The sequence below is a fragment of the Ornithorhynchus anatinus genome, chromosome 7 (assembly GCF_004115215.2).
Source record: "Ornithorhynchus anatinus isolate Pmale09 chromosome 7, mOrnAna1.pri.v4, whole genome shotgun sequence".
In the NCBI taxonomy this organism is placed as follows: Eukaryota; Metazoa; Chordata; class Mammalia; order Monotremata; family Ornithorhynchidae; genus Ornithorhynchus; species Ornithorhynchus anatinus.
Window position 1 is genome coordinate 72,904,976 of NC_041734.1, and position 143,598 is coordinate 73,048,573.

Genomic DNA, 143,598 nt, shown 5'->3' on the forward strand with positions numbered 1-143,598 from the left:
AATATTTGTTAAATGCTTACTTTGGGCCAAGCGTTGTACATTTCTGGGGAAGATACAGAGCAATCAGATCAATCCTAATCCCCGTCCCACACGGGGCTCACAGTCTAAGGGGGAGGGAGACTGGGTGTTGAAACCCCAGTTTAACAGATAATAATGTTGGTATTTGTTAAGCGCTTACTAGGTGCCGAGCACTGTTCTAAGCGCTGGGGTAGACACAGGGGAATCAGCTTGTCCCACGTGCGGCTCACAGTCTTCATCCCCATTTTAGAGATGAGGGAACCGAGGCACAGAGAAGTGAAGTGACTTGCCCACAGTCACACAGCTGACAAGGGGCAGAGTCGGGATAAGGAAACTGAGGCACAGAGGAATCTAGCGGCTTGTCCAAGGTCGCCCGGCAGACGAGTGACACAAGTATCCGAGGCGAGATTCATTCATTCATTCATTCAATAGTATTTATCGAGCGCTTACTATGGGTAGAGCACTGTACTAAGCGCTTGGGATGTGCAAATCGCCAACGGAGACAGTCCCTGCCCTTTGACGGATTTACAGTCTAATCGGGGGAGACGGACAGACGAGGACAATGGCAATAAATAGAGTCCAGGGGAAGAACATCTCGTAAAAACAATGGCGACTAAATAGAATCAGGGTGATGTACATCTCATTAAACAAAATAAATAGGATGATAAAGATCAGAATCCTGGTCTCCTGACTCCTCAGTCCTGTGCTCTTTCCATTAGACCAGGTCCTGGGCCTCTGTCTAATCTGACTAGAGAAGCGGCGTGGCTCAGGGGAAAGAGCACGGGAGTCAGAGGTCGTGGGTTCTAATTCCGCCTCAGCCCCTTCTCAGCGGTGTAACTTTGGGCAAGTCCCTTAACCTCTCTGTGTCTCCATCACCTCATCTGTAAAATGGGGATTAAGACTGTGAACCCCACCTAGGACAAGCTGATTGCCTTGTATCTCCCCTAGTACTTAGAACGGTACTTGGCACATAGTAAGCGCCTAAAAAATACCATCATCATCATTATTATTATTATTAACTTGTATCTGCACCAATGCTTAGAACGAGTGCTTGACACAAAGTAAACACCTCAGAGATCATGGGTTCGACTCCCAGCTCTGCCACTCGTCAGCTGTGTGACCGTGGGCAAGTCACTTCACTTCTCTGTGCCTCAGTTCCCTCATCCGTAAAGTGGGGATGAAGACCGTGAGCCTCACGTGGGACAACCTGATTACCCTGCATCTACCCCAGCGCTTAGAACAGTGCTTTGCACGTAGTAAGCGCTTAACAGATACCAACATTATTAATAGTGATGATTTGATCAAACACCGCCCCTGTTTCATAAGGGCACTGAATTGAGACTGTGAGCCCCATGTGGGACAGTGCCTGTGTCCAACCTGATTTGCTTGTATCCACTCCAGTGCGTAGCACAAATAAGTGATTAACATAAGCTTAATAATAACTTATTATTATTAATTATTATTGAGCCCATTGGGACCCAGTTTCCTTGCCAGTGTCGAAAGAAACAGCTATGTACAGTCACACTGCATCGGACCAGGTGAGGCCAACAGCCCAAGTTTTTTTTTAATGTGGGATAATAATAAGAAGAAGAAGAAGAATATTCACTAAGTGCTTACTACGTGAGTAGACCCATAAGGAAAGATAAAACAAACATTAAACGCACAGCCAGGTACAAAACCAAAACTAAAAAAAAAAAAAGCATAAGGTTCTGTCTCTAATAGCCACTCATTTGGAAAGTCACTAGGATTGGAGTATATATTTTGTAAATTAAAAAAAAAAGTGATGGCATTTTTTTTTAAGCACTTACTACGCATCAAGGACTGTTCTAAGCACTGGGATAGATACAAGGTAATCGGGCTGGACACAGTCCCCGTCCCACACGGGGCTCACAGTTGTAATCCTCATTTTACAGATGAGGTAACTGAGGCCCAGAGAAGTGAGATGGCTTGCCCGAGGTCACACAGCAGACAAGTGACGGAGCAGGGATTAGAACTCATTCATTCAATAGTATTTATTGAGCGCTTACTACGTGCAGAGCACTGTACTAAGCGCTTGGAAGGTACAAATCGGCAACAGATATAGTCCCTGCCCTTTGACGGGCTTACAGTCGAATCGGATGTCCTCCATCTCCCAAATCCATGCTCTTGCCACCAAGCCACGCTGCTTCCCCGCAAACAAGCGCAACCCACGGGCTGCACATCGATCAACTCTGGAATGATAATGATTATTTTGGTATTTAAGTGCTTTTATATGCCAATCGCCATACTAAGCCCTGGGGTAGAAACCACACAGGGTGGGAGTCCCTGTCTCACGTGGGACTCACAGTCCAAGCGAAAGGGAGAACAGATACAGATAAGAAAACGGAGGCAAAATCGATCTATCGGTCGTAACTACTGAGCACTTACGCTGCGCAGAGCACCACACTGAGCACTCGAAAGAGTTCGCTGAAACGGGAGTCGAAGGACCTGGGCTCTACTTCCAGCTCTGCCACCTGTTTGCTGTGTGACCTTGGGCAAGTCACTTAACTTGTCTGTGCCTCAGTTCCCTCAACTGTAAAACAGGGACTAAAGGCCCATTCTCCCTCCTACTTAGACTGTGAGCCCCATGTGGGACAGGGACTACGTCTGACCTGATTAACTTGTACCGATCCCAGAGCTCAGAACAGTGTTTGACTTTCAGTAAGCGCTTAATAAATATCATCATACAAATATAAATATATACGTATGTATATATAAATATATATATAAATATACACCTTTATCATACAAAGGTGCTATTCTTTGGAATGAATGGAAAGAGTAGAGAGGAGGGAGGCAGGAAGACCTCCTCTGAGACCTTTGCAGAAGAAACTGGGAAATGGACCTTTGGGTGACTTAGGAACTGGTTCAGAAGTCAGCAAGGGGAGTAACGGTGAAGCTTCTAGACTATAAGCTCCTTGGGGGCATGGAACGTGTCTACCAACTCTGCTATAACCGTATACCTCCAAGCGCTTAGTACAGTGCTCTGTAGACAGTGAGTACTCGATAAATGCCATTGACTGGAGCCACAGCCCGAGCTGAGGTCCTGAAGTCCTCTTTTCCTCTACTCCCTCTCCTTTCTGTGTCGCCTATCCACTTGGATCTGTACCCTTTAATCAATCAATCCATCAGACGTATTTATTGAGCACTTACTGTGTGCAGAACACTGTACTAAGCGTTTCAGAGAGTACAATATAACAGAGCTGGTAGCATGTGATTTTCACCCTACCCTCAGTCCCATAGCATTTATGTAGTTATCTGTAATTTATTCATTCATATTAATGTCTATCTCCCCCTCTAGACTGCAAACTCCTCTTGGGCACGGAACGTGTCTACCGATTCTATTCTATTGTATTCTCCCAAGCTCTCCGTACAGCGTTCTGCTCATTAATACCACTGATTGGTTAATTGACTGTTGGGTTGGAGGGGGAAGAAACTGCAGCTCAACTGGGGAACACGACATGGATGTAAATAACGAGAGTAAATAAAACAAAGAAACATCAAGACAGTTTTATTAGCTCGGGGAGAAGACATTAAGCGAGAACGCATTTATGCCTCCAGATGGAACAGCTGGGGAGTTCTTCCAAACTGTAACCATCTCAGACCCGCAGAGCAAAGAGCTAATCTGCAGAGTCATCATGCCCCGTTTTATCTCATACCCAAACCACCCTCTCCTGAAGTGAAAATTGCCACACTCAACACTGCCCTCCCCTCTGAACTCAACTCAGTCGCTCCCCTGTCTCTCCGCCAATCTCGTATCCCGAATCCGCAGATCGGTATCACCTCCGCAAGGTGCTTCCTTTGCTCCTATATCTGAGCCACAGAGCGCTGCTGGTGGAAATCAGACCCAGGCCAACCTCATCCATCTCAAATTCATCCTCGCCTGCTTTAGAGAAGCCAGGGGGCGTAGTGGATAGAGCCCAGGCCTGGCAGTCAGAAGGTTAATCCCTGCTCTGCCACTTGTCTGCTGTGTGATCTTGGTCAAGTCACTTCACTTCTCTGGGCCTCAGTTACCTCATCTGTAAAATGGGGATTGAGACTGTCAGCCCCACGTGGGACAAGGGATTGGGTCCAACTGATTTTTTTGTATCCTCTCCAGTGCTTAGTTCGGTGTTGGAGCCGGGTTAGAACCCATGACCTGACTCCCAGGCCGATGCTCTATGCCATGCTGCTTCTACGAACTTGGGAAAGTACAGTATGACAGCGTTAGCGGCCGAGTTCCTTGCCCACAAGGAGTTCGGACTGTGGGGGAAGGGAAGCAGACGTTAATAAATAAATTAAGGAGATGTACATAAGTTCTGGGGCATCGAGGGTGGGGTGAATAAAGGGTACAAATCTAATTGCTAAAGCAATGCAGGGGAGAGGGAGTAGGGAGGACATATTCAGGGAAGGCCTCTTGGAGGACATGTGCCTTCAGTAAGGCTTTGAAGATGGAGAGTGTGATCATCTTTGGGATGTGAAGCGGGAGGGGATTCCAGGGCAGAAGCAGGACATGGGCAAGGGGTCAGCGGCGAGATAGGCGAAATGGAGGTACGGTGAATAGGTTGGCATTAGAGGAGCCGAGTGAACCTGCTGGGTTATAATAGGAAATCGGCGAGCTAAGATAGGAGGGGACAAGGTGATGGAGTGCTTTAAAGCCGATGATAAGGAGCTTCTGCTTGATGCAGAGATGGATGGGCAACCACCGGAAGAGTGGGGAAATGTGGACTGAATTTATTTTAGGAAAATGATCCGGGCAGAAATCGATGGGAAGCAGTGTGGCCTGGTGGAAACATCTTGGGCCTGGGAGTGCCTGGGTTCTAATCCTGCCACTGCCACAGTTGCTTGCTGTGTGTTGGGTGATCCCCATCTGGGACGGGGACTGTGTCTAACCTGATTAACTGGTATCTACCCAGCATTTAAAACAGTGCTTCACACATAGTAATCACTTAAAAATACAATCATCACCATCATCATCACCATCATCGTCTACATCTCCAGTCCTGACCTCTCTCCTCTTCAGTCTCACTTTTCCTCTTGCTTTCAGAACATCTCTACTTGGATGTCCTGTTGATGCCACAAACTTAACGTGTCAAAATACAAAACGCCTCATCTTCCCATCCAAACCCTGCCCTCCTTCTGATTTTTTCCATCGCCGTAGACACCACCATCATCCTCCCTGACTCACGAGCCCATAACCTTGGCATTATCCTGCAACTCTGCTCTCTCATTCAATGCACATATTTAATCTGTCACCAAATCCTGTCAGATCTGCTTTCATAACATTGCTAAAATCTCTCCTTTCCTCTCCTTACAAACTGCTACTACGCATATTAACAGTTATTTATTTATATTAACGTCTGTCTTCCCCTCTGGACGTAAGCTCAACGGGGGCGGGGAACGGATCTGTCAACTCCACTGTATTGTACTCTTCCAAGTACTTAGTACAGCGCTCTGCACATAGTAAGTGCTCAATAGATACCACTGATTGATTATTCAAGCATTTATATTCCACCCTAGTTGGCTGCTTCAGCCTCCTTGCTGTCCTCTCTACCTCCTGTCACCGTCCACTCTAGTTCAACCAGCTGCCCGGATCATTTTTCTAAAAATGCATTCAGGCCATATTTCCCCACTTCTCAAGAACCTCCAGTGGTTGCCCTTCCACTTCCACATCGCAGACACCGCTTTTCATCGACTTTAAAATAGTCGAACAGCTTGCCCCCTTCCTAGCTTACCTTGCTGATTTCCTACTACAACTCAGGCTGCTCACTTCACTCCTTTCATGCCAACTTATTCACTGAGCTTCAGTCTCATCTATTTCTCTGCTGACCCCTTGTACACGTCCTCCCTCTGGCCTGGAACTCTCTCTCCTTTCATATACGACAGAATACTACTCTCCCCATTTTCAAAGCCTTACTGATTATTAAAATCACATCTCCAAGAGGCCTTCCACGACTAAGCCATTTCCCCTGCTCTCTTTCCTTTCTGTATCGCTTATGTACTTGAATCTGTACCCTTTAAGCCTTTGATATTCACCCCACCCTCAGCCCCAGAGCACTTGGGTACATAACTTATTTTAATGTTCGTCTCCCCCTCTAAACTATAAGGTCCTTGTGGGCAGGGAACGTGTCCACCAGTTCCGTTGCATTGTACTCTCCCAAGCACTTAGTTCAGTGTTCTCTACACAGTAGGTGCTCAATAAATACCACCGGTTGATCGATAGAGAGTTCCAGGGTCTGAAAGTTGCTGAGGGAGCCAATGCCGGTGATTTGGCAAGCCCGGATAGATGGTTCAGACTCTCGGTTCTGCTCCCGGGATTGGACTGGGGACAAATGGATCCAGGGAGAATAATAATAATACAAATAATAACTGTGGTATTTGTTAAGTACTTACTATGTGCCAGGAGCTGATCTGAGCGCCGGAGTAGAGACAAGCAAATCCAACTGGATGCAGTCTCGGTCCCACATGGGGCTCACAGTCTTAACCCCTTGCGGGGACTGAGGCATAGAAAAGTGAAGTGACTTGCCCAAGGTCACAGAGCAGACAAGTGGCAGGGCTGGGATTAGATCTCAGGCCCTTCGCACTTCCAGGCCCGTGCTCACTCCACTAGACCATGTTAGTCTGGTTAAGTTTGGCTCCTTAACCCAAGCCCTCGAACTGCGTCTGGGGTCTCTTCATTCTAGGGGTCTCAGCTCAGATTTTTCCCGGATCAGTGCCCCTGCACAGATCCCTGCCTCCGCAGCCATTAAACAGGCTCTGGATTGCTAAAACTTCTTTTCTCAGCCCTTATCCCTTGATAATAGGATGTATTATACGCTTACTCTGGGCTGAGCACCATGCTTAGTGCAGGGGACAGTATAAGATACTCAGATCTTGATTCTATATATTGCTATCTCGATTCTATTTATTGCACTGTTCTTGTCTGTCCGTCTCCCCCGATTAGACCGTACGCCCGTCAAAGGGTAGGGACTGTCTCTATCTGTTATCGATTTGTCCATTCCAAGCGCTTAGTACAGTGCTCTGCACATAGTAAGCGCTCAATAAATACTATTGAATGAATGAATGAATGAATGAAAGATCAGGCCCCGTCTGTAATCCACCCAAGGAGGCAACCTGGTCTCTTAGAAAAAGCATTCATTCATTCAGTCGCATTTATTGCGCGCTTACTGTGCGCAGAGCACTGTACTAAGCACTTGGAAAGTACAATCTGTGAGACTAGGAGCCCAGGTGAGCTGAGTTCCAGCTCTGTGGCTGGCCTACTCTGCAACCTTGGGCAAGCCACTTACCCTTTCTGAGACGGAGTTTCCTCACTGCCAAACAATCTATCAGTCCGTCACATTGATCGACCTCTTGCGTGCAGAAAACTCTAGTCGGTCAGTCAATTGAATTTATTGAACTGGGAGAATACAATCGAACAATAAACAGACAAATTTCTTGCCCGCAGTGGGCTTCCAGTCTAGAGGGGGAGAGAGATATTGATAGAAATAAATGAATTACAGATATGGGCTTAAATACCGTGAGGCTGAGAGGGGAGATCAATCAAGGGAGCAAGTCAGGGTGACACCAAAGGGATTCGGAGAAGAGGAAAGGAGGGTTTAGTCAGGGAAGACCTCTTGGAAGAGATGAGCCTTCAGTAAGGCTTTGAACTCGGGGAGAGTAATTGTCTGTTGGATATGAGGAGGGAGGGTGTTCCGCTTGGGAGAGTACAATACAACAGAGTGTTGTAGACACAGTTCTTGCCAATGGGGATATGGCAGACTGTGAGCTCCGTGTCAGACAGCGACTCGAAAGGGACAGGCTTTCAAAACCTGGTATCTATTCCACTGTTTCGACTTTAGAAAGTGTTTTAATAAACGCCTTAATTAATCTGAGAGTGTAGTTATCTCACTCCCATTTTAGAGATAATGAAACTGAAGCCGCTAGATTTAGGTTAGGCTACCAACCAATCAGTCCAACAGTGGTGCTTATTGACTGCTTACCGTATGCAGAGTAATAATAATAATAATAATGTTGGTATCTGTTAAGCGCTTACTATGTGCCGAGCACTGTTCTAAGCGCTGGGGTAGACATAGGGGAATCAGGTGGTCCCACGTGGGGCTCACAGTCTTAATCCCCATTTTACAGTTGAGGGAACTGAGGCACAGAGAAGTGAAGTGACTTGCCCACAGTCACACAGCCGACAAGTGGCAGAGCTGGGATTCGAACTCATGAGCCCTGACTCCAAAGCCCGTGCTCTTTCCGCTGAGCCACGCTGCTCATTCTCGCTACTTTGGAGAGTACGGTACGATAGCATTGGAAGATAGAATTCTGGCTTACAAGAATCTTACAGCATAGAGACGGATACAGATGGTATAGTAAATTACAGATAGCACAAATCACAGAGTGTAAGAAAACGGGCATAAGTAAGGATATGGACATAGGAGCTATTGGTGGGGTGAGTATCAAAGTGTTTAGGGGGTACAGATCTGAATAACAGTAATAATAATTATGGTACTTGTTAAGCACTTAACTATGTGCCATGCAGTGTTCTAAGCACTGGGGTAGAAAGAAGTTACTCAGGTTGAACCAGGTCCCTGTAATCCCATTACGCATGACGTAAAAGAGGTCCAGAGGAGTTAAGTGACTTACCCAAGGTAACACAGCACATGGTTCTCCTAACTCCCAGGTCCGTGCTCTGTCCGTTAGGCCACCCTGCTTAGATCAGCAAGTTAGGGCAGGAAGGATCGAAAGGGTCAGAATTAGACCTGATGCCTGGCCCACCATGGGCTCACAATCTACGTAAAAAGGCAGATAGGGGACTGCAGGTAGATCCATAATGAAAGATAAAACAAACATTAAATGCACAGCCAGGTATAAAACCAAAAATCAAAGAAAAAAGTAATAAGGTTCTGTCTCTAACAGCCACTCAATTGGAAAGTCACCAGGATTGGAGTATATATTTTGTAAAAAAAAAAAAAAATGCTGGCATTTTTTAAGCACTTACTAATGCATCAAGCCCTGTTCTAAGCGCTGGGGTAGATACAATCTAATCAGGTTGGACACAGTCCCTGTCCCATATGGGGCTCCCAATCTTAATCCCCATTTTACAGATGAGGCAACTGAGTCACAGAAGAAGTGAAGTGACTTGCCCAAGCTCACACAGCGGACAAGTGGCAGAGCCGGGATTAGAACCCAGGTCTTTCTCACTTCCAGGCCTGTGTTCTATCCACAAAGCCATACCGCATTCCCGGGCCTTGCTGCTTTTGTATACACTCCAACCAGCCCTTCTTCTATCTTGAATTCATTTTCTCCTTCAAGGAGTCACATGAAAGTCCTTGGAGACCCACGTTTCTGCTCAGGAAACGCTTCAAAATCAACCGGCCACGAACATCTCCTAAAGTCCTTAAGTCAGTCATACAAGGGCTGTAATTTGTTCTGTGCCGTAGAAACGCTCACCCAAGATGACATGTCGATGATATAAAGCACTCTTCCCATTAAGTACGGAACTGTGGGCCATTAGCCAGAAGAGGTTAAATACCAGGCCGTATCCGACAAGCTCTCCACCCAACTCGGGGGTTTTCATCAGCAACCTGGAGTTCACCGCTGCCCTCGGATCTGCTTCCTAGTCTGCACTTTGTTCTGCGAAATGACGAAATACAGAGGGGTTGGCCACCAAACTAAGATGGCTAGCGTGTTATTGAAAAGACCGTCGGATGGAAAGTGAGATACAGGTGGAAACAAGTTTAAAAGCAATTGCATGTATATTGTTTTTTAAGCCTCAAGCCCTGGATTTACCCCTGTGTGCCATATCTGACTGCTGGAGTCGTTCTTTCCACGCCCATCTGAGTTCCAGAGTTAACATCCAAGAGCAGGACAGGGTGGCAAAGAATGAGGCCCTCCCAAACAGTCAAGTCTTCCAGCACAGAGCAGAGTTTGTTGCGTCTCACCTTTGTGGGGTGGGATGTGGAAGAATGGATACCAGCAACATTCCAAAACAACTACTGCTTCAGGGTAGACTGATGGGGTGCTGGGGGGTGGGTATGGATCGAAAGCGCGGAGAACGAAAGAAAGTTTCAGGGACGCTTTGAGGCGAAACCTCAAATGATGTGTCGGTGCAGGGGCCAGGTAGAAGGAATCGGCAGCAAAGAAAGCCGGAGTGACTTTGAGAACGGGCGATTTGAAGAGAGCTCAAGCCCAAGAGGCAGAATCAGAATTAGTCTGGGAGTCCTTCAACGTGGGTCCCCTTCTGTTCTCTGACTACGCCTATTCCCTCAGAGAACTCATTTGCTCTCACGGCTTCAACTACCATCTCTATGTGGACGATTCCCAATCTACCTCTCCAACCCCGACCTCTCCCCTTCTCTACAGTCTCGCATTTCCTTCTGCCTTCGGGACGTCTCTTCTTGTATGTCCTGCTGACCCCTCAAACTTAATGTGTCCAAAATAGAAATCATCATCTTCCCACCTAGACCCAGTTTTCCCCCGATCTTTCCCATCACTGTTGGCAACGCCGTTATCCTCCCTGTCTCACGTGCATGTAACCTTGGCATTTTCCTCGATTTATCTCCCTAATTGGGCCCACAGATTCAATCCGTCTCAAAATCCTATTGGTTCTACCATCATAGCATCGCTAAAATCTGGCCTTTCCTCTCCATCCAAACTGCTAGCCTGCTGATCCGAGCACTTACGTTCCAGCTTGACTACTGCGCCATCCTCCTCGCTGATCTTCCGGCTTCCTGTCTCTCCCCTCTCCAGTCCATACGTCACTCTGCTGCTCAGACCAGTAAACATCTCCCCACTTCTCTAGAGTCTTCAGGGGTTGTTCGCCCACCTCTTTATCAAACAGAAACTCCTCACCATCAGCTTTAAAGCAGTGAATCAGCCCTCCCCTTCCTACCTCATCTCACAGATTTCCTACAACAACCCAGTCCCTCCTCTAAGGCCGAGGTACTCACTCCACCTCCATCTCATCTATCTTGCCACCGACCTCTTACCCACATCTTCCCTCTGGCCTGGAACTCCCTCCTCATTCATATCCAGCACACCACCACTCTCCCATCTTCCGAGTCGTATTCATTCAATTCATTCAATAGTATTTATTGAGCGCTTACTATGTGCAGAGCGCTGTACTAAGCGCTTGGAATGAACAAGTCGGCAACAGATAGAGACGGTCCCTGCCGTCTGACGGGCTTACGGTCTGATCGGGGGAGACGGACGGACGAGAACGATGGCGATAAATAGAGTCTAGGGGAAGAACGTCTCGTAAAAACAATGGCAACTTATTAAAATCCCATCTCCTTCAAGAAGCCTTCCTTAAGCCCTCAGTTCCCCTACTAACTCTCCCTTCTGCATAATCTACAAACTCAGATTTGTACCCTTTAAGCACTCGATAGCTCCGTGGCACTTATGAACCTGTCCATAATTTATTTCACTTAACTCCCCGCCTAGACTTTAAACTCCTTGAGGGCAATACTGTATGTAATAATAACTGTGGAGTTTGTGCCAGGCACTGTACTAAGTGCTTCGCTTGCTGTCGAGTCGTGTCCAACCCGTGGCGACACATCTCTTCCAGAACGCCCCACCTCCGTCTGCAACTGTTCTGGTAGTGTATCCATAGAGCTTTCTTGGTAAAAATACAAAAGCTATTTACCATTGCCTCCTTCTATGCGGTAAATTTGAGTCTCCGGCCTCGACTCTCTCCTCTGCCGCTGTTGCCCAGCACAGGTGAGCTCGTAGCAGATTGCCTTCCATTCGCTAGCCACTGCCCAAGCTAGGAATGGATATGTCTCTGCTTGATTCTCCCTCCCATAGTGCGACTGAGAGAGTACTGGAAACTCTCCAGGTGCAACCCTGAGAGGTGAAGTGCTTCGCTGGATACGAGCAAAGCGGGTTGGAATCCCTGTCCCATATGGGGCTCACAGTCTCAATCCCCATTTTACAGATAACTGAGACACGGAGGAAGTGAAATGACTTCCCCAAGGTCACACAGCAGACAGGCGGCAGAGTCAACTTTAGAACCCATGGTCTTCTGACTCTCAGGCCTCTGCTCTATCCACTACGCCATGCTTGTAAGCCCGGTGTGGGCAGGGATTGTCTCTATTGCTGAATTTGTACTTTCCAAGTGCTTAATACAGTGCTCGGCACCCCGTAAGCACTTAATAGATACGATCGATTGAATGAATGAATGAATGAATGCCACTTCTCTAATTATGGTATTTGTTAAGGGCTTACTATGTGCCAGGCACAGTTCTGTTGGTATGTACCAACTCTGTTATATTGTACACTCCCAAACGGTTAGTACGGTGCCTCTACACACGGTAGACGCCCAATAAACGCAATTAATTGATTGATCGGTAGTGCTAGCCACCATACCCAAAATGGGATGGAAGAAAACAATTGGCCTATAAAACTGGGCAACTCGTTTGCAACAGTGATATAAGCCATTTTGTCCAAGCTAAAGATGTGCTGTTAAATTCAATTTAACCCAGATGGTGTCAAAGCACTCAATAAATATGATTGAATACAAAAATACGTTTTTTTTTATCTCACCGTCATTACTTTATGATTTTTATAGTCGGCGTCTAGGTGTCCGTGGCAGTCGGCATCTCTGAGCGCAGCCTAGAAGAAGCCTTCGGGTAAGAAACTGGTGCCACCTGAACCGTTAAAACGCGAACATAAAGGCCAGCTTCCAACCCAACAAAGAGTTTACGCTTGAGGAGCTCACGGCTCACGATTCCACACTTGTGCGGGACAATAGTACCGTCACCATGGCAACTAAACAGCGCTAACTTTATGAATTGTAAATTCCTGCCGGTAAGGTTGCTGTCTTTTTTTTAATCCCTAACCCTCTCCCCATGCAGTATTCCAGCAACCGATTAAACAAGATTTCTTCGGAACTGGGCGTCAGTAAAAGACATGCCATAGCCTGGACAGACATGCTCTATCGTGGACTTTTAAAGAGAGAACGTGTCTACCAACTCTGTTGCATCATACCCTCCCGAGCGCTTAGTACAGTGTTCTGCACACAGTAAGGACTCTATTTTCCTAATGAAGTGTATATACATCTATGATTCTATTTATCTATTTCGATGTTATTGATGCCTGACTACTTGTTTTGTTTGGCTGTCTGTCTCCCCCTTTTAGACTGTGAGCCTGTTGTTGGGAAGGGATTGAACTGTATATTCTAAGCGCTTAGTACAGTGCTCTGCACACAGTAAGTGCTCAATAAATAGGATTGAATGAATGAATGTCACTAAGCCATCAAGCCCGTCACCTCATCACCACCAGGGAGTGGAAACTATGGTTTGTCTATTGTTCTGTTGTACTCTCTCAAGTGCTTAGTACGGTGATCTGCACATAGGAAGCGCTCAGTAAATACAACCGAATGAGTGACTGGTTGGAGCTCACAGGAAATGACCAAGAAGCACCAGTGAAAACGGCGCCGGCTGCCTGGCTGGAAAACAAGCCCGGCAAAGGGATCTGAGCTTCAGCGAACTGAAACAGTGGGCATGAGTAGTGCCATCTTGGGGAAGGCAAAAGCGTAAAGAAGAATGGTGGAATTTTTAAGCGCTTACTATGTGCCAGGCTCTGTACTAAGCACTGGGGTAATCAATTCCGACATAATCCACGTCCCATATGGGGTTCGTAGTTTAAGTTGGAGGGGGGACAGATATTTCATCCCTATGCTTCAGATGAGGAACTGAGGCCGGGAGGAGTTACGTGACTTGCCCAAGGTCACACTGCCAAAAAAGGCTGTGAATCTCAAAAAGGAGAAATCATCTCTTTCTTAATCTATTATTATTTTTGCCCAGGGATGATACACATTTCTCTATGACGTCTCATTTCTAAATGAGAAAACATGCCAGACTTTGAGGATTGAAATCTTTGAATTCTTTCATTGAAAAGAAATGTTTTCTCTTTTGTTCATTCCAAACTCTGGCTCCAATTTTGTTTTTTGCTGAACTGAAACCAGAGAACAATTACTAGCTGCGGCCGTGCCATTTAAATGGTATTTCTTTAGCGCTGTGGGCAGAACACTGTCCTAAGCCCTGGGGAGAGGAAAGAGAGGAGTCCACACTGGAGGGGAAGATCTCCCCCCTCTGCTCTGTCCACTGAGGAGTCAGCGCGGCATGTGCCCCCACTGTTGGCGATATAATCGTCGTCCATCGTATTTATCGAGCGCTTACTGTGTGCAGGGCGCTGTATTAAGCGCTTGGGAGAGTACAGTAGAACAACAGACACATTTCTTGCCCCAAATGAGCTTACAGTACAAATGAGTACTAAGCGTCTTAGCGTCTGATGTGTGGGGCTTCTCTTTTGGCTTTTTCTACTTTGAACCTTTACATTTACTCAAGCAGCAAATTGCCTCGAAACGATGGGAAATGATTCTCCCTCCAACCCATTCCCTCCAAAGGTTGTTCTTGGAGAACAACTTGCCCTCAGAGGTGATATAATGTAACCTCTTTATGGATCTCAGGGGCGGGAGGTATTCGAAGGGAGATTTAGACTTTCACAGAGGAAAACATTATTCCTCTCCCTGAACCTGAAGGGATTTATAGTATTTTCCCCCAACCTTAAAACCACTCACGGATGCATCCGCCTCAGTATGTACGACTCTTTGGTTTAAAAAGGACAGATGTGTTGAAATCGACATCCGTAGCATCTATTGAGCACCAACTGTGCACAGAGCACCGTACTACGTAATACTGAATAACGCTAACTGTGGTGTCTGTTAGTCGCTCTGTGCCGGGTATTGCACTAAGCACTGGGGCAGATACGATATAATCAGATGAGGCAGAAGCCCCGGCCCAAGTGGAGCTCACAGTCAAAGAGGGGAAGGAGGACAGATTGTTTAATTCCCATTTTACATTGGAGGAAACTGGCCCAGAAGTGAAGTGATTTGGCCCAGCTCACACAACTGGTAAGCGGTGGAGCTAGAATGAGACACCAGATCTCCTGACTCTCAGAGCTGGGCTTTTCCCACGAGGTCGCTCCGAGAGAGTACGGTAGAGTTAGCAGACATACTCCCTGCCCTAAAAATCCCCTTTAGACTGTAAGCTCTCTGTGGGCAGGGAACGTGTCTCTTTATTGTATTTGACTCTCCCAAGCGCTTCCCACTTAGTACTCTGCACACAGGAAGCGCTCGATAAAAATGCAATTGAGAGGCTGAATGAGTAAGAAAAGCTTACAATCTAGGGAAGACCAGTAGAGGGTCAGAGAAATAGCCCGTCTTTGGTACTGTTGTTTCGTTCAGTAGTATTTACTAGCGCTTACTATGTGCACAGCACTGTACTAAGCGCTTGGAACGGGCAAGTCGCCAACAGATAGAGACGATCCCTGCCCAGTGACGGGCTCACAGTCTCCCTGGTGGTGATGGGATGACGGGCTTGACGGCTTAGTGGCGTTCATTCACTTAATCGTATTTATTGAGCGCTTACTGTGACACCTGTACTAAGCCCCGGTCGTATCTGGGGCCGAAAGGCTCAATCCCCATTTTACAGATAAGTGAGGCACTTCTCCTATGTAGCGACGCCTCATCACGGCAGGAGAGTTCGCGTACGCCCGCGGGCCTTAGAGCTATGCCCTATGTGGCTACCCCTAATGGAAAGGTCTAAGCCGAAGCATCCAAGTCGTCGCAACCGTGCTGGGCAACGGCGGCACGGGAAAGGATCAAAGGCTCCGTAAAGTCAAGCGATCGAAACGCTGTTCAGAGACAACGGCGGAGACTCAAGTTTTTACTACGCAGAAGAAGACAACGGTAAACCACCTCCGTATCTTTACCAAGAAAACTCTTCGGGGAGACAAACGGGAATGACTTTATGACAGAAGACGAGACATTCCGAAGAAGGCGTGTCCTTGGAGTCGCCGTGGGTCGGAGACGACTGGACGGCATTCGGAGGAGGATGTGTACGGTAGTGCCGCGGGGCTCGGAGAGGGGTGAATAGAGGGTCCGGGTCCAAGCGCAGGGGTGACAGAGAAGGGAGTGAGAGAAAGGGAATTGAGGGCTTAGTTGAAGAAAGGCTCTTAGAAGGACGAGGATCTGAAAGTTGGGAAAGGGATCGTGTGTTAGGTACGAAATGGGAGGGAGTTCCAGGCCAGAGGCAGGACACGGGCTAGGCGGAGTGGGTGCTCAGCGGATACCACAGTTATTATTAACCATACTGAATACCCTCCAGGCTTTTTTTTTTTTTAACCTGCGTTAGCCCGACCACATCACAGAATCATTAAGCCCTGGAAAGCGGACTATTCATACGGAATGAATTAGGGTGACACCACACACGCCTTTCCTCTTTGCTGCCTGCCACGGTAGCAACCGCAAGACCGTCAACGGCACGTGGGATTGAGCGCTTCACGGCCGGGCTCATTGACGGGCACCGAGCCGCCCCAAGCCCCTCTGAACACATTTCTCCTGCCCCGCCTCGAGGAGGTTGTTCTGGACAGAAAGCTTGGGCCCCCACCTTCTGCCCCGAGGAATAGCAGAACCTCCCCTTGAGAATGGCGCGATTCAGATGTTTATGATATCTCCTGACTCCCGCCAGATTTGCAAACCAAAACAGATCCGGCCGGGTCCGCCACGTGAATCCAATCACCCCGTTTCTTCCGGCAGCCGGCCGGTATTGTGGCGGAGCGGAAATCGGGAAAGCTGGAGCACGGAGGGCGGAGGAAGCGTCTTTAGGCCGCAGTAAAAGAGAACCTTAGACATCGGGCTGCTGCGAACTGGGGGAGGGTGGCTGAGGACGGGCCTGCCTGGACGCTCACCGCTGGCAACAGGGGAGTGGCTCTCGGGGAGAAAAAGTCCAGATGGAAAAACAAGCAAGGAGGCAAAAGAGAAAACAACGCCAGGCACTACAGAGAGTATCCACCTCGGCGCTTAGCACAGTGCCTGGCGCGTCGTAAGCGCAGTATGGCATAGTGCACCGAGCACAGGCCTGGGAGTCGGAAGAGAAGCGGCGTGGCTCAGTGGAAAGAGCCCGGGCTTGGGGGTCAGAGGTCATGGGTTCGACTCCCGGCTCCGCCACCTGTCGGCTGGGTGACCGTGGGCAAGTCACTTCGCTTCTCTGGGCCTCAGTTACCTCATCTGTAAAATGGGGATTCACTGCGAGCCTCACGTGGGACGACCCGATGACCCTGTATCTCCCCCCAGCGCTTAGAACAGTGCTCTGCACAGTGTGAGCGCTTAACAAATACCAACATTAAGGTCACGGCTTCTAATACCAGCTCTGCCGCTTGTCTGCTGTGACCTCGGGTAAGTCACTTCACTCCTCTAGGCCTCAGTTATCTCATCTGTAAAATGAGGACTGAGACTGTGAGTCTCACGCGGGACAGGGTCTGGGTCCAACACAATTTGTCTGTACCCACCCCACGACTTAGTGCAGCGCCTGGTACTTGGTGAGCGCTTAACCACTATAATTATGATGATTATTATTAACAGATACCATTATTATTATTATTATTGAGTACAATAGTACAACTAAAGGACAACCGTTTTGTGGGCACAGCGTGGCTGAGACTAGGGGTCTCACATACACATATATACACACATGGACTTCACCGTCAATGGTGTCTTTGAGTATGAAGGACAAATACATGTACATAATAATAATGATGATGATTATGGCAATTTTTAAGTACTTACTATGTGCTGAGCACTGTTCTAAGCCCTGAGGTAGATACGAGATAATCAGGTTATCCATATATGCACACACACACCTACAAATAGGTAACACTGCCGTACGTGGGCCGTCTTCCAAGCACTGCTCGGTTATCAGTTGCACGTGACTCCGAGACGGTCCCACAGTCCAGGAATAAATGATAACGACACCATTAAATGCTGTCCTTTTAAGCGCTCTGTGCCAAGCACTGTGCCATACACTAGGATAGATAGAGCAGGCACAAGGGCATTTAACGGGTGTCTACTGTGTGGACGGCATTGCCCTAAACACTAGGGAAGGAACAAAAAGCAGATGAGCCCCCCCCAACGGCCCTACAAATTTGTGTTCTTATTGTGTTCATCATTGGGCTTATGTACTTTTGTGGTATTGTCTTGGAGAAGCAGCGTGGCTCCGTGGAAAGAGCCCGGGCTTGGGAGTCAGAGGTCGTGGGTTCTAATCCCAGCTCTGCCGCTTGTCGGCTGTGTGACTGTGGGCGAGTCGCTTCACTTCTCGGTGCCTCAGTTACCTCATCTGTAAAATGGGGATGAAGACTGTGAGCCCCACGTGGGACAACCTGATTATCCTGTGTCCACCCCAGCGCTTAGAACAGTGCTCTGCACATAGTAAGCGCTTAACAAATACCAACATTATTATTACTATTACATTTCAAACTTTCCTTATGTGCCCAACTACCAGCCCCTCTTTCTAGACTGTGAGCCCTCTGAGGGCCACAGATTATGTTTTATTGATCTTTTATTGTCTTTTCCCTAACACTTAAGTACAGTTACCTGTTGCATGACTTTGGGCAAGCCATTTAACCTCTCTGTTTCCTCAGATGTAAAAATTAAATATCTGTCCCCCTTGCCTCAAACGGTGAATCCCAGGTGATATGGGAACTATGTTCAACCTAGCTATTTGGTAGCTCTCTCAGCGCTTAGTACAGTGCTTGACGTAGAGTAAACCCCTAATAAATGATGATAATGGTATGTGTTAAGCGCTTACTATGTGCCAAGCACTGTTCTAAGCTCTGGGAAAGACACGGGGTGATCAGGCTGTCCCCCTGGGGCTCACACTTTAATCCCCATTTTACAGATGAGGTAAGAGGCACAGAGAAGTTAAGTGACTTGCCTCAGGTCACATATCAGACAAGTGGCAGAACCGGGATTAGAACCCATGTCCTTTGACTCCCAAACTCGTGCTCTAGCAAATACCGCATTTGTTATCGGGAACAAATGGTACTAAGCATCTCAGAGAGAAACAATACAATGAATGAATAAAAAAAAAAAGAATGTATTCTCACTTAAACACTTCGGGCCAACACAATAATTTCTTTTTTACACCAACATTATTCTCTCTGAAAATTTTCCCCCATTTTCAGTGGTGCCGTACTGCTACTGCTAGCAGTCCATGAGAATTCTTACATTATTCATTTCCTTGACAACTGGATATGCGATAGATTACCCGCCATCTTAGCGATTTCCTCACAGTAACGTTCATAAAATGGATGATCGATTTTCTTCATACACTCAAGCGCCTCCTTTTATTTGACCATTTTTTCTACCCCTGCACATCAGCGGCGGGGAAAGTTTCTGCCGAGTATATTTTGGTCTTCAAAAGGGTGACTGCGTCTTCAATTTTCAGGTTTTCAACCTCCCAGTTATTGACCTAGCCAACGGAAAGAAGGACGGAAAGCGTCAGTTCCTCTGCCAGAAACAACAAAAAGACTCGACTCGCATCTGGTTTAGAGCATCTCCGGGAGAGTAAGATAAAATAGAGTCGGCTGCTTTCCCAAAACCGAGATCTGAATCAGTATCGTCAAATAGTACTTTTAAGAGTCTGCAAGCACATGGTGCTGAGGTCAGGGATGACAAATTCTAAACTTCAAAAGCCTGCTAGAGGTTTCACGCAGAATGAGAAATCCATCTTCCATCAGACAACTTAAAACACGAAAGAAATGGAAACGTGCTCTGCCGGGGCCTTCAAATCCACTAAAATAACCTGATTTCTTTCACGCTGGGTGTCTCCCAACTGGCAAGGGCTACCTCATTTTGGGGGGCACTTCGGCACTGTCCATTTGGAAACGAAAGAAGAGTGGGCCACTCCAAACTCCCGCCTGCTAGCCTTCCCTAAGACTGGGCTCGGGGCTTCCAAAGGCCTTGTGAGTCGCCGACCAGCTGAGTGTCCAGCTGAGGCTCGGTATTGACTTGGACTCGAAGGACCAGAGGCTCCTTAGCGCCTTGGGGGCTCTAGGGGCACTTCCAGGGACGATCGTGAAATTCGGAATTAGGACAGCGGCCTGGGAGGGAAAACAAGGCTCTCCAGGAGAAGCGGAACTCCTGCGGTTGCCCCGATTCTCGGATCCCAATCTTCCTCCGGGTCGACGAGCCCTTCCTAATGACGGAATGAGATGACTGCCGGTGGGTTTGTGTGTGGTGGGGAGGGGGCGCTGGCGGCGAGAGGGCTGACTGCGTCTGTGCAGTCCTCCTCTGGGGTAGCAGGGTCAAGCCGTCACCGAGTCATTCCTTTCTCCCAATCCCGACCGGGCACAAGGAGTCACCTCCAATGTCTCGCCTCTACTTGGCGGGGAAACCGACCAAGGCCGAAACAACACGCAGGCGACCCGTTAATATTCCTGGGGCAAGCGCAGGATACCCGTCCCGCCGGCAACTACCCTGGCCCTGGGGGGTGAGGAAAGTGTCATTTATTTTAACGCCTGTCTCCTCACGTGCTATAAAGCCCTTGTGGGCAGGGATCACATCTCCCAACTCTATTATATCGTACCTTCCCAAGTGCTTAGTACAGTGCTCCGCACACGGAAACTACTCAATATACACCACCGACTCTTCTGGGCTACCTGGACCGGGGCTCCCTGGCTCCCGGTTCAGATCTGTTCGGGGCTGGGGAGCTAGCTCCCGCTCCTCCCGCAAGAGTTGCGGAGAGGATAAGCCACGGGCAGCCTCCGTGGAATGCCTGGCAAGGAACGCGTGCTTTTGTTATCCGTTGGGGAATCGGAAACTATTGGGAAGAGAGTCCCGAAAGCCAAAAAAATCACAGGGAAACTCAGAGAGATTGGAAGACGATGCAGATCACAGAGATGTGGAGCTGATACGTTCCGGGTCCCCGTTATTACGGCAAGCCGAACGTTATTAGCAGTCATCAATCTACCTGTAAACGGAAGGTCCCATCTCCTCCAGGAGGCCTTCCTCGATTAAGCCCTCTCTCCCCCGGCCCCCTCACCCTTCCGCGTCGTCTACGCGCTCGGATCTGTGACCTTCGGACATTTGATATCGGCCCACCCCCAACTGCACGGCACTTACGTTCATATCCTTAAATCATATAATATAAATTATTCATATTAATGTCTGTCTCACCCTCTAGGCTCTCAGCTCGTTATGGGCAGACAACGTATCTGCTAACTCCGCAGGAGTCACGAGGAACTGGGTTCCAATCCTGGCCCCGCAGCTTGCCTGCTGTGTGACCCTGGGCACGTCATTTGGGGATTAAGACTATTGAGCCCCATGCGAGACAGGAACGGTGTCCAACTAGGGAATGCGTCTTTTACATTGTAATCGTATTCTCCTGAGCGCTTAGTACGGTGTTCTGCCCCCAAAAGGCGCTCGATAAATACGAAAAACCGATCGATCCACACCAGCACTTTAGTATAGCGCCTGGCACAAATTGGGCGCTTAACAAACCACGATTATTACCATTACTCTCCTCTCCCAAGTGCTCAGTACAGTACTCTGCACGTAGGAAGCGCTTAATAAATACCGCCGGTCGACTGATTGAAAGCAAGGAGCTCCGCTGGCCCAGTGTCTACTTACCACAATCACGTGATAGCCCAGCGATTTGATATGCCTCATCTTCAGGGCCAGGATGCCTCGGGGGTGTGTCGTGCCCAGACAGAAAGAAGATCTCGGAACACAGAGCAGCGCAACCCTGGAGCCAAAGAGATGAGCGCGGGACCGTCGGAACTGGAAAGCTCAGTGACCGCTTCGAGGACGTGCGCCGCGCGGTTCTAATCGTCCTTTGGGACCTCTCCGTAAGTGAGCATTCCAAACTCGGCTACTATTGAAGCGGCGTGGCTTGGTGGCAAGAGCCCGGGCTCGGGAGTCAGAGGTGGTGGGTTCTAATCCCGACTCCGCCACGTGACAGCTGTGTGCCTTTGGGCAAGTCACTTCACTTCTCCGTGCCTGCCACACTTGAAAGTAGCTGTGGGTGCGGGGGGGGGGGGGAGGGCGGGGGAGGGGAGGGTTCGGATGGGAAGGAGGTGGCGGGGCCCTGGACGGGGAGAGGGGGATGACGGGTGGCGGTGGGACAGGAGGACTGGGATGGGGCGTGGGTGGGGAAGAGAGAAGGGGGGAGGGGGGGAGGAGGGGGTTTGGTGGGGGGGAGAGTAGGGGGAGGGGGAAGAGGGGTAGCGCTGGTAAAGTGGGGTTCTAGGGCGGGGGAGGGGAGGGGGGGAGGAGACAGAGGAGAGAGCGGGAAAGAGCTGAGCGAGAGAGGGGAAGGGGAAGGGGAGGATAGGAAGGGGCGGGAGGGGGAGGGGGGAGGAGGGACATGGCGAGGCCAGAGAGGTGGGTGGCGGCACTGACAACTTCTTCAACCACCTTGACCCCTTTCTCACCTTCCTCCTCTCCTTCTCTCTGCCCACTCTGATCCTCGGAGACTTCAACGTCCTTATGGATGTGCCCGACGACTCCTCTGCCGCCCGCCCGCTGTCCCTCCTCGACTCTGCCGACCTCCTCCTCCACCGTACCGCGCCCACTCACCCACTCGGTCACACCCTCGATCTCGTCATCTCCCACCGCTGCACCATCTCCTCCCTCGCCGACTCTGAAATCCCTCTCTCTGACCATAACCTTCTCACCTGCCTCATCTCCCACACTCCCTCCCCCTGCAGATCTTCGCTACTGCCCCACAGAGACCTCCGCTCTCTCGATCCCATCCGTCTCTCCAACAGCATCTCTCCTCACCTCGCCGCCCTGTCCTCACTTCCCACTCGCGACGATCGGGTCTCCGCTCTCGACTCCACCCTCTCTACTCATCTCGACTCTCTCGCCCCCCCCTCCCTCCGCCGCTCTCGCTCCACTAACCCACGGCCCCGGATCGCCTCCTCCGTCCGCCTCCTCCGCTCCTATGCTCGAGCTGCCGAGCGCCGCTGGCGGAAGTCCGAGCGCCGAGCCGACCTCACACACTTCAAATTTATCCTTTCCTGCCTTAACTCTGCCCTCTCCTCCTCCAGGCAAAGCTTCTTCTCCTCCCTCATCGACACCCACGCCCGTCACCCCCGCCGATTGTTCCGGACCTTTAACTCTCTCCTTAGGCCCCCTGTTCCTCCCCCTCCCCCATCTCTCACCCCCCGATGATCTGGCCGCCTATTTCCTCACGAAAATCAACACGATCAGGTCTGAGCTCCCCAGAGTCACCCCTCCGCCTCTCCCCTCACCCCCACCGACCCCCTCCCCTACTTTCCCATCCTTCCCTGCAGTATCCTCAGAGATCTCCTCCCTCCTCGCGAGTGCCACCCCCTCCACCTGCGCCTCGGACCCCATTCCCTCTCACCTTATTAAAACCGTCGCCCCTGCCCTCCTCCCTTCCTTAACTTCTGTTTTTAACCACTCGATCTCCAAGGGCTCCTTCCCCTCTGCCTTCAAACATGCCCACGTCTCCCCCAGCCTAAAAAAACCAGCTCTCGACCCCACTTCCCCCTCCAGTTATCGCCCTCTCTACTACCCTTCCTTTCCAAAATCCTAGAACGAGTCGTCTACGATCGATGCTTAGAATTCCTTAACTCCCATTCTCTCCTAGACCCCCTCCGATCTGGCTTCCGTCCCCTCCGCTCTACCGAGACCGCTCTCTCTAAGGTAACCCGTGACCTCCTTCTTGCCGAACCCGATGGCTCCTACTCCATTCTGATCCTCCTTGACCTCTCTGCTGCCTTCGACACTGTCGACCATCCCCTCCTCCTCCATACCTTATCTCACCTCGGCTTCACGGACTCCGTCCTCTCCCGGTTCTCCTCTCACCTCTCTGGCCGGTCATTCTCGGTCTCCTTCGCTGGCCCCCCTCCCCCTCCCATCCTTTAACTGTCGGAGTTCCTCAAGGGTCAGTTCTCGGCCCTCTTCCGTTCTCCATTTGCACTCACTCCCTCGGTGAACTCATCCGCTCTCACGGCTTCGACTGCCATCTCTACGCAGATGACACGCAGGTCTCCATCTCCGCCCCTGTCCTCTCCCCCTCCCTTCGGGCTCGCGTCTCCTCCCGCCTCCGGGACGTCTCCACCTGGATGTCGGCCCGCCACCTAAAACTCGACACGAGCGAGACCGAGCTCCTCGTCTTCCCTCCCGAACCCGGTCCTCTCCCAGACTTCCCTATCACCGTGGATGGCACGACCGTCCTTCCCGTCTCTCGGGCCCGCGATCTCGGTGTCATCCTCGACTCGTCTCTCTCGTTCACCCCACGCGTCCTATCCGTCACCGAGACCTGCCGGTTTCACCTCTACGATATCGCCAAGATCCGCCCTTTCCTCTCCACCCAGACGGCTACCTTACCGCTACGGGCTCTCGTTATATCCCGGCTAGACTACCGTGTCGGCCTTCTCTCTGACCTCCCTTCCTCCTCTGTCGCCCCGCTCCGGTCTGTTCTTCACTCCGCCGCCCGGCTCATCTTCCCGCAGAAACGCTCTGGGCCTGTCACTCCCCTTCTTAAACACCTCCAGTGGTTGCCTATCGACCTCCGCTCCAAACAAAAACTCCTCACTCTAGGCTTCGAGGCTCTCCGTCCCCTCGCCCCTTCCCACCTCTCCTCCCTTCTCTCTTTCCACCGCCCACCCCGCACGCTCCGCTCCTCCGCCGCCCGTCTCCTCGCCGTCCCTCGGTCTCGCCCGTCCCGCCGTCGACCCCCGGGCCGCGTCCTCCCGCGGTCCCGGAACGCCCTCCCTCCTCACCTCCGCCAAACCGATTCTCTTCCCCTCTTCAAAACCCTCTTAAAACTCACCTCCTCCGAGAGGCCTTCCCAGACTGAGCTCCACTTCTCCCTCTACCACCCCCCCTTCACCTCTCTGCAGCTTAACCCTCTTTTCCCCCCATTTCCCTCTGCTCCTCCTCCTCTCCCTTGCCATCCCCTCAGCACCGTACTCGTCCGCTCGACTGTATATATTTATTACCCTATTTATTTTGTTAATGAAATGTACATCGCCTCGATTCTATTTAGTCGCCACTGTTTTTACGAGACGTTCTTCCCCCCGACTCTATTTATCGCCATCGTTCTCGTCCGTCCGTCTCCCCCGATCAGACCGTGAGCCCGTCAAACGGCGGGGACTGTCTCCATCTGTTGCCGACTTGTTCATCCCAAGCGCTTAGTACAGTGCTCTGCACACAGTAAGCGCTCAATAAATACTATTGAATGAATGATGGGGATCGATAATAATAATCATAACGTTGGTATCTGTTGAGCGCTATGTGCCGAGCATTGTCGTAAGCGCTGGGGTAGATACAGGGGAATCACGTTGATCCCCGTGAGGCTCACGGTGTTGATCCCCATTTTACAGACGAGGTAAGTGAGGCACCGAGAAGTTAAGTGACTTGCCCAAAGTCACACAGCTGATTGTGAGCCCCATGTGGGACAACCTGATGACCTTCTATGTATCCCAGTGCTTAGAACAGTGCTTGGCACACAGTAACAATAATAATAATAATAATGTTGGTATTTGTTAAGCGCTTACTACGTGCCGAGCACTGTTCTAAGCGCTGGGGTAGACACAGGGGAATCAGGTTGTCCCACGTGGGGCTCACAGTCTTAATCCTCATTTTACAGATGAGGGAACTGAGGCACAGAGAAGTTAAGTGACTTGCCCACAGTCACACAGCTGACAAGTAGGCGCTTAACCAATACCATTATTACTATTACTATTGCAATAATTCTCCCAGGCGCTTAGTACGGTGGTCTGCACACAGTAAGCTCTGGATAAATAGGACCGATCTGACTGATCGATTGAGGTCGGCCTGCTAGCTCTGAAGCGACGTTCTCCTGAGCCCGGCTTTGCTGGGTGGGACTTGAAAGGAGAATGGAGGGTAGAAGGAAACCCCGCCGGGGCTGGTCTGTGAGCTGAAATAGAGCCAACAGAAACAAGGGGGGGGAGGAGGAAACGCTTAAAGGGGACAACGAGGTGCGGCCTCGGGCGACGCTTCACCGTCCTCACGCGGGCCCGGACGACCCTTCGTCGGCGCCGACTGTCGGCCCGCGTGATCCAGAATGGACTGGCTTTTGGGGAATGAAACCTTCGGGGATCGAGTGAGACTCGGGGCAGTAACGTCGGGAGCTCCCGGCTCCTCGGACGGCAATCGAATGAGCCCGCCGGGGGGACGGTCGGACGTACGTGTGCGCGCGTGCGTGCACATCTACGTGGGCGCACGACAGCGTGCAGGATTGGAGTCCTGGAGCAGCCTTTTCAGGCCCGCGCTCACTCAGAGGCTGACCCCCCTCTCAGTGGTATCTTCAAATACGCAAGACAACCGTATACGTTATAGTGTACTCTGCCAAGCATTCGGTACACTGCCCTACACGCGCACACACACACACACGGTATGTGCTCAATACAGACGAGTGACGGACTGAGAGTATCTCTGTTAAACGCTTACTAAGTGCCAGGCGCTGTACGAGGCGCTGGGCTGGATACAGGATAACCGGGACCCACACGCGGCTCACAGTCGAAGCAGGAGGGAGAACATAGACTATGAGCTCGTTCTGGGCGGGGAATGTCGCTATGTATTGTTGTATCGTACTTTCCCAAGCGCTCAGTACGGTGCTCTGCCCACTGTAAGTGCCTAATAAATACGACTGAATGAGTACATACGTATATCTGTTCTCCCCCCTACTTCTATGCATATATATTATACATGGACATAAAGCCACTACTAAAATGGCTTCTTGTTGGCAATTAACATCTCTCTCATTTAGGCAACCACAGTACCCAGCCCAACAAAACAATATTTTACCTCAGCAGCTTTAAGTCGTTACCCCTCCGAAAGCACCCAAATCACAAGAAAGGAGCAAACAAGTAGCCTGGCAGGACCTGAAGAATTAGAAATACCAAGGACCGAGGAAATGCTGGGAAGAGGGAACTGCTAAGTGATCTAGAGGAGGAATTTATCCCCGAGAGAGCCTGGCAAAGAAATCCCCAAAGCAGACAAAAAGGAACCTCTGAACATCTGAATCATCTGTCAGCACATCTGCCTCGGTCACCGGAAACACATGCCTTCGGTCTGCATCCATTCTGATAGCGAAGTCTGAAAGGAAAGCATTCGGAACGCTAAATGTAAATTAAAAATGCATTTTAAGGTTCAGAAGAATAATTGCGGCGTGGCACGTGTGCTAAGTGTCGCGTAGGTTATGAGATTGAAGCCCAGTCCCTGGGCCACACGGGGCTCAAAATCCATTTTCTCCCCATTTTATAGATGAGAAAGTTGAGGCCCAGAGAGGCTAAGCGACTTGCCCAAGGTCACACAGCAGACCAGTGATCTGTCCCAGACTTGTGCTCTAGCCCCAAGGCCACCCTGCCTCCAGAGCACTTTCCCAATTTGACCGGTCCTTGGCCATGCTTCCAGAAAGAGTCTCGCGAACAACAGCTAGTGTAGGAAGAAAACGGGGAAGATGGAGTGGCAAAAAGAACCACCACCCAAGGGAAACGGGGGAGATTCTTAGTAAAAGGACTTTTCACACTTGGTGGAGTGCCCATTGGCACATTCTTGCTAAATTCCAAACTTTCAAAAGAATCCTAAAGCACCATGGCTAAGTATTTAAGTAAACCAAAAATAAATCAGGTCCTTACAGGGAAAAAATGTGAGCCGGCGGATTAAAAGCACAACAGAGTGTTACGCTCCAACTGGATTTCTCATGGAACTCTGCCACGGGCCGGCACGGTAGTAGACAGTTGGCCAGCCTACAGGGTAAAGGCTCGATGAGGATTGGCGTTTTTTAATACTATTTAAGTGCTTACTACGTGTCAGGCACTGTGCCGAGCGGTGGGGTAGATACAAGATGATCGGGTTGGACGCAGCCCCTGTTCCACACGGGACTCGGAGTTTACGTCGGGGGAGGAGGACTTCAAGATCCCCATTTGAGAGACGAGGTGACCGAGGAACGGGGAAGTGACTTGTTCACGGCGGCAGAGCAGATGGCGGCTGTCGGGACAGCGCTCTTTCCCCTCAGGCCGCACGGCTTCCGTGTTTCTCACGGGTTCCGGAAGGGGAGATAAACAGAGCCAACCGGGCAGGAGTGGGACTCTAGACAAGAATGCTTTATGTGAGCAGCAGTTCTTTTGCCCCCAAGTCGCTATTACATTCCCCGGGTCTCTCCCCAAATAACACGTCAAAGCTCCCACACAAGACTGTACTCTAGACTGAAAGCTCCTCGTGGGCAGGGAGCACGTCTACCAACTCGGTTGTACCGCGCTCCTTCAGCACTCAGTACAGTGGTCTGCACACACGAAGTGCTCAATACGTACGACCGATGGATCGACCGACTGATCGACAACAGCCCTCTGCTTCCCCTTAAACTTTCGGGTGATCTCTTCGTGTTCTCGTGCCCCCTGGACCGTCGAAAATCTCAGGCAGTCAAGGAACTGCCCCAGAGGTCCCCCTGGTCTCCGGCTTCCCCGGCTTCTACCCGATGCCATTTGTTGAGTGCTTAAAATACGCCGAGCACCGTTCTAAGTGCCAGGATAGATGCGAGGCTATCAGACTGTCCCACATGGGACCCACCGTCTTAATTCCCACTTCATAAACGAGGGAACTGAAGCACGGGGAAGTGACTTGTCCAAATTCACATAGCTGGCAAGTGGCGGAGCCGGGATCGGAACCCACGACCTTCGACTCCCAAGCCCGTGCTCTTCCCACTAAGCCGCGCCGCTCCTCTGATCTCCCATCCACTGGTGACTTCCAACCACCCAGGGGTATCTCAGTTGAGGCCGTGACTTGAATTCGGCTGCAAGGAGTCTGAAAAGAAGCTGGCCTAACTGAAGCGATTCATTTAACGGAGTAAATTCTCTTCGTGCACCAGTAGTTACCGTAAACCAAGAAATCGTCTTTCGGCAGACATTTTCCCATATCCAAGGGAAAAGTACCGCTCCTTGGGCCGAAGGAAAAATTTAAAAAAGTATCGCCCTCAACTCCCACAGTCCCTCTCCGATATTAACATAGGCATTTTGGCGGAGTGGGAACGCTGGCTCTTTCCAAACTACCGGGAAGTGCTGCAGTTTTCACTGAGGTGACACATCCGCGTACACATTTGGTCGTTAAGTTACTGCCTTGGGCGAGTCACGAAAACACCTCTGTGCCTCAGTCTCCTCCTTAGTAAAAGCTCGTTACGGGCAGGGTATGTGTCGACCAACTCTGTTAGGGCGTACCCTCCCGAGCGCTCAGTAGGGTGCTCCGCACCCAGCGAGCGCTCAATAAATACCACTGATTGATAAAAATCCGGATTTAATTCCTGTTCTCCCTCCTAGACGGTGGGCCCCACATGAGAAATGGGGCTGTGTCCAACCTGACGATCTTGTATCGACCCCAGCGCTAAATCCAGCGCCTGGCACATCATAATAACAATTGTGATATCTGTTAAGCACTTACTATGTGCCAGGCACTGTACTAAGCACCGGAGTACACTGGAGTACAGTACGCCGTACTCCAAAGAGCACGGGCTTTGGAGTCAGGGCTCATGAGTTCGAATCCCAGCTCTGCCACTTGTGGGCTGTGTGACTGTGGGCGAGTCACTTCACTTCTCTGTGCCTCGGTTCCCTCATCTGTAAAATGGGGATTAAGACTGTGAGCCCCACGGGGGGCAACCTGATTCCCCTATGTCTACCCCAGCGCTTAGAACAGTGCTCGGCACATAGTAAGCGCTTAACAAATACCAACATTATTATCAGTACACTCCCAAGCGCTTAGTATAGTGCTCCGCACGCAGTAAGTGCTCAATAAATACGACTAAATGAAGGAATGAATGAAAGGCAATAGGGTTGGATACAGTCCATGACCCAAATGGGGCTCACGGTCTCAACCTCTACGCTACCGATGACGTAACTGAGGTCCAGAGGTGAAATGACTTCCCCAAGGTCACAGGGCAGACAAGTGACAGAGTCGGCATTAGAACCCAGGTCCTCCGACCCCCGGGCCCGTGCTCTATCCACTAGGCCATGCTGCTTCTCATGTAAGCACACAGAAGTTCTGCCCAAATGCCACATCATCCTCATCCTGAGCGCTCGAAGGCTCTGAGCCACAGTTTTCCTGTCACCTGTTGTGGCTCAGCCTGCTCTCCGCTCAACAAAGGATGGCCCGGCTGAACCGGGAACAGTCGGTTCTCCTGGGACGTGGGGGTGACCGTTCCCCAAGACCCTCGCCCCAAGGAGAGACCGTGTGACGGCGCCCGAGGCTGGACCGACGCCTCGTGCCTTCACGTGAACCGTTTCTTCCGTCCCCGTGTCACGTTCCAGCCAGGACGTGCAGTGAGGGAGGGAGGTTCCCCGTTCCCCCGCCGGTGCTTTGGTCCGAATCGTGTCAGGTACTCCACGGCAGCGGTCTCACAAGGCCAGAGTCGACGTTCTGCCACCTGATGGCTGCCCGACCTTGGGCGAGTCACTTAACTTCTCTCCGCCTAAGGCCTTCATCTGTAAAATGGGGATTATGCCTGGGAGTCCCACGTGGGACCTGGATTATGTCCAACTTGATTATCTTGGTCCCACCCTAGCGCTTATTATAGTGTCTGCCACATAGTAAACGCTTGATACCATATTTTAAACCCAAAAGACATCTGAAAGGGGAAGGTCCCTTAGTGGGGTCTGAGAGAGTTGATACACACCGCTAAATTGTTCAATTTAGTACCGGAGTCAGCTTGGGCGCTGGGAGAAATGAGCTGCAACCCTGGGAGAAAACTGCAAGAGTCCCATACCTATGTTGTAATCATGTGGAGGCAGCAGCACATTTTTAAGAAACAAGCCCTCGTCGACCAAAATCTTCTGCAGGGCCTCTTCCACTCTGGCGTTATCCAATACCGGGGACGGGGGTTTCTTTCCAGAGATGGCCGGGGGCTTGCCGATGGAAACATTTTCCAGTTCTAGGCAGGTGTTTACAACATGAAGCCTATGCTCATTCTTCATGTTCTCATCACCTAAAAAGGGCAGCGGACAAGAAAAATTAATATTCCTTTCCCCCTGATGATAGATCGAAACTTGATCCAATTTCAACAGTCACCGGACAAAATGAATTATTCTAATGAGCGGAATTCCCCAGAATTCCACATTCTTTGACCAGTTAAGACAAGGCAGGGTTTTCCTTTTAGTTGGATATTCCATCTGATTCCCCTTCTCAGCTCGCATTCCTTGCGGTGCTCCTTTCCTCTCTCTCCCCCACCGATCGAGCAATCACGTTTATTGAGCACTTAGGGGGTGCAGAGCACTGTAGCGTTTGGAAGAGTACAAATGAAACAGAGTTGGTAGACACGTTCCCTGCCCACAGTGAGCTTACGGTCTACGGGTTCGCCCTTGTCTCCCCGACCCCTTTGCTTGCCTGTTTTCTTTTTGTTTTTCAGTTTCTTCCTGTTTTTCTCCTCCTACCTTTGTTGAATTAATCGATCAAGGTATTTACTGAGCGTTTATTGAAGGCAAGAGCACTGTATTAAGGGCCCCCCCAGGGGCCGGGGACTGTGGGGACTGGATATTCTCTCCAAGCGCTTAGGACGGTGCTCGGCACACGGTAAGGGCTTAAAAAATACTATTCCCATTATAATACAATAGAGTTGGTAGACAGGATCTCTCCCCACAAGGAACTAAAAGTCTACGGCGGGGGAAACAGACGTTAAAAAAAGAAATTCTAGACAGGGGGAAATAGCAGAATATAAGGACGTGTTCGTAACTGCTGTAAGGCTGGGGTGTCAAAGGGTACACGGCCAAATGCATAGTTGACGCAGAGGAAAGGGCGGATTGGGGAAATAAAAGGTTTAGTCCTCATTATTCCTCTCCAAACTCCGTCACCGAGTTGTCTATACCCGCTGTCTGCGGTTCTCCCGCATTTCTCTTCTCGACCTCCTCCCGATCCGGCTTCCGTCCCCTTCGTTCTACGGAATCCGCCCTCTCAGTGGTCACAGGTGATCTTCTTCTTGCCAAATCCGATGACTTCTACTCCATCCTAACCCTCCTCGACCTCTCGGCTGCTTCTGACACTATCGTCCACCCCCTTTCTCCTGGAAATATTATTCAACCTCGGCTTCACCGACAGAGTCCTCTCCAGGTTCTCCTCCTATCTCGAGCTGCTTATTCTCAGTCTCTTTCGTAGGCTCCTCTGCCTCCCACCCCATTAACTGTGGGGGGGGGGGGGTCCCTCGAGGTTCAGCACTGGGTCCCCTTCTGTTCTCCATCTAGACGCGCCCCCTCGGAGAACTCACTCGCGCCCACGGCTCCAACCGCCACCTCTACGCGGATGATTCCCAAATCTACATTTCCGGCCCCGGTTTCTCTCCCTCTCCGAGGCCTTGCATTTCCGCTGCCTTCAAGACATCTCTAACCGGATGTCCCCGCGGCACCTCAAATTTAACACGTCAAAAACAGAACTCCTTATCTTCCCACCCAAACTCCGCCCTTTCCCTGATTTTCCCCTCACTGTAGACGCCATCACCACACCCCCCGTCTTCACAAACCCATAACCTTGACTCTTCTCTCCCATTCAACCCACATATTCGATCCGTCACTAAATCCTGTCGGTTTCACCCTATCCAACTTTGCTAAAATCCATCCTTTCCTCCCCATCCGAACTCCCACCGCGTTAATCCGAGCACCTGTCCCACCCCGCCTCGATTACCATACCGCCCTTCTTGCTGACCTCCCCGCTTCTCCTCTCCACTCCGGTGTGCATAATTCGCTCTCCTGGCCGGATCATTATTCTACAAACTAATGAATTGCAAAAAATAGTTTGGATGGAGAAGAACGGGTAGATTTTGGCAATGTTGTGAAGGTAGACCTGACAGGATTTGGCGACAGAATAAACAGAGAAGCAGCATGGCCTGGTGGAAAGAGAATGGGCCTGATGACCTCCCCTGATCTGGCTGGGCTTCCCTTCTCTCCAGCCGTCCTAACCCAGGAAATCCCTTCCCAGCCTATCAGTGTAAACTCCTTTTCGATCCACCGGTCAAAAAGCAGTTCCTGAGCACCCATCCCGCGAGGAGCGCTGTACTCTGTGCTTGGGAAGATACGGTAGAATTCGGATTCCGGATCCCTGCTCCGGATGATCGTACGATCCAGCAGGGGAGACAAATGAACTGCATCCCTCGAGGGCACGGAGCGCGTACCTCGCTTCGGCCGTACTCTCCCGAACGCTCCGTAAATGCTCTGAACACAGTAGATGCCTGGTGGATACCGCCGACGGATGTTACCTATACCGTACGGATCGATCTTGATTCTGATAAAGAGGAACTGACTCGGACAGACCACTCGCACCCGTAAAGGCAATGAGGGCGTGACCCTGCCGAACAGGCAGTTTCTCTCGCTGGTAACTGGAAATGTGCCTGTTTATTATTGCACTGTACTCTCCCAAGCATTCGGTACGGTGCTGTGCCGAAGAACAGGCGGCTCCCCTCGCTGGTAATTGGAAATGTGCCTGTTTATTATTGCACTGTACTCTCCCAAGCACTTAGGTCAGTGTTCTGCACACAGTAAGCACTCAAAAAATAAGACTGACCGAATGGAATACCAACAGTATTTACTGCCGAGACAAATCCCCGTACTCCATTAAGGAAAGAAAAGACAGTTAACACTGACCACGATGGAAACGTTTGGTCGGGGTGACACCGGCTGACTAATTTAAACTGGGATCTGGCCGGACTTGAAGGCCGGCGACAGAGGTCTTCGGGTCACCCGCGAAAAGAACGGGCTCCGTTTATCTCAACGGAGAGACGACGTCTAGCCCACGCTCACCAACCGCTGGGGCCAGGGAACGTGCCTGGTTTTTGTTACACCGTACCCTCCCAATTGTTCAGGACGGCGCTCTGCACACAGTAAGCGCACAATAAATACGATGGACCGACGGACCGACTCGCCGCCCAGGCCCCCCCCTCCCCCCACCCCGTGTGAGCAGTAAACCTGCGAGAGGGCAGGGCCGCCTCCTCCGGCGGCTCGCCCGATTTCCAGGTGAGGGCGCCCGCGACGCGTGGGGTGGTGGGGCGGAGCCCTGGGGCCCCATCTGACCTGAAGAGCTCAGCTCCGTGAGGACGTCCTCTTGGAGAAGTCGATTTAACGGGGCCGGGGGAAAATGCCTCAACAGGCAGAACGAGTACACTGCCTTCAGCAGGTCGCTGCAAGAAATCTCGGAGAGGTGAGGGTCCAGGGCGGTGCTGAGGGCCTCCAGGAACCTTTGCAAAGCAGAGGAAAATGGCTGCTCGCCGGACGTAATAACCACCACGGTATCTGCTGAGTGCTGACTACGTGCCAAGCACCGTTCCAAGCTCCGGGGGAGATACGAGGTTATCGGGTTGAGTCTTTGCACGGCACAACGGACAGAGCAGGGGCGTGCAAGTCGGAGGCTCGGGGGTTCTAATCCCGGCTCCGCCACCCGTCTGCTGTGTGACCTTGGGCCAGTCACTTCACTTCGCTGGGCCAGGCGCCTCATTTTAAAACGGGGATTGAGACGGTGAGTCCCAAGTGAGACAGAGACGGTGTCCGACCCGATCTGGCGTATCTGCCCCAGGGCTTGGTCTTAACGACGGCACTGTCGTTATTAGTAGTATATTTTACCCAGTCCCTGAACAGTATCTAACGCACAGTAATCGCTTAACAAAAACACAATTATTATTATTACCGTCAATAAATACCACCGATGGACTGATCGAATCGGGAGAAACAAAGAACAGGGATAAAAGAAAAAGATTCTGGCTAAATCCACGACACCCCAGCAACACCTTCAAAACTTACTCTTGGTTGGGGCGTTCGTCGAAGTGGTTGGAAGAAGAATACACGCGAAGGAGAAAAAGAATAGTTTTCAGGCTCAGGGGTTCAGACCTGGCCGTCACTTTCTCAGCGATCAAGTCCATCAGACTGATAGGTCGGAAGCCAAAGGACTCGAAGACCGAGAGAAACGGGAGAAACTGAAAAGCAAAAAGAGAAAGCCCTGAAATGCGACCTGGAGTAAATGTGCTGATGTCTGCATTTCTTGGGTGGGGTGCTAGGAATCTTGCACCTCGAATCTGATCTTCTTCTATCGCGGCACTTAGGGCGCTGCTCTGAACACAGCGGGCACTTAACGAGCATTACAATTATCCCTCATCGTTAGTAACAGGATCCCAGATCCGCCTCTTGCCAGCTGCGTGACTTTGGGCCAGTCACTTCACTTCTCTGGGCCTCAGTTACCTCATCTGTAAAATGGGGATTAAAACTGGGAGCCCCACGTGGGACAACCTGATCACCTTGTATCCCCCCCAGCGCTTAGAACAGTGCTCTGCACGTAGTAAGCGCTTAACAAATACCAACATTATTATTAGATCAGCTAATAATAACGAAATAGGGCCCTCAAACTATTCACCCTGTTTGCACTGTCCATTTGCCACGGAGGCTCGATTATCACCTACATTACCTTGGCCCTGAGTAAACTCAGAGAGAGAAAATGAAAGTCTCTTCAGGACAGCATATTCTCGAGACGGGGCAGGATTATGCTCATCTGGCTACTTCACCTTTAACCGGTATCAAGCCCCAAAGGCACTGGGAGTCCGGGACAGGAACTCATTCATTCGACTGCATCTATCGAGCGCTTACTGCGTGCAAAGCACTGTGCTAACACCTTGGGAGAGTACAATACGACAACAATGATCCAGCTGACTGGAGCCCCGATAGAAAATCACCACCTGCATCTGCTGCCGTTTTTAAATATAAAAATAATATATTAAATTATACTATATATGCACATCTATATACATTTTTTTAAATCCCTCAGTCGGTCAACGGAATGAGGATCCGATCCCCGACCTCCCTCTCATTTCCGCCGTAAGGGACTGCGTTCGATCCGGTCGTGTACCCGCCCCAGCGCCTCCATCGCTGCCTGATGCGCGATAAGCCCCGACCAGGCGCCACTGGCAACTCACCTGGGTGATTTTCCAGGTTTCGTAAGTAGCGGCCACACGCTCTGCGATCCCCGTGAACAGGTCCAAATTGTAGTAGCGGAGCTCTCTGCAGGCCTGCAGGATCGCTGCCATCATCCGGAAAGAACAGCTCTCGATATCACCTTGAAGGGAATGGCGTGGAAAGGGTCGGGGGGGGGGGGGGGGGGGGGCCCTCAGGGCCGCCTCCCAGTTTCTCCGTAACACTACGTCCCGGGCAAAAACACCCACCCACCCACACACAACCATCACACATTGCTGTATTTACAAGTAACGGCTTGTAAGGTAACTTCCCTTGCCGCGGGTCCTAGGTTCGATGCTGGTTCCTACCTGCCCCTGTATTTTTATTTTTTTTTTTTTAAGGCCAGGTGGGGCGAATTCTCATTAGAATTGCCAGCGAGCAGATAGCAGAGAGGTGGCTGGCAGAATGATCGACCGACTGATCCGGACGTAAGTGCCGTGGGGCTGAGGCAAATATCAAAATGCTTCAGGGGGACAGACCCAAGTGCACAGGTGACATAGAAGAAATCTGTCAATCAGTGGTATTCACAGAGTGCTCAGTACGTGCCGAGCACGATACGCGGGAGAGTACAGTATAACAGAGTTGGTAGTCACGGTCCCTGCCCGTAACGAGGGATGGTGAATATGCTGGAAAAATGAGGGCTTAGCTGGGGGAGATATCTAGTAGATAGCGATCGATCGCATTTATTGAGCATTTTACCGTGTGCAGAACGCTGTCCTAAGCACGTGAGAGAGCGCAACACGACGATGTAACGGACACGTTCCCCGCCAACGACGAGCTTACGGTCTAGAGGATGACCTTTCCGAAGGGAAGCGAAGGTGAGGAGGGTGGTGGACTGTCAGATACGACACAGGGGGGAGTTTCAGACTAGATGGAGGAGGGATGTGGGCAAGGGTTGGCAACAACTTCGAGATTCGGCGAACGGGTCGGCGTTAGGAGCGCAACGTGCAAGTGGAGCCGTAGTTGGAAATCGGCAAAGGAAATCACTCCAGTCTGTAAGCTCACTGTGGTCAGGGAATGTGCACGCTTATTTTTCTATTGTTCTCTCCCAACTGCTCAGTACAGTGCCCTGCACAAAGTAAGGGCCCGATAAATACGCCTGAATGAATGAATGCGTCCGCTTACTGTTCCGCCGTACGCTCCCGAGCGCTTAGTACAGCGCTCCGCACACGGGAAGCGCTCAATGAATACGACCGCATGAACGAATAGGAAGGGAGGAGCTGACCGAGCCTCCAGTGGCTGCCCCCCCCCCCCCACCTTCTTATCAAACAGAAACTCCAGCCCATCGGAGGGGGCCTGCAGAGTGTGAGGAGAAACTTGGGGAAGCAGCCAGCTGGGGGGTTTCCTAATTTTCCCCACCGATCAGTCTGCGAGGTCGCCGGGGCTTAGGAAGGGGGGCAGCGGAGGCACTCGAACGCTTGATCACACGCCACGGAAACCAGCTTTCCCTTACCGGTGACCCTTTCGCTGCACTTATTCAAGAGGGTGGGAGAACGGTGATCCATTGCCGCTAGAGCCCCGAACATGCGTTGGCTATTATGGATGGTGAACTTGTCTAATTCCATCAGCATTTTCATCTAAAGGGAAGGTAATGGCTTTAACTCCTACTGCGATCGAAAAGAAAGACAGGCGATTCTACGGGATGCAGTGCAGGGGAATCAAACGCGGGACCGCCGGAGGAAGCCACTACAACCCGGACCAGAATGGACTGTTCCCCTCTTGGGGTGAGGCAAAGCGCCACTCTCCCTCCACTTCAGAGTCTTATGCAAATCAGATCTCCACGAGGCTTTCCTCCCCAACTAAGCCCTCTCTGCCCCTCACTCCCTCTCCCTTCTGCCGTCCCCTCCGCGCTTGGATCCGTACCTTTTAAGCACCTGATACCCACCCCATCTCCAGTCCCTACCTACCTGCAATCTATTTCAATATCTGCCTCCCCCTCTAGTCTGTAAGCTCCTTGTGGGCAGGGACTATGCCCAGCAACTGTTTCAGCACAGTGCCGGGCCCACAGCAGGTGCCCGCTAAAGCCGTGGCTCAGTGGAAAGAGCCCGGGCTTCGGAGTCAGAGGTCACGGGTCCGACTCCCGGCTCTGCCGCTTGCCAGCTGTGCGACCGTGGGCGAGTCGCTTCGCTTCTCTGGGCCTCGGTTGCCTCATCTGTAAAACGGGGATTAACCGTGAGCCTCACGTGGGACCGCCCGATGACCCTGTACCTCCCCCAGCGCTTAGAACGGTGCTCTGCACGTAGGAAGCGCTTGGCAGATACCAACATTATTTAATAAAGACCACCGAGGGATTGATTTTGCTTTCTTATTTTATTTTTCTCCTTAGGGGTCCATCACCAGGCTCTTTACCCCCCTTCATCCTTGAGGGCCAAGGACCCCGTCTCATTCCTACCCAGGGATTCCTTCCCGGCACGTGGGACGGTACTTCAGACACGCTAAACGCTCAATTAGCGCTATCACTATTATTTCACCTCTCTGTTACGGCACCGAAAACATGGGTTGATGCAAGGAAGACTTCGTTCCTTCCAGAAGAATAAAAAAGAGGGTTAAGTCCTATTCGGTTACACTCGCCGACACGCTCGTCCGAATCTCCTGTTCAACAACGAGCAGGAGTATTTCTCCGAACCCTTTAACGGGGAGAAGGGTGGAAAGGGTCACAGGGATGCAGGGTCCTATCTACCAGTCGATCCATCGATCAACGGTGTTCACCGAGCGGTTTACTGAGTGCGGAGCACCGTTCTAAGTGCTTGGGAGAGCACAGTTCAGACGGTAGGCACGATCCTAGCCCCCGACGAGTTTAAAACCCGGTGAACCAGTTTCGGCGGCCCACACGGAAAACAGGACCGCCGGGGGTGACTTCGAACAAACAGTCCATCTTTATAAAAGTAGGCAACTTCAGAAAAGAGCAGGCATTCTTACCCAGGAAGAAGTCTTTCCCAGTAAAACGCTGACCTTACCTCCATTTTTTTTTTAAGAGACAAAGGAGCGTTTTTTCCAATACACCTCATCATGGTTTGCAGGGATAAGACGCGTTCTATGGACCAGATCTGTTGATCCACCAGAATCCTGTCAGGAGAGCAAACAAAATCTGATGAAGGCGTGGCCGGAGAGCTTGAGTCAGAACTTCTCTTCTCTGCGCCTCAGTTACCTCATCTGTAAAATGGGGACTGAGACTGTGAGCTCCATGAGGGACACGGACCGTGATCTACCCCGGTGCTTAGAACAGCGCTCGGCACACGGTAAGCGCTTGACGAATACCATTATTATTATTATTATTATTATTATTAAAGGATGGCGGCCGTCCCGCAGACGTATACGGGGGCCCAGGGGGAAATGACCAGCACACAGATTTCATAAAACTCTTCCCGAGTCAATTACGGCCCAACAGGAAAAAAATCCTTTGAAGGTACTCTGAGATTATTTAATAATAACAGTGAATGATTACCAACATTATTATTATTATTATTATTAAGAGCTTACTACGTGTCGAGCGATCAGTCAATGACATCTAGAGCTCTTACCTTATACCCGCACTAAGCGCTTGGGAGCGTACTACACAACCGCGTCGGTAGCTACGTTCTCCGCCCACAGTGAGGTCAGTCTAGAGGAGAAGACAGCTAAACGCTAAGGTGCATCAAGTGGACGACAACAACAATAATGTGGGTATTTGTTAAGCGCTTACTACGTGCCGAGCACCGTTCCAAGCGCTGGGGGAGACGGAGGGGAATCGGGTCGCGCCACGGTCACGGCTCACGGCCTCAATCCCCGTTTTACAGACGAGGTCACTGAGGCACCGAGAAGTGAAGTGACTCGCCCAACGTCACACAGCCGACGGGTGGCCGGGCCGGCATTCGAACCCCTGACCCCCGACTCCAAAGCCCGGGCTCTCTCCACCGAGCGGCTGCTTCAACGTTCGTTTGAAGACGGGCGGATTCTCACGTAGGCTTTTCATTTTCTCCACGGGAACATTCACGTGCCGTCTCCCGCCTCCTGGAGGACCTCCAGAGGCTGCCCATCCGCCTCCGCCTCGCACACAGGCTGCTCGCCGACGGTTTCAGGGCATTCAGTCGCACCGCCCCACCTCATCTCACTTCACCGACGTCCTACTACATCCCAATCCACACATTTCCCTCACCGCGCACCAGTTTGCTCAGCGAAGCCCCATCTCGACTACTTCGCCACTGATCCCTTTCCCATTCCCTCGCCTGGAACTCCCTCCCCTCCACGTACGCCCGACCTCCGCTCGTGCCGCCTTCCAAACGTCACTGAGGTCACATCTCCTTCAAGAGGCTTTTCCCGACCGAGCCCTCCTGTCCTCAGCTCTCTCTCCATTCCGTGCCCTCTGCGCACCTCACTACGAACGAAACCCCTGGACGTTCGCTATCCGTCCCACCCCCGCCTATCCTCGAAGTATATATCTACCGGTTAGTTATTTATTCGTTATTAATTTAACTGCACTTATTGACTGCTTACTGTGAGCTCACTGTGGGAGGGGAACGTGTCTGCTTCTTGCGGTACTCTCCCAAGCGCCGAGAGAGGCGGCGCGGCTCGGTGCGAAGAGCCCGGGCTTGGGGGTCGGAGGTCACGGGTTCGAATCGCGGCTCTGCCACTTGGCAGCTGGGCGACTGTGGGCGGGTCACTTGACTTCTCTGCGCCTCAGTTACCTCATCGGTAAAATGGGGATTAAGACTGTGAGCCTCACGTGGGACGACCCGAGGACCCTGTATCTACCCCAGCGCTTAGAACGGCGCTCCGCACACAGTAAGCACTTAACCGAATACCAACCTTATTATTATTATTATTATTATTACTACAGTGCTTTGCACGCCGTAAGCACGCGATAAATACGACCGAACGAATCCAGGGCACCGCCCTAAGCGCTTGGGAGAGTACAATATAACAACAGATGCGGTCCCTGCCCACCACGAGCGTATTAATGTCTGTCTCCCCCGAAGACTGCACGCTCATTACGGGCAGGGAAGACGTCTGCTAATCCTGTTGGGCCGTACTCTCCGAACTACAGTACGGTGCTCCGCGCATAGTAAGGGCTCAAAGAGCACGATTAATCGACTGATGGAGCAAAGAGACTGAATCTTTCTCCTTCTGCGGTTTACACATCTTTAACACATCTGAGTTTTAAATGTATTTGAATAGTCCCAAACTCAACCTCGGTTACAAAGGAGCATCACCCTTCCTTGATCGGGGCCGAAAGAATTTCAGACCCCTAATTAAATCTGAAAACCCGATTTACGCCATAATCACGCTACGGATAATTTGGGGGAGATTCGCCTTTACCGTTTCGGCTTCGGGATCACTCTTCTTTTAACGATTCCATCGCTGGATTCCCACCTTTGTTTCTCGACAGCGACTCCTATCCAGTTTGGCTTCCGAGGGGCGTCTCCCACACCTCACTTCTCTTCTACAGTCCAGCCCGCATACTTCGCTCCTCTAGAGCTATCCTCCTCACCGTGCCCTCACCTCGCCGGTCTTAATAATGTTGGTATTTGTTAAGCGCTTACTACGTGCAGAGCACTGTTCCAAGCGCCGGGGGGGGGGGGGGGGGGGGGGTAACAAGGTAATCGGGTTGTCCCACGTGAGGCTCCCAGTCTTCATCCCCATTTTACAGATGAGGGAACTGCATCCCAGAGAGGTGAGGTGACCTGCCCACAGTCACGCAGCTGACAAGTGGCAGAGCTGGGATTCGAACCCATGACCTCTGACTGCCAAGCCCGGGCTCTTTCCACTGAGCCACGCTGCAGGTGTCTTGTCACCGACCGCTAGCCCACGGCCCGTCTCTGGCCCGGAACTCCCTCCCGCGGCGTGGCTCAGTGGAAAGAGCCCGGGCTTGGGAGCCAGAGGTCATGGGTTCCAATCCCGGCTCTGCCACCTGTCAGCTGCGTGACTGTGGGCGAGTCACTTTATTTCTCCGTGCCTCACTTACCTCATCTGAAAAATGGGGATGAAGACTGTGAGCCCCACGTGGGACGACCTGATTCCCCTGTGTCTACCCCAGCGCTTAGAACGGCGCTCTGCACAGAGTAAGCGCTTAACAAATACCAACATTATCTCCACCACAAAATAATAATTAAAGATAATAACTGTGGCATTTGTTAATTACTTACTAGGTGCCAAGCCCCGGGCTAAGCACTGGGGGTAAGTACAAGGTAATCCGTTTGGAAACACTCCCTGCCCCACATCAATCTATCGATCGTACGCATCGAGCACTTACTATTTCCAGGGCACTAAATGGTGGTATTTGTTAAGCGCTTACTCTGTGCAAAGCACTGTTCTAAGCGCTGGGGGATACAAGGAGATCGGGCTGTCCCACGTGGGGGCTCACAGTCTTAATCCCCATTTTACAGATGAGGTAACTGAGGCACAGAGAAGTTAAGTGACTTGCCCAAAGTCACACGGCTGGCAAGCGGCAGATCCGGGATTCGAACCCATGAACCCTGACTCCCAAGCCCGGGCTCTTTCCGCTGTGCCACGCTGTTCTAAGCGCTTGGGAGAGTACGGTGCAACAGAATTAGACGGGGGAGAGGAAAAATAACAATAAAAACAATAACGATAATAACCGTGGTAATCGTTCAGCCCTCACTATGTGCCAAGCACTGTATTAGGCACTGGGATAGAGGTAAGGTAGTCAAGTTGGATCCGGTCCCCGTCCCGCATGGGGGTCACAATCTAAGAAGGAAGGAGAACTGGTATCCCCGCCCCCCCCCCCCCGGCCCCCCCGATTTTACAGGTGAGGAAACCGAGGCCCAGAGAAGTGCAGGGCCCTGCCCCAGGTCACACAGCAGGCACGTGGCGAAGCCGGAAGTAGAACCCAGGCCCGCGTGGCTGCCACGGGGGAACTGTCAAGGAAATCATGCAGGACGTTTTCTCACCGCAATCCTGAACGCAGGGCATCCACGTTCTTGCTCGGTTCCATGACCTCCAGAGTAGCCGCTAAGACCGAAAGAGACCGCTCGTCACACTCGTTGATGCGTTCCTATTCGAGACACCAAACGACGGCTCACATTCGGTGTTCTGTCCCCGAACGACAGCGTAAGCGGTTCTGTCGATACGGCGTCACGTGAGGCCTGAGCCGGCCTGCGTTACTAACGATGATGATCACGACGACAATAATCACGATCGGTACATCGGTTTAAGCCCCTACTGGGCTAAGCGCTGCGGCCGATACAACTGAATCAGATGGGAGAGAGTCCCCCGGGGCGTAGAGAGCTCACGGCCCGAGGCACGGGGAGAATGGGCATCTCATCCCCGCTTCACAGACGAAGAGACTGAGGCGCAGAGAAGTGAAGGGATTCATTCAAGCGGAAACCGTGAGCCCGTCGTGGGCAGGGATTGTCTCTCTTCCTAAATTGGACTTTCCAAGCGCTTAGTACAGTGCCCTGCACACAGTAAGTGCTCAGTAAATGCTACTGAAGGAATGAAAGATCACATGGCAGGCAGGCGGAGGAGGAGCTGGGAAGCAGCACATTGGAGTGGATAGAGTACAGGCCTGGGAGGCGGGGGGTCCTGGGTTCTAATCCCGGCCCTGCCACTTGTCTGCTGTGTGACCTCGGGCGAATCACTTCACTTCTCTCAGTCTCACTTACCTCATCTGTAAAATGGGGATCGAGACCGCGAGCCCTGTGAGGGACGGGGACTGTGTCCAACCCCATCTGCTTGGATCCACCCCAGCGCTCAGTACACTGCCTGGCACAGAGTAAGCGCTTAACAAAAACCACAACTGCTACTGATATTAGAATGCTCCCTAGTCGTCTTCTAGCCGAAACCCACACCGAAGGCACACGGGACAGAGATGTATGATGAAAAATACTAGTAGTAATAAAATAATCCACGTAAAATACCGGTTAGAGAAAATTTGGGTTGGGTGAAAATAATAGTGATAACGTTGGTATCTGTTACGCGCTCACTCTGTGCCGAGCACTGTTCTGAGCGCTGGGGGAGACACGGGGGAATCAGGTCGTCCCACGTGGGGCTCACAGTCTCAATCCCCATTTTACAGACGAGGGAACCGAGGCAGCGAGAAGCGAAGTGACTTGCCCAGAGTCGCACAGCTGACAAGCGGCCGATCCGGGATGCGAACCCGTGACCTCCGACTCCAAAGCCCGTGCTCTTTCCGCCGAGCCACGCGGCAGGTTTGCCAAGGCTCAGCGTCCAATTTCACTCCCGCGGAGACTTTCCCAGCTGCCCCGCCGTGCTGGCTACCCACCTCCATCTTCCCCGGACCCTCGGTCAGGTGAATGGACGTGAACAACGGCAACGGAGGAGAGCGCGAGGGGCCGCGCGAGGGAAGGGTCGGCGCGACACACGCAGCCGGCCAAGCACCGAACTACACTTGGAGACGCAACCGCGCCCCAGGATGACGTCCATTACGGAACACGAACGGCAGGACTGATATCGGTCGGTGAGAAACGTCTGATTCGGGAGCCGGGATTTCGGATAGCCGGCCAGTGTCCTTTCGCGTCCCTTACAGGGGTGGCCTCAAACATTTGCAGAGTCGAAATGAGACTCTCTGTCTTTGAGGAATTCACAAAGCCACTAGGTCGTAAGAATCCCAGATATTAGCACCCTCGTCGTCGTCGTCGTTATCGTAAACACGTAGTATCCGTTACGCGATCACTACGTGCCGGGCGCCGTGTTAAGCCCTGGGGTAGATACACGTGATGCGGGTGGGACACGGTCCACGTCCCACACGGGGTTCAGTCTTAATCCCCGTTTGACAGATGAGGTAACTGAAGCATAGAGAAATGAAGTTACTCGCCCAAGGTCACACACAGTAGACAAGTGGTGGAGCCGGGATTAGAACCCAGGTCCTAACTCCCAGGCCCGTGCTCTACCCACTAGACCGTGACCGCACTTTCGGGCCTGCTAAAATACAATATTCCAACTGCACCAAAATCCAAAAGAAGGGTAGAACCCAAAGCAGTTAGCCTGACTATTATTTCTATTTAAGCACTTTCCCTCTCAGGGTCGCCCTTGGAGGGTTTCCGGTCCTCTACCAGTTTCGGCTGTGGGAGGGAGAGTCGATCGGAGGCAGATCCATTCCATTCCTGGGTTGGCCAGTGGCCAGCGAGTGGAAGGCAATCCGCTACAAGTCCAAACTCAACCGTGCTGGGCAGCGGCGCCGCGGGAGACAGTCGAGGGCGGAGACTCGGGTTTCCTGCGCGGAAACCACTTCCGTCTTTTTCCCAAGAAAACCCTACGGATCCGCGACCAGAACGACCGCGGATGGAGAGCGGGGCGCTCTGGCAGAGATGCGTCCGCGGTGTCGCTATGGGTCGGACACGACTCGATGGCCCAGGTCAACTTAAGCACTCACTCTGTGCCGGACGCCACTCCAAACACGAGGATGGATTCAGGGTTACCAGGTTGGACACAGTACTTTGTCATTTATAGGGCTCACAGTCTAGACAGGAGGGAGTAGGATTTAATCCCCACTTTATAAAAGAATAGTCTAGGTAGGAGGGAGTAGGACTTAATCCCCACTTTATAAAAGAATAAATTATAATCGTGGTACTCCTTAAGGACCAACAGTGTGCCTGACACCAGTAAATCGCCGGGCTAGATAGAAGATCATCGGTCGGGCCTCGAGCCCCGTCCCACGTGGGGCCCCCAGACTAGGCAGAAGGGAGAGCAGGGATTTTATCCCCATTTTACAGGTGGGGGAACTGAGGCCCGAAAAGCCAAGTGTCTTTGCCCAAGGTCACCCCTCAGGCCAGTGGACGAGCTGGGATCAAAACCCGCGCCTTCTAACTCCCAGGCCCTTCGCTTTTTCCACTAAGCCACGTGGCTATGAAGGAAATGGGCGTGGAGAAAGAAGGCTTCGGAAAGAACGTGAGCCCGTCAGAAGGCAGGGACCGTCTCTATCTGTTACCGATCTGTACATTCCGAACGCTCAGTACAGTGCTCTGCACACAGTAAGCGCTCAGTAAATACTATCGAATGAATGAACGAAAGAATCTGGCGTAAGGGTTCCGATCCCCGTCTTTTGTCTCACCTGAGCGGCTCTCAGCAAGGTCTGAATCAGGTGAGCGTTCTGGGGGATCTGGAGCTTCACCAGCGCATGGAGACTGTACATCACGTTATCGCAGGGCAAATTCCGGGCTTCTCTCATCACGTGCCGACACAGCTGGCTAAAAGCGGGATGCCGGTACATCTGCTGCCTCTCTGAGGTGCTCTGCTCCTTCGGCATTGCCTTGGCAAGCCTCCACATCGCTCGGAGATACTTGGTACTGGGATACGTGGGGCACGCCGCGAAGTTATCCAACACGGCACCCAGGGAACCGCATTCCCTTAAAGAGACGCCCGGCTCGGAGGGGGAGAATCTCCTCTCCTTCCCGGGAGAAACCTCGACCGGAGAGGGCGGGCCTCGGGGATCCGTCGCCTCCCGCGGTTCGTCGTCGTCATCTGATCCGAGAGAGCACGTGGAGCTCGGACTCACCGGTCGGTCCTCCGATCGGGGCGATCCCATCCTCAGGCCCCGTTTCTGCAGCGCCTCGGCCCCTCTCAGCCGAACGGACGGTGCCCGGCCCGGATACCCGAGAAACCAAGCCGGTGCCCTAAGGGGCTCGTCCCGCGGGAGTCCCCCGGGGATCCAGTTCCGGCAGGCGGGTCCACGGGCGGAGAGGGCCAAAGGGCAGGCTTTCCCCCTAGCCGTTCTCCAGCTGGGGGGGCCAAACGAAGACAGCCCCGCGTGCACTCTTCTGATTGCCCCCAAGAGAGATCCTGTCGACTGATGCATTTTGCTGTCGCGACTGAGAAGCTTTCAAGTGGCGACGGACAACGCCTCTGCCAGAGAGGCTGGGAGGATTCGAGGATTCGCCTGGGAAAGGTAGAAGAAAAAGAGAAGTGAAGCCAACAAAACTTTCCCTCGCCAAGACTAAACTGCCATTCACACCCTGGGTTATTTTCAGCCTTTCACTGGACCCTAACAGAACTGTCCCACCTGCTTGGCGTTAGGGAGTGGGGAGGAGTGATGGCGCACATTTTCATTTTCTTTCTCCCTCTCCAACTTGGGGCGGGGGGGGGGGGGGGCCCAAGAGGCAGGGCTCAGAAAACAAGTGACACAACGCACGAGGAGGAGGGAAAAGACATTACTTGCCGGGGTGGGGAGGGAAGAGAGGTACTGGAAAGTAAAAATATAGACACGAGACCCCCCCCAACCTCCCCCCCCCCCCCACACACAAACCATACATGCGCTTGCCCGCAGAAGGGACAAGTAAAGCACACCTAAGACCAGGGAGACACGCATCGCTCTTGCTTGATCGGGGCCGAAATAATTTCAGACCTCTAAACTGTGAGCTTGTGGTGGGCAGGGATGTGATCGGTCGGCGTTATACTGTCCTCTCCCAAGTGCTTAGTACAGTGCTTCGAATGAACTTAATTTCTGCCATAGCTAGATTATGGCATAATCTGGGGGAAGATTTGCATTTACTAGAATTATTTTTTTAAATGACTATTACTGAATCGCCAGGCCCGTGGATCATGAGGGAGGCGGAGCTGCTTCCCTAACCAGGAGAATAAACATCAAAGAAACTGAAACATCCCCTCAGTGAATCAATTAGGGGTATTTCCTCAGAACCTGGTGAATTCAGAGCACTCTACAGAGTGTTCGGGAGAGTACCAGAGAAGCAAAACTCAAGTTCCCTACCCATAAGGAGTTACCACAGGGCTTAGTTCAGCGCTTTGGTCACAGAAAGTGCTCAACAGATATGACTGAATGAATAAGGAGTTCACGATTTAATGGGGGAGAGACAAAAGTGATTTATAAATCCTGGGGGCAGGAGGAGGAACACGGATAAATCGTAAGCGTGACTTTTTCGATCGGAAACGTGAGCAGAAATAGTTGAATATACTAAGGGTAGCTGTTGCGTTGATGGGACTTGGGCGTCGGGAACGAATCGGGAAACGGCTTCCTAGAGGAGGTAGGATTTTCCAAGGGCTCCGAGTCACCGGAGAAGCCCAAGTCCTGGCAGATTTGGAGTGAGGAGCGGGAAGACGACGTTGCGGAGAGGAATTTTATCTTCTGCCTCGATTAACGAGACGTACATCACCTCGATTCTATTTATCTGCTATTGTTTTAATGAGATGTTCATCCCCTTGACTCTATTTATTCGCCACTGTTCTTGTCTGTCCGTCCCCCGCGATTAGACCGTGAGCCCGTCAGAGGGCAGGGACCGTCTCTACCTGTAACCGATCTGCCCATTCCAAGCGCTTAGTCCGGTGCTCTGCACATAGTAAGCGCTCAATAAATACTACTGAACGAATGAATGAATGGGCAGAGGCTCGATATATACCCAATTGATCGACGGAGCTCAAAACCAGTGGAGGTTTGATCGAGAGGGTTGAAGCCGGGAGAGCTGAGAGTGAGGTACAGCTGGAAGAGAAGTCTCGGGGGAGCAAAAAGGGTTAGGTCGAAGAGCAGTGGATGAAGCAAGCTAGCATATAAAATGGGGAAAGGTAGAGGACAGCAGCAGGTCGAAAAAGGGGCAGGTAACCCAAAAGGAAGAGCCAGACGGACCGCCGAAAGGGTAGCGACAGGGGTGAAAAGCAGCAGCGTGGCACAGCGGACAGAGCACGAGACTGGGAGTCTGCCGTGTGACCTCGGGTGAGTCACTTCACTTCCTCTGTCCCTCAGCTGCCTCATCTGTAACTCGGGTCTAAGCCCGGGAGCCCCACGTGGGCCGACCCGATCGCCTTGGATCTACCCAAGCATTTAAAACAGTGTTCGGCACATAGTGAGTGCTTAACACATACCATGGTTATTATTATAGGTGGCGAAGTTGGAATTAGAATCTAGTTTCTTCTGCCTCCCTGGTCCCGGCTCTACCCAGTAATAATAATTTAAGCGCCTACTGTGTGCCAAGCACTGTTCTAAGCACTGGGGGAGACAGACGGTCATCAGGTTGACCCACGTGGGGCTCACGAGCCCCGTTGCTTCTTAGTACGGTGCCTGGCACACAGTAAGCGCTTAATAAATACCATAATAGTAATTACCATTATCATTATTCTCAGAGTGGCCGGCTGGGGACGTGTACTAGCCCCCCAGAAATAATCCTCCTCCTCCTCCTCTTCCTCCATGGGAAGCTTGAGAATAATAACAACGATGGTATCCGTTCAGCACTTATTATGTGCCAAGCACTGCTCTAAGCACTAGGGTAGATACAAGGTGATCGAGTTGTCCCACGTGGGGCTCACGGTCTTCATCCCCATTTTACAGAGGAGCTCGCTAAGGCACAGAGAAGTTAAGTGGCATGCCCAAGGTCACACAGCAAACAGGCGGAGAAGCAGCATGGCATAGTGGATAGAGCCCGAGCCTGAGAGTCAGGTCACGGGTTCTAATCCCGCCTCTGCCACTTGTCTGCCTTGTCCTTGGGCAAGTCACTTTACTTCTCTGTGCCTCAGTTACCTCATCTGTAAAATGGGGATTAAAAGCGTGAGCCCCACGTGGGACCACCTGATTACCTTGCAATAATGATAATGTCGACGGTATCCGTTAGGCGCTTACTAAGTGCCAAGCTCTGTACTAAGCGCTGGGGTAGATCCAAGGTAAGCAGGTTGTCCCACGTGAGCCTCACGGTCTTCATCCTTTTACAGATGATGTTACTGAGGCACGAAGAAGTTAAGTGACTTCCCCAAGGTCACACAGCTGTTTTGTTTCGCTGTCTGTCCCCCCCCCCCATTTAGACCGTGAGCCCGTAATTGGGCAGGGATTGTCTCCGTTGACGAATTGTACATTCCAAGCGCTCAGTACAGTGCTCTGCGCCCAGTAAGCGCTCAATAAATACAACTGAACGAATGAACGAGGTGGCCGAGCCGGAATTAGAACCCAAGACCTCTGACTCCCAGACCCGGGCTCTTTGCATTAAGCCATGTGCTTCTGGATCTACTCTGGCGCTTAGGACAGTGCTTGGCCCATAGTTAGCCCTTAACAAACGCCATCATCATCATCATCATCATCATCAATCCCAGCTCCACCACCTGTCCGCTGTGTGACCTTGGTCAAGTCACTTGACTTCTCTGGGCCTCAGTTCCCTCATCTGGAAAATGGAGATGAAGACTGTGAGCCCCACGTGGGACAACCTCATCACCCTGTATCCCCCCCCCCCCAGCGCTGAGAACCAGTGCTGAGCATGTAGTAAGCGCTTAAATACCAACATTCTTATTCTTATGATCATTACCGAGCCCCACGTGGGATGGGGGCTGTGACCGACTCCATTAACTTAACAAATGCCATTATTATTATTACTGTGAGCCCCACGTGGGCCCACCCGATGACCCCGTCTCTCCCCCAGCGCTTAGCACAGCGCCCGGCACCTAGTCAGCGCTTAACAAATACCGACATTACTATTCCAACTGAACCCCACGTGGGCCCACCCGCTGACCCTGGATTCCCCGCCCCCCCCCCAGCGCTTAGAGCAGCGGTCGGCCCCTGGTAAGCGCTTCCCAAATACCATCCTCGTCATCGTGATTATAACCACGATATAATATAATAGAGAAGCAGCGTGGCTCAGTGGAAAGAGCCCGGGCTTGGGAGTCGGAGGTCATGAGTTCAAATCCCGGCTCTGCCACTTGCCAGCTGTGGGACTGTGGGCAAGTCGCTTCACTTCTCCGGGCCTCAGTTCCCTCATCTGTAAAATGGGGATGAAGTCTGTGAGCCCCACGTGGGCCGACCTGATTCGCCTGTATCTCCCCCAGCGCTTAGCACAGTGCTCTGCACAGAGTAAGCGCTTCACAACTACCATCCTCGCCATCGTGATTATAATCAGGAGACGACGGGGCGTCCCGCGTGGGGCGGGGCCGGGTCCCACTCCGTTAACTTCGCAAACGGCCTCATCGTCGGTAGCGGCATCTTGCTTGTCTCCGCCCCGGCGCTCAGTACAGTACCCGGCACGTAGGAAGGGTTTAAGAAAGAGGAGGGTGGGGGAGGTGTGGATGGTCCGCCCGGGCCCGCGCCTCCCTCCTCCGTCGGCCCCTCACCTCCGGCGCCCGGCGCGCCTCCACGGGGGCCGCCATGACACCCCCGACACGTGACCCCGCCCCCGACACGTGACCCCGCCCCCCGTCACGTGACCCGTCCCCCGCCGCGGATTCCCGCCCCCGTCACGTGACCCGTCCCCGCCGCGGATTCCCGCCCCCGCCACGTGACCCCTCCCCTGCTCTTTTTTCCCCCCCCCACCCCCGCCACGTGACCCCCGCCCTACGGGGCCCGGCGCGGTCCAAAAGACGCCCGAACAACCCCACCGCAGGGGGGCGGGGCCGCTTCGCCCACCGGGCCTCGGTGGCGCCGGCCCAGCCTCTCCGTCCCCTTTTAACGTTGCTATTTGTTAAGCGCTTACTCTGTGCACAGCGCTGTTCTAAGCGCTGGGGGAGAGACGGGGTCATCGGTGGTCCCACGTGGGGCTCACAGCAACGATAATCATCATCATCGTCATAATAATGATGGTGTTTGTTAAGCCCTTACTCTGTGCACAGCGCTGGTCTAAGCGCTGGGGGAGATAAGGGGTCATCGGGTGGGCCCACGTGGGGCTCACAATAATAATAATAATGATGATCGTTATTATTGTATTTGTTAAGCGCTGGGGGAGATACAGGGTTATGAGGTTGGCCCACGTGAGGCTCACAATCTTCATCCCACTTTCCGTTATCCCTGACGTTAGTGGGCAGGGATGGTCTCTGTCTGTTACCGAATTGCCCATTCCAAGCGCTTAGCGCAGTGCTCTGCACATAATAATAATGTTGGTAGTTGTTAAGCGCTTACTCTGTGCAGAGCACTGTTCTAAGCGCTGGGGGAGACACAGGGGAATCGGGTTGTCCCACGTGGGGCTCCCAGTCTTCATCCCCATTTTACAGACGAGGGAACTGAGGCACGGAGAAGTGAAGTGACTTGCCCACAGTCCCACAGCTGACAAGTGGCAGAGCTGGGATTCGAACTCATGACCTCCGACTCCCAAGCCCGGGCTCTTTCCCCTGAGCCACGCTGCTTCTCATAGTAAGCGCTCAATAAATACTATCGAATAATAATAATAGTGGTGGTATTTGTTAAGCGCTTACTAGGGGCAAAGCCCTGTTCTAAGCGCTGGAGGGGATAGAAGGTGATCGGGTCGCTCCACGTGGGGCTCCCGGTCTTCATCCCCATTTTCCAGAGGAGGTCACCGAGGCCCAGAGAAGTGAAGTGACTTGCCCACGGTCACCCAGCGGACAAGGGGCAGAGGCGGGATTCGAACCCATGACCTCTGACTCCCAAGCCCGGCCTCTTTCTACCGAGCCACGCTGTAGCCTCTGCAGAGAGTGAGCGCTCAAGGTGAGCGCGTCATCGAGTCAGAGGTCATGGGTTCGAATCCCGGCTCTGCCCCTTGTCAGCTCTGTGACTGTGGGCAAGGCACTTCACTTCCCCGGGCCTCAGTTCCCTCATCTGTAAAATGGGGGGGGGGGGGAGGACTGTGAGCCTCACGTGGGACGACCTCATCCCCCTGTATCTCCCCCAGCGCTTAGAACAGTGCTCTGCACGTAGTGAGCGCTTAAAAAATACCAACATTATTATTGAGCAGGGATTGTCTCTGTCCGCCGTCGGATTGTACCCTCCAAGCGCTCAGCGCAGTGCTCTGCACGGAGGGAGCTCGAGGCGAGCCCTTCACGGGGCAGGGCTTGCCTCCGTCCCTGGCAGGATCGTCCCCTCCGAGCGCTCAGCGCAGTGCTCTGCAGGGAGGGAGCTCAAAGCGAGCCCATCACGGGGCGGGGATCGTCCCCTCCAAACGTTCAGCGCAGTGCTCTGCACGGAGGGAGCTCGAGGCGAGCCCTTCACGGGGCAGGGCTTGTCTCCGTCCCTGGCAGGATGGTGCCCCGCACAGAGGGAGCGCAAAGTCCTACCGAGCGAGTGGTGCGGGCTGGCGGAGGGAGGGGGGGGGGGGAGGGTTGCGCGTCCCGGTTGCTAAGCGACCGCGAGGCCCAAGGGGCAGCCCGGCCTTGGCCATGGCCAAACTGGTGCTGGCAGGTCAGTGCCTCCCTCGCCCTGCCCTCCACCTCCCCGCCCCCCCCCCCCCCGGACCCTGTGCCTCCCCCCCACTCGGCTGCACTGGCCCCTCGGCCAGGTCCCCTCGCTCCCCTCTTCATCATCATCACCATCATCACCATGTTGGTGTATGCTGGGGGAGACATAGGGGAATCAGGTGGTCCCACGTGGGGCTCGCAGTCTCCATCCCCGTTTTGCAGATGAGGGAACCGAGGCCCAGAGAAGTGAGGTGACTTGCCCGCGGTCACACGGCCGACGAGTGGCAGAGCCGGGATTCGAACTCGGGAGCCCTGACTCCCAAGCCCGGGCTCTTTCCACTGGGCCCCGCGCATCGTCGTCCTCGGGTTGGTATTTGTTCATCCATTCATTCGTCCATTCAACAGTATCTAATAATAATAATAATATTGGTATTTGTGAAGCGCTTACTAGGTGCCGAGCACTGTTCTGAGCGCTGGGGTAGACACAGGGGAATCAGGTGGCCCCACGTGGGGCTCCCAGTCTTCATCCCCATTTTCCAGATGAGGGAACCGAGGCCCGGAGAAGTGAAGTGACCTGCCCACAGTCCCACAGCCGACGAGTGGCAGAGCTGGGATTCGAACTCAGGAGTCCTGACTCCAAAGCCCGTGCCCTTTCCACTGAGCCACGCTGCTTCTCCATTGAGCGCTTACTATGTGCAGAGCACCGGACTGAGCGCTTGGGATGAACAAGTCGGCCACAGATAGGGACGGTCCCTGCCCTTTGACGGGCTCACGGGCCGATCGGGGGAGACGCACGGACGACAACGATGGCGATAAATAGGGTCGAGGGGAAGAACGTCTCGTAAAAACCGGTGGCGACTAAATAGAATCGAGGCGATGGACAATTCATTAACAAAATAAATAGGGGAATGAAAAATATACAGTTAGAGAAGCAGCGTGGCTCCGTGGAAAGAGCCCGGGCTTGGGAGTCGGAGGTCATGAGTTCGAATGCCGGCTCTGCCACTTGTCAGCCGGGTGACCGTGGGCAAACCGCTTGACTTCTCGGTGCCTCAGTTCCCTCCTCTGTAAAATGGGGATGAAGACGGTGAGCCCCACGTGGGACAACCTGATCACCCTGGATCCACCCCAGCGCTTAGGACAGTGCTCGGCACATAGTAAGCGCTTAACAAATACCGACATGATTATTATACAGTTGAGCGGACGAGTACAGTGCTGAGGGGAGGGGAAGGGAGAGGGGGAGGAGCGGAGGGAAAAGGGGAAAAAGAGGGTTTAGCTGCGGAGAGGTGAAGGGGGGGCGGCAGAGGGAGCAGAGGGAGAAGGGGAGCTCGGCCTGGGAAGGGCTTAGGAATAACAATTTTGATATTTGTTATGGACTTTCTATAGGCCAACTAGTATACTAGTGGTGGGGTAGATAGGAAATGATCAGCATAGAGAAGCAGCGTGGCTCAGTGGAAAGAGCCCGGGCTTGGGAGTCAGAGGTCATGAGTTCGAATTCCCGCTCTGCCACTTGTCAGCCGCGGGACTGTGGGCAAGTCACTTCACTTCTCTGGGCCTCCGTTCCCTCATCTGGAAAATGGGGATTAACCGTGAGCCTCGCGTGGGACGACCTGATTAGCGGATCACCCTGTATCTACCCCAGCGCTTAGAACGGTGGTCCGCACATAGTAAGCGCTTAACAAATGCCAACGTTATTATTATTATTAATCCGATCATTTTCAGGGAGAGCAGATTGCCCCTTCTTTGCTAAGGCAGAAATTCTGGCGGACTACTTGCAGAAAAATCTGCCTAACTTCAGGATCCACAAAATTAAACAGCACCCTGATCTCTGGGAGGTAAGAAGGTTTGGTTTGCTGAAAATTGTCGCGCTCAAATTTCTTTACAAATGCTCGCAGCCGTGCTTTTAATAGCGATGCTATACAATCATTTAAAACTAAGATAAATACTCGGAGTCCGCCCGGGGAATGTAGTTTTTTTGGGGGGGGGGGGGGGGGGGTTAAATGCATTTGTTAAATGCTTACTGTTTGTAAAGCACTGTTCTAGGTGCTGGGGTGCATTCATTCATTCAGTAGTATTTATTGAGCGCTTACTATGTGCAGAGCACTGGACTGAGCGCTTGGAGTGGACAAATCGGCAGCAGAGAGAGACGGTCCCTGCCCTTTGACGGGCTTTCGGTCTAATCGGGGGAGACGGACGGACGAGAACGATGGCAATAAATAGAATCAAGAGCAATAAATAGAATCAAGTACATACATCAGGCTGGACGTAGCCTCTTTCCCCCATGGGACTCGCAGTCTCAGTTGGAGGGAGGAGGATTTAATCCTGTGGCTGACCTGATTATCTTACACCTAGCCAACCGTTAGCACAGTGTTTGGTATGTAGTAAAAGCTTAACAAATACCATTATTTATTATCATTATTATTATTCTCACACATAAGGGACTAGCCTTTCCATTTAAAAATCAGCACCGATAATAATAATAATAGTAATATTGGTATTTGTTAATAATAATAATGTTGGTATTTGTTAAGCGCTTACTATGTGCAGAGCACTGTTCTAAACGCTGGGGGGATACGAGGTGATCGGGTTGTCCTGATGCCTAGATTGTATGGAAGCTCAACCTAATAAGGATAAAGGCTCAATAAATACCAATGACCGATTGAAAAGCAGCGAGGCCTAGTGGGAATAATAACTGTGGTATTTGTTAAGCGCTTACTAGATGCCAGGCACTGTGCTAAGTGCTGGGGTGGAGATAAGCGAATGGGGTTGGACACAGTCCCTGGCCCATGTGGGGCTCACAGTCTCAATCCCCATTTTGCAGATGAGGTGACTGAGGCCCAGAGAAGTGAAGTGGCTCGCCCGAGATCACACAACAGACAAGTGGCGGAGCCGGGATTAGAACCCATGACCTCCTGACTCCCAGGCCTGTGCTCTAGCCACTACAACATGCGGTTTCCCCAGGACTAGGAATCAGAAGACCTCGGTCCCGATCCCGACTCTCCCACTTGCTTGTCATGTCACCTTGGGCAGATCACTTACCTTCTCTGTGCTTCACAGATTCCTCACGTGGAAATGAATTATTTGTTCGCCCCCTTAGACCTAGCGCCATGTGGGACAAGAACTGTGCCTGATCTGACTGCACTGTATATGACACTTAATAAGCATTTAACAGATACCGTTATGATTATAATCGTCGTTATTATTGTTTCTACTACCGGAGCATGCCGTATCTGTAATCGATTTATTTTTATTTATATTAATGTCTGTCTCTCCCCCTCCGGTAGACCGTAAGCTGGTGGTGGGGAGGGAATGTGTCGGTTTATTATAGTATCGTTCTCTCCCAAGCGCTTAGTACAGTGCTCTGCACACGGTACAGTAGATACGATCGAACGGATGAATGAAAATAATAATAATATGAAGATCTGGGTACTTTGTTAAATGCTGTTATATTCCAAGCACTGAACTACAAACTAGGGTAAGTAGAAGAATGACCAGATCCCCCGTGGGGCTCAGTGTCTGAGGAGGAGCGAGGACAGGTATTGAGTTCCCATTTTGCAGATGAGGGAACTGAGGCACAGAGAAATTAAAGACCTGCCCAAGTTAGGCAGTAGGCATGTGGTGGAGCCGAGATGAGAGTCCAGGTCCTCCCATTTCCACGTCCGTACTCTTTCCGCTAGGTCAGATGCTGCTTCCCTAAAATCGGAACTTTCTTTGATCTCTCTGTTTCTAGCGGTGGCTGAAAGACTTATGTACAAAGAATCGGTGGAGCCACAAACTCTCACCAATAATTTGGAGAGAACTTTTGGACCGAGGAGGGAAGGGTCAGCTTTTGGGAGGATTGAACGAGTTCCTAGAATATTCCCAGGTAATGAATGCGTTTGTCCTTGATATACCAAGCAATCCTACGGTTCAATTCTCCCTCTTCGAAAATCTCTTTTCCTTATTTTCTTCATCCCGATTTCTCCTCTTTCAGGATAAATGTAAAATTCCCCACGTCGGGCCTTGGGCCGCATTTTTTAAAATTCTCCTTTGACTCTTCTCGATATGTAGCTTTACTACGGCATCTCCTCAGACATGACCAGTGAGGAGATGCAGCTGATCGCTGAGGAGAATCTTCAGTCTCACATTGAAGTGGAGCTGGAGAGAGAAGAGCGCGAAAGTCTCATTAACCCTTTACAGGTCTGGATTTGCAGGTAGGAGATTATTTACTACAGTGCTGATGAGGCAGTATTAATTCCACAGTGACACTATAACAATTCCAGATGTCTGCTTTACACTCTTACAAAAATAACGCGATTTGCTGGGTAGTTGGAAGAGACTTTTCCTTCCCTGCCTTTTTATTCCGTGGTGTTCGTTAGGTGCTTACTATGTGCCAGGTACTGTACTAAGTGCTGGGGTAGATACAAGATAATTGGGTTGGGCACAGTAAGTGCTCGGTAGATTTACACTAATCGTGCTAATCACGGTCTTAATCCCCATTTTACAGATGATGTAATTGAGGCATAGAGAAGTGAAGTGACTTCCCCAAGGTCACACAGCAGACAAGTGGCAGAATGAGGATTAGAACCCAGATCCTTCTGCCCCCCCAGGCCCCTGCTCTTTCCACTCGGCCACACTGCTCGTCTTCCTGCCTTTCCTTCTCTGTTTCTCTTCTTAAATAATAATAATCATCATTAGGGTATTTGTTAAGCGCTAATATGTGCACAGCACAGTACTAAGCGCCGGGTTGGATCGGACACCGTCTCTCTCTCATGTGGGGCTCACCGTCTCAATCCCCATTTTCCAGATGAGGTAACTGAGGCACAGAGAAGTGAAGTGACTTGCCTAAGGTCATCACCACAGACTCCCAGTCCCGTGCTCTATCCACTACGCCATGCGGCTTCTTTTCACCCCTGTCTTTTCTCTTTCTGTGCCTTCCTTTTGGGTTATATCTGCTCCTTTTGTGACTTCTTACTGCTCTTTTCCAATTCAATTCAGTGTTCCTCTAGTAACAGGAATAATAGTGTTAGTAGGACTGTCAACTCACTATTATATGATATTCTCCCAAATGCTTAGTTCAGTGCTCTGCACACAGTAAGTGCTCAATAAATCCTCCAACAGGCGTTCCGAGCTCCTCTTTTCCCTCTACTCCCTCTGCCATCCCACCTTTACCTCTCCGCAGCTAAACCCTCATTTTCCCCTTTTCCCTCCGCTCCTCCACCTCTCCCTTCCCATCCCCACAGCACCGTACTCGTCCGCTCGACTGTACATATTTTCGTTACCCTATTTATTTTGTTAATGAATTGTACATCGCCTCGATTCTATTTAGTCGCCATCGGTTTTTACGAGACGTTCTTCCCCTCGACTCTGTTTATCGCCATCGTTCTCGTCCGTCCGTCTCCCCCGATCAGACCGTGAGCCCGTCAAACGGCGGGGACTGTCTCTATCTGTTGCCGACTTGTTCATTCCAAGCGCTTAGTACAGTGCTCTGCACATAGTAAGCGCTCAATAAATACTATTGAATGAATGAAATACCATTGACTGATTGATGAGTAAGAGTATTTTCTGAGATCCCCCTCAGAGAAATGCGTTGAATTAAGCATTTTCCCTTCCCTTGAGAATCCCGATTTCTTCCCCTCTTCATTCTTCTAAACTCCCCACCGTCCATCCCCTGTTCTCATTTCCACCATTTTCTTCTTTCCTCCAACAATCAGTCAATCGATCAACCGTATTTATTGACTGCTTATTGGGAGTCAGAAGGATCTGGGTTCTAATCCCGGTTCCGCCACTTGTGCGCTGTGTGACCTTGGGCGAGTCACTTCACTTCTCTGTGCCTCAGTTACCTCATCTGAAAAATGGGAATTAAAATTGTAAGCCCCGTGTGGGTCTTGGACTGCGTCCAACCCGATTGGCTTGTATCTATCCCAGCACTTAGTACAGTGCCTGGGGCATAGTAAGCCCTTAACAAATACCATAAAAAAATAAAATCAAAACTGTCTGCCTACCTTCATCCCCCTAAACCCAAGCAAGGTCAGGAAGTTCTACTCCTTTGGGTATGGATTTTTAATCTCTGAAGAGATTTTACTTAAGACCATATAAATTAATAGTTGTTGAAATTAAAACATTAAACAGTAGCCTCCCTTATGACACAGAGCACTGCTCCTTGCGTACTGACTGTCAGTTCACTGAATTCATTTTCACTGAAATGGTGTCCTTAAATCCGCCTGTTTTTTGTTTAGGAAAAAGGGAAGCATTTTTTTTCTCAGTTTTATGACTATTTGTACTAGGCCAACTAAGAAATCCAGATTCTTGCTGAATTTCTATTTGTCCTCCATATAAGCCAGGAAGCAAAGAGTCCATCAACTAGACTGTTTCAGTGACTTTATATTCCCAGTCCCTCGTGGCATACCGTGGCAAAAAGATGTGAAAATTGAGCTCATTTTTTTCCCCAGACTATTTCATCATTTTGTTTCTGAGAGTGTCCAGTATAAATCTGTCCCTTTAGTCATTTAATCCAGTATTAACTTTTATAGAATTGGCCTGAGAGCCTTTGACAGCATTTATGATCGTTTGAGTCATTTCATTTCAGAGAGCGAGGACTCTTTCTGTCATTTATAGACAAGTGGTTAAATGTATTATTTTGAAATTGCTAGTATGAGAACTAGGAGTCAAAATTGCTGTTTTCGTTTTTGTTTTTTTACCTACAACAAGCACACAATATCTGATTTCTCTGTGGCTGTGTTTCCCTAGCTGTAAAACGAGTGAAACAGTCCCATAACTTCAAAATGGTGGAGAGAATAAATGTTTTAGAACCATGTCACCTCCTCTTCGGTGTAAAAGGACAAGTAAATTGCTTGTGGTTAGGGAACTGGTCTACCCACGCTGTTTTACTGTACCCTTCCCAAGCGCTCAGTACAGCGCTCCGTACCCAGTAAGCGCTCAATAAATACAATCGAGTGATTTTCATCCTCTCTAATATAAATCAGGGCATCTGCTCTCGCATGCTACATTTTGATTCCCATCCTGGCGAGCGGAGAAGTGTTTGGGATGGAGACGGAGATAAGCATCCACCTCCTAGACAGCCACCGGTACCGCAGAATTCTCGAGGGACTCGTCATCGCCGCTCAGGACTTGGCGGCCCCCCTTCTCCGAAACATCTCCAAGCACACCGACTTCGAGAGGGCCTTCTTCGAAGCCGACGTGATCGTCCTCCTCGACGACACCTTGGAAAAGGAGGTCCTGTCACTGGAACATTGCCTCAGAGGGGAGATGATGAAGTGTAGGAGATACGGGTCCCTGATCGAGAAGAACGCCAACCGTGAAGTGAAAGTCATCGTGGCGGGAAGGACCTTTGTGAACCTAAAGACGTTATCGATCGTGAAGTACGCCCCTTCCATCAGGCAGGAGAATGTGATCGCTGTGGCCATGTTACTGGAAAACAAAGCCAAAGCGCTCCTGGCCAGAAAGCTGCGAATAGCATCCTCAGGTGAGTCTGTCGGGATTTGCCCGAGTGCGAAAAGGATTCCAAGCAGCTTGGAGGGAGCAGAAGTTGACCGGGGCATATTTTTAGTAGGTGTTTAGAGCAAGCGAAAAGATCCGCTTCTTAGGATGTGACCTGAGGTACACCGAACTTTGAAAACATCCAACTATTTTGTGCATATTCATTCAGTCGTATTTACTGAGCGCTTATTGTCGGCAGAGCACTGTTCTTAGCGCTTGGAAAGTACAACATGGCAACAAATAGAGACAATCCCTACCCAATAACGGGCTCACAGTCTAGAAATATGTGCCTGTTTATGTACGTGTGTGCAAGCATGTGTGATGAGATTGAGGTTATTCATTCAGTCATATTTATTGAGCGCTTACTGTGTGCAAAGCACTGTACTAAGTGCTTGGGAGAATACAGTAAAACGACAGACACATTCCTGCTCACAACAAGCTCACGGTCAGGTATTGATGAGGACAGACAAGTCCGTTGTTACCGATCTGTACATTCCAAGCGCTTAGTACGGTGCTCTGCACATAGTAAGCGCTCAATAAATACTATTGAATGAGTGAATGAATAAAAGCAGGCTCAACCTCATCCCTGAAAGGTGGGAGAGGTAGATATTTATAATCTGTGGTAGGCCTGGTCTTCTTTCACACCAACAACAGATTCCAGTTAAGTATGGCTCCAGTTTTCATAACTGAAGACAGGGTGAGACTGAAATTGATGACAGGGGAAGGGCGCTGTTGAAGCATGATTTAGAAAAACAAGATAGATGAATAATAATAATAACGGTATTTGTTAAAACGCTTACTATGTGCCAAGCACTGTTCTAAACGCTGGAGGAGATACAAAGTAATCAATTTGTCCCCTCTGGGGCTCACAGTCTTAATCCTCATTTTCCAGATGAGGGAACTGAGGCACAGAGAAGTTAAGTGACTTTCCCAAGGTCACACAACAGACAAGTGGCAGAGCCGGGATTAGAACCCACGACCTCTGACTCCCAAGCCCATGCTCTTGCCACTAAGCCACACTGCTTCTGATGAATGCAAAATGGAGACTGAAAACAAGATGGAGCAAGGCTGGTTAAGAGTTGGCTTCCACATTAGTAAATGTCATCGTTATGATGCAAAACTAGTAGTTCAGTATGGTAACCTCCTATACATATTTGATATGACAATTTTTATTTTATTTTAAGTAGCTCTTATGATTTGCATATTAACTCCGGTCTGCTATACTGTCCTGGAACAATGCTATTTTAATATTTTGTTTTACACTTCCATTTTCATGGAAAGATTGTGAAGTAGGAGACAGCAAAGGGAACAATACTTACAGTCAAAAAAGGTAAATGCTTCCCAGGTTACTGACATTTTTATAGGTTAGTCATAGAAACAAGTTGTGCAGTAAATACAGTTGACTGTTTAAAAATTAGGAAAGACGATCATATATTCTTCTTAAAAAACAACGGGAGACACATTTTTATCTTATTTTTCTTTGCTATTCGGGCAGCTTTGGCATCCATTAATCAGCGGTATTTATCGAGCACTTACTGGGTACAGAACACTAAGCACTTGGGAGGGTGTAGATAGTACAATAGAGTAGGTAGGCCCAATCCCTGCCCACAAGGAAGTTACAGACCCTAGAAGATCAACTAAAGAAAAATAAGTCAAAAAGATAAATATGATGAATCTCCTCCACCCTTAAATGTCCTTTTCTGAATTTACAAACAGGAGTAATCATAATAATAATAATATAGTACTTGTTAAGCGCTTACTATGTGCCAAGCACTGTTCTAAGGGCTGGGGGGGGTGGGGAATACAAGGTAATCAGGTTGTCCCAGGTGGGGCTCATAGTCTTAATCCCCATTTTACAGATGAGGTAACTGAGGCCCAGAGAAGTGAAGTGACTTGCCCAAAGTCACACAGCTGACAAATGGCAGAGCCGGGATTAGAACCCATGACCTCTGACTCCCAAGCCTGTGCTCTTTCCACTGAGCCATGCTGCTTCTCAAAATATGAGATGATAAGGCTTCATCCAGCTCTGGTTCACGTGGCCGTAGGGACGTCCGACGGGTGCAGAGCACTGTACTAAGTGCTTGGGAGAATACAGTGTGACAAGAGACGGACACATTCCTGCCCAAAACAAGCTCCCAGGCAGGTACTGATGAGGACAGACAAGTCCGTTGCCTTCAAAGCGGTCTCAACCTCATCCCTGAAAGGTGGGAGAGGTAGGTATTTATAATCTGTGGTAGGCCTGGTCTTCTTTCACACCGACGACAGAATCCAATTAAGTGTGGCTTAATTTGACAGGGTGGTCTAATGGATAGAGCAGAGAACTGAGAATCTGGAGACCAGGTTCGAGTCTCAGCTTCACCACTGGCCTATTGTGTGACCGTGAGCAAATCACTTGGACTTTCTGGACCTCAGTTTCCTCACCTTTAAAATGGGGATCACGTAATCGCGATCCCTGTGTAGGACAGAGGCTGTGCCTGAGCTCATAACCTCAGGTCTGCCCCAGGGTTTAGCACATAGCAAGCGCTGAGGTAATGCCCATGTTAACGACAGTAATAGTAATGTTATTCTAAGCCATCCTAACTGGCACACAGCAGCCTTTGACCACAGCTTATCTTCTGCCGCCAAAGCAGCCATATTTTGCACCACCGTTTCTTATCCCTGTCATTTCCCCCGTATTCCTCTTCCTCTTGATAAATGATTTAGGCACCAGGAGGGTTGCAGTAAAGTGACACAGTCACAAACAACATGGCCGAGTGGCTAGAGCAGGGGCCTAGGGGTCAGAAGGATCTGGGTTCTAATCCCAGCTCAGCCCCCTGTATGACCTTGGACAAGGCACTTAATAGTATTTGATTGAGTGCTTACTATGTGCAGAGCACTGTTCTAAGCACCTGGGAGAGTACAGTACAACAGAATTAGCAGACATGTTTCTTGCCCTTAATGAGATTACTTAATAATAGTACTTATTTAAGCACATGGCTCAGTGGAAAGAGCCCGGGCTTGGAAGTCAGAGGTCAAGGGGTCGATTCCCGACTCTGCCACTTGTCAGCTGTGTGCCTGTGGGCAAGTCACTTCACTTCTCTGTGCCTCAGTTCCCTCGTCTGTAAAATGGGGATTAAGACTGTGAGCCTCACGTGGGATGACCTGATTATCCGGTATCTCCCCCAGCGCTTAGAACAGTGCTCGGCACATAGTAAGCGCTTAACGAATACCAACGTTATTATGTGCCGAGCACTGTTCTAGGCAGTAGTTACTAGTTAATCAGGTTGGACGCAGCCTCTGTCCCTTATGCGGCTCACACTCTTAATCCCCATTTTACAGATGAGGTAACTGAGGCCAAGAGAAGAGAATTTTCAAGTTAGGTAGACTTACTGGTGTGTAAAGCTGTATTACTTGTCAAATTAGCAAGTGTCCATTTTCGCACAAAGGTCGTTGAATTCTGGGTGCTTGTGCTCTACGGTAATATTCAATCGTATTTATTGAGTGCTCACTGTGTGCAGAGCACTGTCCCAAGTGCTGGTTTTTATTCATTCAATAGTATTTATTGAGCGCTTACTATGTGCAGAGAGCTGTACTAAGCGCTTGGAATGGACAGATCGGTAACAGATACAGTCCCTGCCCTTTGACGGGCTTATAGTCTAATTTTTACCGTCTTGGATGGGTGATCTGAGATCTCTGGGGGAGAATTGTAAATGACTGATTGAAATTTGTTTTGGGTCTCTAGGTAGCAGTTTTCAGCACAACTGTAAACCAGTTTTCAGGTAGTTTTCAGTGTATTCTCTATTTCGGTGTAAAGCATTATGCTTGTTAATGGTTTTCTTCTGCTCCTTGGCAGGGATCAAAGACGTTATAGTTTGGGGAAATATCACCGGCAGCAACTATATTGACTTGAGGAAAGCAAAGCTCTACAGATATGACAGTGCTATTTGGGGCCCTCCTAACTATTCTCGGCCTCTCTTGGGCATGATCTATGACAGGTAAAACATATTTTGTTTTATATTTTGTATAGGAATTACACTAACCCTATGGAGTAAATCGAGGTCAAAATCAGCCGTAGTACAGAAAGCTTGCCGTTTGCGAAAACGGAATGGGACTCTCGTTGCTAACCCACAGATCCATTAAAATAGAGCCAGAGGATGCTATCATTTGTTTGTGATTCCAGTCGATCCATTGCGAAGGGCTAGAATTCAGGATGGTATGTTATCTCCTGCCAGTTTTACTCTCCCTGCTTCAAAATACTACTACTACACGGTGTCCTAAATCTTCTTTTTGTTCTTGCAGTGAATGGATAAATAAGGAATTTATAGCTGAGCTAAATGTGCTGAATTCCAGTCAAAATCGCTCTCAAGCCATTTCACCTGCTCACAGTATAGCCACTACTTTGAAGTATTGGTATCAAGATTCACCTCCAGGGGAGATCGTGTCTTTAGGGGTAATGAGTGACGGTAAAACTTGCTTTTTTTAAACCTCAGAACTTTGTAGATGCCTCGTTTACATGTTTTCACCACAGAGTGTCTCGAGATTTAATTAGTATCTGTCCAGGGAAATACATTAAAAAAAAAAAACCCTCAAATTTTTCTTTGGGTTCTGTAATTGAGTGAGATTTTTTGAAAAATGACAGGTACAAAGCCAATCCTCCCTGCTCATTAGATGATGATAACACTAGTCATTATGACATTTATAAAGCAGTCACTATTTGCCGAGCACTGTGCTAAACACTTGCATAGATGAGAGATAGCCAGACTGAACACAGTCCCTATCCTACCTGGGGCTCACAATCCAAGAGGGGGGCCTAGATTGTGTCTTCTGACTCATTAAATTTCTCAGTTCTTTAGGGAATTTTAATATCATTTTGAACTATATCCACCAGTATGTCATCGCAGAATAAAGCAATTTCAAAGTAACCATGAAAACGTTGCATTAAACAAGCCCGTCACTTCTAATAATTCCTGGGAAATTTGTTATACACTTGGAGACTCATTAATTTTTTCCCTGCCATTAAAATTTCATTTAGTAGTATCCTGAAGCTCACTTTTCAAATTCTGAATCTAACTCCTAGAGTGTAACTAATTTACTGGCTGACTCTGAAGGATCGTAACATTATTTATTATTATTAAACCAGACACGCAAAGCTATCGAAATCTGCACGGTCCCTGGCCTGCGTACCCTCAGTTAAAGTACCACAGATAAAGTCGGGGCCATTTTCAACATTTAGCTGTGCCAAGCGCGGCAAATAAACCTGAGCCCTACAAGGGTCAGAGTCTGGGTCTATCCCTCCTCTATATTCTTTCCCAGGATTTAGTACAGTGCTCTGCACACAGTAAGCCCTTAATAAATACTATTTCTCTACTCCAACTGCCATCCCTCCCATTCTGAAAGACACCATTACATTAAGAGGCAGAAGTTGCAATGTAATAATAATAATAATAATTGTGGTGTTTGTTAAGCGCTCACTATGTGCCAGGCACCGTCCTAAGCGCTGCCGTAGTTACGGGCAAATGGGATTGGACACAGTCCCTGTCCCCTGTGGGGCTCACAGCCTCCATCCCCATTTTCCAGATGAGGGAACGGGAGCACAGAGAAGCGAAGTGACTTGCCCAAGGTTACACAGCAGACAAGTGGCAGAGCCGGGATTAGAACCCATGACCTTCCGACTCCCAGGCCCGGGCTCTATCCAGTACACCAGGCTGCCTCTCTGATGTGATTATGTCATGCAGATGTCTCTCGAACCTCTGATTTGAGAAGCAGCGGGGCTCAGTGGAAAGAGCCCGGGCTTGGGAGTCAGAGTAGTTTGAATCCTACCTCAGCCACTTGTCAGCTGTGTGACTGTGGACAAGTCACTTCACTTCTCTGTGCCTCAGTTACCTCATCTGTAAAATGGGGATTAACTGTGAGCCTCACGTGGAACAACCTGATTACCCTGCATCTACCCCAGCGCTTAGAACAGTGCTTTGCACGTAGGAAGCGCTTAACAAAAACCAACGTTATTATTATTATTATTGTTTGTCCCCTTCCCCGCCTTGTCTCAGCCATTTTGCTCCCCTCCTCGGTCCCTCTTCACAGGGGCGCTGCTTCCTCAATTGCCTCCCTTGCTTACCGCCCGAAGCCGGTCGGGGATAAAGTGTCTTGGCTTTGAAATAAGCAGCGCAGTACTAAGTGGGAATATTTTAGAGCTGTAATAAGTAAAAGGGAAAGTGTCACTGCAATGATAATTATGGCCTTTTTATACTCAAGCTCTCTATGAAACATGGGTTTTTAGTACATCTGAATGGTAGAGAATGGAGGCAAAGAGGCAGAAGTGCTTTGCACGGAAGCATAATTCTGGGCCCTCCAAATCCCGTCGGTATACAGAATAATGAAGTCTGGGTTCCCCGAGGTAACTTTCTTAGGGATGGCATATTTACCAAGTGTGAGACCAAATATTTTAAACTCGGTAGTTTAATTTACGATAGATTGCATTATGCTCTACAAGTGCATTTTTATAGCTGTCAAATACGCCATTACCTCGGCTTTAACGATGATGAAGTAGGGAGACTTCGTTCCGCTACCAACAATTCCTCTACGACTCTGGAGGTGTCATCAGGGGTTTTCATTATTTTGATAGTGTTTCAACGTTGAATTGAAATCTTGGGAGGAGAGTGACTTCCTAGCATGGCCCAGTGGAAAGAGCACGAGTCTGGAAGTCAGAGGACCTGGGTTCTAATCCCAGATCTGCTACATGCCTGCTTTGCGACCTTGCGCAAGCCACTCGCTTCCTTGTGCCTTAGTTACCTCATTTGTAAATGGGGATTCAACACCTGTTCCTTCTTAAATTGTGAGTCCTTTGTGGGAAAAGGATCATGTCTAACCTAATTGTCTATCTTCCCCATATATATATATATATATATATATATATATATATCTATCTTATATCTTGGGAAGCAGCGTGGCTCAGTGGAAAGAGCCTGGGCTTTGGAGTCAGAGGTCATGGGTTCGACACCCGGCTCTGCCACTTGTCAGCTGTGTGACTGTGGGCAAGTCACTTCACTTCTCTGGGCCTCAGTTACCTCATCTGGAAAATGGGGATTAACTGTGAGCCTCACGTGGGATGACCCGATTACCCTGTATCTCCCCCAGTGCTTAGAACAGTGCTCAGCACATAGTAAGTGCTTAACAAATACCAACATTATTATCATTATTACAATATGTCCCTTTCTGTTTTCCTTTGGCAAATCCATACAAAAAGAGAAAGGTGAATAATCGGGAATTACTATGTGTGTAATTACTCTTTGTTTTGGGGGTGGGTGGGTTGGGGGGATTTTTCCTACATTCAGGGCAGTTTGGTGTTCCTGAGGGGATCGTCTTTTCTATGCCTGTGAAATTCCAGAATGGGAAATGGGTTGTCCTCACAGACTTAGAAGATGTTGAAATAAATGAAGAAACAATGAAGGTTCTCGTCAGTGACCTAATTCAGGTAGGTGCAGGTTCTTAGGTATTCTTTGATGAGTTCGTTGCCAACTTAAGCCATTAGATAGAAGAAAAACAGAAATAGAGAAAGTGCATGACCCTAATCTCAGTCATATAGGAATCCCAATATGACTTTTCCAGTATCCTCACATGATTTCCTCACTGTCAATATCCAAACGTGATTTCCTCAAAGACCTCATGTGATGGTCTCATTTTTATTAAAAGGTAATATTCTCTGTACTCTATATGGGGTATTCAAAGAGACCTAAAAGTGAAAATTTCTAAAAAATGGAAATAATGCATAAAAGGATAAGTACTAAACCAAATGTAAAAAAAAAAAAAAATTGGTCAAAAGAAAGTCTTTTGCAGACCCAACAAAAGCAGAGATCTGTAGGGATTCAGCGGGTGGGAGATCAACTTTAGGCAATAGGAGTTATCAGGGAGTGAAGCATGCAGCTTGGGTTGCAGGAGGAAATCAGTGAGGTAAAATAGGAGGGGGTGAGATTATTGAGTACTGTCGTTCAGGACCGGACTTCGCACTGAGTAAATGGAATCATCATGACTTAGTGGATAGGGCGTGGGCGTGGAAATCAGATGGGCCTGGGTTCTAATGCCGGATCTGCCACATGTCTGCTGTGTGACCTTGGACAAGTCACTCACTTCTCTGGGTCTCAATTACCTCCTCTGTAAAATGAGGGATTGAGAGTGTCAGCCCTATGTGGGACAGGGACTGTGTCCGACCTGATTAATTTGTATCTACCCCAGAGTTTAGAACAGTGCTTGGCACATAGTAGGTGCTTAACAAGTGCCATAATCATTATTATTAGAATGGGGAAATTCTTATGGATTCCTGCTGTTAAAGAAGGTAAACACTGTCCCAAGTATTTTCCGAAATCAGGATGAGGTCATAGTAATGGAGCTAGCTAGTCAATGAGATATTCAGGTACATCACTCTCCCCATCCACCAAGCCCTACAAAAAATCACGTCTCCTCCAGGAAGCCTTCCCTGACTAATCTCTCCAGCCTACTTGTCTCCCTACTATATCACCTATGTATTTGAGTCCTCACTTCCCAATCACCTTGTTACACACCCAACCCCCAGTTCTTATGTACATAGTTTAAACTTGGTTGCATCCCCGCCACTTGGCCTAATGGAAAGAGCACGAGCCTTGAGAGTCAGAGGACCTGGGTTCTTATCCTGGCTCTGCCACTTACTTGTTGCGTGACCTTGGGCAAGACAGTTAACTTCTCTGGGCCTTGGTTTCCTCAACTGTAAAATAGGGACTCGATGCCTGTTCTCTCTCCCACTTAGACTGAGAGCCCCATAAGGGGCAGGGACTCTTACCAACATAATATTAATAATAATAATAGTATTTGTTCAACTCTTACTACGCATCAGTGCACTAGTAAGCACTGGGGTGGATACAAGTAAATTAGGTTGGACACAGTTCCTGTCCCACATGGGGCTTATAGTCTTAATCCCTGTTTCACAGATGAGGTAACGGAGGCAGAGAGAAGTTAAGTAATTTGCCCAAGGTCACACAGCAGTCAAGTGGCAGAGCCAGGATTAGAACCCAGGTCCTTCTGTCTCGCAGGCCCATGCTCTGTCCTTTAGGCCATGCTGCTTCCCTAAGTAGGATTATCATGTATCTACCTCGGCTTTTGGAACAGTGCTTGACATCTAGTGAACTCTTAATAAATATCATTATTATTATTATTATTATTAATATCAGTGCCCATCCCCCTCCCAAGCATTTAGTACAGTGCTCTGCATAGACTAAGTGCTTCATAAATGAGATTAATTGGATTGCCTACATATTGCTTGTATCATCCAGGTAAGATACTCTCAAGGATGTTGGATACATATGGGCAAGGACAAGTGTATTCTCCAATTATCCTTAGTAGAGTTTAATTCTGAGCTCGTACATTTATTGGGTTTCAGAGTTGGTCCTGATGACCGAGACCCAGGTAGGTCTTTGAATGTCTTCCAAGCAAGACATGCCCTCTCAGCGGCTTGGAACTCTAAACCCCAGGACATGTAAATGATGTGGCGACGCACTTGTCTAAAGTTCAGTATCCAGAGAGGTATTCCTCTCTGTTCGATATAGCATGGTCAGCCAAGGGGGAAAAACTTGTGGCTGGCTTGGTGATTAGGTGAGCTGTGTCCATTTTGATTTTCCGACTGAGGCAGAGTATGAATTCACTTGAATCGATCAATAAATCGTCTTTATGGAGTACTTACTGTGTGCCGAGCACTGCACGAAGCGCTTGGGACAGAACACAATATAATGAATTTGGTAAACGTATCCCCTGCCCACAGTGAGCTTACAGTTTAAGACAATAAGCCCCATTTTGTAAGCTTCCTTCTTTGAGATCAACAGTTGGAATTTGTGCCTCATTCACTGTAAACCCGTCGATTAGACCGTAAGCCCGTCAAAGGGCAGGGACTGTCTCCATCTGTTGCCGACTTGTTCATCCCAAGTGCTTAGTACAGTGCTCTGCACATAGTAAGCGCTCAATAAATACTATTGAATGAATGAACTTATAGAAGCTTTAAATTTACACAATTTATCACCACCCTTTCTTTCTCCGACCTTCCTAGCCGCAGTTAGGTAATATCTACTTTGAGGGCCGGTGAATGTAGGAAATTCAGAATTAAGCTTTCCTGAGTTGACTCAAGCACAGACTTTATCTTTGACCATTCAACTTCAACAATTCTGAGCGCAAAATGCCCTGCCATCTGGGATTTCCCACTGTGATGGAATTTTTTAAGCGCTCACTCCCTGCCAAGCACCGTGTTAAACACTGGGATTAAAAGACGATAATCAGACAAGACCAAATTCCTGTCCCACACTGGCTCACAATCTAAGAATGGGGGAGCCGGTATCTTATCCCCATTTTAGAAATGAGGAAACTGAAGCTCAAGGGCGTTAAGTGGCCTCACCCAAGGGTTACCCATCAAGCCAGTGACAATGCTGAGATTAAAACCTGGGCCCGCTAACTCTCAGTTTTCAGCTGTCATTAGTTGATTCAGGAAGTTTGACCACATCCTGACCATGGAAAGTGCAAAACTAGGGAAGGGCTTGCTTTACTTCATGACAAATACTGTTAACTGGATCTCAAGTGTCAACCACTCCTAATATTTTGCATTCCCCAAATCATATGTGTATTCCTCTATACAAAACTGGAAATGGATATGAGACAATACTCTCTCCTAACACCCATCATGTAGTCACTATCCTGATCTATGATAAAAAAAAAAGTCAGGAAAAAACTTGTTCCATTTAGAATATATTCTGATGTAATTTTGTTGGTAATTGTATTAGTAAAGCATCACCTGAGGTACAATTAACCCCCTTTCCTCCTCCTGTCCCCCTTTTTTTTTCAGGAGAAACTAGTAGCATTTGGAGAAGCATCAAAATATCAACCATATATTCCAGGTAAGATCTTCATTGAAATATTGTGATGTTGATGATGATGACGATGGCATTTGTTAAGTGCTTACTATGTGCCAAGCACTGTTCTAAGCACTGGATGTTAGAGTAACTATGGAGCATTTGTAATTGTAATATTTGTTAAGCAGTTACTATGTGTCAAGCACTGTAGTAAGTGTTGGGGTAGATACAAGTTAATCAGGTCCAACATGATCCAACACATGGGGGGAGAACAAGTATTGAAACCCCATTTGGCAGATGAGGGAATTGAGGCACAGAGAAGTGAAATGATTTGCCCAAGGTCACACAGCAGGTACCTAGCAAAACCAAGATTAGAACCCAGGTCCTCTGAGTCCCAGCCCATGCTCTTTCCACTGGGCTACGCTGCTTCCACTTGGGCTGTGAATATTTAAAATACTAGGTTCTTCTTCCTTCAAGGTTACAACATTTGAAATTTAATTGCTCCTAGATTATGAACCATTAAACTTCTTAAATTCAATAGCTGCTTGTCAAAAGCTTACTCAGGGAAAAAAAAGCATCTCAATGTCTCAGAACAAATCCATCCATACAGTCAGTCGTATTTATTGAGTGCTTACTGTGTGCAGAGCACTGTACTAAGCATTTGGGAGAGCACGACCCAGCAACAAACAGACACAGTCCCCGCCCACAACGAGCTTACAGTCTTAAGAGAGCCAGCCCTGCTGAGGGACAGTCCCGGTGGAAAGAACTCGGCTCCTCATGGCAGAGAGGATCAAAATTCACCTGGGAAGATTGTTTCTTTGGGTGGCTCCACTGAGTACGTGCAGACCCCCCGGCCTCCCCTCCTAAACATCTTTCCTGGTGGCCTTGGGTCCTTTTCTTTATAATAATAATAATAATAATAATGTTGGTTCCTGCCCCTCCCGCTTGAGTTAGCTCTCTTCCCTCACCATGCTTTGAGAGACTCGGGAGTTGTTGCCCCTTCTATTCTGACTCTGATAATAATGATAATATTCGTTAAGCGCTTACTTTATGCCAAGCACTATACGTGCTGGGGTGGATACAAGCAAATCGAGTTGGACACAGTCCCTGTACCATGAGGGGTTCACGGTCTCAACCCCCATGTTACGGATGAGGAAAATGAGGCCCAGAGAAGTGAAGTGACTTGCCCAAGGTCACCCAGCAGAGAGATGGCGGAACTTGGATGAGAATCCATGATCTTCTGACTCCCAAGCCCGTGGTCTATCCACTACTCCATGCTGCAGCGGTGGTATTTCTTAGCCCTCAAGTGAACTGAAAGAGCCCCAAAGTGGGCTTAGAGAGGGCTAAGGCAGCTGATCATGACGAGGATTTAACATTTGTTAAGTGCTTAACTATGTGCCAAGCACCATACCAAGCGCTGGGGTAGGCACAAAAGAATCAAGTTTGGACACAGTCCCTGTCCCACCTGGGGCTTCACAGTTCAAGGGGGAGGGAGAACAGGTAATAATAATAATAATCATATTTGTTAAGCACTTACTGTGTGCCAAGCACTGTTCTAAGCGCTACATCCAGTTGTGAGCACCAGGTTTCCAGTGTCCTCCCCAACTCCCACATCAGCTGGGTCACAGACCCAGTTCAGGGTGACCTAAAGCCACTGGCCAAGTGGAGCAGCGTAGAAATCTTCAGAGACCAGGGGAACGGAGCGTGAGGGGTGGGAGAGGAGAGGGCAAGTGACAGTAGCAAGATGGGAAAAAGCAGCGAGGGGGGTCGAGGGGGAGAAGGAAGACTCGGTTGCCCTCAGCCTGTCAAAACCCATCACTTATTTAGGTGGGTTGATTGGATCTTTTGACTATATTGCACTCCCAACAAATTAAATTTAGCCGTTCCTTTTTCCACAATGTGCCATCTTGTTGGCATAGCAGGCATTAATGGGGGAATAGAAACGGGTGAAGGTTTAAACTTAGAAGTGTGCGCTGTAACTTGTGAAGAAACAGATGATTAGTTCAGATGTCTGCTTAAGCCTTTCGGTTCATTTATATTTTTACTTTAGTTGTACCTCCTCCAGCTTCACCCCAAACTCAAGAATCCCAGGAAGAAAAGGTCCCTCCTGATGGTATGTTTGCTGAAAAAAAAATCACTCTTCTCATTCAAAGTAGTAAATTTATTTTTGTTAAAAGGAATATACAGGTCTGATTCCCACTTGAAAATGGGAGTTCACACTTCCATTTTTCCTAATCCTTGCAATTCCCGGAATGAGAAAATATACATAATGGGCTTTGAGTTGCTCAGAAATACACTGGGCAAATTATTAACATTATTATTACTGCCTTCGTTATGCGACATTTGTCAACCAATATGTAGATTATTTTGCAGTAACTAATAAATAAGCTATCATCCTAAAGTATCTTTGTTTTTTAATTATATTTTAGAAACCGACAATAAGGACCAGTTCTTTCCTAGCGAATATCAATCGGAGATCCTCGAAGGAGAAAGAAGTTCACTGTACTCAGAGAGTAGGACAACACATTCCTAACAAAATATACCTCATGTGTAGATCTCATAGTTAGGGATTTTTGTCGAAAGAACGCCTAGAAACAGTGCATCAAAATCCTTTTTAATGTGGGGAATGTGTGTCTACGGTATATGCTCACTGATCAGGCCCACAGAAAAAGGAGCGATGCAGAAGAGCAATCAAACAAGGGTATTTAATGAGCGCTCACTCTGTGCAGACACTGTAGTAGCATTTAGGAGAATACAGTATAAGTAGAGACAATCTCTGCCCTCAAAGAGTTTACAATCTAGTGGACAATCTAGAGCAATCATGTAGGTCTGAAAAACATCAATCGATCTAACCCCAACCATCACCAACTAATTGTCCAAGATTCCTTCCCTCCCGTGGCTTCGTGGAAAGAGCGCGGGCTTGGGAGTCAGAGGAGATGGGTTCTAATCCCGGCTCTGACAAGTGTCTGCTGAGTGACCTTGGGCAAGCCACTTAACTTCTCTGTGCCTCAGTTACCTCATCTGGAAAATGGGGATGAAGACTGTGAGCCCTATGTGGGACAGTCTGATTACCATGTATCTACCCCAGCGCTTAGAACAGTGCTTGACACGTAGTAAGTGCCTATCGAATACCATTTTATATATATTCTCTTGCCTCCCCCCACACTCCAATCTCCAGGACCAACATTTCTGAAGCACCTTTCTTCTCCTCTTCTGGTTTGCTGAGCACACTCATGGCCAAAAACCTGTACGGTCTGGGAACATTTTTTTGGTAGAAAACAAATGCTGCTCACGTATTGTAATGTAAATTGGTATGCACATTTGGAAATGTGGTTCCCAGACTTCCTATGAAAGAGATTTGGAAAAACCCTAACCCACCAGCTACCTTTATGTTTGCCTGCCTGTCGCGTCCTGATTTGGTGGGGCAGAAATTCAGGGCTTCCTTCAATTCTCCCTTGGAGAACTCATTGGCTCCTATGGCTTCAATTACCATCTCTACATGGATGATTCTCCAATCTATATCTTCGGCCTCAATGTCTCTCCTTCTCTGCTATCTTGCCTCTCCTCCTTCCTTTAGGACATCTCTATTTGGACGCCCCACCAACACCTTAAACTTGACAGGTCCAAAACAGACCTCTTTATCTTTCTATCCAAGCTCTTTCCTCCTCCTGAATTTCCCATCACTGTAGACAACAACAGTATCGTCCCTTTCTTACAAGCCTGTAATCTTAGCACTCCTCCCTCTCACACGACACACATATTCACTCACCAAATCCTGTCAATTCTACCTTCAGAGCCTACCTCTTCCTCTCCATCCAAACTGTTACCACACTGCTCCAAACACGTAACATATCCCACCTCAAGTACTGCATCGGCCCTCTCGCTGACCGTCCATCTCAACCCTCTCGTGCCGTTCTGCTTCTTGGATAAATTTTCTAAAAAAACCCAAAAACATTCTACGTATAGGTTGCCAAACCTCAAAAACCTCCAGTGGTTGCCCATTCATCTTTGCATGAAACAGAAACTCCTTCTCATCACCTCAGCTACAACTCAGCTTACACACTTTGCTCCTCTAACACCCACCCACTCACGGCACCTCGATTTCTTCTCTATCACCACTGGCCCCACGCTCACGTCCTCCCTCTGGCCGGGAACTTCCAACCCCTTCATATCTGACAGACTACCTCTCTCCCCTTCGTCAAAGCCCTATCGAAATCACATCTCTACCAAGAAGCTTTGAGAAGTAGCTTAGCCTAGGGGAGAAAGCACGGGCCTGGGTTCCAGAGGCACCTGGGTTCTAATTCTGGCTCTGCCGCTTGCTTGCTGTGTTACCTTTGGCAAGTCACTCAACTTCTCTAGGCCTGTCACCCGTCACCCGGGGATGAGTTGGGGAATTGGCACTGTGAGAGTGAGAGACCGGGATCAGAAAAGCTGAGTTTGTATAAAATTTATTCCACGTGGTGAATTGAACTTCCCCTTTGGGAAGAAGGTATTTATTATTCCAGTGACCCTTCACCCATCACTTGCCTCTGTTCTGAAATTCCCTCTCTCTTCATATCCCACAGAGCATCACTCTCCCCACCGTCAAAGCCTTATTAATAATAATGATGGTATTTGTCAAGTGCTTATTATGTGCCAAGCACGGTTCTAAGCACTGGGGTAGATACAAGGTAATCAGGTTGTCTCACGTGGGGCTCACAGTCTTAATCCCCATTTTACAGATGAGAGAGTAACTGAGAGATAGAGAAGTTAAGTGGCTTGCCCAAGGTCACACAGCAGACAAGTGGCAGGGCCAGGATTAGAACCCATGTCCTCTGACTCCCAAGCCCAGGCTCTTTCCAGTGAGCCACGCTGCTTCTCACTGCTTATTAAAAGCACGCCTCCTCCAAGAGGCTTACCCCAAGTGTGCCCTCATTTCCTCTCCTCCCTTCGTGTTGCCTCGGTCTTGTATCTTCATCCTTTATCCGCCCCTCCCTCAGCCCCTCAGCCTTTAAAGTGTAAGTTCACTGTGGACAGGGAATGTGTCTGCTAATTCTCTCGTACTCTCCCAAGTGTTTAGTACGGTGCTCTGCACAGAGTAAGCACTCAATAAATATGATTGGTTGATTAGGCAGGGAAGCTTGGCCTAGGGAGGTTGGGGATGATCCTATTGTTTTATTATTATTATTATCATTGTTATATTGTACTCTCCCAATTGCTTAGTACGGTGCTCGGCATATAGTAAGCACTCTCTAAATACGACTGAATGAACCAAGAGGGGAACAAGGGGGAGGGCTGGGAGCAGAGAAGGAGTCAGTCTCTACGAGGTACCTGACCAAATCTGGAATGGGGGTGGGTGTAGGGGGAGGTTCACAGTGGGGCTAGAAAGGGGTTACTGAGCGCCACGTCTGCTGAACTATGTCATGTACATTCAGTGGACCAGCATGGGCCCAGATGCCTTTGTAGGAGAAAGCCATTGGAGCTCAGTGAAGAGAAGGAAGAACAAAGCAAGAGCCCAGAGAGAAACCTAAATGTGACACATTCATCTCTAAATCTTCCCATTCGTTCTTTCACAGATACTGAATCTGACCCCTTGGATCTGTTGACTGAATGAAAGACCGATTCTTGGAACGACTTTTGCTAGCCTGATGAAGTTTTTAATTAACTGGGTTTTGAAGACTGTAAGTAACAGGGTTAACCGATGTTGGCAGTAAGGATTTGTCGACGGCAATGTGTTTTTTTTTTTTCCTGGCGAGTCCACCTGATAATGATTCTCAAGGTTTGTTTCAGAGTAGTTCCATGAAATTCGTGTTTTTGGACAAAACGTGCCTATCTTAAAACAACAATAAAATTCATTTTATGGTATAACCGTATATTGAAATAAAACATTTGAATTTTCAGTTTCAGAAGATGACCAGGATCCCCAAAATATAAGGAAGTTGATGCTAGGCCTACTTTAGAATTCCAATTAACCATGCATCACTCAATCAATCGATCATTTTTATTGAGCGCTCACTGTGTGCTGAGCACTCTCTGTATTAATGTCAGTATTTGTTAAGCGCTTACTGTGTGTCAAGCAGTGTTCTAAGCACTAGAGTAGATTCAAGCTAACCAAGTTAGACGTAGTCCCTGTCCCACACTCTTTTTTTTTTTTTTGGCATTTGTTAAGCACTTGCTTTGTGCCAAGCACATACTTAGCACTGGGGTAGGTACCAGCTAATCAGGTTGGACAAAATCCATGTCCCATATGGGACTCAGAGTCTTAATCCCCATTTTTCAGGCCAATTTCCCCACTTAATAATAATAATGGTATTTGTTAAGCGCTTACTATGAACAGAGCACTGTTCTAAGCGCTGGGGTAGAAACAGGATAATCAGGTTTCACGAGATGTTCTTCCCCTTGACGCTGTTCATTGCCATTGTTCTCGTCTGTCCGTCTCCCCCGATTAGACCGTAAGCCCGTCAAACGGCAGGGACTGTCTCTATCTGTTGCCGACTTGTTCATCCCAAGCGCTTAGTACAGTGCTCTGCACATAGTAAGCGCTCAATAAATACTACTGAATGAATTGAATGAAAGGTTGGCCCACGTGGGACTCACAGTCTTAATCCCCATTTTACAGATGAGCTGAGGCACAGAGAAGTGAAGTCACTCGCCCTAGGTCACCCAGCAGACAAGTGGTGGAGTCAGCATTAGAACCCATGACCTCTGACTCCCAAGCCCGTGCTCTTTCCACTAAACCACGCTGCTTCACTTATCCCACTTGCCTGACACTTACCTTCCAGAAACAAAGATGAATCACATCTTTGTAAGAGTAAGGCACTGAGTGAATAAAGAGAATGATGGTCGTTGGAACATTTCTCGTGTATTTTTAAATTGTACATGTCGCATGATATCTCAAGCTGTCTTCTCAATTCATTTTAGGAAAAAAAAGTGTATTTCCCTTTTCAAAGTGAAGATTAGCTGATTTCAAAACACTGTATCTTAAGATGAGGGGGCTAACTGTGAGAGGATTTAGTCTGTCAGACCTTTTATAAGAATATGATGAGCCGGCATTATGCTCAAGAAAGCAAATCAGATCTCCAGGATAAAACATAAACAATCCAAAGAAGGTCTAGAGCAACTGATAGACGCAAGAAAAAGCAGAAGGTTTTGCATTTTCCTTCAATCATCGGAAGAGATTCCCCTCGAGACCACTATGAATCATTATCCTGTTTCCTAAAATGGGTGCCGCTCAGTTATTATTAATGGCATTTGTTAAGCGCTTACTATGTGCAAAGCACTGTTCTAAGCGCTGGGGAGGCTACAAGGTGATAAAGTTGTCCCACGTGGGGCTCACAGTCTTAATCTCCATTTTACAGATGGGGTAACTGAGGCGCAGAGAAATGAAATGACTTGCCCAAAGTCACACAGCTGACAAGTGGCTGAGCTGGGATATGAACGCATGACCTCTGACTCTCAAGCCCAGGCTCTTTCCACTGAGCCACGCTGCTTCTGCTGCTCAGTTAGCAGGAACACTGTCACTGAGGGTGTGCATGCATTCTCAATAAATGAAGATTGGGTGTTAAAGCAACCATGTCAACATGATGGCGCAATGGATAGAGCCCCGGCCTGGGAGTTAAAAGTTCATGGGTTCTAATCCTGGCTCTGCCACCTGCCTGCTGTTTGACCTTGGGAAAGTCACTTTACTTCTCTGAGCCTCATTTACCTCATCTGTGAAATGGGGATTAAGACTGGGAGCCCCAGGTGGGACATGGAATGTGTCCACCTTGGTGATCTTGGATCTATCCCAGCGCTTTGTCCAGTGCCCGGCGCATAGTGAGCACTTAACTAATACCATTATTATTATTATTATTATTGTTAATTGACATTCAGTTATTGGGAAATCAAATACTGTAGACAACTCCCCCTTTTTGGTTGGCTAGAGCCGCCTCAGTCATCTGCCTCTTTCCATCGTAATCAATAACATTTGTTGGATGGATGTTGTTGGATCTGATGGCTCAAAGGAGCAGGGGGAAGGGCTCAAAATATGGCAACCCCCATGTACCACCCTAAAGGCTACTAGGATCAATTAATAATAATTACGTCGATGGTATTTGTTGAGCCCTCACTATGTGCCAAGCAGTGTTCTAAGCGCAGGGGTAGAGACAGGGTAATCAGGTTGACCCACGTGGGGCTCACAGTCTTAATCCCCATTTTCCAGATGAGGTCACTGAGGCAAGAGAAGTTGAGTCACTTGCCCAAAGTCACGTAGCTGACACGTGGCAGAGTTGGGATAAGAACCCATGACCTCTGACTCCCAAGCCTGTGTTTTTTCTACTAAGCCATGCTGCTTCTCTAAAGTGCTTGGCCATCTCAGAACACATAATAATGGTAATGTTGGTATCTGAAAAGCGCTTACCATGTGCAGAGCACCGTGCTAAGCGCTGGGGGAGATACAGGGTAATCAGGTTGTCCCACATGAGGCTCACAGTTAATCCCCATTTTACAGATGAGGTAAGTGAGGCCCAGAGAAGTGAAGTGACTTGCCCACAGTCACACAGCGGACAAGTGGCAGAGCCGGGATTCGAACCCATGACCTCCGACTCCCAAGCCCGGGCTCTTTCCACTGAGCCACGCTGCTTCTCATAAGTGACCCAGGGATTACTCTTAGCCCAACCTGACACAGTTCATCAAGCCAGATTATTCCATTAGGATGGAAGGAAACTTCCTACCAGGACAGCGATCCTACCAAAAGGGTTGAACAGGTATGCGACCTTGCCCGTGGGAATCCTGCTACGGGACCGGAAGAGAAGCGATGGAGGTGGGAGAAAAGGCAAGGGAATGAACTCTAGACTTTAAGCTCCCTGCGGGCGGGGCTCGTGACTACTAACTCTATTGCCTTGTCCTCTCCCGAGCCCTTAGTACAGCGCTCTGCACACAGTAAGTGTTCAATACGTACCTCTGGTTGACTGAACGGAACCTCAGAGGGCTAACTAAGATCATCATTAAGGTCAGACGTGGATGGATATTGAAAGAGAAAGGACGCGTTACCTGTTAACATACAATCAGCACCGCTGCCTAAAGTTCTGTTGTTTGGACTCCCTGATGCACCCCTTGAAAGAATCTAACAGAAGAAGTCATCTTGCACCGTTAATTTTATCCCAACTTTGAACCTGGCATTAAAAATGGCAGTAACGATAGTGTTCTTCCCCCAGTAACCACTCAGATACCATCCGTCGGGCATTGAGCTAAGCTCCGGGGTAGATACGGTAATGGTAATAACAACAGTAATAATGGGGATTGAGACTGTGAGCCCCATGTGGGATTATGTTGGGATTTGTTAAGCGCTTACTATGTGCAGAGCACTGTTCTAAGCTCTGGGGCAGACACAGGGGAATCAGGTTGTCCCATGTGGGGCTCGCAGTCTTCATCCCCATTTTACGGATGAGGGAACCGAGGCCCAGAGAAGTGAAGTGACTTGCCCACAGTCACCCAGCTGACAAGTGGCAGAGCTGGGATTCGAACTCATGATCTCTGACTCCAAAGCCCGGGCTCTTTCCACTGAGCCACGCTGCTTCTCCTGGACTATGTCCAACCTGATTACCTTGTGTCTACCCCAGGGTCTAGCAAAGTGCCTGGCACACAGTAAAGACTTAACAAATACCAAAAAAAAAAAAGGAAGTCTACCTAAATCGCCCTGTCGGCTCTCACCCCCTTACTTAGAGAAACAATGTAGCCTAGTGGGAAAACCCCAGGCCCGAGTGTTAGAGGGCCTGAATTCTAATGCCGGCTCCACCACCTCTCTGCAGCGTAATCTCGGTGCGGTTGCTTCACTTCTTCGTGCATCGGTTCCCTCATCTCCCAGATGGAAATTCAAGATCTGTTCTCCCTCCTACTCAGACTGTGAACCCCATGTGGGACCTGATTATCTTGTACTACTCCAGCGCTTAGTACAATGCTTGGCACTTAAGTACTTGACAAATACCAAGTTATTATTATTATTTCTTGTCCTTTCTCCCTCCCACTGCAGCACCCCATGCCCTTTTCACTTCTCCGCAGCCAACCGCATCACTGTGTCTAACTGCCCACCTCTTGCTCACACCCCTCCCCCCGGCTGGAACTCCCCTTAAATCAATTAATGGCTTTATTGTACCCTTTCTATGTGCAGAGTACTGAACTAAACTCTTGGGAAAACACAATACAATAGAATTGGTCACTGACCCCCCTCCCACCCTCCCCTTTGAAGTCATATACGAAGCAGGTGGAGGTTCCAGGCCGGAAGGAAGACATGAGCAAGGAGTCGGCAGCGGGAGGAATGAGACTGCAGTACAATAAGTAGATTGGTATTAGGAGAGCGAAGTGTGTGAGATGGGTCGGAGTAGAGAACGGTAAGGTAAGGCAGAAAGTCATAAGCTCTAGTCAGAAGGTCATGAGTTCTGATCCTGAATCTGCCCCTTGTCTGCTGTATGGCCTTGGGCAAATCAGTTTACCTCTCTGTGCCTCAGTTACCTCATCCTCAAATGGGGATTAAGAATGCGAGCCCCTTGCGGGACAGGGACTTGGTCCAACCCCATTTACTTGAATCCACCTCAGTGCTTAGTGTAGTGTCTGACACATAGTAAGCTCTTAACAGATAGCACAATTAGTATTATTGTCAGGAGGAGAGCTGATTGAGTGCCTTAAAGACTTAGAGAAGCAGCGTGGCTCAGTGGAAAGAGCACGGGCTTGGGAGTCAGAGGTCATGGGTTCAACTCCCGAGTCCGCGACTTGTCCTCTGTGTGACCGCGGGCGAGTCACTTAACTTCTTTGTGCCTCAGTTGCTTCATCTTTAAAATGGAGATTAAAACTGTGAACCCCACGTGGGACAACCTGATCACCCTGTATCTACCCCAGCGCTGAGAACAGTGCTCTGCACATAGTAAGCGCTTAACAAATGCCAACGTTATCATTAAAGCCGTAGGTAAGGAGTTTCCGTTAGATACAGAGGCGAATGGGCACGGCCTGGAGTTTTGCGAGGAGTGGGGAGATGTACGCTGAACGATTTATTTCCAGAAGTCACTGCCCAAGTTTGAGAACCTGCATGTCTTCCGTGTGCTACCCCGCGGACTACTTGGTTCAAAGCTGTGGACCAAGTTGAGACTAAAGAAAGCTTTCTTTCTGAATAACCTTTTAAGAGCAAGACAAATAAGGGTTTGCGTGGGGAACTCAGGCTGGTGACTATTCTCCCGGGAGGCCCTGACGCTTCCGTACCTTGTCACGTTATATCACAGCTTGCCACGTTCTGCTGCATAACTCCATCGAATGACACCCCAGAACACCATTTGACGAGAGCGAACGGGACAGATGGGCAAGCAGATAAAGGTTCCCTCCTATAGCACAAGCAGCACGTGGGAAGCAGCAGAGAGTTTGCTGACTCTCCACATTAGTTCGGTGCATCTGTGAGGAACCGGAGCATATAAAATATGGCCTCGATCCCCAGTAAAAATCTGAGGAATGGTGTTTTTGGTGGACTGATGGCTGTAATTCCATTTGTATTTATCTTCTCCTCGGTCACACACACACACACACTTCAGCTTGAGTGTGCAGTTTTTTCTGATCTGTACTCTAGGGAGGAGGCACTCCTTAGGAAAGAGGGATCCAATAAGCAGCTCACTCACGTGTACACAAAAGGGCATGACAATCATTCATTCAATCATATTTATTGAGCTCTTAATGTGTGCAAAGCACTGTACTAAATTCTTGGGAGAGTACAATAGGACAACAGATTAATTGCTGCCCACAACACGCTCCCAGTCTAGAGGGGGAGAAAGACATTAATATAGACACTCTAGGTGTCCACCCTAACCTCTGATTTTTTGTTGATGTTGGTATTTGTTAAGCGCTTACTACGTGCAAAGCGCTGTTTTAAGTGCTGGGGAGGAGACAAGATGATCGGGTTGTCCCGCGTGGGGTTCACGGTCTTAATCCCCGTTTTACAGATGAGGTAACTGAGGCCCAGAGAAGTCAAGCAAGCCCAGGGAAAGATTCTTCTCTTGCGTTCACCTGACACTTAGCAAAAATTAAGGAATCTAGTCTGCATTTTTCTTCTCTCTTTACTAATGAGCCAGAAAACACGGGAAAATTCCAACTGAGAAGCAGCATCGCTTAGTGCATAAAGCAAGGGCCTGGGAGTCAGAAAGACCTGGATTCTCATCCCAGCTCCTGCCACTTGTCCGCCGTGTGAGCTTAAGCAAGTCACTTCTCTGTGCCTCAATTACCTCACTGTAAAATGGGGATGAAGACTGTGACTCCCATGTGAGCCGGGGCCAATGCCCAACTTAATTAGCTTGTATCTACCCACCCCCAGCGCTTAGTACAGTGCCTGGCACAGAATAAGCCCTTAACAAATGCCATTAAAAAAAACTGGCTTTAAGCACTTGGGTGAACTTCTTTCTATTTCTCCTAGTGAAGTCACCGTAAGTTCTTTCGTGGCCTAGTAGTAATGAACAGTGGAGGCTTCCAAAGCTTACGAGAGGGTGTCAGCAAGAAAAGCCGCTTAGTTTTCCTAGAAGAATTTTAAGGAGAGAATCCTTCATGATTCCTTAAAAAAATACATCGAGTTCAGTCCTGCCTTACCCAATAAATCATAACTGTTTATTGAGAGCCTACTGTGTGCAGACCGCTGAACTAAGTGTCAGGGATGGTGTAATAGAGCTAGAAGACATAATCCCTAACTTCAAGGAGTTTACCATCTCATCAGGGAGGTAGGCACAAAATGCATTTCGGATAGGAGGGAAAGAAAGAAGAGATGGCTACGTGGATGAGTAAATGCTAACATGAGAGAGTCGGCACGCCAAACTGCCCTCTTTAGCTCTCGGTGGCTTTAAAGGCATAGGTTTGGAGGCAGAGGAATAGCATCCAGGAAGCCCCTACATTTCTCCCAGCCTTGACAGTCTGTATATCCAGGATAATAATAATATTGGTATTTGTTAAGCGCTTACTATGTGGAGAGCACTGTTCTAAGCGCTGGGGTAGATACAGGGTAATCAGGTTGTCCCACGTGAGACTCGCAGTTAATCCCCATTTTCCAGATGAGGGAACTGAGGCCCAGAGAAGTGAAGTGACTTGCCCACAGTCACACAGCTGACAAGTGGCAAAGTCGGGATTCGAACCCGTGAACTCTGACTCCCAAGCCCGGGCTCTTTGCACTGAGCCACGCTGCTTCTCTAGCCACGCTGCTTCTCTAAGCAGGACTGAACTTGATGTATTTTTTAAGGAATCATGAAGGATTCTCTCTTTAAAATTCTTCTAGGAAAACTAAGCAGCTTTTCTTGCTGACACCCTCTCATTAGCTTTGTAAGCCTCCACTGTTCAATTCTACTGGGCCATAAAAGAACTTACGGTGACTTCACTAGATGAAATAGACAGAAGGATCAAATTATATCCTTAACTGGCTGTTCCTCCTTGGGTGGAGAAGTGTGCCCCTCTGATGAGTCTTTCTAAAACTTTGGTCTGGTTCACCTAGACCAACCTACTATCTTGGAAAGAGCTGAATTAGGCCCAAGAAAGATATCTGTTCCCTTTTTCTATAAAATTTCGAGAGAGGGGACGTCACTCCTATCTGGTTACTGTGGTACAGCGTCTTGCCAGAAAAAAAATCCCCAGCTCAACGTTTGGAGGTCAAAGGAGCACCTCGTCTCGATCACGAAGCCGCAGATGAATATGATTTGCCTCGGTGATGTATTCTTTTCATCTGACCTGGGTGGTAAGGTTTAATTTTCTTTCCGGTGCTGAAGAACAAAGATAGCTAGATTGTAAGCTTCTTTGTGGGCCGGAATCCTGTCCGTGAACTGTATCGTGATATATGTGTGTTTGTATAAGGTAAAGCACTTATTATGTACCAAGAACTGGTGTGGATACAGCATAATCAGGTCAGACACAGTCACTGTCGCATGTGGGGCTCACATGGGACTCACAGTCCAAGAGGAAGGGGGAACAGGTCCCTAGTTTACAGATGTGGAAATGGAGACGCGGAGAATAATAATAATAGTAATAATGGTATTTGTTGAGCGCTTCCTATGTGCCTAGTACTGTTCTAAGCACTGGGGTAGATACAAGGTAATGAGGTTGCCCACGTGGGGCTCACAGTCTTAATCCCCATTTTCCAGATAAGGTAACTGAGGCACAGAGAAGTTCAGTGACTTGCCCAAAGTCACCCAGCTGGTAAGCGGCAGAGCTGGGATTAGAACCCACAATCTCTGAATCCCAAACCTGTGCTCTTTCCACTAAGCCACGCCGCTTTTGAAAAGTCACAGAGCAAGCAAGTAGCAGAACTGGGATTAGAACCCAGATCCGCTGACTCCCAGTCCTGGGCTCTTTCCACTAGGCCACACAACTTCTCACAAACTCTGTCCAAAGTAAGTACTCCATAAATACCACTGACTGATTGGCTGATCACCCCCTGGGTAATTTTTATTAAGTTACAAGCTGCTTCCTAACCTGGCCCAAGCAAAGAGCAGAGAACGGAACTGTCAACTGAAATGGATAAATCCAGTGGTTCATCATCCTGTGCCTGGTTTTTCCCCAGGTTCATTCATTCATAATCCCTCTAAACTGAAAGCCTGTTGTGGGCAGGGAGCTTGTCTACCCAGCTGTATTGTGTAATAATAATAATAATAACGTTGGTATTTGTTAAGTGCTTACTATGTGCAGAGCACTGTTCTAAGCGCTGGGGTAGATACAGGGCAATCAGGTTGTCCCACGTGAGGATCACAGTCTTATTCCCCATTTTCCAGATGAGGGAACTGAGGCCCAGAGAAGTGAAGTGACTTGCCCACAGTCACACAGCTGACAAGTGGCAGAGCTGGGATTCGAACCCATGACCTCTGACTCCCAAGCCCGTGCTCTTTCCACTGAGCCAGGCTGCATAGAGTAAGCGCTCGGTAAATACCGATGATGGATTGATCAACGATTGAGAAGTCTGTCCAAAAGCGACTACAATCCCTTTCCATCGGTGGATGTGAGATCTGACCTTGAAATCTGGACTTCTAAGTAAATACCATCAATTGGCTGATAAAGCCTTGAGTTGACTGATCGTATCTGCCGAGTCTCTTGTACTGTATTCTCTCCCAAACACTTAGTACAGTGCTCTGCGCACGGCGAACTCTCGATAAACCCCACGGATTGACGGATCGACGCATTTTACACCATGAGCATTCGGTTGCATCTATAGGCAAAGTGTCAGACCCGATGAGCCCTCTAAGAGCTTTCCTTTAACGCGGGGTCCCTCCGAAGGACTTGGGAAGAGGGAAGAATTAAGGTTTTGAGTTTGATCTTCATTTTGAGGACAAATGCAAAACGGGAAATATTTCGGTCGCCAACAGTGAGAGCATCGATCAATCATCCGTATATATTGAGCGCTTTGTGTGCAGAGCACTACACTAAGCCCTTGGGACAGTACAATATAACAGAGTTGGGTAGGCATGTTCCCGGACCACGGTGAGCTTACGGTCTACGGAGGGAGACAGACTTTAATATAAATTATGGTTATGTATATAAGTGCTGTTAGGCTGAAAGGGGGCTAAATAAAGGGTGTATATTTAGTGAGAGGGTCACTCAGTGGGAGAAGAGGAAATGAGGACTTAGGGAAGGCCTCTTGGAGGAGATGTGCTTTCAATAAGGTTCATTCATTCATTCAATAGTATTTATTGAGCGCTTACTATGTGCAGAGCACTGGACTAAGCGCTTGGAATGGACAAATCGGTAACAGACAGAGACAGTCCCTGCCCCCTGACGGGCTCGCGGTCTAATCGGGGGAGACGGACAGACGAGAACGATAGCAGTAAATAGAATCGAGGGGATGAACATCTCACTAAAACAATAGCAAATAAATAGAATTAAGGCGATGTACAGTTCATTAACAAAATAAATAAGGTTCTGAAGGTGGGGAGAACGATCGTCTGTCAGAGATGAAGAGGGAGAGCATTCCAGACCAGAGGTGGGACGTGGGCGAGAGGTCCTCAGTGAGATAGATGAGCCCTCTCTTCCATTGCCCAAACGCTCTCTCCTTCCAAACAAGGATGTGGGGCCAAATCCCGAGCTTTTATCCATGAGGTTGATTTATTTGGTGAGGAGAACCAGCTGGCTCATCACTTCACAGCCTGGCGTTTTTAAGTATCAGCAGCCTTTGAAGTTGTTGACCTCCAGGGTCCACTGAACCTTCACCGACTCAGCTTCTCTCTCAGAGAGTTCCCAGAAATGGTAAAGGAATATCTGTTCATCTAGCCTGAAGGCCGGGGCTTTTCAGAAACCACAGAGTTCTATTTCATTAATCTTTCCATTCCACTCGTCTGTAAAGCTTCCAGGGGAAATACGTAGGCAATATGGGCAAATGAACCATGAAATGAACGACCTGTAGCTCTGAATTTTCTTTTCACCTGGCTGGGTGATTGTACAAAGTGTCAGAATGAGCCAGTGGCGTGGATGGGAGTGAGACTGCTGCTGTTGGTGCTAAGGATTTGGGGAATCAGCATGGCTTTAATGGAAAGAGACCTGGGACGGGGAATCAGGAGACCCAGGTTCTAATCCCCGATCGCCCCTTTATCCGCTCTGTGACCTCAGTCAAGTCGTTTAACCTCGCAGTCTCAGTTTCCTCATCTAGAAGATGCGCTCCTTGTTTCTTGGACTGGGAGCCCACGTGGGGTAGCGACTGCGTCTGATCATCTTGCGTCTATCTATCAATGGTATTTATTGAGCATTTACTGCGTGCGGAGCACAGAACAATAAAACAGAGTCGGTAGATGTGATCCCTGCTACACAAGAATCTAATCCCGTCTCTGCCGCTCGTCTGCTGTGTAACCTTGGGCAAGTCACTTCACTTCCCTGGGCCTCAGTTACCTCATCTTTAAGACGGGGATTAATACTGAGAATCCCAGGTGAGACATGGACTGTGTCCAACCCGATGAACTGGCACTCATTCATTCAATCCTATTTGTTGAGTGCTTACTGTGTGCAGAGCCCGTCTTGTCTTACGCTGTTCTGTCACCTCTGACCCATAGCCGCTCCTTGGACACGTCTCGCCCAGAACGTCCCACCTCCATCTGCAGTCGTTCTGGTAGTGTATCCACCGGGTTTTCTTGGTAAAAGTCCGGAAGCGGTTTACCCCTGCCTTCTTCTGTGCGGTAAATTTGAGTCTCCGCCCTCGACCCTCTCCCGTGCCGCAGATTGCCCTCCACTCGCCAGCCACTGCCCAAGCTAGGAATGGAACGGGTAGGCCTCTGCTTGGCTCTCCCTCCCATAGTAGAGACTGGTAGAATACTGGAAATTCTCCAGGTACAATCCTGAGAGGGGATTGTAACTACCGCAGCAATTTAAACAATACCTGGCACATAATAAGCACTTAACAAATACCATAGAAAGCTTACAGTTAGCACAGCAAGCACTTAATAAATACAAAGCAGAAAACTGATACTTTTAAGAAGGAAGATCCGAAGGAACTAGTAGAACTGAGATATTTGTTTAACACTTCCCCTATGCCAAGGACTGGGATAGATACAATATAATCAGATCAGACATAGTCCCCGTCCCACCTTGGGCACGCAGTCTATGAGAGAGGGAGGGTGGCAATCTTCTCTCCATTTGACAGATAAGGAAACTGGAGCACACGCATGTTAAATGACTTGCCCAAGGTCACACAGCAAGTACAAGGCGGGACCCAGAGTCTCCTGTCTCCCAGTATGAACCCTTTCAAATGGGCCATTTACTCGGGGCCAAAATGGACTCCAAACCGTTACGAGGCCCCAGGCAGGCAGTCAATATGAAGTTTCAATGTGGCCCTGGACCGAACTTTAAATTTGGTTTCTTTCCTGACCCGTAATTGATTGATTGATTCATTCAATCGAATTTATTCATTCATTCAATAGTATTTATTGAGCGCCTACTATGTGAAGAGCACTGTACTAAGCGCTTGGAATGAACAAGTTGGCAATTTATTGAGAGCTTATTGCGTGCAGAGCTCTGTACTAAGTGCTTGATTTAGTGGCTGTCTCCCCCTGCTAGATTATAAGCTTCTTGAGGGCAGGGATCCTGTTTTCCGACTCCAGTGGCCTAGTGGAGAGAGAGCATAGGCCTGGAAGTCAGAAGTCTCTGGGTTCTAATCCCGACTCTTCCACTTGTCAGTTGTGTGACCTTGGGCAAGCCATTTCACTTGTCTGTGCCTCCGTTTCTTCAACTGTAAAATGGGGATTTGATACCTGTCCTCCCTCCCACTTAGCTCCACCTGGAACAGAGACGGTGTTGGACCTGATTAACTTGTACTTACCCCAGTGCTTAGAACGGTGTTTGACACATAGTAACAGCTTCACCAATATCATGAAACGAACCAACCATCAAGTTCTTCTTACAGTGTTCCGTCTACATTAAGCAATGAGTAAATGCCTCTGATAGAGTGATTGGCTGTGGACCTGGGAAGGGGGAAAAGCAAAGGAAGCAAGGCAGGGCAACACAGAAGGGAGTGGGAGAAGAGGAAAAGGGGGGCTTAGTCCGGGAAGCCCTCTTGGAGGAGACGTGCCTTCAATAAGGCTTTGAAGATGGGGGAGTAACTGTTTGTCAGATATGAGGAGGAAGGAGGGTCCTGGCCAGAGGCTGGATGTGGGCTAGGGGTCGGTGGCGAGACAGATAAGATCGAGGCCCAGTGGGAAGGCTAGCGACACTAGAGGAGCAAAATGTGCGGGCTGGGTTGTAGAAGGAGAGAAGTGAGGTGAGGTAGGAAGGCCCAAATAGGGCTTGCAGTCTTCAACCCAGTTTACAGATGAGGGAACTGAGGCACAGAGAAGTGAAATAACGCCCTAGGTCACACGGCAGAGAAGTAGCAGAGTCAGGATTAGAACCCAGATCCTCCTGACTCCCAGGCCTGAACTCTGTCAACTAAGCCACGCCACTTGTCCACAGGGACGTGAACTGACTTGCCCAAGGTCACAGAGCAGTCAAGAGACAGAGTGGGATTACACGTTCTGACTCTGCTCTGATGAAGGCCAATCAATCCATCAGTGGTATTTATTTGCACTGATGTCTGTCTCCCCCCATCTAGACTGTAAATCATTGTGGACAGGGAATGTGTCAGTTTATTATTATATTGTAGTCTCCCAAGTGCTTAGTACAATGCTCTGCACAAAGTAAGTGCCCAATAAATATGATTGAATGAAGGATTACCTTCTCTCTATCCCAGCACTGAGTACAATGACTGGCAAATAATAAGGGCATAATGACACAATCAACATTATTATTGTTGTTATTATTTTCTGTTCTTCATTTACCTCACATGTAAAATGGGGATTAAGACTGAGTGTCCCATGTAGGATATGGACTGTGTACAACCTGATTATCTTGTATCTACGCCTGTGCGTAGAATAGGGCCTGGCACATGTTAAGTGCTTAAATACCACTAAAAAACAAACAAAAAAACAGCACCAGTCTTTCAGAGCCAGTAGCAGCCACATTCTAGAGGCCAGAATAATAATGATGGTATTTGTTAAACCCTTACTACGTGCCAAACACTGTACTAAGAGCTGGGGTGGATACAAGCACTTAGGGTTGTCCCACGGGGGGCTCACAATCTTAATCCCCGTTTTTCAGATGAATTAACTGAGGCACAGTTACCTCTCCACGTTACCTCCATGAGAAGAGGCTCAATGTTATCCCGCTTCGGAGCCAACGAGACCACGGAGCCCAAGGGCTGGACTCCGACTCCTCAGGCTGTGCTGGCCCTGAGGCAGTCGCCCTGTCCCGCTCCCACTTCTCTTCCTCAGCCTGTCTTCCGAACAGAACTCCCCGTGCCCTTTCCACCTACTGCTCCCTTGGAAGTTTATGGATCTCCCTTGTGTTAATGCGGGAATAGTTGTCTAGTCCACAAAGCAAAACAAATAAATGCTGTCTACTTAAAAGGAAATATGGAGATATTTTTTCCTTCTTATCACCAACTGAAAGTAAGAGGTATTTTATGTGGTAACTATTTTCCATCACATCCCATCCTACCATGTCATCGTCCCTCCCCACTTCTTCCATTCCAAAAAAACCGTGGGTTGGGAAATGATCTGAAATATTGGACCCGAGGTGAAGGGGGAAGCAGTTCAGTGTTCCAAGGTGAATGGCCAGCTAGTTCCATTTGTCCAAATATGGTTCTTGTTCCCTGGTTCCTTCAAAACAATGATGTTTTTCAAAGGTTTGCCCTTAATTGGAGGTTTTCTGATAGTTATTTTAATTTTTTAAAGCCTTTCTCCCATCAAAGTTGGAACTGAATGCCTTTATTTGTATCTAGCTGGTGCAGCTGATTGTCACCTCAGTGCTTCAGCGGGAGAGAGAGAGAGAGAGATCCTCTCGGAGATACTAAAGGAGCCATCTCTGAGAGCTGGGGAAAGGCAGGGTTGGGAGGTGGGGGGTGGAAACCAGCTAGTCAGGTGGAGCATAGCACTCCGGTGAGACAGGTGAGAGCAGACTTACTCAAAATGTAAATCCCCTGGACCACTGTGGAATGATTAATCTGCCCCATTCTGATGTCCTTTCCCTGAGGAAGCAACCTCGATTGAACGATATATCATGGTTAAGATATCGAATAGGGGAGGACATACATTGGCAGACATTTGAGGCAATTATGAGCCCCTTACAGGAGAGGAACTCCATCTGAACTTGTCATTTGTATTTTCCAATCAGTAGCAGTGGTATTTGGTATTTGTTGAGTGCATACTTCTTGTAATCCACTTTACTAGACGCTGGACAAGGTGATAGATTCCCCGCCTTGAGGAGTTTACACTCTAACAGGGGAGACAGACAATAAAATACCTACAAGTAGTCAGATAACTGAATATATAGTCGAAAGTGCTGGGGATAGGGGTAAACGAGTTAAAGAGCACTAGGGCTGGCTGATGGGTTTTCACGATGGCTGGGAATTAATCATGGAAGGCTTGCTGGAGGAGATGGGGCTTCAGGAGGGGCAAAGCTAGATGTGGAATTTTAGGTTCGGTGTACAAGACACTAAAAAAGTCTCTAGTGAATAATGCTATGTTAAGTGCCTTCATTGAGTACGTGATAGTATGAACAATATATTATAACTACAGACTCTGGGAGAATGAAGGCCTCTGGGATAGTAATGGGTAGTGGATAATGATAACGAGTAATGCGGGATTTATTTCCCTCTCTCACCTCAGCACTTTTACGTCATGTAAAGACTTATGTGCTCACCCCCACCTTCTCTCCCATAGCTCCTATATGCATATCTTTATACTCTATTGATTCCTCCTACCAGTAATTTATTTTAAAGTCTATCTGCCCCACTAGACTGTAAGTTCTTTAAGGGCAGGAATCATGTCTATGTGTTCTATTGTATTCTTCCTAGTGCTTAGTATAAGTGCCCTGCACACAGTAGATGCTCAATAAAAATGACTGCTTAATTGACTGAGTGAAACCTGGACTCTCGTGCAAGACGGCGATTTATTCTTCTCACCATCTCCCTCTGCTTGTCACCTTCAGAGAATTTCCCGGTAATTCAGGTATTCTCTTTCTGAGGGATCCTCTGTTAAGGGAAACTGTTGTATTTCTCAGGTCTAGTTGGGCACCGCTCATAGGCACGTGGTGGTTTCTTCCAACAATGTCTCCCATCTCTTAAGACTGTGAATCAGCCCTGGGTGGGACAGGGCCTGCTTCTGATCTGATTGCATTGTATGTACCCCAGTGCTTAATGCAGTGCTTGGCACGTTGCAAGTGCTTAACAAATCCCATCATTATTTTCTATTATTATCCAATTGGAGGAGGAGAGTTCCTGAATTCCCAACAATTTTCTATCCAAAGCTTGCAATGAAAAGACACCGGAGCTGCAAAAGGGGTGTGATTGGCATATAAGACGCTTTTAGTTGGATCGGTGGTATTCATTCATTCAGTCGTATTTATTGAGCGTTTACTGTGCGCAAAGCACTGAACTAAGCTCTGAACTAAGCTCTAACGCTTTAATTACCAAAGCACTCTCACAATTTCACTTCAACTTCAGAGTGTTTAGTACAGTGCTCTGTCCATAGTTCGCCCTCAATAAATACCCCTATTGATTGATTACGATTGCACCTGGGTGTCCTATCAGATCTATCAATCCCTAGTAGGAAGTGTTGCACTATGACCCAACATGATGCCACCTCCCCTAAGAGGGACGTCCGTCAGTCATTAGATGGAATCTGGCACTGCCTGGCACCCCTATTCCCACCAACGAGCCACACTTGCCCCGGCAGAGAGTCCTCTCCCCAGTCGCACCAGATACACCAGCACCCCCTCTTTGTCTGGAGGGGTGGCAGGCCTGGGGCTGGCAGTTTCGGGGGGAAATGCCCCAGTTGGGTTCACTTCCCTCCGAAGGAGTTGGGCCATTCATTCACTCATTCATTCCTTCATTCATTTGTATTTACTGAATGCTCACTGTGTGCAGAGCACCGTACTAAGCGCTTGGCAGAGTACAATACAACAATAAATGGTGACATTCCCTGCCCACGACGAGCTCGCAGTCTAGAGTAGGGGAGATAGACATCAATATAAGTAAATAAAATTACAGATACGTACATAAATGCTTTGAGTTTGGGAAGAGCAAAGGGATAAATAAATTTACAGATATGAACATAAGTGCCGTGGGGCTGTCCGGGGGAAGAGCACAGGGAGCAAGTCAGGGCGACGCAGAAGGGAGGAGAAGCTGAGGAAAAGTGGGGCTTAGTCTGAGAAGGCCTCTTGGAGGAGATGTGCCTTCAATAAGGCTTTGAAGCGGGAGAGAGTGGATGTCTGTAGGATTAGAGGAGGGAGGGCGTTCGAGGCCAGAGGCGGGACGTGGGTTAGGAATCGGCGGCAAGAGAGGCACAGTGAGAAGGTTAGCACAAGCAGAGAGAAGTATGTGGGCTGGGTTGCAGAAGAAGAGAAGCGCGGGACAGAAAGAACCACTTGGGTTTACACATTGTCCCCGGGACCATTCTCCGCCTCTGCCAATCACCCTCATCCCTGGACAAACTCTGTTCCCCTCGCCCCAATAATAATAATGATAATAGGCCCTGTGGTCTTTGGCAAGCCCTTAATGGGTATCAAGCAGTGTAGTATGCGCCAGGGAAGATACAAGCTAATCAGGTCCCCCACGGAGCTCACAGTCCAAGTTGGAGGGAGAACGGGATTGAATCCTGTGAGAGAACTGAGACACGGAGGAGTTAAGTGACTTGCCCCAGGTCACGCAACAAGCAAGTGGCAGATCCGGGATTTGAACCCACCAGGCCCACGATCTTTCCCCTAGGCCAAGCCGCCAGTGGGCTCAGCTCCGGAGGAAAGTCCCACCTCGCTCTTTCCCGTTCCCCTGCAAGGAGTCACCCCGACTTTCACTCGCTTGGGTTGAAATAATAGGCTTTATCCCCGCCCGGGAAACCAATCCATCTCAGCTTCCCATCCCCGCGCTCGAGAGCACCGTCTCACTAGAGCAAGGCGGTTCCAGCCGTTCTCTCGTCTTTCCGTTTTCTAACAGCTGCCTCTCTCCCTCCCTCCAATCTCCTGCAGATCCCAACTGTTGTAGGTGAAAGTCGAGCTCTGTGTCGTGTGGAAACTGCTACACGCAGCTGTTTCCGAGGGGTAAGTGGAATGCAAATAGCCCTGGGAGTTCACGGTGGATATGGTTGAATAATTTGCTGACTGATTTAAATTGCAGACGGATCACCATAAGGCCCCCCCCAGACAACCTAATTTAAGAGACAGAATTGCCTCCTACTTTTCACATGATAAACTCCGGCAGCAGAACTGACATAAATGGAGCAAGGGAGGGAGACATGGGAGGAAGTTATGATCCGAGGCAAGGAGACTATTTAAAAATGGGTTTGAGACTGTTGCACTCTTTTTAAAAAGGGGAGCTCTGTAGTTGGAGAGGATTCTCCCTCCCCCTTGGACAGTGAGCCCCAGTTGGGAAAGAGACCATGCCCGACCTTTCATTCGTTCGTTCAATAGTATTTATTGAGCGCTGACTATGTGCAGAGCACTGTACTAAGCGCTTGGAATGAACAAGTCGGCAACAGATAGAGACCGTCCCTGCCGTTTGACGGGCTTACGGTCTGATCGGGGGAGACGGACGGACGAGAACGATGGCGATAAATAGAGTCGAGGGGAAGAACATCTCGGACCTGATGGTCTTGTATCTACCCCGGTGCTTAGAATACTCCTTGGCACATAGTAAGCACTTAACAGATGCCAGAGTTACTGTTATTATAAGAAAAACTCCTGTTCTGGTCACAGCTCGGATCTTCTCGTCTCCTGTGGCCTTCTCCCTACTACATGAGTGGCCCCTGAAATCGTTCCTATTATTAATGATAATAATGGTAAGAATAATTGTATCAATCATATTTATTAAGCACTTACCGCATGCAGAACATGGAACTAAGTACTTGGGAGAGCACGGTGTAACAGAGTTGGTAGGTATGCTCCTTGCCTACAAGGCATTCGTTCATTCGATTGTATTTATGGAGCGCTTACCATGTGCAGAGCACTGTATTAAGCGTTTGGAAGAGTACACTATAAGAATCAACGGACATATTCCCTGCCCACAGCAAGCTTACAGTCTAGAGGAGGTTTCTGTTATTTATACTTGGTATTTGTTAAGCGCTTATTATGTGCCAAGCACTGTACTACATACACACTGAGGTCGATACAACATGATCAGGTTGGACACAGTCCCTGTTCCTCAGGGAAGGGAAGATGGGTAGGTACCGAATCCCCATTTTCCAATGAGGAAATGAAGGCACAGAGAAATGAAGTGACTCGCCCAAGGTCACACAGCAGGAAAGTGGCAGAGCCGACACTAGAACCCAAGTCCTTTGACTCTCGGACCCGTGCTTTTTCCACTAGGCCACGCTAGTAGGGTGTTTATAAGAATTTCCCCCATTGCAGGTTGTAGATCAGGTCAAACGTTCATTAAGGTTTTGCATTGTTGTTTGCGGGAGTCTGGGTGTTTGAATTTGGAGCAGCTAAAATTCAGGACTTTTTAGTGTTTTGCTACTCCTCTAGCCATATCTGGAATTCAGTGGCTTTTTTGCTCACCATGACAGTGGGCCTTTTCATGCAAGAAAGAGCCCAGGTCCAAGACAGGCAATCTGGGAATATTCCCACCAAATTTTACCACTTCCTTAAGTCCTCCAAAATGGCTCAGATTTTGGCAAAGCTGAAAGTTGCTCTGTTTGTATAATGCTTTTGCTTCCTCAAATTTGCTCCTTGACTTTGCTAACTCATTTTAGCCTCACAAAATCCCTATGATAATAATAATAATGTTGGTATTTGTTGAGCGCTTCCTATGTGCAGAGCACCGTTCTAAGCGCTGGGGTAGACACAGGGGAATCAGGTTGTCCCACGTGGGGCTCACAGTCTTCATCCCCATTTTACAGATGAGGTAACTGAGGCCCAGAGAAGTTAAGCGACTTGCCCACAGTCACACAGCTGACAGGTGGCAGAGCCGGGATTCAAACCCATGACATCTGTCTCCAAAGCCCGGGCTCTTTCCACTGAGCCACGGTAGGAAGAGGCAGGTAATATTATCCCCATTTTACAGGTAAGAAAACTGAGGGTTATAGAGGTTATCCTAGGCCACAGCATAGCCAACTGGCAGAACTGGGACTAGAACACAGGTCCTCTGGCTCTCAGACATGAGTCTCTCCACGAGCCTGAACTCTCTCGTTCTTGATTTTTTGATCATATGTTAAGTGCCTGTATCTATCCCAGACACTGTACTGAGTGCTGGGATAGATCACAAGCTAATCTAGTTGGAGGCACAGTCTACGTCCCACGTGGGGAGGACACTCTTAATCCCCATTGTACAGGTGAGGAAACTGAGGCACCAAAAAGTGAAGTGACTTGGCCAAGGTCACACAACCATCCAGTAGTGGAGCCTGGCTTAGAACCCAGGTCCTTCTGACTTCCAGGTCCGTGTTCTATTCGCTATGCTCACTGCTTTCTACCTGAACATGGTTCTTCACTAAAGCCCCAAACTCTCCCCTGGCTTTTACTAGTGGTCAGATCAATCAGTGTGGTACTTAATGAGCACTTACTGAGTGCAGAACACTGTACTGAGAACTTGGGAGAGTATAATACAATAAACACAATTCCCACCCACAAGGAGCTTACAGTCTACAGGGTAAGGCAGCACGGTCGGACCAGAAGAGTCATGTCGGGGGCAGAGATTCCCCCCCAGTGGCAGCTAACTAGTAATAATAATAATAATTTTTAAAAAATCAGGGTATTTGTTTAGTGCTTACTATGTGCCAGGCACCGTTCTAAGCAGTAGGGTGGATCCCAACAAATCGGGTTGGACGCGGTACCTGTCCCACGTGGGGCTCACAGTCTTAATCTCCATTTTACAGATGAGGTAACTGCGACACAAAGAAGCGAAGTGACTTGCCACGCAGTAGACGAGTGGTGGAGCCGAGATGAGAACCCAGGTCCTTCTGACTCCCAGGCCCGTGCTCTATCCACTCAGCCATGCTGCTTCTACTCTAAAAGTACCTCTTTCAACCCAAGCAGTATCTCCGTGAGATACTGCCAAACACATACTTCTCCTGGCAAATTTTCAAGGCCCAGCAGGAATAGAGATTTCTAAGACCAGCCCAGACTGCAGTACCGGAAATGGCGCACTTCGGTTGCTCTCCGACGAACCGAACCGTAGAGCAGGTTTATTCTCCTAGACAATCAGCCGGCCGCCCTATCTTAACGCTAGAGCGAGCGGCTTTCTCCCTGTCGCACCGGGGTTCGGAAGGTGCCTACAGCCACATTAATCATCCAGTAGGGGAAGAATAAAATTGTTCTAAGTAAGAGGGAGGAGTCACAGGATCAACGCCTCCAGAATTAAAAACGAAATCCCCTCAACTTCTCCGCCAGGCTGGGCAGAAACAAGGACGGCAACACCAGCGGATTGGGGCTCCGTCCGTTAAGGTTCGGTTTTATCATCCTGGGGGTTACTCACCCGGCATTTGGAGGACCATTCTGTTCCTTGTATCCCGTGAGGCGGGAAGTGCCTTCCTGATGACCTTGTCCCGGGAAGCAACGTGACCTAGTGGATAAATAAGAAGAATAACGACGTTGGTATTTCTAAAGGGCTTACTCTTTGACAAGCGCTGTTCTAAGTGCTGGGGTAGATACAAGGTAATCAGGTTGTCCCACGTGGGGCTCACAGTCTTCATCCCCATTTTACAGATGACATAACTGAGGCACAGAGAAGTTAAGTGACTTGCCAAAGGTCACGCAGTTGACAAGCGGCAGAGCCAGGATTAGAACTCACGACCTCTGACTCCCAGGCCCGGGCTCTTTCCGCTGAGCCACGCTGATAACGCACAGGTCTGGGAGTCAGAAGGATCTGGGTTCTAACCTCTCCTCCCCTACTTGTCTGCGGTGTGACCTTGGGCAAGTCGCTTCACTTCTCTGGGTCTCAGTTCCCTCATCTGTAAAATGGGGATTAAGACCGTGAGCCCCCATGCGGGACAGGGACGGTGTCCAACCCGATTAACCTGTATCTACCCCAGTGCTTAGAATAGTGTCTGGCACATAGTAAGTGCTTAACAAATTCATTCATTCATTCAGCTGTATTTATTAAGCGCTAAATGTCAGCAGAGCACTGAACTAAGTGCTTGGGAAAGTATAATACAATAGTAAAGAGTGACTACCTCTGCCCACAACGAGCTCGTCATCTAGAGGCCGGGAGACAGACGTCAGCATAAATAAATAAAAATGACAGATATATACATAAGTGCTGTGGGGTGGGAAGAGGGGGAAGAGCAAAGGGAGCAAGTCAGCGTGGCCCAGAAGGGAGTGGGAGATGAGGAAAAGTGGGACTTAGTCTGGGAAGACCTCTTGGAGGAGATGTGCCTTTAGTAAGGCTTTGAAGGGAGGAGAGTAATCCTCCGGTGGATTTGAGGAGGGAGGGTTTTCCAGGCCAGAGGTAGGACGTGGATCAGGGGTGGGCAGCGAGACGGGTGACATCGAGGCACCGTGAGAAGGTTAGCATCAGGGGAGTGAAGTGTGCCGGCTGGATTGTAGGAGGGAAGTGAGGTGAGGTGGGAAGGGGCAAGGTGATAGAGTGCTTTAAAGCCAACGGTGAGGTGTTTTTCGTTTTTTGAGATGGAGGTGGATAGGCATCCCCGGAGATTTTTGAGGAGCGGGGGTGACATGTCCTGAATGTTTCTGTAGAAAGATGATCCGGGCAGTGGAGTGAAGTACGGGCTGGAAAGGGGAGAGGCAGGAGGTCGGTCGGTCAGTAAGAATGCTCATACGGAAACCTAGCCGGGCAAGGACGAGTGACTGCGTTAACACGGTAGCAGTTTGGATGGAGAGGAAAGGCTGGATTTTAGCGAAGGTGAGATCGACAGGATTTGGTGACGGATTGAATATGTGGGTTCATTCATTCATTTATTCACTAGTATTTGCGGGCTTACTACGTGCAGAGCACCGTACCAAGCGCTTGGAATGTACAGTTTAGCAACAGAGACGATCCCTGCCCATTGGCGGGCTTACAGTCTAATCGCGGGAGGCAGACAGCAAAAACAATAGCAATAAGTAGAATCGAGGGGATGTACATCTCATTAACAAAATAAATAGGGTAATAAAAATATATACAAATGAGCGGACGAGCACAGTGCTGTCGGGAGGGGAAGGGAGAGGGGGAGGAGCGGAGGGAAAGGGGGCTTAGCTGAGGAGAGGTGAAGGGGGGGGCAGAGAGGGAGCAGAGGGAAAAGGGGAAGCTCAGTGTGGGAAGGCCTCTTGGAGGAGGTGAGCTCTCAGTAGGGCTTTGAAGAGGGGAAGAGAATTAGTTCGGCGGAGGTGAGGAGGGAGGGCGTTCCGGGCCCGCGGGAGGACGTGGCCCGGGGGTGAGGAGGTGAGCGGCAGAGGAACGGAGCGTGCGGGGTGGGCAGAAGAAAGAGAGAAGGGAGGTGAGATAGAAGGGGGCAAGGTGATGGACAGCCTTGAAGCCCAGAGTGAGGAGTTTTTGTTTCGAGCGGAGGTCGATAGGCAACCACTGGAGGTTTTTAAGAAGGGGAGTGACAGGCCCAGAGCGTTTCTTCAGGAAGAGGAGCCGGGCAGCCGAGTGAAGAATAGACCGGAGCGGGGAGAGACAGGAGGAAGGGAGATCGGAGAGGAGGCTGACACGGTAATCCAGCCGGGATATTACGAAAGCCCGTAGGAGTAAGGTAGCCGTTTGGGTGGAGAGGAAAGGGTGGATCTTGGCGCTATTACAAAGGTGAGACCGGCAGGTCTCGGTGACCGATTGGATGTGTTGGGGTTCATTTCCCAGAGGCTCTTCACTGCAAGCCCGTCAGTGGTCTCACCTTGAGTTGGAGTGCTGGGTTCAGGTCACAGCTGATTTCACTGAGTTAACAGACTGTTTAGAAGATTGACTCATTGAGTGCTGCTACAGAAGAAGTCTCTCCTCTAACCTAAAGCCCTTAAATCCACTGTTCTCCTAGAGCTCAACCTAGACTTTTATTGGAGTCAGAAGCCGTCCCGGGTCTCTCTCCAAGCCTGATTGTACACATCTAAGCCCAAAGAAGACACAGAGATTGTTTTAGCTCCGAGCCTGGAGGCTCAACCCGACCGGAAGCCGCAAAAGGAACCGCTGGAGAAGCAGCGGAGCCTACCGGAAAGAGCACGGACCTGGGTTAGAAGCCCTGGGTTCTAATTCCGACCCTGCCGAATGCCTGCTTCGTGACCTTGGGCAACTCACTTAACTCTGCATGCCTCAGTTCTCCTGTTCTCCCTCTTACTTAGACTGTGAGCCCCATGCTGGCCGGGGACTGTGTCCAACCGAATTCCCTCGTACCTACCCCAGGGCTTAGAACAGTGTTTGACACATGGTAAGTGCTTAATAGATACCCTAAAAGAGGAAGGGAAGAAGTTGGTGAAGACGACTGTACTTATTAAACAGTGGCAAGGCAGAAGTCAGTACGCTTCCTAGGGGAAAGCGGTGAGGCCTAGTGGGAAGACAGGGAGTCAGATGACCCAGATTCTAGTCCCTGTTCTGTCGCTGCCCTGCCTGGTCTTCGGACAAGCCACTTCACCTCTCTGGGCCTCAGTTGTCTCATCTGTGAAATGGGACACCATGCTATTCTCTTTCTCTCTTAGACTGATCTCTCTTTATTCATCCTTCCCCCCCTCCCAGTCCAGCTCCACAGCACTTATGTACAGATCAGTCATTTATTTATTTATTGTAATGGCTGTCTCCCCCTCTAGACTGTAAGCTCTCTGTGGGCAGGGAATGTGTCTGGTATATTGTTATAATGTACTCTCCCAAGCGCTTTGTACCGTGCTCTGCACACAGGAAACACTCAGTAAATCCAATGGACTGACAGACTGACTTAGCCTTCTGTGGATCAGGGACATTTGTCCAGTCTGATTACCTTGTATCTACCCCGGCGCTCATGCGGACTACTCCTTGCACTTAATTGCAGCCCTGTTTCTGTCCTGAATGGAAAGACGGAATGATCTTTTAGTGAGTAATCAGACAAGAACCTGTTCTTTCATCCAGAAGCAGAATGGTTTAGTGAAAAGTGCACAATTCACTGGGAGTCAGAAGGACCTGGGTTCTAATCCCAGCTCCGCCACATGTCTGCTATGTGACCTTGGGCAAGTCACTTCACTTCCTCTGTGCCTCGGTTACCTCATCTGTAAAATGGGAATAAGAGTGGGAGTCCCTTGTGAGACAGGGACCGTGTTCAAACTGGTTAACTCGTATCTACCCCGGCGCTCAGGAAAGTGCCTGGCACATGGAAAGCGCTTAGCAAGTACCATAATTATTATTATTATCATGGACCCCCGGCTTCAGCAGCAGCCTGGGCCTTTTACCGCTCCTCTCGTCCCAACATTTGGGGTGCACTCTGAAGCTGGGGTGCACCCTTCTTCAAATCAACTTCATCCTCCGCGTGTCCTCACCTATAAATCTTGTATCTACCCCAGTGCTTAGAACAGTGTTTGGCAAGTAGCAGGTTCTTACCGGATGCCATTCCTCCTCCTCCTCCTCCTCCTCACCCCACAATTCTGAATAAATGGATTCATTTTACCCAGGGCAAGTAATGTTACCCTTGCGTCGAGCTCACAGTGGAAAGAGCACGAGCTTGGGAGTCAGAGATCATGGGTTTGAATCCCGGCTCTGCCACCCGTCAGCTGTGTGACTGTGGGCAAGTCACTTAACTTCTCTGTGCCTCCGTTCCTTCATCTGTAAAATGGGGATGAAGACTGCGAGCCTCACGTGGGACGACCTGATTCCCCTGTATCTACCCCAGCACTTAGAACAGTGCTCTGTACATACCAACATTATTAGAGAAGCAGCGTGGCTCAGTGGAAAGAGCCCGGGCTTGGGAGTCAGAGGTCATGGGTTCGCATCCCGACTCTGCCCCTTGTCAGCTGTGTGACTGTTGGCAAGTGACTTCACTTATCTGTGCCTCAGTTCCCTCATCTGTAAAATGGGGGGGGGGGGAAGACTGTGAGCCTCACGTGGGACAACCTCTTTCCCCTGTATCTACCCCAGAGCTTAGAACAGTGCTCTGCATGTAGTAAGCGCTTAACAAATACCAACATTATTATTATTATTATTATTATTAAACATGGATGGGCAGCAGGAAAAAAATAATCCAGCACCCTAGTATACGCTAGAGAAGATGAAGCAATTGAAAATTAAAAGCCCAAAAGACTCCTCTACAGCGACTTGATGGTCTTCATATCCCCAAAGTGATTTTGTCTCATTTCCTCATCCCTAAAATCCCCGTGGGAGAAAAATGCCATTTCTAGTCCAGAGCGACACCATGTGGCCGCTTCATCATCTCCATTTAATAATAATAATAATAATAATAACAATAATAATAATAATGATGATGATGTTGGTATTTGTTAAGCCCTCACTACAGGCCAAGCACTTTTCTAAGCGTTGGGGTAGATACAAGGTGATCAGGTTGTCCCACGTGGAACTCACAGTCTTAATCCCCATTTTACAGATGAGGTAACTGAGGCACAGAGAAGTGAAGTGACTTGCCCCCAAGTCGCACAGCTGACAAGCGGCAGAGGGGGGATTAGAACCCACGATCTCCGACTCCCAAGCCCAGGCTTTTTCCACTTAGCCACGCTGCTTCTCAATCAAAGCACAGTCACGTCTTGGGTTTCTTTTTTTCCTCGGGGTGGGGGGAGGGACGATGGAGTGGAATTTATATAAGAGGTGTCTTTCGGGATTCTAGATGTATCTGGGCATCCTCTCATTCTAGTGGAAAGAGCCCGAGCTTGGGAGTCAGATATCGTGGATTCTAATCCCCCCTCTGCCACTTGTCAGCTGTGTGACTTGGGGCAAGTCACTTAACTTCTCTGTGCCTCAGTTCCCTCATCTGGAAAATGGGGATTAATACTGTGAGCCCCACCTGGGACAGCCTCATTACCTTGTATCTACTCCAGCGCTTAGAAAAGTGCTTGGCACATAGTACGTGCTTATCAAATACCATCATTATTATTGCCAGTCTCTAGTAGGAGGGGTTGAACTGTGACCCAACACGGTGCTGCCTCCCCTGTGATTGACATCTACCAGTCACGATGACGGTGATGACGATGGTATTTGTTAAGTGCTTACTGTCTGCCAACCACTGTTCTAAGCGCTGTGGTAAATACAAGGTTGTTCCACGTGGGGCTCACAGTCTTAATCCCCATTTTCCAGATGAGGTAATTGAGGCACAGAGAAGTTAAGTGATTTGCCCAAAGTCACACAGCTGACAAGCGGCAGAGCCGGGATTAGAATCCATGACCTCTGACTCCCAAGCCCGTGCACTTTCCCCTAAACCACGCTGTGATGATAGTATTTGTTAAGCATCCACTATGTGCCAGGCACGGCACTAAGCACTGGGGTGGATACAAGTAAATCAAGGTAGACACAGTCCCTGTCCCATGTGGGACTAACGGTCTCAATCCCCATTTTACAGATGAGGTCACTGAGGCACAGAGAAGTGAAGTGTCTTTCCCAAGGTCCCACAGCAGAGAAGTGGTGGAGTCGGAATGAGAATCCATGACCTTCTGACTCCCAGGCCCCTGCTCTATCCACTACACCGTGCTGCTTCTCATTATTAATCAATCAATCGTATCACTCAATCAGTCATTGAGCTCTCACAGTGTGCAGAGCATTGTACTAAGCGTTTGGGAGAATAATCATCATCATCATAATGTTGGTATTTGTTAAGCGCTTACTACGTGCAGAGCACTGTTCTAAGTGCTGGGGTAGATACAGGAGAATGAGATTGTCCCACGTGAGGCTCACAGTTAATCCCCATTTTACAGATGAGGTAACTGAGGCACAGAGAAGTGAAGTGACTTGCCCCCAGTCACACAGCTGACAAGGGGCAGAGTCGGCATAGACTATAACAGAGTTGGTAGACGTGTTCCCTCCCCGGAAAGAGCTTCCAGTAATATGACTGTAGACTATAAGCTCACTGTGGGCAGAGAATGTGTCTGTTTGTTTCACTGTCCTCTCCCAAGCGCTTAGTACAGTGCTCTGCACACAGTAAGTGCTCAATAAATGTGATCGAATGAATGAATAGGATGTAATCTGCTGTGAGGCTGGCACCCGGCCACACGCCTCTCCCCTGCGGATGGTCCTCTAGAGGCTCCATCCCCCTGCCCCTGCCTGAGTGACAGCTCTGTCCCTTGGAGGAATTTCTTGCTCCGGGAGCTGGGGCATTTGGAGGAAAATGCCCCGGGTGGGCACGACCCCTCCCCAGAAGCAAGGATGGATGGACCTGCTTCTCTCTGTGTAAGACGTCCGCTTCAGCAGGGGAAATGATAATGATAGTGGTATTTGTTAAGCACTTACTATGTGCCAGCCACCGTACTAAGCACCGGGGCCGTTACAAGTAAATAGTGTTGGACGCAGCCTCAATCCCCTTTTTACAGAGGAGGTAACTAAGGCCCGGAGAAGTGAAGTGACTTGCCCAAGGTCACACAACAGACAAGTGATGAAGCCGGGATTAGAACCCATGACCTCCTGACTGCCAGGCCCGCGCTCTATCCACGACGCCATGCTGCTTCGCAGGAAACCCGGAGCGCGCGGCCCCAGTTGGATAGGGAACACCCCGGGCCACTGAGGAGGAGCCACGTGGCCCAGGCCCCGGCGGACAGGTTACCCCCCGGCGCACGACCCCAGATTCAGAGCGGCTCCCGGTCCGCCCGCACGCCCACCACGGTCGGCCCGGGACCCTCCCTCTACAACTGCCCGGCCAGAGGGGCCGACTGACACGTATTTTTATCGCGGGCATTGGCGCCAACGCTATTAGGAAATCAGGGAATGTTCTCCCCGTAGCATGAGCCTCTCTAGATACAGCTCGGTGCGGTGTCGGCAGAAACCATTTGCGTGCCGCGCTGGACACGACGAGACCCGCGGGGTGAACGTTTTGTAAGCGTGGGGATTTGCCTGAACACGGCGTTTGAATTATAAGAGAAAATGAGCCTGTGTGTATCTTAAACTGGGATAGAGAAGGTCTTTTCTTTTAGGGTGAGAAAAGAAGAGAAAGGATTCATCGTTGCTTTCTCTGGTGTCAATCATTTAGTTGTCTCTTCGGCAAGGGGAAAGGATCAGAGTCATACATTCATACTGGTCATACTGAGCTATTAGACTTCTTTTTCATCTCCTTCTTCCTTCCTGCATATCTTTCCAGCAGATGTCAGCAAAGGAGAACACAAAGTACCTTCTTAGCAATCTCTCTACCGCCATTAATAATAGTAATCGCGGTATTTGTTAAGCGCTTACTATGTGCCAGGCACTGTACTAAGCGTTGGGGGTGGGGGAGGCGGTACGAACAATCGGTTCCTGTCCCACATCAGGCTCACGGTCTTAATCCCCATTTTATAGATGAGGTAACTGAAGCGCCGAGAAGCGAAGTGACTTCTCCAAGGTCACCCAGCGGAAATATGGCAGAGCCGGAACTGGAACCCGTGACCTTTTAACTCCCAGGTCCATTCTCTATCTACTAAGCCATGCTACGCTGCTAGAGAAAGATGGCTGGGGAAGAAGTCATGGGTTCTGGATGGGGATAGGGGAAAGATTTTATGACTGGCAACAAGCAGATTGCTGGTTTTTTATGGTATTTGTTAAGTGCTTACTATGGGCCAGGTACTGTACCAAGTGCTGGGGTAGATATCAGGTAACCAGATTGGATACAGTCCAAGTCCCACTTGGGTTTCACAGTCTAAATCCTCATTTAAAAGATGAGGTAATTGAGGCACAGAAAAGTTCAGCGATTTGCCCAAGGTCACACTGCAGACAAGGGGTGGAGCAGGGAGTCGAACTCAGATCCTCCGACTCCCAGGCCCATGCTCTATCCTCTAGGCCAAGCTGCTTCTGTAGTCATTTTCTCTGGTAGAGGCAGATATTCATCACTAGAGAAACAGTGTAGTCTAATGGAAAGAGCCTGGGTTCTAATCCCCACTCTGCCACTTGCCTGCAATGTGACCTTGGGAAAGTCACTTAACTTCTCTGTACCTCAGTGTCCTCATCTGCAAAATGGGGATTCAACACCTGTTCTCCTTCCCCATCAGACTAGAGCCTTGCATGGGGCAGAGAATGGGTCCGATCTGATTATCTTGTATCCACCCCGGTGCTTAATACAGTGCTCGGACCACAGTACGTGCTTACCAATTACCACAGTCGTCATTATTCTCACATATCCAGTGATACGGACACTGACATCAACACCGGCATCATGCAGTGATTGATATTCAAGTAACCAGGTATACGAGGGAATCTATTACATCCTTCTCCCAGAGGTGGGCATTGTGACTAGCTCAAACGGCCAAGGGATTATCTGTTGCCGACTTGTTCATTCCAAGCGCTTAGTACAGTGCTCTGCACATAGTAAGCGCTCAATAAATACTATTGAATGAATGAATGAATGATTAATTTCTGGGATTAGGTTTTGGACATCCCGATGCTTTTTCTTTTGGGATTAACTTCCCAGTTTTGAAACCTCTCCCGAGGTGCCAGAGGCCACAGTTTCGCTTTTTCCTTCCTCCATTCATTCATTCAGTCGTATTTATTGGGTGCTTACTGTGTGCAGAGCACTGAATTAAGCCCTTGGAAAGTACATTTTGGCAACAGATAGAGACAATCCCTGCCCAACAATGAGCTCACAGTCTAGAAGGGGGAGACAGACAACAAAACAAAACAAGTAGACAGGCATCAGTAGCAAAATAGCATTATCTGTCATATACCCAATTATCCCCCTGACGTAGGTGAGACTGGGTGACAAAGAGGGTCTAATGAGGGGTGGAGAATAATAATAATAATAATAGTTATGGTACTTTTAAGTGCTCACTATTTGCCAGGCACTGTACTAAGGGCTGGGGTGGATTCAAGCAAATCGGGTTGGACACGGTCCCTGCCCCAAATGGGTTCACAGTCTCAATCCCCATTTTACAGATGAGGGAATTGAGATCCAGAAAAGTGAAGTGGTTCGTCCAAGGTCACACAGCAGACAAGTGGCGAAACTGGGATTAGAATCCATGACCTTCTGACTCCCAGGACAGTGCTCTAGCCACTAGAGATATGTGGGGAAGGTGACACATCCCCATATGGGCAGCAGGCGTGGGCCTTCAGAAAATCCGACAACTGCAAGGTCACTGATGCTTTCACCCCCCCCCCCCCACCACCCCAATTCGCTCTGCCCTCTCACCATGACCCCCTACTCAAATGGCTTAAACCCCAGATTGGAGCCCTCTTCTTCCTCAGTTAGAGCACCGGCTGCCACTGCCATCACCATCCCCACTGTGGCTAAACTGGCCATTGCCTCCGCAGCACTTACGGACTTATGTCTACTCATTCATTCATTCATTTCTATTTATTGAGCGCTAACCGTGTACTAAAGGCATGGGAAGTACAATACAGCAATAAAGAAAGACAACCCCTTCCCACACCAGGCTCTAGAGGGGGGGTTAAGATGGTGAGCCTCATGTGGGACAGGGCCTATCTCGGACCTGATGAACTTGGATCTCTCCCAGCGCTTAGTACAGTGCTTGACCCGTAGTAAGAGCTGAACAAATACTAAGCTTCCCTGGGGGCAGGGAATGTGTCTGTTATATTGTTACAGTGGACCCTCCCAAGCACTTAGTAAAAACGCTCTGTACACAGTAACCCTCAATATATATGATCGATTGATACTATTATTAATTAATATTTCTCAACTATTACTTTGACCACTCTAGTTGAGAATATCTTTATATCTATCTCCACCCTTAGAGTGTAAGATCCTTGTAGGCAGAGAACACGTCACTTTTTTTCTTCCTGGAACAGTTCACCCTATGTAATGGGTGCTCAATAAATTCTGCTAATACTGCTATTACTATCGTTCGACCTGAGAATACAAGATGCCACCACACCAGAAGCAATCAACCAATCATATTCATTAAGTGCCTATTCTGTGCAGAGCACTAAGTTCTGGGGAGAGTACCAGATAAAAACATAGTGGAAAACCAGAAAATGTCACTCTCTGGACACAGTTGTTGCCAACTGTCTACCCTGTTGGTGCTGTTGGCAGGTGGAGGTGGAAACTGAGGCACAGAGAAGTGAAGTGACTCGTCCAAGGTCACGCTGCAGAAAAATGGCAGAGCCGAGATTAGAACCTAGGTCCTCTGACACTCGGGCCTGTGCTCTTTCCACTCGGCTTCTCTTATAAATGGAACTAAGATATTTTTAATCAATCGAACAACCGATCGTGGTTGAGTGCTCAATGTGTGCAGAGCATTGTTCCCCAAACTATATGAGCACTGTTCTTAGAGCTCTGAGCTGTACCTTTTGTTTTAAGGGAACAATTCGGTAATAGGTGATTCAAGGAATCCTGGGATAATGGTGGATATGCTTCGAGGAAAAGAGATAACGTTTGCAAATACTGATAATATATCAAACATTTGTATTTATCGAGCTCTTCCGTTGATCAGGGCACTGCACTAAGCGCGTGAGAGAAAACAATATAACAGTATAAATAGAATCGGTAGACTGTTGGTAGAGTTGGTAGAAGCAGCGTGGTATAGTGGATGGTGCACGGACCTGGGAGTCAGGAGGTCATGGGTTCTAATCCTGACTGCCACCTGTCTGCCGTATGGCCTTGGGCAAGCCACTTTACTTCTCTGTGCCTCAGTTACCTCACCTGCAAAATGGGGATTGACACTGTGAACCCCGCATGGGAGAGGAACTGTATCCAACCCGATACACCCCTGCACTTAGAACAGTGCTTGGCACAATGTAAGCACTTAACAAATACCCCAGTTACTGTTATTATTAGTATTGTACCTTCCCTGCCCACAGTGAGTTTACAGTGGTGATGAGGAATAACTGAGTTATTTACGTCTGAAATGCTTCCACCTGTGGGGAAATAGAATCCTTACGATGATGTGAATTGTTTTGGGCTTAGTCATTGCTTTGTATTTTTTGTTTTCCTTCATTTTCTCTTGATTTGTGATGAAGCAGTTTGACTTCTTTGGGTTTGATTGGATTTTTCTTGTTTTGATCATCCGTTGGAAAGATAAAACAAACATTGCCTTGAAAATTGAAAACAGTGCACACCCACCAAATTAACAGACAGCAGCATCTCATTTAATCACTCGAAGGTCTATTTATGCTTCTGTGTATCCCTGCAGGTACAACTGGCTCATAAATCCCCCATCCAAAATAATGGCATTTTTAAAGAAACAGACTCATGAAATATTTGATATCCATATGAAGCCTAAAAGTGTCTCAAGCAGCAAATGGAATCAGCTTAAGAATCTTAAAACAATAAATGGAGTAATATGCTATAGCTGAATAAAGGTATTATAATGGGATTTTTTAAAAAATCCATGCCAATTTAAGTTTCATCTTGGTATCCTTACAGCCCAACTTTTACTGTGCCTTATAAACAAAGAAAGGTAGCAGATTCAACCCTATTCCCTCTTTTAGGTCTGCCATTTCCATGTATCTTTTCCTTACTCTAATTTATTTTTTTGAAGCAAAATCTTTAAAATACAAATATGGTAAAAATGGTGCCAGCCCTGAGGGCTTACCTAATTCTGCCTTTTTATGGCCAAGATTCAGAAGCATGAATAATGATAATAGTAATAACAATCACAGCAATAATAATGATATTTGATATAATAATTGCCACAAAAATACAAATTGTCAAATCTCTGGTATTTCCAGTGACAACGTATGGATCCGAAAGCTGCACAGTGAATAAACAGGATAGAAAGAGCATCGCTTCTTTTGAAATGTGGTGTTGGAGAAGGCTTTTGTGAACCTCACAGACTGTCCGAAAAACAAACAAATGGATTTTGGAGCAAATTAAACCAAACTGGTTTTTGGAAGGCCAAATGACTCGACTTAAATCAGCATATTTTAAACTTAAAATCAGGAGGAATGGTTCTTTGGAGAAGACGCTAATGCTAGGAAAAGTCCAGGGAAACCAAGGAAGAGGCAGACCAGCAGCTAGGTGGCTAGAAAACATAACATTGGTAACGGAAAAAAAGGGTTAGCAAGGTCACAGATTATGGCAGAAGACAGGACGCTCTGGAGAAAATATATCCATAGAGTTGCTATGAATGGGAAATGATTCGATGGCACTTGATATTAATAATATTCGTCAAGCACTTACTATGGGTCAAGCACTGTACTAAGCACTTTCAGGTCGATCACTGTCCCTGTCCCACAACAAGCTCAAAGTCTAAGTAGGAGGTAGTACAGATAATAAATTTCCATTTTAGAAATGAGAAAACCGAGGTTCAGAGAACTTATATGACCTGACCCAGGTCACACAATGGTCACGTAGCAGAGTTGGGACTAGAACTCAGGTCCCCTGACTCTGAAACCTTGCAACAACCTTCTTAGGTTGGGAGTTTGGAAGACCTGGGGCTCCAAATTTACTTCCAGTCCTGGATATAATGTTTTAAAGAGAGATCTAACATTTGCCCATTTCCAATCACTTCATTTGCCCCGAGTTTCTGGGGAAAATTCTACTTGTTTTCCCTTCTGGAGGCATCGCTCGATTCTTCAAAACAAGATGCTCTTGAGCAGCTCTTTCAGCTTTTCAAAAGGAATTGAGAGTTCCCAGGTGCAGAGGTTTTCGGAAGAAGTCTGAACAGAGAAAGTACCCATCAACTTCCCCAGCTTTGTGTCTCGGGGGGTGAAGAGCATCCCATTTAACTTTCTCTGCTTGATGTTCTCTCTGGGCATGTCTACGCTTTGATCACCGCCTCTCCTGCACTGGAGCAATTCCAGATTCTTATCATTATACACTCGATGATGCATCTTGCTGGAACTGGAGTGCTCAGCAGTGAGCTAGAGCTACACGGGAACGGACAAATAAATAGCGGCTTGATTTTCTCCTTGGAAAAAAAAAAAAGCTTTCTAAGAGCTCACAGAAGTTAGACTTTCATCAGTAGAACTTTTGTAGATTTCTGGGATAGTTTCCTTACTTCTCTTTGTCCCTTTAATTCACTTCTTAAATTCTCTTCTCTATTTCTCCTTTAAAATTTGGGCTTTCTTCTTTACTGCTTATTTTTTGTTGAACCGATGCTGTGTGAGGAATGTTGTGCTGAGTGCTTGGGAGAGTGCAGGCTAGGAGAGCTGGTAGACACGTTCCCTGCTCTCAGTGAGTTTACAGCGCAGAGCGTGAGACAAGCAGATCAAACTTCATTTGCCGGCATCTTGGTTCTATTTCTGGGGTTCCCCTGAGCTTGGAATTCTCCCCTTCCTTCTCATAGGCTCTAAACTCCTTATGGGCAGGGAACGTGGCTGTTAATCCTGCCATATTATACTGCACAGAGTGAGCGCTCAATAAATATCATCAATTGACTGATTGATTCAATACTACTTCCTTAGACTGTGAGCTCCATGTGAGACAAGGCCTGTGTCCAATCCAGTTATCTTGTATCTAGCACTTGAGATGGTGCTTGGCACATACATAGTAAGCACTTAAATGCCATTATAAGTGCTTAATACAGTGCTTTGCACACAGTAAGGACTCAATAAATAAGATTGAATGAATGGGTATGTTATTATTATTGCAATACAGATTATGGTTTGTTGATCCCTGGTCTCAAGGAGCTTCCAGCCCCATATTTCAGGGGGGTTCCACCCAGCTCACTGTGGATAGGGAATGTGTCTGTTTATTGTTATATTGAACTCTCCCAAGCACTTAATACAGTGCTTTGCAGTCAGTAAGCGCTCAATAAATACAATTGAATGAATGAATGAACGAATGAATGTTAGGTGACTCTCCAAGCTCATTACAAACACACTCACTCACACACACACTCACAGTCTGTCCAAATGTAGTGTCCCAGCCAGGTTCACTCTGGGCCGAGAGATTCTCCCTGCTGTGGGAGTTGTCTCTGAACATCACAAAATCTCCTTTCATCTTCAATCAATCAATTAATCGATCAATCTTCAGTTTCTATTGTTTTTGGCCAGCCCAGCTGGATCCAGGACCTTTCTTCTAAGCCCTTGATCCTATTAGGAAGGAGCTGACAGGTCTTTGAGCAGCATCTCCAGGTGATGGTTGAGCTATGATAACCATTTCCCCCCCGCGGCCGTCCCCGCCACACACTCATACACATTCTCCACCACCAGTTCCTGCTTAATCCTACTTCTCCTGGCTCCAGAAACTCTTCCCCCAGGACTCTGTTAGACCATTTCTGTATCTAGGTGTTAAGAGGGATTGTCTGGATGCACCGTACTGAGTTTCAGGGGCTTTAGCTGGCCCGAGAGAAATCTGCAGAGATTTTTTTTTACTGCCTTGCAAGACAAAGTCCCTCTGAGAGATGTGGATGTTCAGCTTCATTCTGAGCAGCCTACCCTGCTCTAGAAGTCAAATGTATATATCTTCATTACCCTATTTATTTTGCTAATGAGATGTACATCACCTTGATTTATTTATTTGCTATTGTTTTAATGAGATGTTCTTCCCCTTGATTCTATTTATTGCCATTGTTCTTGTCTGTCCGTCTCCCCCGATTAGACTCTGAGCCCATCATAGGGCAGGGATTGTCTCTATCTGTTACCGATTTGTACATTCCAAGCGCTTAGTCCAGTGCTCTGCACATAGTAAGCACTCAATAAATACTACTGAATGAAAGGTGGCATCTAGGGGAGTTCAAGCTATCGCAGCAGTAAGGAAGAATGGAAGCAACAATTGCCCCGTTGGGATCCATGACAGACCTTTGGCTCTTTAGCCTTTAGTCTTCTCCAGGCGAATTGTCAGTTTGGAACACTTTAGGTATTTAATCCCCATTTTGCAGTTGAGGAAATTGAGGCACAGAGAACTTAATGACTTGCCCAAGGTCACACAGCAAGCAATTAGCAGAGTTGGGATTAGAACCCAAGTCTTCTGACTCCCAGGTCTCTGATCTTTGCACTAGGCCACTCCACTTTCCTGCTGTATTCTCCCAAGCACTTAGTACAGTGCTCCGCACACAGTCAACACTCAATAAATACCATTGATTGATCGATTGATTATATTTCGATGAATGACATACGTTAAAAAGAGCAGTGCCAACCAAGCAACACCAAAAAACATTGTTTTACTACTTCAGAAAGGTTTCTGAAGCAGGCAGCTTTTTATAGTTATTGAGACGAGGCAGCGAAAAATAAACAACAAGTCTCCGATTTGGACTTCACGAGAGCCTGAAAACAAGGAATGTAAAGCCAGTTTTGGACACACATTAGAATACCGCCGGGCATTCAAAACATCCAAAATATTTACTACTGCTACAGGTTTTTTTTTAGTCAACCTGAGCTTTATAGACTGTTTTTACTTGAAGAAACAACATTACTTTTAAAAGACAGATCCCACCATTTAGAGAAGTACAAATGGGCTTTGCTGTATATATACTTACAGTGTAATTTGAGCAGATGCCTCCACTGCCCCAAAATAACTAGGTTAAACTGGAGAGCTGCAATAGAAAGAAAAAGCCATATCACTAGTCATTGAGCAGTGTTAATCAATCAAATCCAGCCTCTAGAATAGAGAAGTGGGTGGAATTTCTGTATTTTTGCCTTAAGGAGCTATTGTGTGCATAAGCTCTAATTCTCATTATCTACAAAACTATCTTGTGGGTAGCACTTTTGATTATAATCTCCCCTCTCATTCCAAGGCCCATAGGAAAGGTAGCAACTCTCTTTGTTAATCTGAAGCAAACCAAGTAGGCAGTTTCTAACTCAGAGAGAATGGAAACTGATTTAGTTCATTCATTCATTCATTCATTAGTATTTATTGAGTGCTTACTATGTGCAGAGCACTGTACTAAGTGCTTGGAATGTACAAATCGGTAACAGATAGAGACAGTCCCTGCCCTTTGATGGGCTTACAGTCTAATCGGGGGAGACAGACAAAAACAATAGCAATAAATAGAATTTAGTTCTGTCTAACATAGTGACTACCCTCTCAGGTTCACATCTGGAGTGTTTCCAGTAGTCTAACAGTCTCCGTTACAGGAGGGAGAGTCAAGCAGAGGCCAACCTCTCCTGGCTCCCCCACCTGTCAGCTGTGTGACTTTGGGCAAGTCACTTAACTTCTTGGTGCCTCAGTTACCTCATCTGTAAAATGGGGATTAAGACTGTGAGCCTCACGTGGGACAACCTGATTACCCTGTATCTAACCCAGTGCTTAGAACAGTGCTCAGCACATAGTAAGCACTTAACAAATACCAAAATTATTGTTATTATTATTACCCATTCCATTCCTAGCTTTGGCAGTGGCTAGTGAGTGGAAGGCAATCTGCTACAAGTCAAAACTTACCGATGCCGGGCTGCAGCGGCATGGGAGAGAGTCGAGGGCGGAGACTTGAGTTTCCTGGGTGGAAGATGGCAATGGTAAACCACTTCCCTATTTTTACCAAGACAACTCTGTGGATACACTACCAGACCGATTGCATTTGGACAGCGTGCATTCCGGGATAGATGTGTCCATGGTGTCACTGTGGGTTGGAAATGACTCGATGGCATAAGACAAGACAAGAATAGTGGCTAAGACAGGGCTGTAAAGTGTTCTTTTAAGTGTGATAATTTCAACAGTGTTGTTTACTCCTGCTTTGTTTGACTCTAGATGGATCTAGCATTCACTCTTTCCTTTCACACAAGGCATAGACTGAAATTTCTCTAGGCTTCCTTCTGAATTTGAAGACAACCAGAGGTCATTTTTCCAAAGATATGGAGATGGTCTTTTTTTTTCTTTTTTTTGTTAGGGTATTTGTTAAACACTTCTATGTACCAGGCATTGCATTAAGTAGTAGGGTCTTAGCTTGTCTTATGCTGTTGTGTCGTCTCCAACTCCTAGCGACTCCATGGACACGTCTCTCCCAGAACGCCCCGCTCTCCGTCTGCAATCGTTCTGGTATTGTATCCATAGAGTTTTCTTGGTAAAAATACAGAAGAGGTTTCCATTGCCTTCTTCTGGGCAGTAAACTTGAGTCTCCTCGTCTCTCTCCCGTGCCGCTGCTGCCCAGCACAGGTGAGTTTTGACTTGAAGCAGATTGCCTTCCCCTCGCTAGCCACTGGCCAAGCTAGGAATGGAATGGGCAGGCCTCTGCTTGACTCTCCCTCCAGTAGTAGAGACTGGTAGAGTACTGGAAACTCTTCAGGTGCCATCCTGAGAGGGGGAAGTAATAATAATAATAATGTTGGTATTTGTTAAGCGCTTACTATGTGCAAAGCACTGTTCTAAGCGCTGAGGGGATACAAGGTGATCAGGTTGTCCCACGTGGGGCTCCCAGTCTTAATCCCCCTTTTACAGATGAGGGACCGGAGGTCCAGAGAAGTGAAGTGACTTGCGCAAAGTCACACTGCTGACAAGCGGTGGAGCCGGGATTAGAACCCATGACCTCCGACTCCCAAGCCTGTGCTCTTTCCACCGAGCCACGCAAGTAGTAGGGTAGATACAGGCTAATCAGGTTGGACACAGTCCATGTCCCACACAGGGCTAACAATCTTAATACCCATTCTACAGGTAGCTGAAGCACAGCGAAAGCGAGTGACTCGCAAGTTGCTTATGGCCAAAGTCACACAGCAGAAAAGTAAGAGAACTGGGAATAGAATCCTGGTTCTCTGACTCCCGGGGCCAAGCTCTTTCCATTAGGCCATGCCGTGTCCCAATCCAGCAATCACTCACTGGCATTTTTTGAGGGCTTACTATGTGTCGAACACAGTACTAAGTGCTTGGAAGAGTACAATATGACGCAGTTGGCAGATTCAATCCCTGCCCACGAAGAGCTTACAGTTTTCAAAGGAAGATAGAAATTAAGTTATCATTCATTCACTCAAAAGTATTTATTGAGCACTTACTATGTGCAGAGCACCCTACTAAGCACTTGGAATGTACAATTCGGCAACAGACAGAGACAATCCCTGCCCAGTGACGGGCTCACAGTCTAAGCGGAGGAGACATACAGCAAAGCAAAACAGAACAAAATAAAAACAAGACAACATCATCAAGATAAATGGAATCAAGGAGATGTACACCTCATTAGCAAAATAAAATAAATAGGATAATAAATGATATATACAGACGAGCACAGTGCTGAGGGGAGGGGAAGGGGGAAGAGCAGAAGGTAGGGGTGAGGGGAGGGGGAGCAGAGAGAAAGTTATGGATTGGCGAAATAGAGTTTAAGGTTATTTACATAAGTACAGTGAGGCTGGGGTGATTATTCAAGTGTTGTCGTAAGGGGCTTGAGACATTTGATTATTTTTGCCGGAAGGCCATTTTGGGGAGCCTCAAACGGAAGACACCTGACCAACAAAGTGGGTTCTGGTTAGATCTCCTTGAAAGGAGAGCCTCGAATGATGCAGATGAGAGTCAGACTTTTTGATATAATGATGGTAGAGGTAACGACCCCCTCTCAGGATCGCATCTCTCAGGCCGCATAGCAGGGACAGTTTTCCCTTGTCACTGCTTTGGGCTACGGTCATTTTCCACTCCACCAAAGTAATGGCTCAGCTCCAAATGACTATTTAGGTGGGTCAAGGCAGGTTTTAGATGTGTGGGGCAGGCGGTGGGGATTGTAAGTGTCGAGGAAGTTTGGAAGGAGAAGAGGCCCAGACATGAGGGGACGTAGATAATGGGTGGGCTTCTTCAGAGGAAACCTTCAAACCGAAATACGGTTAAGGTGACTTGCTTAGTTCTTGGATCAAGGAAAATGCCTTACTTTAATTCAGCAAAGGGAATACGCCCAGATCTCCTAGAACATGGGGATTGAGATCTTCTGCAAGGGCCACGTCGAGGCAAATTTTCACTGAAATTCTCACCAGCATTTATGCAAACTGTTTCTCCTGACACTGCAGCACCACAACCTTCAAACCGTTGTCAGACAAACATTCTCTAGTTACCTAACAGCATTCCACAGTGAAAACCTGCCACAACACAAAGTGTGTGATGTGTTATAATATGTTATGTACTCTGATGACGGCAAGCTGTTGTTGAGCGCACTTATCTGTCAATCAATGGTATTTATTGAGTGCTTTCCACATGCAGAACACTTGTTCTGAGCTCTTTGGACAATCCAATCCAATAGAGTCGACAGGCACAATTCCTGCCCTCAAGAAGCTGAGTCTAATGAGTCTCGTCTTGTTTTGCCCTATGCCGTCGAGTCGTCTCTGACCCACAGCGACGCCATGGACGCATCTCTCCCAGAACGCCCCACCTCCACCTGCAATCGTTCCGGTAGGGTATCCATAGACTTTTCTTGGTAAAAATATGGAAGGGGTTTACCACTGCCTCCTCCCGCGCCACAAATGCGATTCTCCACCCTCGGCTCTCTCCCACGTCGCTGCTGCCCAGTACAGGTGAGTTTGTAGTAGATGGCCTTCCACTCGCTAGCCACTGCCTAAGCTAGGAATGGAAAAGATAAGCCTCCGCTTGCTCTGCTCCCCCAGTCGAGACTGGTAGAGTACTGGAAACTCTTCAGATGTGACCCTGAGAGGGGACTGTCTAGTGAATAGGCCACTGTTATTTGGTTTTCAAATCCCGTGTAGACCAGCGATTTTTCTTCAGGTTTCAATGTCGCTGCCTACTAGTGGATGGGCATCTCCCTTGACAATTAGCTTGTCCGATATCAACACCGCTGTGATACGTGGATTCTCCGCATCGGTGTCAGCCATGATGGGGGACACGGGGAGTGGGACAGATCCTGTTAGAAGTCACTTACTATGTTTGTTCTGGAGGAAGATGTAGAGTCATCCGGTGTTCATCAACGTCTGGGTGAGTTGAAAAGGATTGATACAACTGATTGTCTAATGGCAGAGCTTACTTAAGTGAGTCTTGGGTCAAGGGAAGAATCTCAAAAACAACTCACTCCACATGAAAAACTTCGCGACTGACATTTCAAATGTAAACCCACACAGTGAATGAAAGTAGCACTTCATCTAGAGATCAGAGCACATTTTTCCACATAAATCTGCATGTCTTAGTGTGCGTGGGAGTGTACCATACAGTTGTTCGCTTCCCCCTCCCATATAGGTGCTCTTATATCACTGATTCAAGGGCTTCTGATGATGTTTTGAAACTCTAGAGTTGAAAGAATTTCCCAAAGTATGGTAATTGTATTCCAACACCCACTTCTGGTCGCTTTCTCTTATCCTCAAGCATGGCTGCCCAAGTTTGAACAAGACTGGGAGAATGATTTTACTAATCTAGTACCTCCACCCACCTTGCATACTTACTCCTCTAGTGAAGAATTTCTCCGTATACCGTGATCTCGTCTCTCTCACTGCTGACTCCTTGCGCACATCCTCCCTCTGGCCTGGAACTCCTTCCCCCTTCATTCATATCCTACAGGCCAACGCTCTCCCCATCTTCAGTGCCTTATTGAAATCATGCCTCCTCCCAGAGGCCTTCCCTGACTAGCCCCTTCCCTCTGCATCCCCTTTGCATTTGAGTGGGTACTGCTCAAGTGTTGATATTCACACCACCCCCAGCCGCACAGTGCTTATGTACATATTCTTATGCTCTGCCACTTCCCTTATCTGTTTAATTTTAAGGTTTTTCCTCCCCTATTAGATGGTAAGCTCCTTGAGGGCATGACTCATTGGAAAGAGCCCGGGCTTGGGAGTCAGAGGTCGTGGGTTCTAATCCCAGCTCTCCTGCTTGCCAGCTGTGTGACCTTGGGCAAATCACTTAACTTATCTGTGCCTCAGTTACCTCATCTGTAAAATGGGGATTAAAAGTGTGAGAATGGGGATTAAAAGTGTGAGCCCCATGTGGGACAACCTGATCACCTTGTATATCCCCCCCCCCCCGTGCTTAGAATACTCCTTTGCACTTAGTAAGTGCTTCACAAATACCACCATTATTATTATTAATAACTCTATTGCACTGTACTCTTCCAAGTGCTTAGTACAGTGCTCTGCACATGGTAAGTGCTCAATAAATACCATTTATTAAACAGATGAAGCAGCGTGGCACAGTGGAAAGAGCACGGGCTTTGAAGTCAGGGCTCATGAGTTCGAATCCCAGCTCTGCCACTTGTCGGCTGTGTGACTGTGGGCGAGTCACTTAACTTCTCTGTGCCTCAGTTCCCTCATCTGTAAAATGGGGATTAAGACTGTGAGCCCCACGTGGGACAACCTGATTCCCCCGTGTTTACCCCAGCGCTTAGAACAGTGCTCTGCACATAGTAAGTGCTTAACAAATACCAACAGTATTATTATGGTCCTTCCAAATCTTATGTGACTAGCCAATCATCCAGATGATTGGGGTAACAGGATTTTGATAAAATTTTTAATCAGATCTTTGGGTAGTTGCCAGAGCCCAAATCTTTTGCAAGGTCCTCAAACACTTTGTACAGGTCTTGTTGTTCTCTGACCACTTTGGAGTCTAAAATGTGTATCAGCTTCGCCCTTTGTCCAAACCAGAGGTATTTTGGCTAATCTATGACCGACGGTAAAAAAGAAATGAGATTCCTGGAGCAGGAATTCAAACCCAGATGCTCTGACTTACCAGGTCCAGGCTTTTTCCAGTAGACCACAGCATTTTTCCTTGAGGCCCTTTTCATGTTGTCGGGACATGGGTGCCTGAGTCCCTGACCTGCTTCAACCACTGTGGCCTCTACTGGCAAAGTCTGAGAACCGTGGCCTTGAAAGGCATCAGGCTCAGACCTCTCTTGGGTCAGTCGTCAGCTGCTTCTGATAGTCCTGGACCCCTGGATGGGACTGGACTGAGACTGAGCTTCCCCTTTTCCCTCTGCTCCCTCTGCTGCCTCTCTGCACCTTCACCTCCCCTCAGCTAAGCCCCCTTTCCCCCTGCTCCTCCCCCTCTCCCTTCCCCTCCCCTTAGCACTGTGCTCATCTGCTCATTTGTATATATTTTTATTACCCTATTTATTTTGTTAATGAGATGTACATCACCTTGATTCTAGTTATTGTTTTTGTCTGTCTGCCCCCCCACCCCCCGATTAGACCGTAAACCTGTCATTGGGCAGGGATTGTCTCTGTTGCCAAACTGTACGTTCCAAGCGTTTAGTACAGTGCTCTGCACATGGTACACGCTCAATGAATACTATTGAATGAATGAATATTCCACAATAGCAAATCCTTGGAATCCTGAGGAACAGTCAGTGCCAGCATTTGAGCCAAACAATCCCTCCCTGCTAGTAGATTCTGGTAGGAATACAATAAATTTGCATGCTTGCCCTTTCTTCCCGGTTCAAATGGTGGAGGTGATATTTTAAATCGGCAGAAGCAAGATCATGCCCTCACCTGATGGAACATTAACTCTTCTTCATAGGGTCCCATCCCCAGCTGCGGAGGGTGTGTTAAGATCAGTGAATTGTAGTTGCCATCTCTTCAAGATTGCCTCCTTATAAGTGGAGAATGAAGCCAGTTATTCTCTTCAGTAGTTCTACTGCAATATAAAAGAATCCAAAAAGCACTTTTTTGGGTTGAATGGAAGCTCAGGGGCCAAATTTCCATTTTGAATGCAGGGACAGAGATTTTGAAGTGGAAAAGAATGGGGAAGAGACAGGCTTCAGAGAGCTAGGATGTCAGAAAGCCATCATTAAGGGTCTTGTCAGCCCTGATGGGAAACTTTTATTTTATTTGTAATAGTATTTGTTAAGCACTTATCTCAGCTCCACCACTTGTCTACTGTATGACCTTGGGGAAGTCACTTCTCTTCTCTGGGCCTCAATTACCCGATCTGTAAAATGAGATTGAGACTGTAGGACAGGGACTGTCTCCAACCTGATTGGTTTGTATCCATGCTTAGTATAGTGCCTGACACATAGTAAGCACTTAAATACCATAATTACTATTACTGTGCAGAAGAAGGCAACGGTAAACCACTTCTGTATCTTTACCAAGAAAATTCTGTGGATACACGTACTCGAATGACCTTATTCATTCCTTCATTCATTCAGTAGTATTTATTGAGCGCTTACTATGTGCAGAGCACTGTACTTAGTGTTTGGAATGTATAAATCAGCAAGATAGGGACAGTCCCTGCCCATTGACGGGCTTACAGTCTAATCGGGAGAAACGGACAGACAAAAACAATAGCAATAAATAGAATCAAGGGGATGTACATCTCATTAACAAAATAAATAGGGTAATGAAAAATATATACAAATGAGCAGACGAGCACAGTGCTGAGGGGAGGGGAAAGAAGAGGGGAGGAGCAGAGGGAAAGGGAGGGAAAAGGGGGCTTAGCTGAGGGAAGGTGAAAGGGGGGGTAGAGGGGCAGCAGAGGGAAAAGGGGAAGCTCAGTCTGGGAAGGCCTCTTGGAGGAGGTGAGCTCTAAGTAGGGCTTTGAAGAGGGGAAGAGAGTGAGTTTGGCGGATGTGAGGAGGGAGGGCATTCCAGGACCGCGGGAGGACGTGGCCCAGGGGTCGACGGCGAGATAGGAGAGAACGGGGGACGGTGAGGAGGTGGGCGGCAGAGGAGCGGAGCCTGCGGGGTGGGCAGTAGAAAGAGAGAGGGGAGGTGAGGTAGGAGGGGGCAAGGTGATGGAGAGCCTCAAAGCCTAGAGTGAGAAGTTTTTGTTTCGTGCAGAGGTCGATAGACAACCACTGGAGGTGATTAAGAAGGGGAGTGACAGGCCCAGAGCGTTCCTGCAGGAAGATGAGGCGGGCAGCAGTGTGAAGAATAGACTGGAGAGGGGAGAGAGAGGACGAAGGGAGATCAGAGAGCAGGCTGACACGGTAATCTAGCCGGGATATTACGAGAGCCCGTAACAATAAGATAGCCATTTGGGTGGAGAGGAAAGGGCGGATCTTGGCGATATTATAAAGGTGAGACCGGCAGGTTTTGGAGACGGATCAGATGCGTGGGGTGAACGAGAGAGCGGAGTCAAAGATGACTCCGAGGTTGTGGGCCTGAGAGACGGGAAGGATGGTCATACCATCCACGGTGATAGGGAAGTCAGGAAGAGGACAGAGCTTGGGAGGGAAGATGAGGAGCTCAGTTTTGGACATAAGGAGCTCAGTTTTGGACCTTATGACAGAAGATGGATGTCCTGAAAAGGATGTGTCCTTGGAGTCTCTACAGGTCAGAAACGACACAGAGGCATTTGAAGAAGAAGGTGTTTGTTTGATGCAGAGGTGGATGGGCCACCCTGGAGGTTTTTGAGGAGAAGGGAGGTGTGTAATGAACTTTTTTCTAGAAGAATGATCCAGGCAGCGGAGCACAAAATGGACTGGAATAGGGAGAGACAAGAGGCAATGAGGTCAGCAAGGAGGCTGAGGTGATAATTAAAGCAGGATATGCTAAAAGCTTGGATCAACATAGTAACAACTTTCATTTGACTGAAAGAGGAAACATATCATATGAAGGTCAGGAAATGTCCCTGATTTTCTGGTCGTTTCAGAGAGACTTTTAGTCTGGGTGACTAGAAGCAGTATGGTCTAGCGGACACAGCATGAGTCTGGGAGTCAGAAGGATGTGGGTTCAATTCCCAGATCTGCCACTTGTCTGTGGTGTGACCTTGGGCAAGTCACTTCACTTTGCCCTCACAGTTACCTCATCTGTAAAATGGGGTTAAAGACTGTGAGTCCCATGTGGAACAGGGTCTGCATCCAAGGTGGCTTAGTGGATAAAGTACAGGCTTCGGAGTCAAAGGTCATGGGTTCTAATCCTGGCTCTGTCACTCGTCAGCTGTGTGACTTTGAGCAAGTCACTTCACTTCTCTGAGCCCCAGTTACCTCATCTGTCAAATGGGGATTAAGACTTTGGCCCCACGTGGGAGAACGTGATTACCCTGTATCTACCCCAGCGTTTAGAACAGTGTTTGGCACATAGTAAGCGCTTAACAAATACCATCATTATTACCCCAGCACCTAGTACAGTGCTCCTGGCCCATAGTAAGCTCTTAACAAATACCATTTAAAAAAAATAATTTAGAACTGTAGGTAATCTAACAAGAGAGATCTGATGCCAAACTTGGATTCTATGGCATCTTGAAACCTTATACTCTCTCTAACTTGGAAGAGGATGTTCACCTAAGCAGTCACAGTGGCCTCATTTGAAAATGGAGGTTGTAATTCTTGCTTTCTTCCCAGGTGGCTAGGACGATTGATTAATTAATCTTTGTAGAGTAGAAGTGCTTGGAAGATGAAAGGTGTTAAGTAGCCTGACGGCAGTCATCATGAACTGTGACTCATGGCTGTGTCCCAGAGTTTCCTCAGCCTTTCTTTTCTGTGATTATTTCTTCTGTTTTGAAGTTACATGGTTTTCTTCCCTGCACGGGAGTGCTTGTTTATCTTACCTTTCATCTTTAGCCCTGCCTTACACGGAAAAGCTGAAAATTTCTTTTCTTTGCAGGATTGATTACCTAGAACAGCTTAAAAGCTGAGGTCCAAGTTCACGTTGACTCTTTAAAACAAGGGAAATCATTTTGCTCAATGTGCTTATCTGAGGATTACAAACATATAGAGCAATCACTTGTAATTGGGAAACAGTGTGGCCTACTGGAAAGACTCAGATTGAAAGTTCAGGAGACTTACCCCTTTCAATCTAGCTTTCCCCTTTCAATCTGGCTTCCACCCCTTTCACTCCACAGAAACAGCCTTCTCTAAGGTCCCTAATGATTTTTTTTGCCAAATCCAACTGCTTCAACTCCATCCAAATCCTCCTCTACCTCTAAAGGGCAGACCACAATCTTCTTGAAACAGTACATAACCTTGGTTTTCCTGACACTCTTCTCTCCTCCCATCTCTCTGGCTGTTCCTTTTCATTCTCTTTCACAGGGTCTCCTCTTCCTCCCACCCTCTGAGGGAGTCCCTTGAAGGTTCAGTTCCAAGTCCCCTTCTATTCTCCATTTACTCCCCCTCCCCTGGAGAAAGCATTCACTTCCATGGTTCTTCTCCCTTCTCTATGAGGATGATTCCCAAATTTACCTTTCCAGTCCTTTCCTCTCTCCTCTCAGCAGTCTCACATTTCTTCCTGCCTTCAGGACATCTCTACTTACATGTCCCATTAACATTCCCATTTAACGTGCCCAAAACGGAACACAGTAAGCTCCCAATAAATATAATTGAATAATTGATTTATATACTGAGCACCTGCAATGGAGAAGCAGATTAGTCTAGTGGAAGCCCTGAGGGCCAGAGGACCTGGGTTCTAATCCCAGATCTGCCACTTATCTGTTATGTGATGTAGAGCAAGCTACTTAATTTCTCAGTGCCTCAGTTTCCTCATCTGCAAAATGGGGTTTAAAAACTGTTCTCCCTCCCCCTTAGATTGTGAGCCCCTCGTAGAACAGGGACACTGTTGGATCTGATTATCCCATATCTACCCTATCATCTCTAAACTGTTCCCCCCCAGACTGTGACCTCATTGTGGGCAGGGGATGTGTCTGTTTATTGTTGTATTGTACTCTCCCAAGTGCTTAGGACAGTGCTCTGCACATAGTAAGTGCTCAAATACTATTGAATGAATGAATGCTTGGCATATGCTAAGTGGTTTACAAGTATCACAATTATTCAATTCAATTCAATAGTATTTATTGAGCGCTTACTATGTGCAGAGCACTGTACTAAGCACTTGGAATGTACAATTCGGCAACAGATAGAGACAATCCCTGCCCGGTGATGGGCTTACAGTCTAATCGGGGGAGACAGACGGACAAAAAACAAGACAACTTAATCACGATAAATAGAATCAAGGGGATGTGCACCTCATTAACAAAATAAATAGGGTAATAAAAATATATACAAATGAGCACAGTGCTGAGGGGAAGGGAGAGGGAGAGGAGCAGAGGGAAAGGGGGAAAGGGGGCTTAGCTGAGGGGAGGTGAAGGGGGAATTATTATTACAGTGTGAGCCCCATGTGAAACTCTATTTGATTTCATAACTTTGTATCTACAGTACTGCTTAGCATCTACTAAATGATTAATAAATGCTATTATTCATGGCTTAGTGGAAACTGGGAATCAGAAGACCTGGGTTTTAATCATAGTCCTTCCACATACCTGCTGGGTGACCTTGGCCAAATCACCTAGAAGCAATGGGCCTAATTCATTCATTCAATAGTATTTATTGAGTGCTTACTAAGTGCAGAGCACTATACTAAGTGCTTATAATGTACAATTCGTCAACAGATAGAGACAAGTCTTGCCCAGTGATGGGCTCACAGTCTAAACGTAAAGAGGAGAGGCCTGCAAGTCAGAGGATCCGGGTTCTTACCGTGATTTTTCCACTTGTCTGCTGTGTGACCTTGGGGAAGTCATTTAATTTATCTGTGCCTCAATGACCTCACTTAAAATGGGGATTAAGACTGTGAGCCCCATGTGGGACATAGACTCCATCCAACTTGATTAGCTTATAGCTACCCCGGAACTTAGAACAGTGCCTGGCACATAGTAAGCTTTTTACAAATCCCATCAAAAAATGACATAACTTCTTTGTGCCTCATTTCCCTCATCTGCAAAATGGGGATTTGATAACTGATCTCCCTCCTATTTAGATTGTAATCCCTATGGGTGACATGGACTGTATCTAACCCGATCATCTTGAATCTACTCTAGAATTTAGTTGAGTGCTTGGGAGCTTAACCATCATTATTGGTATTATTATTAACAAATACCACAATTATTATCATTGTTGTTTTAAGGACCATACCACATTATTCTACCTGGCACAAAGCAGTCCTTTAACCATGGATCGATCACCAATCACTTGTATTTATTGTTTGCTCACTGTGTGCCAAGCACTGTACTAAGCACAATGTAACAGAGTTGGAAGACACATTCCCCACCACCATCACCAACACTACAATTTCTTGCACCATGGTTTTTCAATCCCCGCAATTTCCCCCTAAACGCCTTACCTCTAGATGTTTCATTTTAATGATACCCGTCACGCGTTTACGAGGTGCCAGGCACTGTACTAAGTTCTAGGATAGATACAAGCTAATCACGTTGGACACAGTCTCTGTCCCACCTGGGGCTCACAGCCTTAATCCCCATTTTACAGATAAAGGAACTGAGGCACAGAGAAGTAAAATGACTTGCCCAAGGTCACACAGCAGAAGAGTGGTTGAGCTGACATTAGAACCCAGATCCTTTCGACTCCCACGTCTGTGCTCTACCCTTTCGGCCATACTGCTTCTCAAAAATCTCTAGATTTTATAGATTTCAGCAACAAAGTTCACACACATATACATATATACATATACACCCCCGTGTGTGTGAACTTTATGTATATATTAAAATATATACATACACACACGCGCACACACACACACACACTTTCAAGTCTGTCAAAATACTTCAAAGAGGGAGCCAGAGAAGTGATTACGGCGAGTTGAACTTTGTAGCTGATATTTATAAAATCTAGAGATTTTGAGAAGCAGAATGGCCGAGTGGTTAGAGCACAGACGGGGACACACACGCACACACACACACACACACACACACATATAAAGAGAGAGAAAAAGACAGAGGCAGAGAGAGAGAGAGACAGGGACCATATCCTATTTCCAATTAGCAGGGAATCATGGCAGATCCATTTAGCTTAGGATTATTAGTATTATTATTAACAAATACCACAATTATTATCACTATGGTTTTAAGGACTATATCACATCATCCTACCTGGCACGAAGCAGTCTTTTAACCACAGATCAATCGCCAAGCAATCGTATTAATTGGTTGTACTTAGCACTGTGCTAAGCACAGACCTCTCTGTGAGCTTGTTCATCTGTGATTTTCGTCCAAGAGGGTTTCGTTACCCAATCTGCCCCTCCCAGTGCCCGGTCCAGTATCCCATGAGTGGGCACTGAGCTTTATCCATCACTACTGACATTCTCCAAACTCTGAGCTCAGTTAGGCCTGGAACACACTGTTCCAGATCCCAGCTCTGAAACTGAATTTCACAGGAAAAGTCATTACAGTTGAGATGGCTAGTCACAGAAAAGCACCAATCCACTCAACCTAATAAAAAGAATTTTTTACAAAGCCTAGCCTAGTGGAAAGATTTTTCCAGGCTTTGAAATCCACACCTTAGGAGTTGGGTCCCCCACCCCCCCTACAATATGGTTTAATTCAGCTGATTCTGGTTTCTAAAGGGTTTATCTGGGGTTCAATCTTGGTTTACTGCAAATGGACACCCTGTGAAGGTCACATAGATAAAGGAAAATCATTCTCTCGGCCTCCACAAGGTAATATTCCCAGAGCATTCCCAAGAGGCAGCTCTCATTTCAGTTTCTAAAGTCAAAAATACTAGCAGACCCCATTAATAAAGAAGCCGGGGAAGGTGATTTCTAGATTCAGCACTAAACCTGTCTTCATCTGAACCTGCCTTTCATCGGGGCTCTAAAGGATAATAATAAAAATTATGGTATTTGTTAAGAATTTTAGCCTCTTGGAAAAATGTTAAGCAGCCCTTCCCAGGTTATCTTGGCTTGTGATCATCAGAATGCCGAGTCAGAAGTGACCATTTCATGGGGGTGATGGGGTGGTGTCCCCCATGTCTCTTTGAGACGACTGCCGCGGGGGGAAGGGTGCGCCACCTCTCCCCCATTACGAGGACCTGGGATGGCTTGGGGAAGGGGTGCTAAACGCTCTGGCTCCTCCCCTCACCCCCAGAGGCCTAGGCTCAAACCTGCGGGAAGGGGCCTCCATTGCACATGGATGCCTGAAGACTGAGCAGAAGAGAGGGTCGTCGTCCTTCCAGCCCCACCCACCGAATGTCTGGGACTGTCCAGAGGGAAGAGACCCCTGACCCCCTCGCCCCTTGCCCACCCACCCCAATCACCAGCGGCTTAGATCGGCACTGAGGAGAAGGTACCACGTCCCTCATTCCCCCCTCCCTACATCCGTGCACCAAGGATTTGGGTCTAAATGAGAAAGGAATCACCAGTCCCTCACCCCTCTGCACACGGGGACGCCGACCTCCACCAAAGAAGCAGGATGGTGACTCACCAAGGAGACAACAACGTATCGACAGTCACCCATCGACAACTAACAACTTGATAGCGCTCTGTGGCACAGTGGATAGAGCATGGGCCTGGGAGTCAGAAGGTCATGTGTTCTAATTCCAGCTCCTCCACTTGTCAGCTGTGTGACCTTGGGCAAGTCACTTCACTTCTCTGTGCCTCAGTTCTCTCATCTATAAAATGGGGATAGGGACTGCGTCCAACCTGATTTGCTGGTATCCACCCCAGTGCTTAGTACAGGGCCTAGCACACAGCAAGCACTTAACAAATATCACAGTTATTATTATTATTGATTCCAGACAGATGCTTTAATGACTAGCTAATCGGAGCTGCTGCAGGCTGCTGAGTTGCGTCCTACTAGAAGAATCTGCACTGGTTACTAGCTCTACAGATCAGCTGCTGCAGCTCTGGACCTTTTTTCTCTTACGCCCTAACCCTTCCTCTGACTCCCGCTGCCTCCCACGCCCAGCGCCCCTTCTCTTTGCACGTCAAGAGGTAGCACTGCCTAGTGGATACAGCAGAGACCTGGGAGTAAGAATGACCTGGGTTCTAATTACAACTCCACCACTTGTCAGCGGTGTGATCTTGGGCAAGTCACTTCACTTTCCTGGGCCTCAGTTACCTCATTTGTAAAATGGGGATTGAGACCATGAGCCCTCTGTGGGACAGTGCCTCTTTACCACATGATTAACTAGTATCTACCCCAGTGCTTAGTTAAAGTGCCTAGGATATAGTAAGGGTTTTACAAATACCACAATTATTATCATTTATTCTCTTCCATCCAACCCCTCCCCACCCCTTGCATGCCCCTCACCCGGTCCCATCCCTGCCACAGAGAAGCAGCATGGTGGAATGAATAGAGCACAACCCTGGCACCAAATGGACCTGGGTTCTAAGTCCTGGCTCTCCCGCGTCTGCTGTGTGACCTTTGTCTAGTCACATAACTTCTCTGGGCCTCATTTATGTCATCTGTAAAATGGGGATTAAGTCGTGAGATTCAACTGGGACATGGACTGTGTCCAACCTGATGATCTTATATCTACCCCAGCACTTAGTACGGTGCCTGGCACACAACAAGTGGTTCATAATAATGTTGGTATTTGTTAAGCATTTACTATGTGCAGAGCCCTGTTCTAAGCACTGGGGTAGATAGAGGGTGATGGGGTTGTCCCACGTGGGGCTCACAGTTTTAGCCCCCATTTTACAGATGAGGTAACTGAGGCACAGAGAAGTGAAGTGACTTGCCCACAGTCACACAGCTGACAAGTGGCAGAGTGGGAATTCGAACCCATGACCTCTGACTCCCAAGTCCGGGCTCTTTCCACTGCGCCACACTGCTTCTTCTTAACAAGTACCATTAAAAACATTCCCTTTGGTCCAAGCCTTTTCCATCTGCAGGAGGTTGGCAAGATTAATGAAATAGAGTCTGTTAGCTGCCAGCTAGTTACAATTTCCCAGTCATCATCACAATTAGAACTACTTTCTAATCTCAGCTCTGCCGTTGTCCTGCTGTGTGACCTTTAGCAAGACATTTTACCTTGTCTGGGCTTCAGTTTCCTCCTCGGTAAATAGGGAGAATAATAATACCTATGGTATTTGTTAAGCACCTACTCTGTGCAAGACACTGTACTAAGTGCTATGGCAGATATAAACTAATCAGGTCGGATATAGTCCCTTTCCCACATGGGGCTCACAGTTTTATTCTCGTTTTACAGATGAGGTAACCGAGGCACAGAGAAGTTAAGGCGCTTGCTCAAGGTCCACAGCAGAGAAGTGGAGAAGCTAAGATTACAGCCCATTGTTGGGCAGGGATCGTCTCTACCTGTTGCCGAATTGTACATTCGAAGCGCTTAGTACAGTGCTCTGCACACAGTAAGTGCTCAAAAAACACGATTGAATGAATGTACCCATCTCCTTCCGATTCCTAGGCCCGTGCTCTATCCACTAGGCCATGCTGCTTCTCTAAGATATCTGCTCTCCCTATTACTTAGAGGGTGAATCCCTTAGGAGACAGAGACTGTGTCTGAACAGATTCTCTTGCACCTATCCTAGGGTTTAGCAGAGTGCTTGACACAGAGTAAATGATGAATAAATGGCATTATTGTTACTATCAAGAGGCCTTCTCTGATTAACCCCTCATTTCCCCACCCTACCACTCTCCTGTCTTCCTCACCTCCGCACTTAGGTCTGCGTGGCTCAGTGGAAAGAGCATGGGCTTTGGAGTCAGAGGACATGGGTTCGAATTCTGGCTCTGCCACTTGTTAGCTGTGTGACTTTGGGCAAGTCATTTAACTTCTTGGTGCCTCAGTTACCTCATGTGTAAAATGGGGATTAAGACTGTGAGCCCCACGTGGGACAACCTGATTCCCTTGTGTCTACCCCAGCGCTTAGAACAGTGCTCTGCACATAGTAGGCGCTTAACAAATACCAACATTATTATTATTATTATTACCCTTTAAAGACTCTGATTCTCCAGCACTTACATATCTATCCTTCCTTCTCCTATCTGTAATTTATCTCACTATCTGCCCTGCACTCTATATGGTAAGCTCCTTGAGTGGGGGATCACCTCTATCAACTCTTGTACTCTCCCCAGGGCTTTCTAAGATTCTTACTGAACTTACTAATCCCTCAATAAATACTATTGACTGATTGATTTCTAGATTAACATAACTTCCAATATTAAATTTAATACAAATACTAAAACAAAAATAGTGATGTAAGAGAATGAGCTTTCACAGGTTACGTCGGGGTCAGCAAAAGTGAATGGACAGGAATGGGGATAAAAAGAAGATCTGAGACTAAAATAAATAGATTTAAAGAAAGGTAGACTAAGCGGTTTTTTTTTTTTTGCTTTGTGTGTGTGTTTCTGCGTGTGGGTATAAATTCATTTAATCCTATTTATTGAGTGCTTACTGTGTGCAGAGCACTCTATTAAGTGTTTGGTAGAGTACATTATAACAATAGTCATCTTCCCTGCCCACAGTGAGTTTACAATCTGGTGGGGGGCGGAGGGAGGGAGAAAGACATCAATACAAATAAATAAAATAAAATTACAGTTATAAATGTGTGTGTGCAATCTATAGCTATAGCTCTATCTATATATCTCTATATATAGAGAAGCAGCGTGGCGCAGTGGAAAGAGCACGGGCTTTGGAGTCAGGGCTCATGAGTTCAAATCCCAGCTCTGCTACTTGTCGGCTGTGTGACTGTGGGCAAGTCACTTAACTTCTCTGTGCCTCAGTTCCCTCATCTGTAAAATGGGGATTAAGACTGTGAGCCCCACGTGGGACCACCTGATTCCCCTATGTCTACCCCAGCGCTTAGAACAGTGCTCGGCACATAGTAAGCGCTTAACAAATACCAACATTATTATTATTATTATATCTCTATCGCAATACACACATTTAAGAAAAGAGGAAATGGACCCTTTAAATTCACTTCAGAATTACCAACTTGCAGTTCCAGTCTTGAAAAGATAGCTCTGCCAAATTATCCAGCTCTGACTGAACACAAGTGTAAGTTCTATCCATTTTATGTTTGTTTTGTTTTTCACCGCAAATCCCAAACATGGGTCTTTCTTCAGTGTTCAGTCACGTGTCAGGTTTGCCGATCAGAAAGTCATTCCTTAATTACCACTGGTTCATTGAAAGAAACTCCCCTTCTGAGTGGATCAGAAAGAGCTGATGTTTTAGTAGCTTTATAGAGAAGCAGCATGGCCTAGTGGAAAGAGCATGGGCCTGAGAGTCAGAGGACCTGGGTTCTAATCCTTACTCCTCTACTTGTCTTCTGTGGGCAAGTCACTTAACTTCTCTGTGTCTCAGTTGTCTTGTCTTACGCTGTCAAGTCATTTCCGACCCATAGAGAACCATCTCTCCCAGAACGCCCTGCTCTCCATCTACAATCGTTCTTTTAGCGTATCCATAGAGTTTTCTTGGTAAAAATACAGAAGTGGTTTACCATTGCCGCCTTCCGCGCAGGAAACTCGAGTCTCTGCCCTCGACTCTCTCCCATGCTGCTGCTGCCCAGCACGGGTGAGTTTTGACGTGTAGCAGATTGCCTTCCACTCGCTAGCCACTGCCCAAGCTAGGAATGGAATGTGTAGGCCTTTGCTTGACTCTCCCTCCCATAGGCGAGACTGGTAGAGGACTGGAAACTCCCCAGGTGCGACCCTGAGAGGGTGTGTCTCAGTTTCTTCATCTGTAAAACTGGGACTAAGACTGTAAGCTCCACGAGGGACGCGTGCTGTCACCAACCTAATTATCTTGTATCTGTCCCAGTGCTTAGTACTGTGTCTGGCACATAGCGAGTGCTTAACAAATACTGTTATTGTTTTTTTAAAAAAGAAAAGGCACCACATTGGAAACTAACATCAGTGGGGCCCAGAGGTTTTATTTTTGTTGGATTCCACAAGATGTCTCCAATCTGGATCATATTCCCCCACTTCATTATGGGAACACCCGACCCCCGCAACCCAATTTCGTCAGTTTATGTACAGTACATATCGTCCCTCGTAAGTCCATAAACTTATAACTCATTGGTGAACTGCTTAGAAACCATGCCGTTTATTAAAGAGAGTGTACTGGGAGCATTTCCAAGTAATTAAGAACTAGCCTCGCCCCCTTCAAATGACAGGGATGGGGGGAGCGGGGAGGAGACAGCGGTTGTGGGGTGGAGGAGTTACAGAGGGGGAAGCCAGAGAGGTGGCCAAAGTGCCGGCCCAAGATAACTCAGGGAGGAAGGACTGGGGAGAGACTTGAAAGTAGGAGCCTACTTCTGCTGACCTCGCCCCGGCCCTCCTGCTTCTCCCAGAAGCCCTCAGGCAGGCTCTCCCTCTGGGCCTTCTGCTATATAAGGATGTCAGTTGGTCAGATAGTCCCGACTCTACTACATCTACTATAGTAGCCCTGTAAGCAAGTTGGTAAGCACGAAAGTCCCCGAAACAAAAAAACAAGCAAGACACTATGGTGTTCCAGGACCTAAGCCACTCCTTCCAAATAGGCATTTTTGAAAGCAGCATTGATTCATCTTAGACAGCTTGGGATGACTGCCTTAAAGCAGTAACTTTGGACTGGAAACCCTTGACCCTCAGTAGGCAATGGTGGTAATAATAACTGGGTAACCGATAAGCACTTACTATGTGGCAAACTCTGTACTAAGCACCGGGGTAGATACAAGTCAATCAGGCCAGGTACTGTCCCTGTCTCATATGGGGCCCACGGTCTCCCCGCCCCACAGCACCTGTGTGTATATATATGTACGTATTTATAATTCTATTTTATTAATGATGTGCATATATCTATAATTCTATTTACCTGTATTGATGCTACTGATGCTTGTTTACTTGTCTTGAAGTCTGTCTCCCCACTTCTAGACTGTGAGCCCATTGTGGGCAGGGATTGTCTCTATTTGTTGCTGAATTATATTTTCCAAGCACTTAGTACAGTGCTCTGCACATAGAAAGCACTCATTAAATATGATTGAATGAATGAATAAGTAGGAAGGGGAACAGACTGTAAATCTCCACTTTACAGAGGAGGAAAATGAGGCACAGAGAAGCCAAGTGACTTGTCTAAATTAACAAGCTGCAGGGAAGAGGTAGAGCTGGGATTAAAAAGCCAGTGTTGGACTCATTGTCCTGACAAGATACACACCCTGCTGTCCTTCATGTCTAATTTAGAGATGCTCAGTTCCAGCTACACCATGAACACACAAAAACTGTCCTTTGTTGCCTCATTTCTAACTGGGGGAGGAGCTTAGGCCTGGGGGAAGCTTGGTTTAATGCAGTAAATATTTATAGAGAAAGCAGGAGAATTCAGTGATGTTCCAGTGGTTGACTAGAAGTGTGACCACAGTGTGATCCTAGCAACAGGCCTCGAAAACTGAAAAATAGGAAAGACCTAGGCTTGGGAAAAGACAGAAGGATCAAGGGAACTCTTTTTTATACAGGGAATTTTTTGGTCTTAAATCTTATCCAGGGAGCCAGAGTCATCTTTTTTTAAGTAACTGCAGTCTTTCTAGACTGAAAGCTCAATATGGGCAGGGAATTCTGTTGTATTGTACTCTCCCAAGTGTTTAGTACAGTGCTCTACCCACAGCAAGTGCAAATAAATGCAATTGACTAATTAATCGATTGATTGATTTAGTGGGTTCGTAGTTGTGACGTTCTAATCTACAAGTTTTCTGGACAGATACAGCCACTTCTAGTCATGAACAGTAAAAGAACAGTAAAATGACAAAACTTTCCATCACAAATTCAAAACCCTCGGGACTGGGCTTTATTTTCTCTTCAGGCTGGTAACTCTTCCAACCAACCTAGATCCACTCTTGAGAACGTGGATGCTTATTAAATCTTCTATCAGCTCTTTCTTCTTCAGCAGCGGTGTTCTCGGGAACTGAGAATAAGTCCCTGAAAGCAGAAAGGAAAAGTCAAAGAAAAGTCGACTTTGGAAAGCCAAGCTCAGAACTGATGAGGGGTTAAACCACGGAAGGGTTGTTGCTAATAGTGAAAGTAACGGACGGTCCAGAACGGGGCACAAGGAAAACAATAAGGGTCAGATTGTCGGTTCTGGCTTAAGTGACATCTAAGTGGAAGTTTTTGGTGATCTTTTTTGGTGTTGAGGGAGACATTTGGGCTGGTTACCCTGTGGTGGTGAAGGCTTGGCCTGCTGCTCACCGGTTTGTGCGCTGAGGAGTAGACTCGGCTCCAAGGCCTAGGCCAGGCTGACCGACTGTGATAATGATTACAATAATAATAATAATGAGAATAATGTGGTATTTGTTAAGCACTTACTATGTGCCAGGCACTGTACTAAGCTCTGGGGTGGATACGAGCAAATCGGGTTGGACATAGCCCCTGTCCCACATGGGGCTCATAGTCTTAATTCCCATTTTACAGATAAGGGAACTGAGGCCCGGAGAAGTGAAGTGCCGTGCCCAAGATCACGCAGGAGACCTGGGATTAGAATGCAGGTCCTTTGGACTCCCAAGCTCGTGCTCTATCTACTAGATCATGCTGCTTCCAACTCAAGGCCTAGGCCAGGGCCACCGGTTGTCCACCCCAAGGAGACCAGTCATCCACCAGCAGGGCGTAGACTCACACAGCCATCCGGCACAGTTCCGGGGGCGGTGGGACAAATCTCTGGTGAAGCCAGGGGAGAGCTAGCAGCAGGCAGGATGCAGCCTCTGCTCCGTCCCGGGGACCTATGCTCCTCTACACTCATTGTGGGCAGGGAATGTGTCTGTTATATTGATATACTGTACTCTCCCAAGCACTTAGTACAGTGCTTTGCACACAATAAGTGCTCAATAAATACAGTCGACTGACTGATCCCCAAGTCTGCAGCGTAAGCTTGACTTCCACCTGCTCCTACATGCATGCGGTTTTGAGAATGTGTTCGTGTATGCTTCATCACAATTAGATATAAACACGTGCTCAGAGAGAGAAGGCTGTCCTTTACGTTCGGAGATGGGGTTGTCGAGGGGCAGTGCCCGTCCACGAGGCAGGTGAGCTGAAATGGCTGACTGACTCTCCATTCCATTCCATCCTGGCAGCATGGCACCATGGGCTTTCGCTGCACTGTTGCTTCACTTGTCACAGCATCTATTGCTGCTTCCACATCTGCCCCTTGATCTGCTGATCTTGCACTTGGAGAGGGCAAGCCCTCTCCCAACTGCTGCACACAAGCTGTTGACTGTAGTTGTTATCTCAACGGTCCCTGTAGTATCACACTGTTGGATACTCTGCTTCCCCACCCCCTTTCCGGCGTGGCTCAGTGGAAAGAGCGCGGACTTGGGAGTCAGAGGTCATGGGTTCGAATCCCGGCTCTGCCACTTGTCAGCTCTGTGACTGTGGGCCGGTTACTTAACTTCTCTGTGCCTCAGTTACCTCATCTGTCAAATGGGGATTAAGACTGTAAGCCTCATGTGGGACAACCTGATTACCCTGTAACTACCCCAGCGCTTAGAACAGTGCTCAGCACATAGTAAGCGCTTAAGAAATATCAACATTATTTTGCCTCTTCAACACTGCCCCATCACACACCATTTTCTCCCCAGCCTACTTGTTTAGGCACCATTTCAATCCATCAACCTCTCCCTCCAGACCGTCAGCTCACTGTGGGCAGGTGATCTGTCTACCAAATCCGTTATACTGTACCCTTCTAAGAGTTTAGTACAGCGCTCTGCACACAGTAAGCCCTCCGTAAATACGAACTATCGACCGATTGACCTATTAACCACACTGAACTGTGGAGTTTAAAGAAACCACCTTGACTGAATCAATGAATCCCAAAGAGCTGATTAGTGCGATCGACAAAGAGTCCCTTGAAGGGGTGAATTTTAGGCTCCTCCCAAACATGGCAAGCAGACTCTCAGCGTTTAACCTCAGCACTCGCCTTTTAAATAGAAAAATTAAGTCACTCTCATTCTAAATCACTGTCTTTATATTTCTGAAGCCCTTTTGACTGCAACGGTCAAATGTTTCCTGAAAGTACCAGGAAGTCTTTTTAATGATCGTTATCCGTTAGACTATTCTTGGGCCAATGAGCTTGACAGAGTCCCCGAAGGACAGTTCAAAACAAGATGCATCGTCCTCTTATTCTACCTTAGGTCTTTCGATGTGTGTCTTTTCCAGAATCCTGTTTGAACTTCACATTCTCATTAATTATTTCACTAATGGTAAATACAATAAGTGATAGGAGCATTTCTCTCTCTACATTAAGGTTTTGGGAGAAAATGTACGTCTTCCCCAAAATCCCAGTCAGTGCCAAGCACTGACAAAAACATACTGGTTTGGAAAGAAGGAAAAATGTGAAAGGCCTTAGAAATGCCTGGGCTGAACCTTGTCTTGTCAGAATCACCTCGGTGGGGGCAGAGTTTCAGTATCATCCACAGGGCATCTTTCAAAGTCTTTTATTCCTGGACCAAGGAAGGCAGTCTGACCTAATGGAAGAGGCAATTCTTATCTCAGGCTGGTCACTGGTCTGCTGAGAAACCATGGTTAAATCCTTTAACCTCTCTGGGCCTCAGTTTTCTCATCTGTAAAATGGGGTTGAAATACTCTCACCATCCTTTTAGAATAATAATAATGATGGATTTGTGATGTGATTTGAGAAAATGTGAGCCTCCTGGGGTGTCGGGGTTGTGTCTGATCTGAAAATCTTCTATCTGCATCAGCATTTTGCCCAGTGCCATTGGAGTTTCCAGGTTATAAAGCCCAGAACTGCTTTAATAAAGAAAAAACAATTACAGCATATATAATAATGTTGGTATTTGTTAAGCGATTACTGTGTGCTAAACACTGTTCTAAGCGCTGGGGTAGATACAAGGTCATCAGGTTGTCCCATATGGGGCTCACAGTCTTCATCCCCATTTTACAGATGAGGTAACTGAGGCACGGAGGAAGTGAAATGACTTGCCCAAGGTCACACAGCTGACGAGAGGCAGAGCCGGGATTAGAACCCATGACCTCTGACTTCCAGGCCCATGCTCTTTCCATTAAGCCAGACTGACTCTATTAAGGAGTGTAGTTAATAATAACAACAACCATAATAATAATAGTATTTGTTAAGGGTTTAATATGTGCCAGGCACTGTACTAAGCACTGGGGTGGAAACAAGCAAATCAATTTGGACACAGTCCCTGTCCCACATGGGGCTCACGGTCTTGATCTCCCTTTTCCAGATGAGGGAACTGAGGCATAGAGAAGTGAAGTGACTTGCCCAAGGTCACACAGCAGACAAGTGACAGAGCGGGTTTAGAACCTATGACCTCTGACTCTGAAGCCTGTGCTTTTTCCACTAAACCACGCTGCTTCCTTCGGGGCAGGGATCGTGTCTTTTTACTCTTTTTTATTCTCCAAAGTGCTCAGTACATTGTTCTGCTTTCAGGAAGCACTCAGTTACTGACATTAATTAATTGATTGTGCTCATAGAAAATGGAATCAACATAAGACTGTGAACCCGTTGTTGGGCAGGGATTGTCTCTATTTGTTGCCAAATTGTATTTTCCAAGCACTTAGTACAGTGCTCTGCACACAGTAAACGCTCAATAAATATGATTGAATGAATTAAATGAATAAGATTAAAATGCCCATTGCCCTGCACACCCGTAGTCCCCTTGAATCAACCACTGACTTGAAAGCAAGGTAAAGAATCTCTGAGTTCTTAAGAAAGTCCTACCCCTTTTTAGCAGCTAAATGGAGTTGGGGCTCAGAAATGTACCTAGGAAGACATAAGGTACAAGAAGCAGAATACAAGAACAGAGAGAGAGAGATCGAATATAAAGCCATCACTGTCTCCTAACGGAGCATAGACTTCTGGTCTTTTTAATAGTATTAAGTGCTTACTATGTGCCAGGCACTGTTCCAAGAGCTGAGGAAGATACAAGCTAATCGGGTTGGACACAGTCCCCGTCCCACATGGGGCTCACAGTCTTCATCCCCATTCTGAAGATGACGTAACTAAGGCCCAGAGAAGTGAAGTGACTCGCCCAAAGTCACGCAGCAAAAAACGGCAGAGCCGGGATGGGAACCCAGGTCCTTCTGACTCCCAAGGCTGCATCTTGCTGCATCTCTTCTGGTTCATTCATTCATTCAATCATACTAATTGAGCACTGACTATGTGCAAAACACTGTACTAGGCACTTGGTAGAGTACAGTACAACAACAGACACATTCCCTACCCACAACAACCTCACAGTTACGAGGTCTGATCTGCGGATCCGTGTCAGAAATATTTCTGAAGCGAAGGGAGGAGACAACTGAGGACATGGGTGGCAGTGTGGCCTAGTGGAAAGGCCTGGGAGTCAGAGGTTCTGGGCTCTAATCTCCGCTCTGCCACTTGACTGCGGGGTGCAAATCTAATTGGACAAATCACTTCACTCGTCTCCAAAATGGGGATCCAATACCTATTCTCCCTCCTACTTAGAGTGTGAGCCCCATGTGAGACATGATTATAGTAACAATAATAATGTTGGTATTTGTTAAGCGCTCACTATGTGCAGAGCACTGTTCTAAGCGCTGGGGTAGACACAAGGGAATCAGGTTGTCCCACGTGGGGCTCCCAGTCTTCATCCCCATTTTACAGATGAGGTCACTGAGGCACAGAGAAGTGAAGTGACTTGCCCACAGTCACACAGCTGACAAGTGGCAGAGCCGGGAGTCGAACCCATGACCTCTGACTCCAAAGCCCGTGCTCTTTCCACTGAGCCAAGCTGCTTCTCTACCCCAGTGCTTAGTTGACGCTTGGCACATAGTAAGCTCCTGAGAAATTTCCACAGTTATTAGAAGACTGAATATCTGTGCAGCCGAAAGGGTCTGTGGCCACTCAAATGCTTTTGAGGATTGCCTTCGGCAGTTACCCTGAGAAGGGCAACCCTGTGATCCACTGGCAGGGCTAGTATTGGGGTCTCCCAAGTGCTTAGTGCGGTGCTTTGCACATAGTAAGTGTTCAATAAATACCACTGATGACGATGATGATAATGACTAAATTCTGGGCAAATCTAATGGTCAAGAAAGAAACGATTAAAATATTGTCTGATTTCTTCAAAAAAGCTGCTGATCGATGCTTTAGACTTTAGATGAAACAAAAAGGGTTTAGAATTTAAAAGCAAATTAAGGGAAAATAAGGAAGGCAAATCGCATTGTATTTAAGAAACTGAATACATAATTCACATTTAATGACTAGAAATAAGTTGTAGCAAGTGAGCAAAGCCAAAGAGTCGAGAGTTACTGGGGAGAATTCTCAACTCACTTTATTAGGACTGAGCTCATTGACATAGCTAGTTGCTCACTATTACTAACTGATTAATGTGACTCTAGCTATCCTATTTTTGCACCTCTAGGCATCCAACTTGGTCCTGCTGGAGTCCTGTCAAGCCAAAAAACACATGTGTAGCCTAGTGGAAAGAGCCCGGATCTGGGAGTCAGAGGACCTGGGTTCTAATCTTGACTCTGCCTACTGCTTGCTCGCAGTGTGATCCTGGGTAACTCACTTTACTTCTCTGTGCCTCGGTTTCCTCAGCTGCAAAATGGGGATTAAATACCTGTACTTCCTCCTACTTAGACTGCAAGCCCCAAGTAGGTTAGAGACGGTGTCCCTTCTGATTAACTAACTACCCCAACACTTAGAACAGTGCTTGGCACATTGTAAGGATTTAACAAATACCATAATAACAATATTTTCCCTCTGTTCTCCTATACGTATGAATAAGCAGTTGTACAATCAGTGACTTATCCAGATCCTGCTAGGTATAAACACTTTAATATTTTTCTCCTCTGTAAGAGTGCCAGCTCCTAAAAACTTTATCCCCCTTGCTTTGTGTCTTTGATATTATTTACTGGGGTTTTTTTTTAACTATTTTAACTTCCTTAGGTGTCGCTCTCGTCATCCTTATTTTAAGAGAGTGAAATCCCAGGGATCTGGCTCATTTTCACCTGAGGATTTTTTTCCCAGCACTCAGTACAGTGTTCCACAAAAAGTGGAGAAGCAGCATAGCCTAGTGGAGACAGCATCGGCCCGGGGGTCAGAGGATGTGGATTCTAATCTTTGCTCTGTCAATTTCTTACTGTGTGACCTTGGACAAATCACTTAACTTCTCTGTGCCTCAGTTTCCTCAGCTATAAAATGGGATAGCTGTCCTTCCTGCTACTTAGACTGTGAACTCCATATGGGGCCGGGACTGTGTCCGACCTAATTAGTACCTAATAAATAATTTTTACTTACCCAGCGCTTAGAACAGTGTTCGACACATAGAAAGTGCATAACAAATGATATTCAAAAAAAGGGCTGAATAAAAACTAGTCCTCCTCCTCATACTTCTGTAGAACTCTCCCAGGTGCTCAATATAGTGGATCGCTCCCGGCAGATATAAACCATCACTACTCTTAACAGATTGGCTAATAATTGCTATTCTGGAGTTGTTCCAAGGAGTGCTGTGCTATGCTGGCTGCTTGTCCCCTTCAGGGTTGCTGAAAATGACATGCGTGTGCATTTAGTGTGACTGCTGAATAAACCCTAATCCCTCGGACAGATTTGTTCTTTCTCCGTTTATCTCTTCAGGAGACACAACTTTGGGCTGAAAAATGATAACCTCGCCTACCGCCTGTGGTCTGGGAATGCAGCGCCGTGATCTTCTCTTCCTCGCCTCCATCCAGCTGCCTCCGTCCCAGGCCGTGGGTCCGGGAGATCACGCAGTCTACATAGATGTCCCAGAACAGCTGGGCCAGATCCCAAAACAGAGCCCCGTGCTTCAAGTTCTCGGAGGACTTCAGGTAGATCATAAAGTCCCAGAAGCCCGTCACGGTGTCCGAGATGCGCGGCTTCCTCATCTCCAGCAGGATGACCGAGGAGGATTCCCAGCACTGGGGGTCGGCCCGGTCGAGAGCCAGCAGGTCCAGCTGGCTGTGGCCGAGCGAGGGGGACACCCAGCACACCCCCAGCAGAAGTAGGGCCCGTGTGAGCCGCAGGGGACAGGCCCGCCTTCCTCCGCTCCCCGGATCGCCCATGGCACTGAAATGTCACAAGAATGACAGCAGGTCATCACCCTTCCCGTTGGACCCCCGCTTCATTAAGGGAACACCCTGAGTTACATCCACCCAACGGTCCCCACTAATAATAATAACTACCACTAATAATGGCATTTGGTAAGTGCTTACTATGTGCCAAGCACTGTTCTAAGAGCTGAGGTAAATATAAAGTAATCAGGCTGGACACAGTCCCTGTCCCACATGGGACTCACAGTCTTAACTCCCATTTGTCGGACGAGGTGGCTGAGGTACAGAGAAGTTGAGTGACTTCTCATATTTCACTAATGCTTCCACATTTATTTATACCCTTCAGCAGCACTTAGAACGTGCTTGACACATAGTAAGTGCTTAAGAAATACTATTCTATTATTAGTGTTAAAATTTCTGTGCATAAGCATAATCAATGGAACAGTCTATGCTTTATTCTGATGACTTGATTAGCAAATAACTCCATATTTGTCTCTCCTGTTAGAGTGCAAACACCCTAGTGTGGGACACTGTGTCAGACCTGATTATATTGACTCTCTCCCAGTGCTTTCCCCATCTAAGCTGTAAACTCATGATTATTATTGTTAATAATAATAATGGGATTTGTTAAGCACTTACTATGTGCAAAGCACTGTTCTAAGTGCTGGGGGGATATGGGGTGATCAGGTTGTCCCACGTGGGGCTCACAGTCTTAATCCCCATTTTACAGATGAGGTAACTGAGGCACAGAGAAGTTGTGACTTGCCCAAAGTCACACAGCTGACAAGCGGCTGAGCCGGAATTAGAACCCATGTCCTCTGATTCCCAAGCCGGTGCTCTTTCCACTGAGCCACAGTATAATAATAATTAGAGTACTTGTTAAGCACTTACTATGTTCTAAGCACTGGAGTAGATACAAGTCAGTGAGGTTGGATAGAGTACCTGTCCCACATGGGGCTCACACTCTTAATCCCATTTTTACAGATGAGGTAACTGAGGCCCAAAGAAGTTAAGTGATTTGCCCAGGGTCTCACAGCAGACATGAGGTAGAGCCGGGTTTAGAACTCAGGTCCCTCTGACTCCCAGGCCCTTGCTCTATCCACTAAGCCACTCTGTTTCTCTGCTTCTCATTGCAGGTAGGAAATGAGTCCGACTCTGTCGTATTGTCCTCTCCCAAATGCTTAGTACATTGTTCTGCACACAGTAAGCTTTCAATAAATGCCCCGGATCGATCGATTGCTCAGTTCAGAGTTCGGCACAATGTAAGCCCTTAACAAATACCACATTATTTATAGGGAGGGAACACGTCTTCTGTATCAATCAGTCGATGGTACTGATTGAGTGTTTAGTGTGTGCAGAGCACTGTGCAAAGTGCTTATGCATTATTCATTCAGCCTTTCATTCAATCCTATTGATCGAGTGCTTACTGTGTGCAGAGCACTGTACTAAGCACTTGAGAGAGTACAATATAACAATAAACAGATGCAGAATCTCTTGCACTTCCTCAGCGTGGTGTAGTGGATGGAGCACAGACTTGGGAATTAGCAGATCATGACTTGTAATGCCAGCTTCTCCACTTGTCTGGGGTGTGACCTTGGGCAAATCGCTTCTCTGGGCCTCAGTTATCT

At 48.2% G+C, this 143,598-nt stretch overlaps 3 protein-coding genes and 3 non-coding genes across 8 annotated transcripts; 1 reads left to right on the plus strand and 5 right to left on the minus strand.

Moving 5' to 3' along the window:
- Positions 1–18,915: 18,915 nt before the first annotated feature.
- Positions 18,916–50,850, minus strand: FASTKD2 (FAST kinase domains 2). Of its 3 annotated transcripts, XM_029069324.1 has the most exons (13): positions 50,791–50,850; positions 45,809–46,633; positions 42,687–42,790; positions 38,757–38,865; positions 38,271–38,321; positions 37,253–37,376; positions 35,763–35,902; positions 34,600–34,772; positions 33,877–34,040; positions 30,591–30,809; positions 26,848–26,935; positions 21,470–21,584; positions 18,916–19,310 (listed from the first exon to the last, which is right to left on the minus strand). In XM_029069324.1, exons 2-13 carry the CDS (start codon positions 46,550–46,552, stop codon positions 19,203–19,205), a joined length of 2,139 nt encoding a protein of 712 aa, XP_028925157.1. In that variant the 5' UTR covers positions 46,553–46,633; positions 50,791–50,850; the 3' UTR covers positions 18,916–19,202. The 3 variants fall into 3 exon arrangements, with proteins under 3 accessions (XP_028925157.1, XP_028925158.1, XP_028925159.1); XM_029069325.1 differs by lacking the exon at positions 38,271–38,321; XM_029069326.1 differs by lacking the exons at positions 45,809–46,633; positions 50,791–50,850 and having other exon boundaries at positions 38,757–38,887.
- A 1,913-nt stretch (positions 50,851–52,763) lies between these two features.
- MDH1B (malate dehydrogenase 1B) lies at positions 52,764–76,997 on the plus strand. Its single transcript, XM_029068415.2, has 12 exons — positions 52,764–52,804; positions 54,520–54,632; positions 56,528–56,662; positions 56,848–56,990; positions 59,763–60,262; positions 64,109–64,250; positions 64,555–64,718; positions 67,587–67,726; positions 71,108–71,159; positions 73,165–73,227; positions 73,544–73,627; positions 76,670–76,997. Exons 1-12 carry the CDS (start codon positions 52,783–52,785, stop codon positions 76,705–76,707), a joined length of 1,596 nt encoding a protein of 531 aa, XP_028924248.1. The 5' UTR covers positions 52,764–52,782; the 3' UTR covers positions 76,708–76,997.
- Positions 76,998–88,262: 11,265 nt separating this feature from the next.
- On the minus strand, positions 88,263–88,400 carry LOC114813384. Its single transcript, XR_003761105.1, has one exon. It is a non-coding gene; the product is annotated as a small nucleolar RNA SNORA7 (small nucleolar RNA).
- Positions 88,401–115,577: 27,177 nt separating this feature from the next.
- On the minus strand, positions 115,578–115,715 carry LOC114813412. Its single transcript, XR_003761132.1, has one exon. It is a non-coding gene; the product is annotated as a small nucleolar RNA SNORA7 (small nucleolar RNA).
- A 16,804-nt stretch (positions 115,716–132,519) lies between these two features.
- On the minus strand, positions 132,520–132,657 carry LOC114813481. The gene has a single exon (XR_003761198.1). It is a non-coding gene; the product is annotated as a small nucleolar RNA SNORA7 (small nucleolar RNA).
- Positions 132,658–134,732: 2,075 nt separating this feature from the next.
- On the minus strand, positions 134,733–141,982 carry FAM237A (family with sequence similarity 237 member A). Its single transcript, XM_039912483.1, has 2 exons — positions 141,568–141,982; positions 134,733–134,884 (listed from the first exon to the last, which is right to left on the minus strand). The coding sequence occupies exons 1-2, from the start codon at positions 141,980–141,982 to the stop codon at positions 134,754–134,756; spliced, it is 546 nt and encodes a 181-aa protein (XP_039768417.1). The 3' UTR covers positions 134,733–134,753.
- Between the last annotated feature and the right edge of the window lie 1,616 nt (positions 141,983–143,598).

Coding starts and splice junctions, on each gene's coding strand:
- FASTKD2 (XM_029069324.1), bottom strand. CDS start 46,552: ATGCATCAGTCGACAGGATCTCTCTTGGGGGCAATCAGAAGAGTGCAC. Junction 42,791..45,808: donor CCTTGCTGAGAGCCGCTCAG/GTGAGACAAAAG, acceptor TGTCTCGAATAG/GAACGCATCAACGAGTGTGA. Junction 38,322..38,756: donor CTCTTAAAAAAAAAATGGAG/GTAAGGTCAGCG, acceptor TTCTTCTGGAAG/GAACGAAGTCTTCCTTGCAT.
- MDH1B (XM_029068415.2), top strand. CDS start 52,783: ATGGCCAAACTGGTGCTGGCAG. Junction 52,805..54,519: donor GGCCAAACTGGTGCTGGCAG/GTCAGTGCCTCC, acceptor GATCATTTTCAG/GGAGAGCAGATTGCCCCTTC. Junction 67,727..71,107: donor TCGTCAGTGACCTAATTCAG/GTAGGTGCAGGT, acceptor TTTTTTTTTCAG/GAGAAACTAGTAGCATTTGG.
- FAM237A (XM_039912483.1), bottom strand. CDS start 141,982: ATGGGCGATCCGGGGAGCGGAGGAAGGCGGGCCTGTCCCCTGCGGCTC. Junction 134,885..141,567: donor GACCACAGGCGGTAGGCGAG/GTTATCATTTTT, acceptor TTCTGCTTTCAG/GGACTTATTCTCAGTTCCCG.